The following is a 144,179-nucleotide window of genomic DNA, read 5'->3' as shown; positions in this document are numbered from 1 at the left end:
AGAAAAAACACCGTTCATTATTAATGACCAAAAAAGAAATGGTCGTTATTTTATCACATTTGTGACCGAATTAGAAACCAAAGTAGTTTAAAATCATATATATATATATATATATATATATATATATATATATATATATATATATATATATATATAATGTCGTTAGCGACAAAAAAAGTGTCGCTAAATTTTTAATACTAGCCACTGAATTAGCTACGAAATTTTTGGTGACTAAATTGGTCTCTAAGAGTTAGACGTGACCAATTAACGACTATAATTTCGGTGGCTATTTAGCGACCAATTTCAGTCGCTAAGTGGTTTACGACTATGATTTTCACCACTACTTCTATTTAGTCTCTATTTCAGTCGCTAAACGATTTGTGACCTATTTTTGGTCATTTAGCGACCAAAATAGGTGGTAACTAAAACACACTTTTTTGTGGTGTATTGATATGTGTAACTCATTAATTTAAAAGAACCAAACTAACTCAAATACATTTTATTTAATTCTATACTTTTTTTTATATAATAATTCAATTCATCTTGTACCAATTTAGGCAATGATCTTTTTCTATATAAAAAATTAGAGGGATCCAATTCATTAGTGTAAGATTTTATTTTAATAAGTTATTATCTATATATTTATCTTTTTTTCATTAAAAGGAAAAATATACATATATAGAATGTGATATTAGAAATGGGGAATATATAATACTAGATAGAGATAAAAAGAATAAGAATTAAAAAAAGATGATTATAAAGACACTCCAAACTAGATAATAAATAATATGACATCACACTTAAGGAACCCACAACGAGCTTCCAATGCTATTTGAGATAAAAGAATACTATTGATGAGATCAAGGGTTTGTTCACTTTAGAAGATGGATTTGGAGGAGAGGGAAAGGAAGAGTTGTAGTGGATTAGATGGTGAATTGTGTATTGTTTTTTTTAAGGGATTTAAAGGTGAAAGTGACTCAATTTAGAGGTAAAGTTTGTGAAAATTTGTGAATGATTTGAATGATGAGATAGATAAAAGGAAATTTTAATAAATTAAATGTAAGATTACAACTTTGCCCTTATAGTTAAAATTAATATTAATATTAATATTAATTATTATTATTAATTATTATTTATTATTATCATTATTATTTATTATTATCATTATTATTAATTATTCTTATTATTATTATTATTATTATAAACTATTATAATTTTAAAAGAATTTTTTTTGTGTGTAAGTGAGTAGCTTTTATATGAAAAATAAAATAAAATAGGTTAAATTGGTTTCCATTTTCGTTCGAAAATATCGATTTGGTCCCTCTATTTTTATAAGTCTCAATTAGGTCCCCATCTTCGAAAAATGGTATCAATTATATCTTTTTTATTAAATTGGGTTAAACGACATTAAGAACACAATGACTAGGCAAGTTTTTGTACAAATAAATAATGACTAGGAAAAATAAAAAATAATGATGTGGATTATTATTTTTAATAATTAAACTATTAAAATCAGTCTTCCAATAGGATTTTTTGTAATGAACAGAGATTGAAATTGGATTGTGCTGCCATATTAGGGTTTTCTTATTCAAGAAAAATGGGGATTGAACACAGATAGAAGATTGAGGAGTCGCAAGGAAAATTTGATAGAAGATTGGTTTTGGTTGACAGTTTTAAACGAACTTAAACCAGTGATCTTTAGAAAATAAAATTGATAACCATGGTGACGTTCCTCGTTTGTTCTTTAGAAATGAGTGTGGCTATATTTGCGTGAAGGATGTTGGTGGGCATACCTCTGAACTGCAGTAAGGCTCTGCCAAAATGGATCATTACTATGGTAAAAAACACCTTAGGCATCCCAATAAAATCACCAGCTATATACCTACATTGGATGGATCCGTTGTGCTAAAAAAGACATAATGCTTTATCCTCTTTCTCCCACTACTTTCAGAATCACCACTCTCACTCTTGTTACTCTCATCTACTGTGTTGTATCTTCTCTTCTTGCTGCTCCTATTACTTTTTTTCTTCTATTCCTCTTACTCTTCCTTCATATATGATACTCTTCTTCTGATATTGACTCTGACACTCTCGCTATATGATCTCCTCCTCGACGAACCAGTAGAACTTTCTTTCTTCTTTTCTTCCTAGAACGCGAATACATGGTAGATCGAAATCACCTTCACCGAACAACTTAATCTTCTATCAATCTTCAATTCCCATTTCCCTTCAAATACAAAACTCCAATTTCGCATACAAAACCCCAATTTTGCATAATCCCCAAGTTATTATAAATTATGTTTTAATTATTAAAAAACAAGTTTCCATGTCAGTAATTTATTTGAATTTAATTTTCCTTGTCACTGTTTAAGCAGACATCACCATGCCAAGTCACTATTCCCTTCATGCCGACCCAATTTAACAGAAAAGGCATGATTAAATATCATTTTTTCGAAAATGGAGACCTAATTGAGACTTCTAAAAATAGAGGGATCAAATCAATATTTTTGAACGAAAATAGGGACCAAAAACATAATTTAACCAATAAAATAAATTAAAATAATGTTAGAAATATAGGTTAAGTTCTTTCTTTCTCCATAACCAATTCTTATTCCATCACCTTGCTTGTACCCTCCTTCCCCATAATTTGTTTCTTTTTTTCTCCTAATCAATTCCTCCACCATGAAATATCCCAGCATAGAGGGTAATTGTGTAAAATAAATATCCACATCTTCAAATCTTCTCCTTGTAGTGTGGATAGGTGAATGGTGGATCCTGCACATCCGTCATCACCAATATTTTTCAATCAAATCGTTCCCCCATCTACTTGCACAACAAATCCATCAAAGTGAACTCAGGGCAAGATCAAGTACACATAGCCTTGTCATTTCTTGATTAGGCTCGTGCTTGCAATGAATGTCTAACTTAGTTTGATTTAAGATAAAGAAGTTGAATTAATTTAATTTTAAAATTTAAAACACAAACAACATGATACTCAAAGATACTTTACACAAAAATTTAATCCATAAAGATTATATAAGTGTAAAAACTTTATCTCAAAGTATAATAAGAACGTGAACATTAGAATAGAATAAGAACACCACAAATGAAAAGATAGAACAAGAATTCTTGAAAGTTTACTATAAGACATGAATTTGATCCACATGATTATTCAAGTATAAAAATTTGTCTCTAAGAAGACTGTATGGACATACTCTTTAAACAAGATGTAAAATGAATAAGATAATGAAGAATAAGATACAACTCCGCTACTTAAAGGAAAGAAGAAAAAAATGGGACATGGAAACTTATAAGAGAATGAAGGTTATCATGCCACTTGAAGAAACTCCAAGCAAAGTATTGATGGAGTTGTCATTCGACCCAATGATTCAAGATAAGACTCATTTAAGAAGAGAACTCTCTACTTTTAAAAGTACTTTATAAAGTCTCAAAATCATACTCCCATCCAATGTATTAAAAATTTATTTATAATGAGAGAAGACAAATATTTATAACTTAAGACCATATGAAATTGCTTGTATATGACATTCTAATATGCAAAATTGACAACTAAATGAGAGGTATAAAATCATCTCATTTTGGATGAAAATTAAAGGTACAAATAAAGGAAAAGTTTAAATTGTAAAATTCAAAATCTAGATCTAGATCAATGGCTAAGATAAAGTCAATGCTTTCCATGTTTAAGTCACACTAAATGTCATGTCTAGTCCTCTCCCTTTATTTTGACTAGCTTTGGCATAACATTAATTAAACCCTAAATAGGATTGGTCGACTTAAGAATGATCAACACTTTCTTCTCTTACATTGTCCATAACCCTTAGCTATACGATGAGTGTATAGTTATGATTTAGCTGGATTTAGGATAAAAACTTAATTTGCATGATATTTTCATGAATTTTAGCATACCACAAACATGAAAGTAAAAAATGTTTACCATTAAACGCAACTTTTATCCATACAAATTATATAAGTGTGAAATTTCAGATCTAAGAATGAAATAACGACATGATCACAAGATCAATAACACAACGAAACAATGAAGGAGATAGAATAATGACTCTTACAAGCTCTATTGGACAAAACTTTGATCCATATGATTATTTCAGTGTGAAAGTATGCTTCTAAGCATAGAATATTCACACACAATTAAAATATGAATAAAAATAAAATAAGAAGGAGAAGGAATAAGAACATCTTGAAAGAACTTCAAGATAAGTGTCGAAAGAAGTCACAACTTCACCCTAGGATACAAGTTAAGACTTAAGCAAAAACATGGCTCTCTTCTTTCAAAGAACTCGAGAAATGTTCTAGAAAACTTCTCTCGATTCTCATATATTGAAAAGTTCTTTTACAAAAATGAAGAGTTATTTATAATCATTTTCCTAAATCAGATGAAATGTAAATACATCTAAAATTACATTTACATATGGAATATTTTCTCTTCTTCCTCACACAACACCATACATTGTCTTATCCACACGCTTAACCTCACACTTCCCACACAAAACCCTGTTCTTCTTTCATCTTATTAGGCACAAAATTAATTTGTGAAACCTTAAAAGCACATTAAATCAACAAACAAAAGAAGTAAGTTTATACTAAGACCTTTGCATTGATATATTCCTATGTTATAAAGATGGATGAACTATTTGGGACATGAACTTTGAGGTTGTACCTGAGGGAAGTTTGCGACGCACGGGCAAAGGTGAGAGGCATAGCGTATGAGAAAAAGAAGAGAAAGAAGGCTAAAATGAATGATGATGTGATGAGTATGGTGGGTTCCAGTAATGCCATTTATTGTGGTTATGGTGCTACCTTCCTTCCTCAACAGGTGTTATCTGAATCAAATGGCACAACTTCTTCTTCAATCCCTGACGGGGGAGGGTTGAAGCCTTTATCGCTCAGACCTGGAGAGCTTGGCCAAGTTGAGTTTGTCGGAGGAGAGTCAGGTGTTGACGAGCAAAATGTAGATTGTTAATGTGAACGCCTTTGAGGAGCATGCAACGAACAACGTAGGCACCCTGAAAGAGGTGATTGTGGCTGAGGGATGTAGAGTGAGAAGTTAGGGATTAAATGAAAATGATGAGAATTTTATTAAAATTTAGAGGGAATTGGAAAATTGGGAAGGGGTTTGGAAATTCAAATTTATTGAAAAATGACAATTATAAACGTCATATTTTACATGTAAAATATGTCAATTTAAAAAATAATAGTTAAAATTGACATATTTTACATGTAAAATATGGCAGTTCTCCGATTGTCGTATTATGTTGTGAAAAGTGACTGTTTTAAACAATCACCAAACAAAAATTGTCGTAATTTACATGATTTTTTGTAGTGTCGATCTAATGATTGAAAATTTATCCCTGTCTTAGGGAGTGAAATTTGAAATTCAAAATTTAAAAAGGAAATGATGAAATAGAAGAGGTTGGCCAAAAATATTGAAGCATGTCCCATGCTTGAGACATGCTTCATTCGCACTTGTCTTGCATAACTTTTTCTAATTTTCCTTGCCTTTAACGTCAATGCTTAGTATGACATTCTCCTTGGACTTACATGGACATTTTTAGCTTCAAAATGTTATGCTTCTTAGTCCTCCAATATTCACACCCTTTATCTTATTTGGGGCTTAATAGGTCTAATTATAGAAATCACTACTTACACATATTTTTACAACAAATGAATTTCTAATTTTAAAATATTTGCAAACAAAATATAATATAGTCTATACAAAATAAAATATTTTTTAAAATTTCATTTTTAAATATTGTCTTGAAAGTTTTTACTCTCAAAGGCTTCACATTTTTAAAGGAATATATTAAAACTTCACAAAAATTAAAATTAGTATTTTTTTTTGCTTAATTATGTTTTGAGTCTCCGGTAAATTTGAGAATTTTCAATTGAGTCCCTAATAAATTTTTGTTGTCTATCGAGTCCTTAAAGTTTTAAAATTTTTCAATTAAGTCCCTACAGTTAAATGTGACTATTAACTTTGTGAAGTGATAATTATTTTGCACTCTCACTTCCCGTAAATGTCACCATATAATATTTTGTTACAAGATACTTGACGAGATCTTTTCCAAATATTTATTGTATTTAACATAAATTACTTTCAAATTTAATTAAATAAAATTATAAAATAAAAAATAAAAAAATTTACCAAATTACAAAAATATAAAAAATGTAATTGTAAAATTATGAAAACAAAATTATAAAATTAAAAATTACAAAAACCAGCAAATTACAAAATTATATATATATATATATATATATATATATAATTATAAAACTACTTGCAAAATTACAAAATTAAGAAATTACAAAATTGTGAAATTATTAAAATAAAAAAATTTTAAATTATCAAATTATCAAATTGTAATTTTTTTAACTTTTTTTTAATGTTATAATTTTATATTTCACAATTTTTTATTTTATAATTTTATAATTTTATAATTTTATAATTTTATAATTTTATAATTTTATAATTTTATAATTTTATAATTTTATAAATTTATAATTTTATAATTTTATAATTTTATAATTTTATAATTTTATAATTTTATAATTTTATAATTTTATAATTTTATAATTTTATAATTTTATAATTTTATAATTTTATAATTTTATAATTCTGTAATTTTATAGTTTTATAATTCTATAAATTTATAATTCTATAATTTTATAATTTCATAATTTTGATTTGTTTGTATTTTTGGTAAATTTTTTATTTTATATTTTGTAATTGTAAAATTTTGAAATACAAAATTTATAATTTTATAATTTCATAATTTCATAATTTTGTATTTTCATAATTTCATTATTTTGGTAACTATTTTTATAATTATATAATTATATAATTTTATATTTGTACATTTTTATAATATTTTACTTATAAAATCAAATATTTTTATAATTTATAATTTGTTATTATTTATAATTTTTTATTATTTTTTTTTAAGTTTTTACGTTTTAATTTTATAATTTTGTTTTTGTAATTCCACAATCACATGCTTTATATTTTTTGTAAATTTGTATTTTTTATATTTTTATTTTGTAATTTTATAATTTAATTAACTTTAAAAAAATTATTAAATACCGTAAATATTTGGAAAAATTTTATCATCACAATCTTTTATAATAAAATATTATGTTTTGACATTTATAGAGAGGAGCCGCGTAAGATAACTTCCACATCAGAAAGTTATCTGTCACTCTTAACTATAAGAACTCAATTGAAAAAATTTAAGTTTTTTGAAGACTCGATAAACCACAAAAATTTATTAAGACTTAATTGAAAGTTCTCAAATTTATCAAAAATTCAAAATATAATTAAACTTTTTTTTTCTTTTTCATCATCTCAATATTATTATATTATTTTAAAATATCATGATGCTCCTTACGTAAGATACTTTAGCTCATCTCTTATTTAGTTGTTCTTTAATACCTACCCATAGACGCAAGAAAAAAACTTATCATTATCTCCATTACACATGATTTATTTAATACTATTTTTAGATTATGTAAAAATTAATTTTTTTTATCTTTTTGATATATTTTTCTTTAATACTTATAACAGATAATTAATCTTTAGAAGAAGTAGAAAATGATGAATATAAAGAAGAAGATCGTTCATGATCTACTTGTTCTTCTTTCAAGACTACAATTCTTTTGATAGGATAATTTAAAATAATATGTTCATAATCTAAACATGTAAAACACTTAATTTAACTAGGTTTAAGAGAAGCAGAAGTAAAAGTAGAAGTAGGGATGACAATGGAATTAGGGATGGCAACGGGACGGGATAGGGACGGGTTTCGCTATCTCATACCCATCCCTATAAAAAAAATTCATCCCCATCCCCATACCCAAACCCAACGGGTATCAAACTTTTGTCACATCCCCATCCCCACCGGGTAACGAGTATAATTTAATACCCATACCCATACCCGTTGTCTTACTACTTCAATGTTAATTTTAATTAATTTGTTATAAAATAATAAAAAATTATGGTAAAAGAAACATAATATTATCAAATATTTAGGACGATGGTTGTTTCTTCAATATCAAGTACTTTGAAATAAATTATAATTTTTTACATTTTAGATTAGAATATCAAATAAAATTTCATTAGAACAAAAATATTTATTGTTCCTGCAGAGAACAAATAAGATAAGTTAGGCACAAGCGTCACCTTATCATGTAGTCCGCTATCTCTTCAGTTGGCCTCTTCCCGATCGATACATGTCAGCTTGAACCCAGGAGGGGTTACCTGCAGAAGAGTCTCCGAAGCTCAAGTAAGTCAAAGCTCTCAGAGAGTCAAATTAGTGATTAATGAATACGTACCTTTAATTGCTGGGGTCTACATATATTTATAGAGCATTAATGATGTCTGACCATCTCATGGGCTGGGCTTTGACTTAGGCTCTAACTTGGGCTGTGAGTGGGCCTGGGCCCTAACCCAAGCCCTTAAGGTTTATTGAACGCGGGGGCTTCTATCATACTGAGTTCATTGGAGTAGTCGGCCTAGGCTCTAATCTTACCGGATATGCTGGCATAGTCGGTCTAGGCCGGCTACTTGTCTTGATGGCTTATGTTGGTGGTATGAGATGCAGGTTGTTCCTTTGGATGTTTAGTTTAGGTTAAAACCGGTACAAGTTTAGGCTAACTCGGCCAAGGCTGGAAACTTGGCTGCCTTGATATACACATTGTTTACTTATTTGGTATGAGTTTGGCTGCCTTGATATACACATTGTTTTCCTCCTTCCTTGACGATGACCTTGAAGTACCCATCCTTGAAATGCTTGAAAGATTGGGAGAAACCATCCAGTCTGCTGATACTGGGGTGACTAATCAAAGAGAGCCAAGTAGCCGGCCGCCGAGGTCTGGTGTCGTAAAAATACAAGAAAGCATAGGGAGTGGGCTCCAAATATAAGGACTGGCACAGAATGCGGAAGGCCTGCAAGTAGGCCCAACTATTCGGATGTAGCTGGGTAGGTGCCACATTCAACGCCCGCAACACACCCATAGTGAAATCGTCTAAAGGCAATCGCACATAAAGCTGAGAAAAGTGGCACATATATAGGTAGAAGAACTTCTCGGTAGCCCCCTCCTGCCCATGGCATACCCGGTCAATAGCACTCACCCTTTCTAGCGAAACAATGTCCCCACTGACACCCTTGGAGATGACGGGCGTGCAGTTTAGCCAAGAGTTCAGCAGACGGGACCATCTGAATAAAGATGATTTGATGAAGGATTATCTTGTTCCTTTTCAAGATTATTGAATATGGTGTGAGTTGATTAAGAAAGCTAAGTGAAATCCCCACTGGACATTAAGATAGCAAGCTATCTAGATGTGAAGGTTCCTTTCACAAAGCTCAAAAGAAGAAGATGATGGATTGATTCAAAATGAAAAGGCAATGGAAAGCACATAAATCATAGAAAACCAAGAACAATTAAAGAAAGAAGAAAACATAAAATGGAAAGGGAAGAAATGGTAAAAATGTGAGAAGCACGCCACTACAAGGCTAGGCTAGAAGCCATGGCAACCTTGAAGATGAGTGGATGTGTGCCGCCACTTGCTATGCAAGATAAGGCTTAAAAGTATTCACTCCCAAGGGAGGAAACTCTCACAAATGGTTGAGACACAAGAGTGTTTTTACTTCAAAATGTTCAACCCTTTTACATGTCTAGGAGCACCCCTTATATAGAAGAGTTTAGGGGCCTCTAAGCAAATAAAAGATACCTAAGGATGTCTCTACAAAAACCTAACCCTAGCTTCTAGAAACTAGGTCAAATAAGGTTACAAAAATGAGAGACAAAAGAGCTAATTATGGTGTGTGCAAGGCTAATTTCGTTCTAGCACAAAAGGAGACTAAAAATGTGTCTCACATGTCTCTAAAAAGTGGCCATAGTGTGCTAAAAACAAAGGAGACCAAAGGTACATAGGTACACTTGCTTTATGCCTTTCTCTTTATGCTTTATGCCTTTGCTTTACTCTCTCCTCCACATCATTTATGCTCCCCAATCACCATGTGCCACCTAGCATTGCTTTCTTACTCCTAATTAACCTACAAAGCAAATAAACATAGATTAGCATGTTGGCTTAAGTCAAGTCAACTATAGTCAACAAGTCAAACCTAGTCAAAGTTCAACAAGTCAACTAAAGTTGAATCAACTAAGTCAACTTAGGGAATCAAAAATAACAAACATAAATGAAAGGGATGAAGGATTAGTGAACTTCCTTTCTAAACATGCTTAGTCTTCTTAAGCATGTGCCTCCATCCTTGGTTGGGGTCAATCCTTCATCATCCTCCCCTCCTTGGAGAGAATTTGACCACAAATTCTTTAAGCCTTTGTAGATGGAGCTTGACTTGATTTGGGAGAGGATTTGCGTCTCCCTTTTTTGAGCTCTTATTCCATCCTTTCTAAGGATATTACCCTTAGCTTTGGTTAGGCCATCTTTATTTTCTAGAGTACTCTTCCTCTCTTGCTTGTGCTTTGGGCCTTCCTTTTTGGCTTGGGAAGAGAAGGAAGAGTGATGCACATCTTGCTTTGGAAGAATTTTTTTGTAGGCAAGTAACACCTTAGTGAAAGCTTGCCCATTTTCTTTTTCTTCTTTATCTTTTCTTATTATATTTCTATCCTTATTAACTTCTTGAGGTGATAGAGGTTGTAAAGTGGTCTTTTTCCCATTTATGAAGAAAATGTATTGGTTGGTATGACCATCATGTAAAGATTGTTTATCAAATTGCCATGGCCTACCTAGTAAGATATGTGTGACTTCCATGGGAACAACATCATATAACACCTCATCTTTATAGCTTCCTATAGAGAAGTTAATTAGGACTTGTTTATTGACATCTATTTCTCCCTCTTTACTTATCCAAGCAAGCTTGTAGGGCGTAGCATGAGGAATGGTCTCTAAGCTAAGCTTTTCCACCAACCTTGTGCTAGCTACATTGGTACTACTTCCTCCATCAATAATTAGAGAGCAAACCCATTTGTTAATTTTGCATCTAGATTGAAAAATTTTTTCTCTTTGAGTTGGCTCAAGCTCACTTTGATCTTGACCTATCATGCGCCTTAATAACATAGGGTCTTTCTAAAAAATTTTAGTTTTATTAGAGGAAGAAGATTCTTTTGAAAGAGAATGGGGAGATGAGTGTTCACTTTCAACATCATTACTCTTCTTTAAGATCATGGTCCTTTTGGTTGGGCAATTTAAAGCAATGTGATTATAACCCAAACATTTAAAACATTTAATGGAACTTGATCTTTGAGAAGTGGAATGGTGAATGTGATCACTTGGTGACTTACTTTTACTTGGTGGTTCTTGATGAGAGTTAGAAGGGAACTTATCATGTTTCTTTTTATCCTTTCCCTTCCATGAGTGACTAAAGTAGTGGTTGGGTGAGTAACTCTTCTTTGCCCTTCTTTTTCTTTTCAATTGAATTTCAATCTCAAGGGCAAGTGTGAAAACATTTTCAAGAGTGGAGTACTCATACAACTCTACTTGGTCTTTTATGTCTCTCCTAAGACCACTCACAAATCTTTTTATTTTCTCTTTGTTAGTTTCTTTTATTTCAACCCTATGCATTTGAGACTCTAATTCTTTAAAGTATTCACTCACACTCATAGGACCTTGGTGAAGCCTTTGGAGCTTCATAATAAGTTCCTTCCTATAGGAGGGAGGAACAAATCTAGCGCGCATAAGAGTTTTAATGTCCATCCAAGAAGCCGCGGGTGGCCCTTGGTCATAATTCTTACAAACTTTATGCCACCAAGTATTGGCATACTCCAAAAATCCTAAAACTACTAGATCAACTTGTGTTTGATCCTTTGCATGATTTTCATTGAAAATTTGATCAACTTTAGCTTCCCAATCAAGGAAGACTTTGGGATCACTTCCTCCATAGAACTTAGGAATCTTTGGAGTTTGCTTCTCTTGTGATGGGTTGCGCCTAGAATGCCCTCTTTTCCTAGCCTCTCTTTCTTGCTCTTTAGCTTCAAGCCTTTGAATGTGCTCTTGGATTCTTAGGTCACTTTGCTCCTTGTCTTTTCTTAATTGTTCAAAGGCCTCCTTCCTAGACAACTCCAAATCCCGAAGCAATCTCATCAATGTATTGTTTTTGTTTGGTGTAGGTGCATTTGATGAACTTGCCATGATTCCTACAATAAAAACACTCAAATCCGAGACAAAATAAATGGATTAGAGGTTAGACAACATGAAAACCGAGACCATATCCAACCCAAAATGTAACCCAAGTGTTTAGATCACTCTCCCAAAGTAACAAGGCAAGGCTAGCACTCAAAATCCACCAAAGGAGTGAAGCAAACACTTTTAAAAACTTGTTCAAAACCTTTCAAATGCAAGACAAGTGATTCGGCCACAACATCCCAAGAGTTTCAAGAAAAGAAAACTACTAAGACAAAACAAAGAACACCTAGTGACAAGCAAGAAAAGCACAAAAACAAGGAAAGCTAAACTCTAAAGAAGAAAAGTTTGAGACAAAACTTTTAACAAGACTAAAACAAGAAAAGCACATTTTAAAGACTCTATGGAAAGCACTTGACAAGCATCTTCAAGTCTTAAATCATGCATACACCAAGAAAGATCATAACCAAGTTAACACATGGAACTAATTAGCCAATATCACCCAATTCTCAAGTATGAAAACTAGTAGCATAACACCTAGTGAAAAGTACACTTTTAGTTCAGCAAGGAGCAAGGTTGCTCTCGGTTTTTAGGCAAAAATTGGTGCAAAATTTTCTTCTTTCACAACTAGTTTCATAAAATGGTGAGAAAGAGTTTTAGGTGGCTTGGACACTTAGTTCCTCAAGTTTTAGGCCAAAATCAATTTCATGGAGCTTACATCAAGCAAGACATAAAGTGAAAGCAATATTCAAATACTTGGAAAAACAAGAATAAGAAAACTTCAAGTTAACACATGACATATGACTCAAGAAAAAGTTAGGCACATTTAAACACTCAACATGACATACACAAACACACAAACATGTAGCTATCATTCATTTAAACTCATGGATTTGAGGCTCAAAGACTAAGCATCCAAAGACATGTTATCCAACCACATTTAGGAGCTTAAAGAGGTGCAAAAACCGTAGCCAAACTGCCACAACAAAACCTGAAAACGCTGATTCACGTATTCTTGGCAGATCTGACCTTTGCTCACTAATTTGATCATAACTTTCTCCATAGAACTCCAAATGCGTTGGTTCTTTTTTTTCTGGAAACTAGACGCAAAGAGCTTTCTTTTGACACCAAAAACGGAATTTTTGGATCACTGAGCAGGTGCAGTTTAATCTTTTAAAATCGTAACAGTTTTTGCCAGCATTCTTTTTGTGTGCAATGGAAGTGGATAGCTACACCAGACAAGGTTAGAACATGAAAACACCATATTCAAGGACAACCAAAGCTCTAGATACCAAATGATGAAGGATTATCTTGTTCCTTTTCAAGATTATTGAATATGGTGTGAGTTGATTAAGAAAGCTAAGTGAAATCCCCACTGGACATTAAGATAGCAAGCTATCTAGATGTGAAGGTTCCTTTCACAAAGCTCAAAAGAAGAAGATGATGGATTGATTCAAAATGAAAAGGCAATGGAAAGCACATAAATCATAGAAAACCAAGAACAATTAAAGGAAGAAGAAAACATAAAATGGAAAGGGAAGAAATGGTAAAAATGTGAGAAGCACGCCACTACAAGGCTAGGCTAGAAGCCATGGCAACCTTGAAGATGAGTGGATGTGTGCCGCCACTTGCTATGCAAGATAAGGCTTAAAAGTATTCACTCCCAAGGGAGGAAACTCTCACAAATGGTTGAGACACAAGAGTGTTTTTACTTCAAAATGTTCAACCCTTTTACATGTCTAGGATCACCCCTTATATAGAAGAGTTTAGGGGCCTCTAAGCAAATAAAAGATACCTAAGGATGTCTCTACAAAAACCTAACCCTAGCTTCTAGAAACTAGGTCAAATAAGGTTACAAAAATGAGAGACAAAAGAGCTAACTATGGTGTGTGCAAGGCTAATTTCGTTCTAGCACAAAAGGAGACCAAAAATGTGTCTCATATGTCTCTAAAAAGTGGCCATAGTGTGCTAAAAACAAAGGAGACCAAAGGTACATAGGTACACTTGCTTTATGCCTTTTTCTTTATGCTTTATGCCTTTGCTTTACTCTCTCCTCCACATCATTTATGCTCCCCAATCACCATGTGCCACCTAGCATTGCTTTCTTACTCCTAATTAACCTACAAAGCAAATAAACATAGATTAGCATGTTGGCTTAAGTCAAGTCAACTATAGTCAACAAGTCAAACCTAGTCAAAGTTCAACAAGTCAACTAAAGTTGAATCAACTAAGTCAACTTAGGGAATCAAAAATAACAAACATAAATGAAAGGGATGAAGGATTAGTGAACTTCCTTTCTAAACATGCTTAGTCTTCTTAAGCATGTGCCTCCATCCTTGGTTGGGGTCAATCCTTCATCATGATTGGTCACGAACGTCAGCAGCAGCCCACCCATAGCCTCCTTTCGCCGGCCAGTTGCTCTCCTCCAACTCTTCGGGGGGATCCTCTCGAACCTCCCTCACAACCTCCATTGGCATCCTGCTCGTAACAACTCCAGAAATCGTACCCTCTCCGCGAAGTTGCCTATCCTTACTTCTATCTGACTCCGTACTTTCACTACTTCTAGACGTAGACACGCTACCACTACTAGATATACCTGGTTTTGTTTTTTACGAGAAGATGTCGGTCGAAATTGAAGACTAGTCGGATAGTATTATGCGCACAAGATCTCTGAATTCAGAACTCTCGCAAATGAAACAAGTAACCCCTCTTCTGTTTTCAAACCCATATTTATAGTCCACGATCCCATACGACGAAACTCTTCCCGCCAAAATAATACCCCAGACCAATCGACACCATCATTGCGAAGGATATGACACTTCAAAACGACGGCGCCAAAACTTTTTCGATTTGACTACTGACGCCCCTTCACCTACTGACGGTTACCACTTTTTAGCCTTAACACTGTTCACCACACTTAAAGGCTGGGGGACTGGTGTACCACACCTAGCCGGTTCCGCTAGCATACCAATACATATCACCCTTGACCGACAACTCATATCGGACAAGGCTGGGGGACTGGTGTACCACACCTAGCCAAACTCGACCAAATAAGTAAACAATGTGTATATCAAGGCAGCCAAGTTTCCAGCCTCGGCCGAGTTAGCCTAAACTTGTACCGGTTTTAACCTAAACTAAACATTTAAAGGAACAACCTGCATCTCATACCACCAACATAAGCCATCAAGACAAGTAGCCGGCCTAGACCGACTACGCCAGCATATCCGGTAAGATTAGAGCCTAGGCCGACCACTCCAATGAACTCAGTATGATAGAAGCCCCCGCGTTCAATAAACCTTAAGGGCCTGGGTTAGGGCCCAGGCCCACTCACAGCCCAAGCTAGAGCCCAAGTCAAAGCCCAGCCTATGAGATGGTCAGACATCATTAATGCTCTATAAATATACGTGGACCCCAACAATTAAAGGTACGCATTCATTAATCACTGATTTGACTCTCTGAGAGCTTTGACTTACTTGAGCTTCGGAGACTCTTCTGCAGGTAACCCCTCCTGGGTTCAAGCTGACATGTATCGACCGGGAAGAGGACAACTAAAGTGATAGCGGACTATATGGTAAGGTGACGCTTGTGCCTAACTTATCTTATTTGTTCTCTGCAGGAACATTTATTAAATTTGCAAACATTAATGAAACCTAGTTGATAAAATTTAAAAATATTTTTTAAAAATATAAAAGAAAAACAAATATTCATATTAAAATATATTTTAAATGTCTGTTTACTTCAATTTCTTAAATCCTAATCAATATTTTTTTATACACTAATAAAAGTTAGGTTAAATTATTCTTTTGGCCTCATTTTGGTAGCAAAATATCAATTTGGTTCCTCAATTTTTTATCTTAATTTGGTCCTTATTTTGGAAAATATTATGTAATCAAGTCCTTTCCGTTAGTGGTGTAGTAACGGTGTTAAATGGGATGTCATGTGTCAGTTTCTAGAGTTTTTGAATATTTTATTATTTTTTTAATTTTTTTTTAAAATTAAAAATTTGCCACGTGTCAAGCTAACATCGTGCCACGTGGCTGTGATAGTGCCACATGTCACAATTATGCCAGATGTCATTTTCTCATTCTCAATTTGGTCTCTATATTTTAATTTTTGTCTCAATTTAGTCTTAATTTTTGTAAAAATTGTGCAATTTCGCATCTCTCCAAATTGAAACAAAAATTAACTTTTATATAAATGTTATACAAATATTTTTATTAAATTTGATTTTTTTATTCAAATTGATATTTTTATTACTTATTTTCAACAAAACTAAGTTTATTTAAATTTGTTTCACATTCAATTTTACTTAAAATTATTTTTAAATTTTAAATTTATTTGTTTTTTATTGTTACATAAACTAGTTAATTTTTCTTAAATTTATATAATTATTCTTTTTACACCTACTAAAACATTTGTATAGAAATTATTGAATTTTACACATTTTAAAATATGCAATTATTTAAAATATAAATTCAAATAAAAAACAATATTAAAGTATGATGTAATAAAATATCAATATAATTTATGATTTTTTTTTTGTTATTAGCATTATTTTCTATTAACAACTTTAAAATAATTTTAAATAATGTTTAATGTAAAATATAAATTAAAATAAACTTAATCTTGGTAAAAATATTAACTTGAAATATCAATTTTGATAGAAATATTTGTGCACATTTATATATAAATTTAATTTGGTTTAAATTTGAAGAGGGACAAAATTACACCATTTTTACAAAAATTGGGAATAAATTGAGACAAAAATTAAAATACTAGGACCAAATTGAGAATAGGAAAATGACACCTGGCATAATTGTGATATGTGACATTATCACTGCCATGTGTCACGATATCAGCTTGACACGTGACAAATTTTTATTTTTTAAAAAAAATTCAAAAAAAAATAAATTCAAAAAAAATTAATAAAAATTCAAAAAATTCAGAAACTGACACATGACACCCCATTTAACACCGTTACTACACCACTAACGGAAAGAACTTGATTGCATCAAATTTCCCAAAATAGGGACCAAATTGAGATAAAAAAAATTGAGGGACCAAATTGATATTTTACTACGAAAATAGGGACCAAAAGAATAATTTAACCTAAAAGTTATAATACATCACTTGATCAAAATGCCGCAAAAGATCTTTTGAACTCCAATATATGTTGCATGGTGATAAAAAAATATTTATGCGAATTACATTAAATGTTTATATTGTAGTAAATATTTATACAATTATAGTGAAAATATTACAGTATGATTGATAATGAGTTAGAACATAAAAAATAATTAGATAAATATATCAAAAGAGTATTCTACATGATTAAAATAAACAACAATAAAAGTATTAAAAAATAACAAATGTGTGTCTTAGAAACAATTTGAGAGTCTATTGAAAGAAATCGCACAAAGGAAAATAAATGTATAATTAAGGATATGATAAGATGAAAAATACCTTAGAGATCTACTTTTTTTTTCAAATATCAACATATATACTCAATGGTCAATAAATAACAAAAATTGTTTTAGAGAAGCAAAAAAATTGTTTAAATGAAACAAAAATTATTAATAATAAGTAAAGATTTTTTTTTTATATTACCTTGTAAATGAAAGGTTTATGCTATTAAACACTTAAATTGAGAGTATTAAACATTCTCATGTGAAAGGAAAATATACAATAAATAAAAATATTAAAAAATAATATAAATATTCAAATGTGAGATATAAAAAGTTTTAATTACATACATCATTTTAACATAATTACATAAAGATTTATGATAAGATGAAAAATATATTGGATACGAATGAGTTTCATACAAACCAAATAATTAGAAGAAATAAAAAATATAAAGTGTGTATATATATATATATATATATATATATATATATATATATAGTTACTTAATTAATTATGAAGATTTTAATAATTTAAACGGGAATGGAGATATGGCGGGGACGGGTATTATGACGGGGATATGTACATCCCCATACCCATCCCCATACCCAATTGAAAAAGTCAGGGATTCCCCATACCCATACCCATACCCAGTCAATGCAGGGATTCCTCGTCAAACCGGGGACGGGTTCGGGCAATACCCACGGGGACGGGTTTATTTGCCATCTCTAAATGGAGCGGGGCGGGGCGAAGACGGGTTTCGCTATCCCATACTTATTCTTTTTGAAAAGATTAATCCACATCTTCATACCTGAACCCAATGAATATCAAATTTTTTGTCTCATCTTCATCCCCACCGAGTAACGGGTATATACTTGTACCCATACTCGTACTCGCTTTCTTACTTTTCAATATTAATTAATTAATTTTTATAAAATAAAAAAATTATGGTAAAGGACATAATATAATCAAATATTCAATATTAAAAGATAGTTGTTTCTTCATTATCAAATATATTTAGAAATAAGTTATAATTGTATACATTTCACATTAGAATACCAAATAAAATTTAATGAGAATTAAAACATTTATTAAATTTGCAAACATTAATGAAACTTAGTTGATAAAATTTAAAAATATTTTTTATAAAAATACAAAAGGAAAACAAATATTTAATTTAAAATATATTTTAAAAGTTTGTTTACTTCAATTTTTTAAATTTTAATAAATCTCTTATTTATACACTAATAAAAGTTATAATACATCAGTTAATCAAAATCACTCAAAGAACAAAGATTAAACTAATAATAACACAATTTTAACATAGATCTTGTATCTTTTGAACATCAATATATGTTGGATGGTGATAAAAAGAAATTCATAGCAATTACATTAACTTTTTTATATTGTAGTAAATAAAATATATTTATACAATTATAATGACAAAATTACAGTATGATAATGAGTTAGAAAATAAAAAAATAACTATATAAAATATATAAAAATAGTATTCTACATATAATCAAGAAATAAAAATATTAAAAAATTATCAAATGTGTGTCTCAAAAACAATTTGAGAGACTATTGAATGAAATCGCACAAAGAAAAAATAAATGTATAATTAAAGGTATGATAAAATGAATAATACTTTAGAAATCTAAGAAAACTTTTCAATTATAAACATAATCAATGGTTGAGAAATAACGAAATATGTTTTAGCAAAACAAAATAGTTCTTCAAATGAAATAAAAATTAATAATAATAAAGGAAGAAGATAAATTATTTATATTACCTAGTAAATGAAAGAATTATGTTATTGAATACTTAGATTGAGAGGGTTAAACATTCTCATATGAAAGGAAAATATGCAGTAAATAAAAATATTAAAAAAAATAGAAATATTCAAATGTGAGACAAAAAATATTTAATTGACATACACCAGTTGAACATAATTACATAAAGGTTAAGATAAGATGAAAAATATATTGGAGATGTGAATGAATTTTATGACAAACCAAACAATTAAAAGAAATAAAAAATAGTAAGTGTAATAGTATATATATATATATATATATATATAAAAGTTTACTTAATTGACTATGAATATTGGGGACAAGTATTATGGCGGGTATGGGGACGAGGACAGGACGGATATGTACATCCTCATACCCAATTGAAAAAGTTAAGATTCCTCATACCCATACCCAATCAATGCGGGGTTTTTCGTCAAAACAAAGACGGGTTTGAACAATACCCATAGGGACGGGTTTGTTTACCATCCCTAAGTAGAAGTACCAGATGAAATAGAAGGTGTGGAATGCTTATGATCCTTGAAACTACTATGATGCTCTTTACAAATTTTAGGAGTTTGATTTTGCTTCTTTTTATACTTATCCTTTTCACACAAGTTACAATATATATCATCATTAATACTTTTTTTTTTTTAAAAGTTCTCCTCTTTTAAATTGGGATTCCACTTTGTAAATAAAATTTCCAAAAACTAATACTTATACGACACTATTATCTCTTTGATATCTTCATTAAGATCACTCTTAAACTTAGTTATTTTAGCTTCATTCACTCAAGAAAATCATCCATTAATAACTAATTTTAGTAACAAAAAATTGTTCGTCACTATAGTGACAAATTTAAATACAAATTTATAAAATAAAAATTATTGGTTATTAATATAGTCATTATTATGAATTAAAAGTTATAATTTGTCTTTAAAATGGTTTCTAAAACTTATTGGAGAGCTAAACGTTGGTTCTTTTCACTTTGTGAAGTTACCTAGTGATGTTAACTGTCCTCTCTTTGAAAGCTTCTTTGTTACAATATTTTGATTTCTAATAAGGAGATATTTAGATGAAGTAATTAGAAGTTGTTAGTGTAATTGTAATAACAAGGAGTTATTTGTATACTTACGATGGGTTTTTTTTACCCTATTGGTGCAATTTTATTTCAATATTACAAAAGTAGTGCAGAATTTGAAAAAATTTCAATCAAAGTTAAGTATGGAAAGATGGAACGACTTTATTATAAAAAAGTTGTACCAATAAAAGACGACTTCACCTTAATTAAATTAAAGTCATGCTAAAACAAAGAGATTTAACTATAAAAGATGAAGTCTTTACATAATCAGACAATTTTAATTAAATTTCTTATACAAAATCGTGTTGGAAAACACAATTATTCTCGATTCATCTTAATAATAGTTGGTCCAAAGCGATTTAAAGTCTCGGATTAACATAAACTTACATTTATTCATCATTAAAGGAGAATATATTAATGTATTAATCTATAACTTTTATATTAGAAAAAGAAAAAGAAAGTAAAAACAAAAATAGCAACATAAAAACTGATTAAAGATCTACGGTACACAATATGCACAAAATGATCCTTGTTAAATTGGGTTTAATAATATCTTTCAATTCATTTATGTATGAGTCACTCAAATTAAAATTTTAATATTAATTTTTTTTCTATGGTAATAAAAAGTAAAATATATCAATAATTATTATACTGAATTAATTATTTATCCTATTAATTTTATTTTTACATTATTATTTTTGACTATTTATCAAACTAATTTTATTTATACATTATTATTCTTGAAATGGACTTGGTATTGTTAACCTCATTATCATTACAATGTTTTTTTCTTATCATTTACTTCTTATCTTATCTGGATTTCTATTCTTCATTACTCTGCTCTCTGCTGGATATTGCTAGCATTTTACTAATAAATAAATTAGTTAACTAATAGGTTTGAATGAATGAAATAGTTAACTAATACAATTTTTTTAAATAATAAAATATCAGTAATTAATAGTGATAAAATATTTATATTATAAAATAAATAAAATTTGGGATAAATATACTTCTATAATTAAAATTATTTTTATCAATAAAATTTAAATGAATTAATTAATTAATTAATTAACATAAAAAATAGAGGAATAAAAATATATTAATAATTAAGAGTAATAAAATATTTATATTATAAAAGAAAGAAAATTTTAAATAAATATTTTTTTTTATAATTAAGATTACTTTTATCATTAATGGATTTAAATGAATCAAATAACTAATTAACACCAAAATTAGAAGATTAATAAGATATCAATAATTAATAATGATAAAAATCTTATATAATAAAGGAATTTTTTTAAACAAATGTTTTTTATATAATTAAAATTATTTTTATAAATAATAGATTTGAATAAACGAATTTATTAACACAAAAAATTAGAAGAATAATAAACTATCAAAATGAATAGTGATAAAATTCTTATATTATAAAAGAAAAAAAAATTAGAATAAATATTATTATATAACATAAAAATTGTAAGACTAATAAGATATCAATAATTAATAGTTACAAAAATCTTATATTATAATAATAAGATATCATTAATTAATAGTGATAAAAACCTTATATTATAAAGAAAAAAATTAGAATAAATATTTTCCTATAATCGAAATTAATTTTATTGAATGAATGAATGAATTAATTAACTAATATATGTAAGTAAATATATGTATATGTACCCTTCAATCAAAATGAATTAATTAAGTTGACAAAAACATTATTTGAAATTACAAGGAAATGTACTCTATTACTAAAAACCAGTTTCATGTTTAATAAACGTAAGTGTCTATTATTCCGAGACTTTAAATTATTTTCGGCCAACTATTAGAATGAATTAAGAACAGTTTTATATCTTCCAATTAATTCCGTGATATTAATGTACGAGTGGAGAGAAATGAGTCAATCAATAATAATTGCCATTAGATGAAAACTTCTAACAATAAATATATAATATGTTTAATAATTCTCCACGTTGAAGCGGTTAAATAATGCAAGACTTTTATTTTTAGGATAATACTAAAGTCGTACTATAATCATACGATTTTGCTTAGATAATTTAATTAAAATCATCTTATTATGTGACCCAATTATGCGACGACTTTTATTTTACTTAATTAAGGTGAAGTCGTCTTTCACTGTACGACTTCTTTATAATTAAGTTGTCTCATCTTTTCACGATTTGTTGTTGGTTGAAATTTTTTTAAATTTTGCATCACTTTTGTAATATTAAAATGAAATTAAGGTAAACAAACTTTTAATATGTGACTACTAGTAAAACATTTTAATAAATTTCTTTGAGGGAGTACTAAATATATTTCATGAGTTTGGGTGAAACACTATAAATGTGTTACGTTGTTTTGTTTAACTAGTAAACAATTTATCACTTATGAAAAAGAGTTTAGGACTTTATTCAACTTCCCTTATACAGCCAACTACTTTTATGAAAGGTTCACAAAATTCACAAGCTATCCAAAATTATACCAATTGGAAGAATGATGCATACTAATGTCACATATTTTTGTACACATATTTATAGATTTATTATTCATTGATAACACTTTTCATTTGTCTCATTTTATGTTTTAATTTTACATACGAAAAACATGTGATTTGACATTAAGACTTTGTTCATTAAGATTACTCAAAAATTGCATATCTTGGTCCTCTTATTTTATTTGAGTTACAATTGAAAGAACACTACACATAGAAACAAACACAAATAGAAACAAGTCTAAAGTTATCAAATTCATCTCACATAATTATAAGTTTAGTAAAGGTTAAATTACTCTTTTAATCCTCTTATTTGTTATGTAATTTTAAAATGATCCTTTAATTTTTTGTTGTCTCAATTTAGTCCTCATATTTTTAAAATTGACTCAATTTAGTCCTCAAACTTAACAACATTAAAATCAGTAACGAAATAGTGACATGAATTCAAAACACCAATGAAAGAGATGGGAAGAATGAATTTAGGAACCTTGCCAACAATTAGGGTTTCATGATTCACACTTCTACACAAAAATACCCCTTTTCTACTTATGTCACGTCAAATTGCTCCTTCTTAAAAACCCTGACACGTATCAGTAGAATTTTGTCACCTTAGTATTATTTGAACGACATTTGTTTAAATTAAACAGAAATGAATAAATTGAGTCACTTTTGAAAACATGAGAACTAAATTGAGACAACAAATAATTGAAGGACCATTTTGAAATTACTTAACAAATAAGATGATTAAAACAATAATTTAACCTTTAGTAAAACATTCAATGATAGAAAGATCTCTTGTTTGAGCGTTGAAGAGTTCATCAATTCTAATATATGTCAAACCCTGAAATATCGAGACTTTAAATCATTCAAAATATATTTTTCTTTGTCCACCCACAAGATACTTTGCTGAATCGATGCTGAAACAAAGTGAATTATTCAAGACACAACCCTGTTATTGAATCAACACCAAGCATAATACAAGCATTCCATTTTATTTGGTTCAATCTTGTTTCCATCAACAATTTCAACTTTACTTTTTGCACTAAAAGCAGTGACCATTGATCTGATCCAATAATTGTAATTGTTACCATCAACAATAGGAGAAACTATGTAGTAGAATTTTTACTATGATGTATATATAGACAACTATGCTCAAAAGATGTTTTTTGAAAGGAAAATGATAAACTGACTCCATATTCTGACCCCTTTTTTGACTCCATGAGATGGCATGCGTAGGTGGCTTTTATTTTTTAAATTAAAATTAATTTTATAAAACCATTTTAGATGCAGACGTGGCTTTTACTCGAAAATTTGAACAGTTTCTCTTTTCTCTCGCGCACTCACTCGTAGTTTCTCTTCTCACCCCCTTCTCTCCGCGCACTCGTAGTTTGACTTCTCACTGGCAATGAGTGGTTCGTCTGGCGAAGGGTTTTTTACTCGAAAATTTGAACAGTTTCTCTTTTCTTCCGCGCACTCACTCGTAGTTTCTCTTTTGACCCCCTTCTCTCCGTGCACTTGTAGTTTCTCTTCTCACCGGCAACGACAATGGTTTTTGGAGTGGTTCGTCTGACGAAGGAAGATAGCAAAAGGCGTTGAGCACAGAAGATAGCACAGTGTGGCGGAATCTCTCTCGCGGCTAAACCTTGAAAGGGTTAGGGTTTGCGAACGATGGGGGTTTGTTGACGACGGGGGTTTGTTCACGATGGGGTTTTGTTAACGACAGGCGTTTGCTGTGAAAGGGAGTTATGACGAAGCATCTCCTCCATTGGGTTATGGTTGTTCAACAATTGTTTTCAAAGGTTGCAGGTCTACGAACGACGGTGGTTGTACGAGATTAGAGGTATGACGATTTTTTTTTCTATTTATTGTGTTAGGGTTTGTTTTAGTGTTTAACCGACCCAAAGTTTTGATTTTTTGCATTTGAAGTAGATGATTGTTCATTGTTGGGTTTACTTTGGATGTGAAATTAGTCGAAGTAGAAGTAGAAGTAGCTTTTTAATCAACCAAGTACTTTGATAGGTGCATGAACATTAGTTTTCTGAATAGGTTGATTAAAAATGTCTTTTTTTTTATGATGACCTGTGTGCACAAAAGTGATGACCTGTGTTACATTATTTGCAAGCATGTGGTATGACTTAATTTTTTGAACTCTCATACTATAGCAGTCAGTACGTGTTTTTAGGGTGATTCACTTTGGTTAATCTGTGTTGATTTGTAATTATTTCCTTCATGTGGTTCCATCCACAAGTGGATTAAAAATGTCTGATTTGTTGGTGATGACTTGTGTGCACACAAGTGATGATCTGTGTTGCATTTTTTACAATCATATGGTACCACTCAATTTTTTGAACTTCCATATTATACCAGTCAATAATTATTTATGGGGTGATTCACTTTGGATAATCTGAGTTGATTTGTAATTATCTCTTTGATGTGGTTTCACAGCCAAGTTGATTACACTTGTATGATTTATTGGTGATGACCTGTTTGCTCACAAGTGATGACCTGTGTTGAATTTTTTTGAAAGCATGTGGTATGACTCAATTTTTTTATCTTTCATGTCACACCAGTCAATAGTTGATTATGGGGTGATTAAGTATGGGTAATATGTGTTGATTTGTAATTATTTCTTTCATGTGGTTTCATACCTAAGTGGGTTAAACATGTCTGATTTGTTGGTGATGACTTGTGTGCACACAGGTGATGACCTCTGCTGCATTTTTTCAAAGCATGTGCTATCACTCAATTTTTTGAACTATCATACTATACTAGTCAATACTTGTTTATAAGGTAATTCACTTTGGATAATCTTTGTTGATTTGTAATCGTCTCTTTGATGTGGTTTCATACCCAAGTTGATTACACTTGTATGATTTATTGGTGATGACCTATTTGCTCACAAGTGATGACTTGTGTTGAATTTTTTGAAAGCATGTGGTATGACTCAATACTTGTTTATGGGATGATTAGCTTTGAGTAAACTGTGTTGATTTGTAATAATGTCTGTCATGTGGTTTCATACTCAGGTTGATTAAACTTGTCTGATTTTTTTGTGAAGACTTGTTTGATTTGTTGGTGATGACTTGTTTCCACACAAGTGATGACCTTTGTTGCATTTTTTACAAGCATGTTATCAATCAATTTTTTTTATCTTTCTTGTTATACCCGTCAATACTTGTTTATGAGGTGATTAACTTTGGTGCATCTGATCAAGTTATAGTTATATGTGTTCCTTTGTAGATATATGTTTGATGAATTTCAATGAACTTGGTATGTTATTTAGGAATTTTAAGTAAGATGTCTAGTAAACGTCAACGCAAATGTAGTCCGGAAGCAGGCAATAAAGGGAAGAAGACGAAGGTGGTGAAAAATGTTGATCAGGTATATTTGGAATCATTATGTGATATAATTTTTTTTATTATTTATAATAAATAATATTTTTTATGGTACTATAGGTGCGAATTGTGCATAGGTGCGAAAGCAAGTACATTGTTGAAGTAAACAATGTACTCAAAGACACCCACCGTAAGTGGACTCAGGCAACACCATTTAGATGGTGTTTGGAGGTGGACAACGCGTTGGAAATAAATTGTCCTTTGTTGAGGGAAGTTTTGCATAGATGGGTTCCACAAGGGGAATACATTCGTGTAGGTCAGCATTTGGTAGGGTTATCAGTTTATGATGTTTGTATATGCCTAGGTCTTAGTATGGTTGGTAAATGTGTTGAATTTGATGTTGATGTAAGTGGGGTAGTATGTTCATTGTTTGAGAAGAAACCAATCACCTTGTGATACATAATTAACAAGATTAAGAACTTAGTGGTTAGTGATGATGATGATGTAGACAATGCTTGTAGGTTGTACTTGTTACTTTTTTTAGTGTCTTTTATTTTCCTAGGACCTCTAGGACAGTGAGCAATATGCCTTTCAAAGACTTAGACAACCTTGACAACTTAAGCGACTATAACTGGGTAGAGTCATTTCATAGTTTTTTTATCTCTGCTCTGAATCGTGGATGTAAGGTTGTACGAGAAAAGATAAATACTCGTAGCCTTAACTTAGCTGGATCTGTTGTAGTTGTTCAGGTAATTATTCTTTTCATAAGCTTTATTTTCGTTATGCATTATTATAATTTTTTGATTTGTTCATCATTGTTATAGGTTTGGGTTGCTCGTCGTCTTGGCTTAGAAAATGTAGAGGGTGAGGTTCAATTTCCAAGATTTCTGTGGTGGCCCTCGGTGAAGGTTAGGACACCTAATATTGAGTCTGCTTTTGAAAAGAATAAGGTTTTATTTGAGTTGTCTTGTTTGTATATGTTTGGTTAAATTTGGTTTTATTAAGAAATGTGTTTAAAAACAATTTTTTTTATTTGTAGATTGTGTTGGGTTAGGCCTTAAGTGTAGAGGAGAAGAACAACCCAATAGTTCAAAATGTAGTTCATATTGAGGACCAATACAGTGTTAAAAATGATGGCATTGAGGGTGTTTGTCATTCCAAAGAGCAAGTGGATTTGGAAGAAAAATTTAAAAAACATTAAAGGATAATTCTGGACATGAAAGAACAAATAAAGAAGATGCGTAATGAATTCTTTGATGCTCCTGAACCTGACTCCTGTGCAGCTAAAGGAAATGATGTTTATGAAGAAGAGGGTTGGGGAAGATAATTTCAATGGCATTTTGCATGGCCTTGCATTGATCAGTGACAATTCCTTGTGGGGCTTTATTTTCCCTGCATCGCAACCAACTTTGAAATAGCCACACAAATGTACAAGTGTCTTCAGCACATAGATGCCCACACCCTAATAAGATTGATTGACCATGGTGCTTAACACCTACAAATGGTGCAAAAGGCATATCATACTTATTAGTTAAGTATGTGGTGTCGAAGGACACAATGTCACCAAAATTTGCACATGCAGCCCGACTCCTTCCATCTGCCCAAAATATATTGATAATGCGATTATCTGCATCAACATCAATTTCAAAAAAGAAGTCTTTGTTCAACTCCCTCATACTGGAAAAGTGGTTTAATAAAGCTTGTATGTCACCTTCCTTCCCTAAAGGGCGTCGTTGTTGACCAATATAGTTTCTTGTGTCTCTTTCGACAAAATGTAAGTTCTCAAACCCCCCTGCATCACACACCAAAGAACGAAAGCTCTTGTGAATACGCACACCCGTTTCGTCTTTTATGTCAAGGGTTCTTTTGGCTTGCATATTCAACTTCCTATTCCCACGAATTAGTCTTGACTTGGAAGGACTTACGTCATGATTGTGTTCATGGACCACACTGCTAATCATCCATTTATCTTCTCTTCTAACCACAGTAATGCGCGCAGGACATTGTTTTCTTTGTGTGGGTAGTGTCTTCATTTCAGGTGGTATGGAGGACACACACTTTCCCTCCCGCGAACACACTAATTTGAAGTAACATAATTGATTGTCATCGTCTTTTCTTGAAGTTCTGATTCTTGTCCCGAAACCACTTCTAATAGTGTATTCTTTGTAAAATTTCTTGACGTCGTCAACACTATCAAAATATATTTCAACACAGTGAGAAACGACATCCTCATAGTGCTTTTCGTTGTCTTCCTTATGAATGCCTTCCTCGTCCAAGATAGTTCCACTATCCTAATCTTCTTCTAATAAATTGATGTCCACCAAACCTATTGCGTTGTTTTCTTGTAAGTAATCCATCTACGAGTAATCCATACAACTCCCTTAGGTTGGAAAACATTTAACACATACTCATCTCATTTCTAATGTCGCAACGTATATAGTAGGACAAAGTTACATTTTATGGTCATTTTAGTAAGTTTCCTTTGAAAACCATACCACATGACCTTACTATAGAAAGTATTAAAAACATTCATTTTTTAACAACGAAAAAAAATATATTAGGTTTTAGGTTTTCTAGTTATGTATTCACCTTCAAACAACGTCTACCACAACAGTACTTACCTCGACTCGTTGGACGGGTTTATACGCAACTTCTTTGTGCAGGTGCGAAATGTTAGGTTCAACATTTATTGTGTTTTGCTATGGTTGGTTTCTCCTGTATTCAAAGCAAATTTATTTTGAAGAAGGAGGTTGGACGAAGTAAAAGCCATTTAATGATCTCTCTGTGTGATGGGTGAGAAGCAATGTAACAGGGCACACTCTTTCAAAGAAAGCAAAATGAGAAAGCTTTAAATTTACCGTGTTCAAAAAGCAATTGAAGGGCATATTGGTCATTTGGGGTTATGTTTTATAGTCTATAAAAGTTTCCTGATGTTACCAATCCTTCTACTTGAACTACACATATGTAGGGGCATTCTTCAATTATCGCACACCACCTTGGTCATTATCTACGTTAAAATATCATTGCCTCACCATTTTTTTTTGTCTTTCGTTTTAGGTATTAAGTGCAAAAGTTGAAACCACTGTTGGTTAACAAAATGGATCATTGGGAGGCTCTTGCTATTGATGATTCTGTTTTGAAAGAATTTTTGGAACAGTGCAACACCAACACCACTTTCATTCCTAGCCTTGCTGGACATGCCTAGGCTATTTTGCTTAACAAAGAGTTAAATGAAACACATAATACACAAGAGTTTTTGAACAACATGGTTGTTGCCAGTCATGCACGAGATTTCTATACCAATGGATGGACATGGGCAGAAAAGTTCATCAAACACCATGGTTAGCATTTTTTTCCTTACTGTAAAACCACTACTATTGAAGTTTTTATGATAGAATTTTAATTAATTAAAATCACTTAATTTCCAGGTTTAGTTGACGACGGAGACATTAAAAATATAACTCCACTATCAAAGAGAAAATCAATGAATAGATTGCCTTTAGTGGCTTGTGTTGTCAAAGAGTGCAAACCAAACGGCCTTGGGGACATGCTCATCAATATTAAGGTTATTTTTTATTTAGTGATTTTGGTGCAGTTCATTATTTACTTATCGCTTATGTGAAAAATGACTATGTCAAGACCCAACTGATACAGCCAAGGGAAGCCTACACAATAAAGTTCTATCGGATCGTGAGTTTGGTAGTGACATTGGTGTTGGCTCTGTATTATTGTTGAAAGAAGTAATTAAACTATGAAATTATGTCTCTTTATTGTTTTTTCTCTTCATCTACAATTACTCATAAAACTTTATGAATTTTGATTGAATAGGTTGTTATATTCAGACCTTTTGGGTACCTCAACATCACACTTAGGAACATTGTTAAGGCAAATAACTAATCTTGAAACAAATATATGTTTTCTTTATTTCATAGCATGCCTTCAAGACACACAATATAATAATTTATGACATTAATAGGTTTTCAAGTATGACATAAGTCATCCAACTGAAGAAGAAGTTAAAACTTGTATGCCTGTGGTACGACTTAACTATGTTGTCAAACAAAATGTGGAAGCCAATGTCCAGACCAGTATAAATTTCAATCCGAACGCAAATGACAACACAAATATGGAACCCAATTTGCAGCCCAACGTGCAGCATACTGACACTGCTAATGTGGAGGATATACTATAGAGGATGGTTCCTCCATCCAACAATATTCCATGTTTTGAGGTTGGAGAGAGCTCCAAAGTTCAAACTTCTGTTCTGGATAATATATCACTAACGTAACTCATGACTGTTTAATGTCTTTAATTTTTATGCTATTTATTTTTAACTTTTGTGTTTCTGTTGTTAATTTTAATTTTCATGACACTACGTGTTTGGAAGGATCTACTACATGTATGATATTAAACTTATTTTATGCACTTTGGTATCCATGTAATTCACTGTCACTTCAACAACAAACAATGATGATCTTAGTCCACACCTCCTACAGGGCATTGATTTCAACTCAAGAAATATTATATGGTTATCTATGTACTATTAACTGTTGACCACCGATACAGATTTTGCACACCCTCAAAAATTTTAATGTATGAAAAGGGTTTTAGTATGAACCTCACTTACAGTCAATCACATAAATTGAATAAAATATAATGTAGGATATTGCCCATGATGAAGCTGTGGGAAAATTGTGTTACAAGTGGAACATAACATACATGCCAACACTTACAATAATAAATGTTTATCAATCAAGTATTAAGTGTTGACCTACACTAAACATTTTTCACACCTTCCAAATTCGTGGTCTCTGCTAACTTATATTCTACAAATAAAAATCTTACCAAACTAGATGTGTGATAATTGATAAAAGAGAAAAAACATCATAACTCTGATAATTTTAAATAGTGACCATTTCACTATTAAGTGTTGATCTACGCATCACATTTTGTACACACTCATAATCTAAGGTATTTAGGTAAAGGTGTCAATAAGTAGTCCATATTTAATGAAATATAACACCTTAATTGCGTATATGAAACATATTGAACATCAACAAACTTCGCGTGGGATATCTAATAATGTTTCAGTATTTGGTTCAGAAGTCCTACATCACATATTATATATTAACCAGGTGTGTTATAATTGGTAAAACATGAAAGACACGATAACTCTCAGATTTTTAAATGTAGATCAATCATATATTAAGTGTTGACCTATGAACAACATCTTGTACATAATTACTTATTTGTGATCTGTGTGGTAACCAATATTACTAAATTTCTGACCACATACATATTAACTGTTTACCTGCTATAAACTTTATTTGCACTCAAAAAATTAGGATGAACAACATTCAGTTATATCTTCACATAAACCACTCAGAATTTCATAAATCAATCAGTAAGCCAAACAAAAAAAATTGTCATAAATCACTTCCACAAAGTCTAAACATAAAAAATACCAAAGTTAGCAATATAAATCCTAACTACAACAAACATAAATTTTCTAAATCAACTACTTATGGCGCTTCCTCCTACTATATGTTGCAAAAGGAGTTCTTATTGCAAAACTCTTGACATGTATCTGAGGACCATCCCTTCGTCGCACATACATGTTGCTCTGTTCGGATTCTTGTGCTTCCTGATTTGGAAAATGTACTTCTTCGACATGACCCCTCTCACCAGAATCGCCAAATTCAATAAAGCCCTTGAGGTGGTTGGAATTAGGTGTATGCAAATCACCAACACTTGGTTCACCCAACTCAGAAAACTTTAGTTTGCCCTCGTGCTGCTGGCGTTGGTTCTTCCTCTCAATCATCATTGCATTCAAGCCTAAAAGTTCTTTTTCCAATTCCCCTAGCACACTTTCTTGATGTTCAACAGCTTTAATTACGTCAACTATTTTACTACCCTTATTTCGACGTCCATATACCTCAAAACCTTCTTTAACGAAGGAATTGGTTAGCTCTTCTGCAGAGGCAGCAACAACCTGCAACAATTCACAACAACCATCAATAAGTATAGATGACACATTTCAAAAAAAAACGTACCAAAAAAAATCCAACTTACAATGTTATTTGTCAAACTCCTTTTAATTAGATTGTCCCCTGCTTTCATTTTTATCCAATGAAAGATTCTAGGAAACTTGGTCGTGCGCTAACAATCCTTTAAATTCAGAATCAAAAAATGGTCAAAAGACCATAACTGCCACAATTGTAATCAAAATTAGTCAAAACTCATAACCAAATATTTTAAAGTCATCAAACGAGTTTGAAATTAATTTAACATACACTACCTGTAACAAATAAACACATCCAGCTACATGGAAGTGTTTGGTACTTTGTTTCTCCTTCAAGAATAATTTAGCTTCACAAATACTGCCAACCAAATACTCATACACTACTCGACCCCAATTAAATTTCCTAATACTACCAAGGTCATCAACAATGTTGAACAAAATAGAAAAAATGGTTCCACTACAATTGGGCAACAAAAACTCAGAAATTGCTAACAAAACGTAAAGCTTACCAAAATCCTCTAAACAAAGCTCTTTAATATGTTTGAAAATGTAATCATATACCATTTCGATATGAACAACTTTGGCAGCTCCAAATAAATTCTTTGAATCACTATTTAACCCTTCTTGGTTTAAATCAATGTTTTCACCAACCACCCTCAAACCTAGACCAAGACATAAATCTAAATAGGTAAATCCAACAACTTATGTACTCATGTGAAACCCCCCCAACCTTTCCACCCACCTACTAATTAACGAACTCAAAAGATTCCAAGATATTTTCACAGACTCTTTCAACTCAACCATCCATCCAAATGGTGTTCCTCGAATAAATGACTTTTGTTCCTCTGTTAACTTATTCAAACTACCAATCAATTTTGTCTGGCATGAATGCCTAAAACAAATCTGGAACAATAAAAAAAATACAGTTATGTCATTTTTATCATAACAAATTTCAAAATAAATTGAATTCCAAAATATATCATACCTTGTGGTCAACACTGAAATCACTTCCCCCACTAACTGCACTCATATTTATCACCTGAATACATAACCCAGGTAAGCACAATGTCAGCACTTAGACTTACTTCAACATAATTCTTCTCACTTTGAACAACTATCACTCGTGCACAAAACACTTATCACATAATCACTTAATGCAGCAAAGGTCATCACTTGTGTGCACACAAGTCATCACCAACAAATCAGACATGTTTAACCCACTTGGGTATGAAACCACATGAAAGAAATAACTACAAATCAACACATATTACTCATACTTAATCACCCCATAATCAACTATTGACTGGTGTTACATGAAAGATCAAAAAATTGAGTCATACCACATGCTTTCAAACAATTCAACACAGGTCATCACTTGTGAGCAAACAGGTCATCACCAATAAATCATACAAGTGTAATCAACTTGGCTATGAAACCACATCAAAGAGATAATTACAAATCAACTTAGATTATCCAAAGTGAATCACCCCATAAACAATTATTGACTGCTATAATATGGAAGTTCAAAAAATTGAGTGATACCACTTGATTGCAAAAAATGCAGCACAGGTCATCACTTGTGTGCACACAAGTCATCACCAACAAATCAGACATGTTTAATCCGCTTGTGGATGGAACCACATGAAGGAAATAATTACAAATCAATACAGATTATCCAAAGTGAATCACCCAAAAAACACGTATTTACTGTTATAGTATGAGAGTTCAAAAAATTAAGTCATACCACATTATTGCAAAAAATGAAGCACAAGTCATCACTTATGTGCACACAGGTCATCACCAAAAAAATAAGACAGTTTTAATCAACCTATTCAGAAAACTAGTATTCATGCACCTATCAAAGCACCAAAATCAAAGAAACGAAAAAATAACCCAAACTTACCAACCACCGGCTGAATCGAACAATGGAAAACACTAAAAACCCTAACTTCGCAAGGTTTGTCTTTTCCCTTTTTCTTCTTCGATTACAGTGTTGTGGTAATTCACCTGTACAAGATAGATGTTAATTTTGCCTTTAAAGAATGACTTAGTCGACTATGCCACAAAAAACAAAACAAAATCTCAGTTCCTTAACCAAAAAACCCACAATGGCGATTTCAAAAAAAAAAACCATAAAACTGTTGGCGTATTACAGAAACAACAAAAAAAAAAACCAGACCTACCAACCACGACGCTGAATCGAACAATGGAAAACACCAAAAACCCTAACTCCGCGAGGTTCGTCTTCTCCCTTATTCTTCTTTGATTTCACTACAACACACGTCTTCTCCCTTTTTCTCCTTTCTTCCTTTCTCCTTTTTTCCTTTTCCCTTTCTTTCTTTCTTTCCCCTTTCTTCGTTTTTGTTGGCTTTGTGCAAAGAAAACCTATTTCTCACCCTTTCAATTTTCACGCCCACACCGACTGTTCCTAACGTCTTTCTACAAAAGAAGTTTTAATAAAAAATAAATAAAAGCCACGTCTGCATCTAAAATGGTTTTATAAACTTAATTTTAATTTAAAAAATAAAAGCCACTTATGCATGCCACCTCATGGAGTCAAAAAAGGGATCAAAATATGAGTCAGTTTATCATTTTCCTTTTTGAAATTCTTCTACTATGTGAGGGAAAGAAGATAGCAAAAACGAACAAGTAAAATGAAAGAATAACAACATAAAACGTGTGAAAAAAAAACTATTTTTAAGAAGAGCTTTGATATCAAATGAAAACCAAAGAAGATAGCAAATGAAAGAATAAAAAGATAAACCGTGTGTAAAAGAGTTATTTTTAAGAAGAGTTTTGATATCAAATCAAAGTAAAAGTGTGATTTATGAAGAAAATAAAAAACAAAAGAGAGAAGAGAAAAGAGAGGAGAAGAGCATATACATGAAAAAAACTAAAACTAAAACTATATTATTATGATTGATTTACAAGGAGAAGAATATATACAAAACAAAAGTTACTAAAGATTGATGCTAATGACTGATTATCGTATCAGTTTTATTTTATTTTCCTAGATCATATATATAAGTAAATAATATAAGTTAACAGGTTATCATTAAAAACATAAAATCGAACATTTATAATTGATAACGTGTTTGAAAGTTGAGTAGATTGATTAACAAAATTACTACAAGCAATTATTCAATAAATAACAAGCACTTTTTTTTAAGCAATCAGTGTATATACTTTTGAAAAAAATAAACGTATAATTTGAAAAGTCATAAATTAAGTGGAAAAAATATTAGACAGTGAGACATTACCGGTGTTCTTCTGCGTCCTGCATGGGAATTCATTAACATTTTGACAATTCTGGGTTTCAACTAATGAGAAAGTTGCGTGGTTGTGAATCAATTTCCAAGCTAATTATGTTGCAAATCTACCAACAAGGTTTTAATATTGCTTTGAGATTAAGCCTCAGTTTGTCAAATCAAAGACATATATAGGAACTGAATTATAAAATGAATTTATCATTTTACTAATTAAAATTATTAATTTATTTTTTATTATACGATTCTAACATCAAAGCAGATGATTTCTAAATTATCATATATGGGTCGGAAAGTCCTTTCAAAGCCTGTTAAATAATTTTTATGAATTTTATCATTTCACTAATTCGAACTAAATAACGAGTTAATGAATCTCGTTCTTTTTACCATTAAACTTCTTGACTGAATTCAGTGGCAATAATTTGAACCTTCAGAACACCGACTCCGACTCTCATTTATTTATTTTTCACATACGTAGTCATTAAAATATTATTAATGAAGATACTACTTTTAATTTGTGTGTGTTTTAAATCTCACATTCAAGTTTTGTAAAATAAAATTAAAAAAGAAAAAAGTCAAGAAATATTTTTTTTCTTGAAGTTAATATATAGTTCTACCCAATTGATTAACCTGAGTTAATCAAGGTTTAAAGTGGCTTTTAAATATTTAAAAACTTTAAACATTTTTGTACTTTTTTTACATGAAAAATTGGATTACTTTAATATTTTCCACTTACACACAAGACATAATCAATTAATCAATCTATATGATTAACGTCCCTACTATATATAATATGCATTGTAATACGCTAACAAGGAGATCATTCCACAAGATAATGGTTTAATTTATATTTCAATTTTTTTTTCATTTTTTTGGTTATATAAAATTCAACCTTTACTTGTTGAAATTTACATGGCCAAATCAGAACTAGAAGTCATGATTATCACCTCATTAGCTTCGAGGGGACAAGGGTGAGATCAAATGTTTATTTTTATTTTTTTAAAGAAGTAAAATGTGTTGAGTGAAAAATGTGAACTCTAGATCCTACTAGACAGTGCTATTTACACATTATTATCCACTAATAAAAGTCTTGATATTAATTAATAATAAAAGTCAAGATTGTTATTAATTGTGAAATTCAATTTACATGAATAATATGTTTGATTGTTATAGGTCCACTTGAATTAGGTTTTGAATGATGGTGAATGATCTAGTTCCGGATATGCATGTAGTATATGATCATGGCATTGCCATATGATGAAGACACAGAGAGACACAAAGTTTGAAACTTTAACGAAAAACACAAAGACTTTTTCTTTGGGGACTTGGCATGATGATGATGATGCATATGAAGAAGAAGAATGGAGAGAAGATGGCACATGTGAAAGAAGAAGAGTGTTGTGAGAGATTGATGAGATGGTGTTGGTGAGTTGGGAAACACAATGGGACCCTAATTCACCACTCCCTTGTTGAAGGGTCAACCTCAATGCCTCAACTCTCCAACACCATTCATCATTTCTCACAACACACACAAATTTTGACAAAAGAGATGTGAATGCACGCACCAAAAGCATGTTTACTTGTCTGCAACTCCTTTCTGTCTCTCTCTCTCTCTCTCATCTCTGCTCTGCAAATTTCATTAACCCTTTTCTCATCTCTCTGCAAATTCTAATTATCAAAACTTACATTGCATGCTAGCTATACATATGCTATCATTTCGTTTTCTATATGCACACGTGTCTGCATATATATATATATATATCAGTGTGCATGCATGCATCATCACCAAAACAAAAGGGCACAGTTTTCACATTCAACACATAACTGTGGCTTAATGGCAGCTAAAGAAACTTAAGGATTTTAGTACAATTTTGAAGTAGTTTTGAAACAAAGACAATAAAAGTTATCACTAGAATTTTATATATTTCATAAGATTTTTATTGCAAATATGTTAAAATAATATTATGAGAAAAAATTTGTAGAAAAATGATTTTTACAAAATATTTTAAAAAAAAAAAACAAAAGAAGTTGGTAATAATTTCTTACAAATTATTTTTCATAACAAAATTTATAAATATTTTTTTCAAAATATTTCAAAACAAAATTGACAAAAAATATACTTTTTTTTAGTAATGACTCTACATCAAACAAATTTACAATGGATACAAACTTCATTTTATAAGTTATTTTTTAAACTTGAGTTAGGTTTTAAAGTCTATTTGTTAGAATCATTCAAAATTTATCATAACGAGATTTATTGTTTATTAAATTTGTTATATCATTATTTTTAGATCATTCATTCATCTCTAGTTTCACGTTTAATATGTATATATTTAGACGTGAAAGATATGTATTAAAGATTGAATAGTAAATAAAAATGAGATCAATGAATATGTAAAACAGATAAAAGAAATTGTAAAATTGAATCAATTTTAAACTACTGCTTAATGTTTTTCAATTAAAAAAACATGAATTGTATGTAATTAGTTAAAATTATAATAACCTGAAAGAAGTTATAATTAAAGAGAAAGGAGAATTTGTGTATAACAGTAGCATACATTATTAAAACTTGAAATGAGTGTTCCTTGGTGAAATTTTGAAATAAGTATTGTAGCCCACTATTTTGGAAAAGATGTGTGAGTGGATGTGACAGTGAAATTGCATTTTAAGTTTGTTGAATCTGACACTACTTTTTGTTAAAGAATGAAAACGTCAAAACCCCTTTCAACAAGAAGTTAGGCAAAGCAGATCACGTATCTTAATTAGGGAGGAGTAGTATAGCAGTCTCTTTATTATCCTTGCCCATTCACTCATGTTAAAAAACATCTTTTAAGCTATTTCTTCACACAGCTGCTGACTCTAATCTCTGTCACTGAGGTAACAACCCATTTTCTGGTACTGATATGATGCCTCAACCACATTTATTAGTGGGTTTAAAACCTTATAACTTCCACCCCTTTTGGAAAATTTTTAGTTTTTCTTTTCAAACTTTGTTTCAATCTTTCTTGTGTTTTTTTTTTTCTTTTCGGAGTGAGTATATTTTTGGACCACAAAGCTGAAACAAACATGTCTTTTACAGCAATTATCTTAACAGTAGCAGCAACAATTATGAAGAACATTTATCTAGGTTTTTCTCACTGTGATGAGGTATTGTTTGGGTGGGTCTTTCTCACTAAGTTTAATTCCTTTCAGGTCTTGAACAAATCAAGGGGTCCATCTAAGGTTTAAAGAGTGGTAGAATAAGTGATCCACTTTTTGTGGAATTGCGTTTGAGACTTGTTACTTTGTCCCCAAATCTAAGACAATTTCAACTTTTGCACTCAAAAGCTTTATTTCTCCATACACTTCTTGTTCAACTAATGAGAGAGATTTTGCTCTCTCCAAAAAAAGAAGACCTTATAGCTTCAAATGCATGGAAAGATGACAAAGGGATAAGGCCATAAACTCAACTTCACTTCTATGGAAAGATGACAAAGGTGATAAGATGATATTTTAAAAAGGAATCGATTACCACACAAAAAAAAAAAAAAAAAGTGACAAGACCACTTAGTCTTACTTAGTGCTAATCTTCACATAATCATTTGTTGTTACCTTAATTAAGTATTATGAAACACTTTATGCTTAGTACATAAGCATAATTATGCTCTCTGGGAGATTTTACCAGAATATATCATCAATCAGTGACCGCAGACTTTTGAAAAATGCAAGCCACTAAATGAGGACAAAACATTAATTATTATTATTACAAAGAAAAAAAGAACTGAAAACAAAGGTGAATTAATAAAATGGATATGTTAAACCATTTTATTAGTAGGTTCTAATCACGTAGTTTGTGGACCATTGTGTCTGAACCAATGATTTCGCTAAATATTGTCGCAATAGGTTCCAATTCTTCTGAGAGACAACTTATTAGGTAGATCAGCTAGGTTGGTCCAAGGAATAATCGAGAGGAGAAGTATAAAATCATAAACAAATCATTTATTTATTGTTAATTTTTTTCAAAGATCATACGTACATATATCTTTTAAGCAAAATTACAGACATAAGTTTATAATCTAAAATGATCTCCAAATCATGGAAAACAACTCCTTAATATTCAGTTGACGTGTTTAGTATAGTTACTTAACATATACTTGAATTTGAAATATGTTTTATAAAGTTAATTTATGATAAAAGAATAGCAAAATAAAATCTTCTATTTTTTCACCTGACACATTTTCTGATTTAAATCAATAATGATTACTCCTTGGCATACCGTATCTGTTACAAAATATATATATATAGCTATGTATAAAAGTAGCTGCATGTGTTGGCAGTGTGAGATTGAAGTGTTATTTGTTTCTGCAACACTCTAAAACAAAGACATGAAGGGAACTCTAAGATACTTAGCAGGAATGGCAGGCCCTAGTGGTTTTGGCTCAAACTCAACCGCTGAACAAGTCACTGAAGATTCTTCTTGCTTCCTTCCCTCATCTCTAACAGCTCTCATCACTGGTAAGTCTCAAAAACAGCTTCCAGAGACTACCATGGTGGTAAAAATAACCATGAAAATTAACCTCAATTATCATCTTCAACTTCCTCTGATATTTATATATATATATATATATATATATATATACACCCTTTTGTATTTTCTTTCCTTACCTTGTGTTTGTTGGACTTTGTTGATTTGAAAGAGTCTGTTTCTCTAAAAGCTGAGGGATTCATAAGTATAAATGCATGGCTATATATGGTACTTGGGTTTGGTTATTCTTAAATAATCATGTGTGTGTTGCTTATACTTTTCCATTTTACTTGCATTTCTTCTGTACTTAATTCTCAGTTTTTCATTTTCCTTTTGATTTGTCAGAGAAAAATTTGAGAATTTAGTATGTCAAATTTGATAGTAACTATATCTGGTGCTTTCTTTTGTGATTGATTTTGCTGCATTGGAAAGGTGATGAGAGATTAAGTTTGAAGCCTGCAAATTCTCTCACATGACATGAGTGTGTGCCAATTTAGATATGCATGGTCTGGTTCTTTTTAGCTGCAGAAAGATGAGGTTGTGTGATTTTTGTCTCTTTTGTGCACCCTTCTCTCATCAAATCCAGACATATATTCATCACTTGTCTACACTACGTACACCACAAACTCATCATCATGATCATATATATCTCCTTTTTCCCACTCAAATGAATAAAAAAATACCCTCCCACCCTCGTCTAACAATGACAAAATCTAAGTACTTTATAATCAATATTATATTTTTGCTAACTAAAGCACGTGTTTTATAGTTTAACTAACGAAGTTGTTACTGATTTTGAACTTCTCATTGAAGGGGCAAGTTCTGGTATTGGAGCTGAAACAGCTAGAGTGTTAGCAAAGAGAGGAGTGAGAGTTGTGATTGGTGCAAGGGACTTGAAGAAGGCCATGGAAGTGAAAAAGAACATTCAGAAGGAGAGTCCAAAGGCTGAGGTGGTTCTGTTGGAGATTGATCTTAGCTCTTTTGGTTCTGTACAGAGATTTTGTTCCGAGTTCTTAGCTTTAGAACTTCCCCTTAATATTCTCATGTAAGTTTTGTCTACCATCATGTTGTTCCACCTTTTCATTTCATAGTAATCATGGTTATCATTGTGAAACAACAAGGAGAAGTCATTCACATTTTAGCTGGTTTAAACAATTTTACAGAAACAATGCCGGGATATTTTCTCAAAACTTGGAGTTCTCTGAGGATAAAATTGAGACCACATTTGCTACAAATTACTTAGGTACTTTTCTGATTCTTGACCTTTTCTTAGGGCTTACATCAATATTGATATCACTGTTAAATCCTTGGTGAAAAAATAAATCATTCCAAAACAACTATAAATTGTTGTCACTCTTTATTTTTAGCATATCATGTTACTATGTAATTAGTATCCACAATCTTAAACCTGTAGAGGTTGCTTTTATTTTAGTTTTTAACAACAAAAAAGAGGCAATTTAAACTTGGTTAAACTTAAAGAAAGTGGTTGTCACTGTGATCTGCACCAGAGACAATTCTTTTCATTTTTTTTTTCTATAATATTCCTTTTTACTTCCAGCTAAAAAAGTTTACATCATCACATTTCTAAAGGTAGTAGCTTGGTTGGGTTAAGGTCCCCCACCAAAAACATATAATACACAATCGTCCATATTTTAGGCTCTTTCAGGGTCCACGACCATAACATGGACAAAGCTATAAGCACTTTCAGGGTTCATTTTGGTCCACAAACACTGAGCACTGAGCAAACGTTTTTTCTTTATGGGCTCAAAGTCCAAAGCCCGTGTGACCCGTTTCTAAAGTGCTGAGCTTTTGTTTTTCGGATTCAAATTTACCGTTTCATTTTTTAATGGCAAAAATTATCATCGACATTTATTGAAGTTTCATATTTTTTGTCCAGGTCATTTTTTGTTAACAGAAATTTTATTAGAGAAAATGATAGAGACAGCAGAGAAGACAGGTATTGAAGGAAGAATAATAAACGTTTCTTCTGTCATACATAGCTGGGTGAAGAAAGATGGTTTTGGTTTCAACGACATACTGAGTGGAAAAAAGTACAACTACCTTGTTCTCTGCAAAATTACAACAGTTCTGATTGCCTTACATTTTAGATACTTATTGCATTTCTCTCTTGTAACTATTGTAGATATAATGGCACACGCGCTTATGCTGAGTCAAAATTGGCAAATATTTTGCATGCCAAAGAAATAGCCAAGCAACTCAAGGTTGGAATGACAAATAACTCCAAACTTTATAGTACTTGTTCTCTCTTTGAATGGTGATTATCATGCTTTTTGTTTGGCCCACTACATTATTCATGAGAATTGGAATATAATTACAGGCAAGGAATGCAAGAGTAACTATCAATGCAGTACATCCAGGCATTGTGAAGACAGGAATTATTAGAGCTCACAAGGGCTTATTAACGGGTAGGTAAAAGTTTCATTAATTATTAAGAGACACTTTATCAAACGTTGAAACTACTAAGAATTGGTAACATTTCCACGCAGATTCCCTGTTTTTTATCGCATCAAAGTTACTCAAAACAACATCACAGGTGTGTAAATGAAGGACAAGCATACATAGTCAAAGCTACTTTATTGTGGAAGTCAGATAGTGTGCTTTGTAGAATTGTAGTTAAACTAGCAATGCAATATTTTGGCATTACGAGGGATGATAATTATGTCAATACGTGTGTGCAGGGTGCAGCAACTACGTGTTATGTTGCTCTGAGCTCAAAAACAGAAGGGATAAGTGGAAAATACTTTGCAGATTGTAACGAGAGTAAATGCTCGAGCCTAGCAAATGACGAGATGGAAGCACAAAAGCTATGGAACAACACCCATGCCTTGCTTCACAAACGACTACGTCAAGCAACAATTTAAAGCAATTCTCTTTTTGAAGACATCATGTATATTAGGTTATTCATTTACCTTAACCAGCAGGCACAGCTCAAGATTTGATCTTTAAAGGCACCCTAAAACATCATAATCATGAGGCACTACTGTTAGTAGCCTTTCCTGTGTAGCTCCATTTTTATTATTTGTACAAATAAGGGAGCAATAAAACATAAATTTCTCTGCAAATTTAGAACATACAAGGGAAGATAAAATACCTAAAAGGATCATACAGATCAATTTCCCAGATCCCATACAATATTTCCAGTGCCAAACAAGATATCATCAAAAGAATGGCTGATGTTATATTAAACTATAGCAGTATATCAACAACGGAAAAACAAATTAAGATACTCACATAAACATCACATGGACCATACATGAAAAATGTACGGATCCTCTGGTCTATTATATACAGGTTCGGACATCCAGAACCTGGGTATGCCTTGACTTACATGTCAATCTGTTAGTAGAAAAAGATTTAAACTCCAGAACCAAGGTATGTCTTACTCTAAATGTCAATTTGATAGCAATCAGGATCATTGATAACATCCCTACATGAATCAGCATGTCTTATCAAGTGAGGTAATGAGCATCCCCTCACTGCATCATTTCCTGGCCTGTAATATATTAAACGTTAGCATAACTGATCTTACATACACATTCCATGTATATGCAATAATCACAAACAATTTTACTTGATTTCACCATCCAGAAACTCTGCCACACAAAGTTTTATATGATTAAATTATTCCAGGAAAAATATTAATCATGGTGATCGTCCTGCATCTGTAGAACTGTCCACAGTAAATGAGAATTGCATGGACCAAATCTCAAACAAACTGGTAAACGGGTCAACTTGTCCAGTCATGCAATATAACATTACCAATATCTAAATTACTTACGGTGTTTTCCTTCTGATGTATGTTCTATTTTTTTGGTAATCAGAATGCTTTAAATCAAGATTCCATAAAGCATAAATTAAAAAAAAAAATGAATGATATTAAGGAGACAATGAACATAAAGTTTACCAAGTCTAGTAGAGAAGAAAAACTTCAACACCTTATGATTTTGATTAAGTACTAAACGTAGCAAAGTGTAAAATATGATCATGCTTTGTCTAATAATAGACGATGAATCAAACTAACAACAGATAATGTAAGAAGCAAGTGATTTGTCTGACAGATGATAAGACACCAAGTCTTGGTTTAGGTCTGCTGAAGCGAGAAAGCTCTCAAACAATAAAAACGCATAGAAGTAGTTAACCTTGTATCACACACAAATATATGACTGTAGGGAATGTCTACTACCTTCGTCTCACAGAGATATGTTGGTCAAATGATAAGACACTTCAAAAGATCTCTTGAAGCAAGAGTTAAAACTGTTTTTCTTCACCAAATCCCTAAACCAAGTTTTCTCAACTCTAAAAAGACTGTGACCTCGGTACAACGTTGGAACGTAAGTTGATTTAAGGAAATGCATACTGCCCAAGAAAGAGATAAGCACACCCTACTACTGGGATTTTGAAAAAATGAATAAAGAGCATTTATTGTTGCACGAGAGCATTAAACGTATCCATCACTATCAAACCCATCAAACGAAAGGGAAAGATGCTAAAAAGAGCTGAAGCTGCTCAACGGCAAAAAACTGTCCCACAACGACTACTTTCTTCTAAAGATTATATAGAGATATTCAAGTTAGAGAGACTGCACACGGTGCAAAAACATTGTTAATATTTGAGCCATTAAAAATCTTAGAAAGAACACTACTAGTGTTCTAATCAAGCAAGCAAGAAAGAAGAGTGTCTCAATCTCTCATATAGTCGGCAATCGATGATGAAGGATCATCTCGGATTTGGAAGTGGAAATGCGTATTGGACAGAACGAAATGAGGGAAATGGAGGACGTCAATTTGGGAATTGCAAAACGGGAGGAAATCATGTCACTTGGAGGAGATTCCAAGATAGGTGAAAAAGAACCACCACTTTGAATCGAAAATTCAAAAATAAGGATCGGTAGTTCGAAGGAAAACCTTGAGACTTGAGAGAAAAACTCAAATTTTCATATTTTCAAAGTGGTGGATCTTTCTCATTTATCTTGGAATCTCCTCCAAGTGGCGTGATTTCCTTCCGTTCCGCATCTCCATCGATTCGACGTCACCCACCTTCCCCTTCGTTGATTTTCATTCAAAGGTTTTTACCCCCTTTCGTCCAAAACACATTTTCCACTCCCAAATTCGAGACGATCCTCTATCAATCGATCATCTTCATCTAACAAGTGTAATCAGAGATTACAAACCACACTATCTCTATATCTTAGCCAAAAGTGGCTATTTGGCAAAATATACTTGGTAAAGCTATAAGTGGCTTGTTGAAAGAATATAAGAATATTTGGTTGTAATAAGTGGTTTTTAGAAAAAATTATTGAACGGGATTAGCTAGGTTTGGTTAGGAGTTGAAAGAATACTCATGTCGAATCAGTAGTGGTCATGGAAGAATCCTTGGTTGAGTCAAGAGTGACTTAGGAAATAATACTTGATTAAGCAAGAAGTGGCTTGTAGCAATGCTCAAAGAGTTAGCCAAAAGTGGCTACAAGCCCAAAAGAATAATCGTATTGTACTTTGAAATGCTTAGTGAAACTCAATATGTTGATTTAGAACTACATGTAGTCTATGTAATCAAACGGACCGGTATAAAATATTGTGCTTATCTTTTTCTCTCTTAATCTCTTTACATTGCATGTTATTTTGTTTATACTAACATAGAAGGAGGGAGATTGCACAAAATGAAAATCTCTTTAAAATAGCAAATCAGAAAAGTTAACTAAAGTTGTGTCTGATATTTTTCATCATCAAGAAAACATCATAGACCGATCTTCTAGTAAATTGTAAAATCATCGTCTGAATATTGTTTGTTAGACAATACTTGGGAAAAGACGTTGAAAATTCTTAAAACACAATTCAACACTCTTTTTTATATTTTTCCCTGCTTTCACAAAGTCTTTTCCAAGAAGTGATCTGCCTCCAAATCATATTCCTGTAATGCTTATTGAATCAAAGATATGGAACAAATACTTAAAGGAACATACATATAGGTGTCACTACAGATCAAGGACCTAGAGTAGGAAAGCATAGCTAAAGGGGTTAAAATTTTCCTTGTCCAATACAACACAAACCAAGTCATTAGAATCACGTTAGTGCTTTTAGCAACAAAATACATGTTCAAACATATGAAGAGAAAATTCTTCTCTTGTTTGAAGTGACACAATATCAAACATCTTTCCAATACTAGTTTGTTCTCATCGTCAAGCCAACAAGTATCAAACATGAGGTCTCATATTTGGACACTTGAGCTGACACCTCCTTACAGCTTGTGCATTTGACACAACACCTACTAAATATGGATAGTCATGCACTAACATCTTTTTTTTACATTCAGAGAAGTTCAAATGAAAATACAATTGTTAAAATGTGGATTTTAAGCCTAATTCAAATTTTATAAAATCAGCTTATAAGGTGAGATTTGCACCCACATAGTCAATGTAAATTGACTTTATCTTTGGTTGATGTAGGACTTTCAACGGTCTTTAAATAAATCACATTAAAACATTTTTTACAATTTTTCAGAGATTAACAAACAAACAAAATTTTAATACCAGCCATATTGTACTGAGTTATCCAGTTTCTTGAGGTTTGCAAATACCCTCAGTTTTTTTTTTCATATATCTGTCAAACCAGAACAGAAAACAAGAGGCAATCACGTTCATCAGAATGCCTCTTTGCACAATGTTACAAGTCATAGGAAAAAAATCATTCTTCGCATAATCTCGTGAGATCAAAGCACAACACCTAATTAAAACTATAATGTTTCCATTAATGATGTAACTATTCATGTTCTAGACTTCAAACATCAAATCAACTTTCCAAGAAGGAGATGAAGTTAGATATTACAGGTGTCTATATTGTTTGTCACTCCTTGAACCCCAATTCAAGCCCACTTTAATGGAAACAAAAGCCCAAGTCAAGCAATAAGCCTAACCAAACATCTTTCTCTAAGCTTACATAGCCAACTTAAGTCATATAAAGAAGATTAAAAAAATGCTACCAAGTGATGGAGGAACTTCACTATAATAATTCATGTTTAAAGCATAATAGACAACACAGTAACTAAAAAAAATATCTCATAAGGAGCACTCAGATATTGTGATATTACACCTTGTGCTGAAACATGAAATCCAATTCAACAAATAAAAGGCCAATTTGATCCTTACCTTCAAACGAGGAGATTGACAAACAGATGATGCAGATCCAGGGGATAGAATTGCTGATTTTACCATTCTTTGATGGACTTGTTTCTGGAGATGCGTATTACCTTTGGTGGGTTCACCTTGATGTTCATATCCTTCTGTAATGGTTAATGTCGACAAAACTGGAGCAGATGCAGAGATAAAGGTGGACTCTTGGTGTTCATTTGTTGTCATAGATAGACTGCCTGATTCGTTGTAATTTAGAATTGACATTAGTCATAAGCCCCACTTTAAATGTTTCAAAAGTAGAGGATAAAAAGAACCAGATAAGTGATACAAGCTCAGTCAAGGTTCAGGTTTTAATATATATATATATATATATATATATATATATATATATATATATATATATATATATATATATATATATATATATATATATATATATATATATATATATATATATATATATATATATATATATATATATATATATTAAATAGAATGCATGAAAAATAACCAATGATGAGGAAATATGGAAGTTACTCAAAAAATTACTAAAAGGGCTCAAATAATTCCATGGTACATATATTAAGCATTCAATACACTAATTGTCCCAAATAATGGAAAAAACTCATTACATCATTTTATTTGGAATTTTATGTTAAACTTATAATGAATTGTATAAAACAAAATGTTAAATCAATTCGATATAAATTCAAGAAATGTGGTCATGATACTAACTTAGAAGTAAATATTTTTTCTAGTAAGTTTTTTGTTTTTGTAAAAAAAAAAAAAAAAGCAGTTTACAAATTTCAAAAGCTGAAGATAAAGTAATTAGCTTTTTTAAAATTATCATACTATGGCACTACCATAGGTGTCATTAGACTTAGTAGTGATAGCCACAACTTAGAGCCATGAATAAGAGCCAGGGACTACTCTGCAACATCGCCAATTTCAACCTGGATGAACCTGTTGAATTGGAAATAGTTTACAAGTTTGACCAAAACCAGGTCATTTAGCACTGATTTCCAGCAGTCACAGCTTCAAATAATAATCTGACTGAACAAAGGGCCAGAGCTACCCGTTCCCCCCATCCCATGAATGGAATCAATTGGAAGGGTTTAAATTGTACCTTGTGTCACTGCTTCTTGAAATTTTCTCCTCATTGTTCTGACAAATTTAAATAGCCCATTTGTTTTGTTTAATTCGTGAATCAACTTGTCAATATCTTTGAGAGATGGTTCACAATTTAGCACTGAAATATGAAAGACTAAATTCAGATTTCATGAAGCAAAATAGTCTACTTTGAAAGATTACAAACCAAACCATATGTGATGCTCACATGTATACATGTCATCTTCATGACGGATGGTAAAACAGAACTCTTCATTTGGGTTGTTTTCATTAATATTCTTGAAAGTGAATTTAACCCCTAAACAAGAGATCTTGTGAGGATATCAAATTTGTAAAGGACAACCCTGGGACAAAAAGAATTAACTTCAATTACCATGTCCTCCTTCAACATGAAAACCAAGGATCCTATTGTACCAAGATATGGCCTCCTGGGCTTCATCTTTAAGTTCATTGCTTTCATTTGATTGCTGTTCAGATGCTGTCAAAACTTTTTATGGAACAAAAAAGTAGAGTGGAAAGGAGCGAGGTGGTTAGGATAGTTCATATATAGTAATATTTCTCAAAGGAAAAAATTCAAATTTAGTAAGCACAAACAGATAAAAAATATGCCCTCACAAAAACAAGTGCAAAAAACAATATACATATTAAATGTTCATGCCACATCAATCACTCCTCCTGGAACCGCTTTCATTAATTGATAAAGAAAGGAACTCAACATGACTAATTTTATGTTTTGGTACAATAAGTAGTTATGCAAATTATCCAAATGTTCCTGACCACTAGGTCGACCCTAATAGGTATAGAAATCCAATGAATTATGATAATGCTGGAACTGCACCAATTGTTGTAGCCTGGAGTAAATGCAATACTTACAGATTCTAGTTATCCGAACTAAGTTGTAGTATTTCAATCTTCAGAAAAAACACGACTACAGACAACTCCGTACCCTATATATTGTGTGCATATAAAAGTATCTATACAAGTAAGAAGGCAAGCATAACAATGACTTGCTCTTTTTTTTTTAGAACAAACGTGGTAGAGTGGGGAGAAATGGATGGCTAGTTCAGGAGTTGTTAACGTTTGGCTAGTTCAGTTAGAGATTAATCAGACTAGTTTTGCAATTAATGAACGTTACAGAAATGGATATCTAGCAATATATATATATATATATATATATATATATATATATATATATATATATATATATGTGTGTGTGTGTGTGTGTGTGTGTGTGTGTGTGTGTATGTATATAGGTTCTGTTTTTGGATGAGTTTCTCCATAAAATCCTTCTAAGAGAGTAAAATATGAGAAAAAAAAAATTAAATTGATTTCTCCACAAGTTAAAAATAACTTAATCATGAAATTATTTATAGAAACTCTCTCCCATAGGCTTTTTTTTTTAATTTATGCATAAATTAATTTCAACTTGTCAATAAGTAAATTTCATTTTCTAATTTTCTCTCAAAGAAGAACTTATGGAGAAGATCAACCAAGAATACCTATAGATAATAACTGCAATTATAGCGAAACACGTGATTACTACCAAGCCGGTGTTGCGATACAACAGTGGCACATTCTTCGCACTTGGTTCTCCGCCTCTGAATCCTTGTCTTCATAACTTCAACTCGTTCCTTCACAGAAGCAATAGCATCCTTTAGAGCCATTCTCTTCGCCTCTCTCCGAGTCTTAACTGCACGAAAAGTAAAACCCAAAAAAAAAAGCTGAAAAAAAAACGAATTAACAGAAAAAGAGAGAGAGAAATATAAAAGCCTACCTGCCAGCGCCTTTACCAATTCCTTCTCAGACTCCCTCAGTTTAGCTTTAACCTCTGTCAGTTGAGCTGCAAAAGAAAGAAAAGGGGAGAGAAAGGTTAAGAACTGGCCACAGAGTGTAAACCCTAAATTAGTTGTTATTAAATGAACTACAAAAGTAGAAAATGTGACATTGAGATCGCGCGGTTTTGATTGCGGTGGCAGTGATTGATTGAAGAGAGTTTCTGTAAGAAGCGACGAAAGCGTCGATGTTCTTCAGTTGGAGCGGGATATCGGTGTCGCAAATTGACGCCATCTTTGTTCGCACTTCGCGTTTTGCTTACTTTGCCTTGGAAAGTGCTGCAGAGAGAGAAGGGAACGTTTGTGTTTAGCTTTGAAGGAGTGAATGATTGTTTTGCTATTAATTTGATTTTGTTTGGAGCGGGAGAAAACTGATTTCATATTTTCACAACTATCTAAGGGCATGTTTGTTTTAAATTAAAGTTATAAAAAGTGATTTTACGAATTTCAACCTCAGATTGTGTTTTCCAAATGAAAGTTATAATATGTATGACATAATAAATGTATAAATCTATCTACATGTAATATTTCGGCTTACATATTTAGTATTCCAAATTTAAAAATTCTTACCTTTTTCACGTACAAACTTTACTTCCCGTTCACAAATTTATTATTCAAGAATCATCATATTCTATATGTTTTTTTATTCTATTGCATCCATCTCTAGAAAATCAATCTTCGCTTTCTTTTCTTTGTTTTGGTAATTGGTTCAGTGTTTTTCATTTCCATTTCTCTCTTCTATTTATCTTTTGTCATTTACTCAAATTTTTACCATTACACAAGTTTAATGTAGTTTCTTGAAGTACAACATCATCGATGTTTTGTTCGGTCAATTTTTTCATTATGTGGTTTGCCTTAATGAAGTTGATTTTTTATAAGGGTTGTTTTGGATTATATACACAGATGGCATGCATGTTTTACACTCGATATTTGTGTTAATGGAAAAATTAAGCTAAAAACGTTATCTTTTTCTAATATCTCATCTCTTTTATCGTAAAACCCTTATAAAATATGAAAATGTTTTAAAAAAAAAAAACCAAACAGCCTGTCAGCTTTAAAAACGTAGAACCTTTCTCTCTCAAACAACTTCTTCTCCAAAAACCTTCATCTCCTTCCCCTTTGTGAACACATCCAAATCCTTTTCTTCTCTTGAACAAAGGACGTTAACTCAATTGTCGCAAAGACCTTTTCAAGTATAACCAAACAAAATCTCCTTTTGGGTAAGTTGAAATCTCAACCTCCTTCAATATCTAAAGTCTTGTATTTCACCATTTGCTAATCAATAGATCTTTTGGCTCGATCCAATCGTCTTTCCAATGTCTCTAAGTTGAGGTAGATGGTTCGTGAGTTCGAGTACAGTTTGAGACTTTTTCGAGTGGTTGAGTTGTCTTCTAAGGTGAAGGAAGCTAAAAATTAAGTCAAATTCGAGTTAGTTATGGTTTTAAATCATTTGATGGTGAATTTTTCATGTTGTGGCTGTGAATTTGAGTTGTTTGATATTTTGTTATGAATGATTTTGCTTAATTTGAAGATGAACTTAAATTATATGTTGTTTTAGGGTTGTTCGTAAGTTTACTTTCATTTTATTTGCTTCGTTTTGTAGTAATGTTGGTTTGATAGTTTTGGTGCTGCAATATGTTGTTGAGTTAGTGTTGATGTAATGTAGAAATTGTGAGTCATGGGATATATTTGTATTGATATGTGGTGTTGGGGATTTGATGGATTGTTGTTTGATAATAAAATTGAATGAGAAGACTTTAAATTGAGAAATTGGTTGCATTGGTGCCTTATAGGAACTATTTTGAATCCATATGAACTAAGGAAGAAGTGAAAAGGTATCAATTAGACTCAATAAATTAAGTTAAAATCTCACTAGTCAGCTATGGTTGTTGAGATGACGTTGAGCGGCAGCAGGTGGCATTGAGCGCCAAGTTCATTTTCCAAGTTAGGGAGTATTTTCGTTGTAGGTTGCTGAGCTCCAAAAATTTACGTTGAGCGCCACTTTGATAGGGAGTCACTGACTTTATGGCGTTGAGTGCCAATTCTTGTCGTTAGGAGTTAAGCCCCTTGGAAGCAAAACGATGAACGCCCTCCTTGCCCCCAAGCGCTAGCTCTGTTGTGTGTCCTGATACATTGTTTATGATTTTTATTTAATTGGTTTTAGTGATTCAAATCTTTGATATTATTATTGTTCTGGAATTGTTGGTGGATTTATGGATAAATATGAATGTGTATAGTGATGTATGAACTATATAATTATTCATGTACCTTGTGATTAAAGGTGTGTTTTGAACTTGTAAAGTATGTTATTTGTGTCGAGAATCATGAATGATTGAGGATAAAAGAATAGTGTAATTTTATGTTAAAGGTGATGAGTTGAACTATATGAGAAATGTGATCGAATTGTTTGGGTGGTTGTGTTATTGTCAACACCCAATTTCGTACGGGTAAAAAATAATTTTGTTTTCAAAAAATAATTAGGAAGAGGAGGAAATAAAAAAAAAAGCAGTGAACATTGATTTGAGTATGGATATATTCCTACTTTATTTTCATCTCATTTTAAATTTAGTTTAACCTTGTTTTATTTTATTTAATCTTGGTTTCTTTATCTTGTTTATGTTATTTTATTTATTTTTTTTTTATTTTTAATTTTTGTTTTTATTTTAATTTTTAATTTTAATTTTAATCTTTTTTTTTGTTTACTTTTTTATTTTTTGTTTTATTCCTTTTTCAAAAACTATGTATATAAAAATATGAAATGAAAAAAATAATAGAAGAACAAAAGGTTAACGTAAGGTCTCTAATATTAGAATCTAATGTCTCTAATAGGTAGGGGTGGTAGCTAGCTGGCCATGGTCATGATGGCTGAAGAAGGAAGAAGCAAGAAGCAACATCTGCTTTCAGCCTTATCCCACGTCTCGAGGCAAAAAAGGAACAGAGCATAGGCACAACAAATATCATCAAGGTCCCTTCATTCAAAGAGGCCTTCACCTTCTTCACTCATGGGGGCTTTTTCTCATTTTGTTCTCTGCAAGACGAAAAACAACACCTTCATCCTCTTGATTCCAACTAAAACACCATAACCCATTGTTGCCCCTTGATTCACTCAACAGATTCACCTCCTCCTAATCCCTCCATTATCACTTTCATCTTGAACCTGCACAAAACCAACATAACATATTCATATTGTCATCCTTCATCCTCCATTCCTTTTACCATCATCATCACTATCATCTGCCATTTCTAACCGCTGCCACAATCACACGCGTTCAACACATAACAGTAAAGCATAGGAGAACAAAAAAATTGTCAGCAGCAATCCTGCCAGTGAGTCAGAATTCGAACAGGCTGGGTGATAGGGGCGCGACATAGTTGAGGACACAACAGTAAAGCACAGCGGTGCGGGTTCAGACCTTGTGTGGCTCACGAAAGAAAGAAGTGGGACGTTTGGGGTGCCATGGGGGCCGGCGACGCTTCCGGTAGCGTTTGGCGCCGTCGCCGGTGGATTTGGCAGGCCAGGAAGCTGGCGATGTCGTCACCTTGGGGCTGGAGATGGTGGCTCGTGTATGTAGTGGCGGAACTTGGACAAAAAATATAGGGGTGCCAGATTAGATTTGTTATATATAATTTGTTTTTACTTGGAAAAAAGATGCTCTTCATCGTTTCTCTTCATTTCCTCTGCTTAAAACAAGCACACATAATAGTAGAATTCAAAAAAAATATTACTATCATTCACTATTATATTGTGATACCAAACCATGAATACCATTTTAGATAAGAATTTTTTTTCATCTTTATCACATACCTTCCTCTTTAAAAAAAAGAATCATTTTTTTTATTTTTTTATCATAATCTTTCTAATATAAATTTATCACCCCTCGTCTATCTAGAAAAAATAAAATTTATATTGACAAATCACAATTATCATAGTGCAAAACATAACAAAACTCATACCACTTTAATTAAATAAGCAACATGATATAAATTCAAAACTTAAAAAAATTACCATAGGCAGCGAAAAACACAAAATCCCTCAAATTTGGGAAAAATTATAATTAGGGTTCATACCAATCTCATAAAAGAATCCCAAAAATCATAATTAGGATTTATATTAATTTGAGATAAACTTAATTTGGGAGAAACATCCTAAAAAGAATAATAAATTTAATATACATAAATCATAATAAGATACTAACCTTGATATATGAGAGATCATGCAAGAATGTATACTTCAATCTCAATCTATGTGTCTCTCAACCTCTATTTTTCAATCTATCTCTTTGTATTTATTTCTTTTCATACACTTTCATGATAATTTATATGGTGGAAAGATCTTATAGCCAGAAATAAAAACCCTAATATTTTTTATAAAACAATGTCTCCATTAAATTTTTTTATTTTATCTCTTATTATAATTTTTCGTAATATAAACTTAATATAAATAATATATAAATATAATTTTAAAAAATATATAAATATATATAAAAAATTCAAAAAAAAAGAATTGGGGGAGCCGTGGCTCCCCTATGTCACAATGTAGTTTCGTCCCTGCGTGTATGGAAGTGAAGTTGCGATTGAAGAAGCATGCATACATAGAAGAAAGAATGAGAAACGACAATGGGAACACTGCGGCTTCGATGGTGGTCGACGACTTCGACGGTGGCTGGCGTCATCAACATTGGCCTTGGCCGGCCATGAGTGAGTGAGGTTTGGTGTGCTCACGTAGAAGAGGAAGAAACCCTCTGTAGGGTTTTCATATTATGAGAGTTGTTTTGGGGTTGTGTTTAAATCTGGTCCCATTAACTTCCTGCACTACCACTTTTAATATTCTCACCCTTCTGTGTATTGGGTCTGCCTCCTTCGTGCACCCCATCTTTAATCTCTACACACCCCTTTTTTTATCTCTTCACACCCCGCCTTTAAACTCTGCACACCCCCATTTTTTTATCCCTGTGCACCCCCTTTTTCTTAATCTTTGCACCCCTATTTTCACTTCATACACCTCTATAATTACTAACCTCGCACCCTTGCCATACTTGTGTCACGTTTTACTCTGTGCACCCCCATTTCTTTTATCTCGCACCCCTGTTTTAATTTTGTGCTGCGAGTACCCCTGATATTTACTAACCTCACACCCCTGCCACACTTGTTTCATGTTTACCTGATGCACCCTCACATTTACTTCACGCACCTCGCCTGCTTACTGCATGCACCTCCCATATCTGATAACTCGCACCCCCTATGTCTTTGTTTCTCATTTTTGGGCATGTGTTTATGCATTACTCGTTGCACCTCCCACATTACTCATGCACCCTACTATTTTTTTTTTACTTTTATCTTTTTTTTTATTAATTTTTTTTCTCTTCCTAAAAAAAAGAAAATGAAAATATTTTAAATTATGAAAAATTACAAAAAATAGAAAAAATCTAAAAAATGAAAAATGTTCTTTTTTGCTTTATTATGTCTGTCCGGTCGTCCTCACCACGTGACACTCATTTTCAAAAATACCAAAAATAGTTTCCTTTCTCTTTTAGTGTATGTATAACTGTTCATGTCGTATGACACATATTTTTAAATAATTCAAAAAAACATACAAAGTTTTCAAAATATAAAAATATCAATATTTCCAAACAAAAAAGGTCATTTTTTAAGAACTACATGATCCTTGATTCTCCATTGTGAGATACGTAGGAGCAAGGCTAGTCTTTATCAAGTTCACCTCCAAAAAATTTAAATCTTTTTTTTTCAAATGGTTTTCCAAATCTTTTTTCTTGAAGAACTACGTAACCCTGATTTCTTACTCTAAATGAGAATATGTAGGACTAAGGTCAATCCTTGTCGGGCCCAAAAATAAAATAAAAAAAATCTTTTTAGTATTATTTGTCTCATTATTTTTGGGGAAAATTAATATTTTGAAAACCACATCAACTTTGCATTTTTAATTAAAGGTACCGACTTCGAGTGGGCGTTGTAGGGTGCTAACACCTTCCCTACGCGTAACCGACTCCCGGATCCAAAAATCTGGTTTTTCGCAGAGTTGCTTTATTTTTATGGTTTTCCATAGTTTTCCAGAAATAACTATGGTGGCGACTCTAAATATCTTTTTAAACCTGTTTTCTTTTTTTGGTTCGTCGTCCCGTCGCGATTCTGGTTGCGACAGCTGGCGGCTCTGCTGGGGACTTTAGAAAGTCAAGCCATTTAATTAGATATGCGAACTAGATGTGGTTTTTCCTTATTTTTTTTTTCTTTCCCCTTTCTTTTATTTGTATATTCTTGTCTCTATTTGCATGTGTATACATTTGTCTCTTGGAATAATTGTTTGTGAATTATTTTTCTTATTTTGTTAGATATCTACCTGGGAAATTTTTTGGTTGTTTTGCAGGTGGGGGTTATGGTATGCATCATTCTCCCTCCACACACACACACATTGTGCATATCATGAGTGAGGCCCTATACCTGGGTCTGTGTAACTTAGAATTAGAGGGGATGGTGTAGCAATGCCACAATGGATGAACTTCCCAAGTGGTCATTGTGAGAACCCCAACTAGAGTTTGCTTGTTTCCTTGGTACTCTCACTCCTTGTTGTATACCAATTATTGTGGGAAATATCATGAAGTGGGCCATAGCTCTAGTGACCATTGTTCCTTAAGTTTAGGAAACCACCCTAGTGAGCGCATGTACTTCACCTTAGACCTTAAGTGCCAAACCTCTCCTAAGGCATAGAGGGAGATTGCTTGCTTTAATCCTCATCTTTTTGTGTGCATAACGTACATGTGAATAAGTGCCTATTGAGGCACAATCATGCATATCATTTATATCATGCATCACATCTCATGAAAATAAGCGCCTCTTAAGGCGTGAACATTCATTTCATTATGTCACTCTGCATATCATGCATGGCGTTTTCAAATAAGTGTATCACATTTCATCATCATATCATGTGAATAAATGCCTCTTGAGGCACATGCATTACATCTCATGTAGGTTTTTTTCAATTAGTTGCATATCATGCATGGTGCTCTTTAATCACATAGGCATACAAAGTGAATAAGTGCCTCTTGGGGTACAAACTCGCATTGCATTCAATTGTTGTCTTTATTCAGAGTTTCGTACATAGTTTTTTAATCTGTATCATGCATCTCATCTCATATGAATAAAGGGTGTCTCCAAGAATGAATAGAAAGAAATAAAACAACATTGTCACATTTTGAGTCACTTGTTTTTCTCGCAAATCGTCAAGTTCACTTCTTCTTTTTTTTTAAAAGAATAAGGGGTGTTGCACTTTTCTGTGGTCAAATGTTTAATCAAGAACAATGATTTTTTTTTCTTTTGAGACATTTGTGTGCGCATGGTTTGAAAACATCCATCCTTCGGCTTTTCCAAAATGAAAGATTTGCCCGGTCAACATTAACATTACCCAAATTGTTACGTTGGGTAGATTTGACAATTTTATCATTGCCTACACCTGTTGGGTGGTCCTTGAATCTGTCTTGGAAAAAAAAAAGAAAAAGAAAGGAAAGGAAAAACGAAGTAGAAATAAAGTTCGCTAGACTGAAAACCTGAGAAGGTAGTTTAGGCAAAAAAAAAGAAGACAAAACATTCTTTGGTCAAATCAGTAGGTTGAATGAATATATAATGTTTGATATCATATCTTTTGAAGTATTTGTCTAATCTGCATAACATGATATTTTCATACTCATCTTTTTTTTCTTCATTACCTTTCCACCATAAAGCCTACTTCTTTTATTCCATGGAGGACTAACATGAAAGGAGCATCCTATCCTAGGCAAACTGTGAGCAAATCTCTTAACATGAAAATAAAAATAAAAAAAATGCATCCTACACTGAAAACCTAAAATGGTGGTTAAAAAAAAGGAAAAATAAAAATTGAAAAACATGTTGTGAGATTTGCTTTCAATGACTAAGACAGTTTTTTTGATTCACATGTGCCAAAAGCTCCTTAAAATAAGCATGATTAATCAATTAGATAAGGGGCATCCTTCTTCGTTTTTTCATTCCCACCCTCTTCATGGATTTCATCTTCATTTTCTGTCATATCCTCTACTCACAACCTAAACCTTGTCCAACCTTTGCATACAATTGTCGAATCTTTTTCTCCAAAATCCAAACTGGGGCAGTTGCGTCATTTCACCATTCATGTGACTGGTCATTTATCCCAAGATAGGGCAATTTCACCTTAACCATCATGGTCACGCTAGGAAAGCTTTTGAAGTCTTCATCATTTTTTCAACCTCTTCATAAATGGGGCAGTATGTCAATCCAAATCCTCAAATAAGGGAAAATTTTTAAGTCACCATCATTTTTCAACCTCTTCGTTCCTTCTCGACCGGGGCAGTGTGTCAATCCAGATCCTCAAATCAGAGAAACCTCTGAAGTCCCTTCCTTTTTCTAATCCTTTCTTCAATAACTAGGGCAAGTTAAACACATTTTGTGCCCTTATGCCAACCCATACTCTCACACTGGACAAACTTTTGAAGTCCCTATCATTTTCTTCATGTCATTAATAGATGGGGCAAGCCCAAACATATGGTGCCCTAATACTAAATCAAACTGGTCCAACTCCCTAGTCAATCCTCGTCATCTCATCCAACCCCTTCTAAGCCATTGGAAATTTTATGCATGTTGGTTAGATGATACTTCAAAGGAAATGATACAAAAATAGAGTTTTTCAATAAACCGATCAAACCAAAGAATTGATTTTTTTTTTTAAAAAAGCAGTGTCTCGGGAAAAGGGAACTCCCTGTTATCTTACCAAAAGCAAGGGAAAGGAAAATAAACCAACTAGGTAACTATTTTAATCCTATCCCTTCCATATCCACTATCTTTTCTGACACAAAACTCATACTTCATTCAAATTCTTCTCGATACACCAAAATTGAGGCAGCTTTGTGTACCTCATGAGTTTCTCGCCCTAACATTCACGTATCCATATTCTCAAGCACTTGTTCTAAAACACCAAAATTGGGGCAACCTTTTTTAGAACTTTTATGTTTTTCGCCTTGACATTCACAAATTACTTCTCCTTTGAGGGGTGTGGGAGGAACAACATACCCATACGGCTACCTCAGTCTCCTTCAAACTTTTTCTAAAAATTTTTGGCCTTTCACTCACTTGTGAATTTAAGCATGTGTGCACTAATGTCACAAATTAGAAAATCAAAGATATAATCATTTCAGATGTTGGACCTCGAGATGTGTGACATCCCTCATTTTCATGGAACATTCAAAATCAATGAGTTTGATGATTACAAATAAAACAATTAACTCAGGCATGCATAGAAAAATAAAAAGACAAGACACAACCAACCTTTTTCCATCACGCATTCAGGTTTTCATGCATATTAGGGTTTCGACACCCTGGTTCTAGCATTAAGGTTTTAACACCTTGAGTAACAAGAAAATGAAAAAGGGTTGTACATACATTCATCATTCATGAGTTGGCATAATGACATGCATCTTGCACAAACAACCATAACATATGTTGCCCTCAATCCAAAATTCTTTCGGATAGAAGCCCATTGCATTCATTTGAATGGTTATCGAATCTTTCCCCTTCAAAATCACAAAAAGATCAATATACATTCATGTTTCCTCCTTCAAATTACAAAATCCTTATCAATCAAGTTTTTCTAGCATATTGAGGGTTACGACACCCTGATCCCTGCACCAAGGTTTTGACACCTTGTTTTCTTCAGCATATCGGGGTTACGACACCTAGCACCAAGGTTTGGACACCTTGTTTTCTCCTGCATATCGGGGTTTCGACACCCTGATCACTACACCAAGGTTTTGACACCTTGTTTTCTTCTGCATATCGGGGTTACGGTACCCTGATCCTTGTACCAAGGTTTAGACACCTTGTTTTCTTCTGCATATCGGGGTTACGAATCCTAATCCCTGCACCAAGGTTTGGACACCTTGTTTTCTTCTACATATCGAGGTTATGATACCTTGATCCCAACAACAAGGTTTTGACACCTTATTTCTCCTGCACATCGGGATTACGACGTCTAGATCCCTGCACCATGATTTCTACACCTTGTTTTCTCTTACATATCGGGGTCACGACACCCTGATCCTTGCACCATAATTTCTACACCTTGTTTTCTCCTACATATCAAGCGTACGACACCTTGATACCCGCACCATGATTTATACACCTTGTTTTCATTTTTAAGTCGAGGTTTCTACACTCTGCTAAGGTTTTTACACCTTGTTTTCTCCTCTTTAAGTCAAGGTTTCAACACTCTGCCAAGGTTTTGACACCTTGTTTCTCCTTTTTAAAAACATGCTTACCAATGTCTGAACACCTTGTCACTTCTCCCTTGCAATCATTACTTTCTTTTCAAAAACTCCATTCAAAATACTTCGAATTTCATCCTACGTTCTTTATAACAATAAGTTTGATGACTGGAAAGAGGACATAGCGTGAAAAAAAAAGGTTCAAAAAGGCAGAGCATAATAAGTTTTTCATCATGCATTCATGCATTTCGGAATCTTGATCTCTACAATAATGTTTTGATTCCTTATGCTTAAAAAAGAAAACATGATTTCTATCATACATAACCAATTGCATGTCATATCATCATGCCGTGTGTTGACACTCGATTCAAAAAGCAAAAGAATCTCGACATCATGACACTAGTGAGAATTTTCATGCATCATACTTCTTCAACCATTATTTCTTCTAAAGGAATCAATTTACAAAAATCATCTTCTTGATATTTCTCAAATTGATGGTCATCTTCATTCATATGAAAGACATATATATCTTCCAAGCTTAGTTTCGTACTTGCCATAAAGCCAGCTTTGAATGGCCTCCAAGCTGTGTTTTATCTAGCCTAAGCTTAGTTTTGTCTGGCCTATCAAGCTCAGTTTCGCACAGGCCCAACCAAGCCCAATTATGTACTGCCCCCCTTAAGTTTATCTCACCGAGCCCACCAAGTCCAGTTTAGACTGGCCTGAGCCCAGTTTCGCACTAGTCCCCAAGCCTAATTTCGCACTGGCCCATCAAGCCCAGTTTCATAATGGCCCATCAAGCCCAATTTCGCGTTGGCCCCTCAAAGCCAAACTCATCTGGCTTCCTAAACCCAACCTTTTTGACAAAAAAAAAATGAAAATGCAAAAAAAATTCCTTTCAAAATATTTCACCACTATCATGCACTTTCATCGTATCACATCATACATCATAAAAATCAATGAAAGTCATTCAAAAAAAAAAAAACGTTCAAGAAGAGAAAATTTGAAAAAATTCAATCACTACAATGTTTTGCACAAGTTTCGCCAATGTTAAGCGTTCACGTGATGTTTTCCAACACATGAAAATCATCTTCAGGTTCCCCTTTCGGAGAACGACCTTCTCTAATGGAATGGTTATTGATTTTCTTATGTTCACATCAAGGCCCTCTCCAATGGAATGGTCATTGATTTTCTTATGTTTATATCAAGGCCTTCTCCAATGGAATGGTCATTGATTTTCTTATGTTTACATCAAGGCCCTCTCCAATGGAATGGTCATTGATTTTCTTATGTTCACATCAAGGCCCTCTCCGATGGAATGGTCGTTGATTTTCTTATGTTCACATAAAGGCTCTCTCCAATGGAATGGTCATTGATTTTCTTATGTTTACATCAAGGCTCTCTCCAATGGAATGGTCATTGATTTTCTTATATTTACATCAAGGCCCTCTCCAATGGAATGGTCATTGATTTTCTTATGTTTACATCAAGGCCCTCTCCAATGGAATGGTTATTGATCTTCTTATGTTTAACATTAAGGCCCTGTCCAATAGAATGATCATTGATTTTCTTATGTTTACATCAAGGTCCTCTCTAATGGAATGGTCATTGATTTTCTTTCTTTACAACAAGACCCTCTTCAATGGAATGGTCAGTGATTTCTTTCTTCCCTTCTAGATAAGACCTTTTTCTCATGAATGGTTGATTCCATTTTTACTTTCAGGATCCTGACCCTCTTCATAGACATCACATCCCTTTAAATTAGATTTTAGTCATTCCTTCTTTGTTCAAAACCCATACGAAATTAGTGTCTCTATCTTCACTTATCTTTTACTGTGATACTATGAAAAGTCAAATTTTCATATTATCAATAAAATCTAAGTAAAGAGGGACAACTGTCAACACCCAATTTCGTTCGGGTAAAAAAAAATTGTTTTCAAAAAATAATTAGGAAGAGGAGGAAATAAAAAAAAAGAGCAGTGAACATTGATTTGAGTATGGATATATTCTTACTTTATTTTCATCTCATTTTAAATTTAGTTTAACCTTGTTTTATTTTATTTAATCTTGGTTTCTTTATCTTATTTATGTTATTTTATTTTATTTTAATTTTTAATTATATTTTTGTTTTTTTTTATTTTTAATTTTTGTTTTAATTTTTTTTGTTTACTTTTTTTATTTTTTTGTTTTATTCCTCTTTCAAAAAAATATGTATATAAAAAAAATGAAATGAAAAAAAAAGAACAAAAGGTTAACGTAAGGTCTCTGATATTAGAACCTAAGGTCTTTGATAGGTAGTGGTGGTAGCTAGCTGGCCATGGTCATGATGGTTGAAGAAGGAAGGAGCAGGAAGTAACATCTGCTTTCAGCCTTATCCCACGTCTCGAGGCAGGAAAGGAACAGAGCAGAAGCACAATAAATATCATCAAGGTCCTTTCATTCAAAGAGGCCTTCACCTTCTTCACTTATGAGGGCTTTTTCTCATTTTGTTCTCTGCAAGACGAAAAACAACACCTTCATCCTCTTGATTCCAACTAAAACACCATAACCCATTGTTGCCCCTTGATTCACTCAACAGATTCACCTCCTCCCAATCTCTCCATTATCACTTTCATCTTGAACCTATACAAAACCAACATAACATATTCATACCGTCATCCTTCACCCTCAATTCCTTTAACCATCATCTTCACTATCATCTACCATTTCTAATCACTGCCACAATCACACGCGTTCAACACACAATAGTAAAGTAGAGGAGAACAACAGTAAAGCATAGCGGCGCGGGTTCAGACCTTGTGTGGCTCGCGGAAGAAGGAAGTAAGACGTTTAGGGTGTCGTGGTGGCTAGCGACGCTTCTGGTAGCGTTTGGCACCATCGTCGGTGGATCTGGCGGGCCGGGAAGCTGGCGATGTCGTCACCTTGGGGCTGGAGATGATGGCTCGTGTATGGAAGTGAAGTTGCGATTGAAGAAGCGTGCATACATAGAAGAAAGAATGAGAAATGACAATGGGAACGCTGCAGCTTCGACGGTGGTCGACGACTTCGACGGTGGCCGGCGTCGTCAACATTGGCCCTGGCCAGCCATAAGTGAGTGAGGTTTGATGCCGCTCACGTAGAAGAGGAAGAAACCCTTTGTAGGGTTTTCATATTATGAGAGTTGTTTTGGGGTTGTGTTTAAATCTGGTCCCATTAACTTCTTGCACTACCACTTTTAATATTCTCACCCTTGTGTGTATTGGGTCTGCCTCATTCGTGCACCCCATCTTTAATCTCTACAGACCCCTTTTTTTATCTCTGTGCACCTCACCTTTAAACTCTGCATACCCCCATTTTTTATCTTTGTGCACCCTTTTTTTCTTAATCTCTACACCCATGTTTTCACTTCATACACCTCCATAATTGCTAACCTCGCACCCCTGTCACACTTGTGTCACGTTTTACTCTACGCACCCCCATTTCTTTTATCTCGCACCCCTATTTTAATTTTATGCTGCGAGTACCCCCTGATATTTACTAACCTCGCACCCTTGTCACACTTGTTTCATGTTTACCTCATGCACCCTCAAATTTACTTCATGCACCCCGCCTACTTACTCCATGCACCTCCCATATCTGATAACTCGCACCCCTTATGTCTTTGTTTCTCATTTTTGGGCATGTATTTATGCATTACTCGTTGCACCTCCCACATTACTCATGCACCCTACTATTGTTTTTTTTTTTTACTTTTATCTTTTTTTGTTATTATTTTTTTTTTCTTTTCCTAACTAAAAAAATGAAAATGAAAATATTTTAAATTATAAAAAATTACAAAAAAATAGAAAAAATCTAAAAATCTAAAAAACAAAAAATGTTTTCTTTTGCTTTATTGTGTCTGTCTGATCGCTCGCACCGCGTGACACTCATTTTCAAAAATACCAAAAATAATTTCCTTTCTCTTTTAGTGTCTGTCCAACCGCTCGCGTTGTATAATACATATTTTTAAATAATTCAAAAAAACACCAAAAAACATACAAAATTTTCAAAATATAAAAGTATCAATATTTCCAAACAAAAAAGGTCGTTTTTTAAGAACTACGTGATCCTCAATTCTCCATTGTGAGATAAGTAGGAGCAAGACTAGTCCTTGTCAAGTTCACATCCAAAAAATTTAAATCTTTTTTTTTTCAAATGGTTTTCCAAATCTTTTTTCTTTAAGAACTACGTAACCCTGATTTCTCACTCTAAATGAGAATATGTAGGACCAAGGTCAATCCTTGTCGGACTCAAAAATTAAAAAAAATATTTTTTCTTTTTAGTATTATTTGTCTCATTATTTTTGGGAAAATTAATATTTTGAAAACCACATCAACTTTGCATTTTTAATTAAAGGTACCGCCTTCGGGCGGGCGTTATAGGGTGCTAACACCTTCCCTACGCGTAACCGACTCCAGGATCCAAAAATATGGTTTTTCGCAGACTTGCTTTATTTTTATGGTTTTCCATAGTTTTCCAGAAATAACTATGGTGGCGACTCTAAATCTCTTTTTAAACCCGTTTTCTTTTTTTGGTTCGTCGTCCCGTTGCGATTCCGGTTACGACAATTATAAAGAATGAAAATGAAGGGTAAACTTTCAAAAGGGATGTCAATATGATAAATGTATGAATTGTTTGTATAAATTGTTTGGTAGTTTGATAAGATTAGTGTGATGCAAATGCTAGCTTAGACTCTACTTGACTCTCAAACTCATATAGAGAATAGAGTTTTGGGTGGTGAAAAGTTTGGAAGGTTCCTATAGCTAGTTTGGGAATCGTGGATTCCTTCTCTATTAAGTTATAGTGAATTGATTCATTGGAAAGGTTTGTGGACTGGTAAATTTTGGGCCAATCTTAGGTTGTCATATTATAAAATGTTTTAAGATTTTATGGGAATACCATGGGTCCTCAACTTCTAGTGTCTGAGCAATTGCATCAATTTGGATATTAAGTCTAGAGATGTCTTAGTCTTGTGTTTGTGAATGTGTGACTATATGATTATATGATGTGATGAAACAATTAAATGTTTAATTTTAAAAATACAAATTTTTATATGATCGGGCTTAATAACATTAGCTTACCCTTCTTTGGTTTGTGTTGTGTAATTTTCTTTTCTTATGCAATGATCCCTATTTTGGGCTTGAGCAAAGGATGTTGTAGGTTCAAATAGAGGAAATCAATAGATGTAGCAGGGTCTATGGAAATGGGATATGTTCATATCTATTTTGGGATGAATGTAGTTAATATGTAATAGTAGTATCATGGTTTCATCATATTTTGAAAAACTAGATAACTATAGAATGTAAAATTTCATATACTTGATTGTTAAAGACTATGGTATTGTAATTGGTGCATTATCATATACATTGTATCCTTCTACATGGGACAGGTTTGTCTCTCTATCAACTTTGTAAGTACTTGAGAAAGTAGACATGTATATTTTCTCGAGTTGTTACAATTTGGTATCAAAGCAATTCATCCTTAGGATGACTTGAGGGTTGTGGGTTTGTCATGTCTTACGTGTATAAGTCTCTAAGTTAAGAGTGTAAAGATGTTTAGGAAATTAGAAGTATTAAGAACAGAAAAGATGTTCAAGTGAAGAGGTTCACACGGGAGAAAGGATTGCCCTTAGTCTGAGGTGAAGTAATTAAAGTGCCAGAAGGAGAGGCACACTATTAAGGATTGTTCTTTATGGGAAAGAGAAGCTAGTGCTATCAGTTTACAAACAATGGGAAAAGGATAGAAAAGACCTCAAGTAGCGGAAATGGTGTTTGAGATGGTTATTGTTAAAGCGGCTAACACAAGGGATCTAATTCAAAGATACAAGTTACAAAGATGGTGCTTGGGCTAAATGTTTTGGTTTCGTTCGGAGTCGTATACTCCTTGGTGTCACATGCAATGGTAATGAGTCGATGTTTGAGTTGTTGGTTTTACCTACAATTTTGGACAAGTGAAGACTTCTTGGATCTGTGACATGTCTCGTGGTCGTCAAAGGATCCAAATTCAAAAGTTAATGTGAATTGTTTCTTTTACAAAGTTAGGACATAATCTCAAGTATGAAAGTATGACTATATGCTTATACGATATGATGAAACAAATTGATGTTTAATTTTTAAAATTAAATTTTTGAATTGATTGGGCTTAATAACATTAGCTTACCCCTCTTTAATTTCTGTTGTGTATCTTTCTTTTCTTTTGTAGTGATTGCTATTTTTTGTGTAAGCAAATAATATTACATGTTCAACTATAATAAATTACTAAATGTAACAGGGTCTATAGGAATAAGATATGTTCCTATCTATTTTGTGATGAATGTAGTTAATATATAATAGTAATATTATAGCCTTGTCATATAGATAACTATGAAATATAAAATTTTAAATACTGGACAATTAAAGAATATGATATTATTATTGTATATTATTATTTGTATTATATTATTCTCTACGAACTAAATTTGTCTATCTATCAACTTTGCAATTACTTGAGAATATATATATATATATATATATATATATATATATATATATTAACCTTATTTTCAATTGATGATAAGATTAGTAGTTAATTGATAAGATGTTCTCGACATTATTTGGTAATTTTTTGTATAGATTTAAATTAAGTCAAAATATTCGATTTTTAGAGTCTTTAATTATATTTATATTTACATTTTATTTTATATTTATAAAGCACTACAAATTTTCATTTTGAAATTTTTAATTTGTATTATGTGAAAATTTTTATAAAGATCTATTATCATTAATATTTTTTTCATGTTAATATATTTTTAAGTTATATTAGTGACTTAAATAACTAAGTATAGATTGTTTTATAATTATTTTTTTAATAATTATGTATGATTATTTATTTTAATGAATTTCTTATTTAATATTTTGTACTACATTCTAGTAATCACTATTGTATATCATTTAATTTTAATTTATTTCAATTATTTTTTTAATGTAGTTCATTTTTAATTCTTTTAGTTTTATAGTTTTAAATTGCTTTATTTTATTTTCATATAAAGTAGAATATATATATATATATATATATATATATATTATTTTACAATAATTTTAATTTTAATTTTATTATTTTCTTACAATTTAATACACAAATATGAACATGTACAAATTTTACCAAATAATTATTATACAGAAAAGTTAAAATATTTTTTTATGTTATTTAATATATTTTAATTAATTATAAAATATTAAAATCAGCTTTCATTTTTTTATAGTCAGTTTTTAAAATAATTTTAAACAAATAACTATAGACCTTTGATGTTTATTTCAAATTATTTAAGATTTTAATTTATTGAGATAAATTGTTATTTGCTTAAAATTTATCTTTTAAGTTTGCTGAATTTATTTTAAATTTATTATATTTTAAGTTTGTCGAATATAATTTACTGTGTATATATGTGGGATTTTTAATTTGTTTGTAAATTTATATTTTAAATTTATAGAATTTATTTTATTTTCATTGATTGTTTTATTTGAATTTAAATTCTTTATTTTAATTAGCTCAATTATTATATGTTACAACACTCAATTGACAATGTGGAATAAAACTGTCGAGTGCCTCCTGAATTGAGAGGCAAGATTAATGCCACCCCCTTTTTTGTATGTCATAAGGATATTTGTGAAATTGTGATTGGTAATGATCTCCAATCCGCAACAGTTCTGCAAGTTTGGAATTTGTAAGTAAGCCTTCATTAACCATAAAAATAGTTTAATATTGTATTCAATAATTTATTCTAACTTTATTTGTTGATATTGAAGGTATTTGTATCACCTAAGCATCGAGAAGAAGAATGCTAATATTTATGGATTTCTTAACCCAATTATCATTTAGAGTGTGTGAAATAGATCGAAAGAGGTGCAAAAATACTTAACAGAGATATTTGGAAAAGTTGGCAAAGAGGTGTATTTAGCACCTTATTTGCATAAGTAAGTACACAATTCTTGAATTATAGGTAACTAATTTAGAACTTATTTTTCTATTAATATTATTCCAACTTGTAGGGGTCATTGGCAGTTGCTAGTTATTCTTCCTCATCATTCTCTTGTAGTTCTCTTGTGTTCGTTGCACAAGAAAGCTAACACATTGTCCATCAAAAATATATTAGAGGCGTAAGTTTTTTATTCTATTTTATTTTCTTCCAATATGATTAATATGATTTAATGAATTTTTACTTTTTGTAGGTCTTTGGAAGCTCATTCAAGGTTGAGGGGTGTTCCATCTGTATATAGGAAGAAGATGCAAATAATTGCACCTAACGTAATTTATATGTCTGACTACCATTTAAGTTCTAATGTAAAACATATTATAATTATTTGTATTTGATTTATAGTGTCGACGTCAATTAGGAGCTATGAGTGTGGGTATTACGTCATGAAACACATGCACACAATTATATGTACAAACATTACTGACTCATGCAATAAAGTAACAAAAAACTGACTAAATACTTATGTAATTGTTAATTACAATATTGTTTAACTTCATTATGCTTTTTGTAGATATTTAATGATTCAGCGTCGTTGGAAGGTAGAGAGGTGGAAGAAATTAGAACCAAGTGGGCTTCCTTTCTTGAGTGTTGCTGATAACTTGTAGAAAGCTTAGTTTTATAATACTTACAATCTTTTTGAGAGTATTTGTAAAAGTTGTCAAGGTTGTAGGTTTATTATATACAATTTCAATTTTTGAGTTTGTTTAGACAACTTAACTGTATGAAATTGGTTTTGTTTGGAATTGTTTGGTCTGGTGATATGAAAGTTATTTGCAGGTGAATTGAATGGAAAGGAAAATGGTAAAATAGAAAAATCATAAAAAAAAATCTGACTTACTATGATGTAGTTTGCACTGCCTATCATAGTAATTTGGACTTATTATGACGTACTTTGCATTACTTGTCATAGTAAGTTGGACTTACTATGATAGGTTTAACAAAAAATTGTTATAATAAGTTCATTGATTGTTCCAGCATCGTCAACTTGTGCAGTGGTAAGTTAGACTTATTATGATTGTTAATAGAACACCTATCATAGTAAGTCTGACTTACTATGACAGATTTCTGCAATGTCATAAAAAGCGCGCATTTTCTATGACTCCTAAAACTATGACACCAGAATACCTGTCATAGTAAGCTCGTTTTACCTATCATTATAAGCCCATTTTCCAGTAGTGTTGTTTGAAATAATTATATGATAAAATACATTTTATTAAAAATACAAAAATAATTTAGATAAACTTTTACAATAAAAATAATAAAATTTTACTGTTAAATTTTACAAAATAAAATATTTATATTTAATTAATTATATTTTAATAAATTTAAATTTATATAATAAATATATTCTATTGTTTCTGGAAAATGGAAATTTATAATAATTTTTCGAAAGCAAATACACTCTTATTGACTTGACTTGACTTAAAAAAAAGAACTAAATAAAATAAATACATTATGATATTTGTCTAAATCTTATAACCTCATGTTGATCTATATACGTTCAAAATTTGATATTTTTATATTCTTCAAAATGAGTTGGTGAATGTATATCTTTTGTTTAAATAAACATTTTATTCTATTGCCATGTGTGGAGACATAGCACATATTGGTTTAAACATATGAATTGGAGACACTAAACACACTTACTTTCCATTATGGTTTCCCTTTTGAGAGGTTCTTTAAAATAATCTATTGTTGGTGAAATCAGATCCACCTATACAAGATCGAATTTCATACCAGACCCTCAAACAATTATTATCGATTTTCATTTTGTTGTATTTAAAAGTAAAAAGATACATTTTTAAGATACATTAGTCATCGATTACGCTTTCCTTATAATTGATTAATAAAAAACTCAACAAGTGTATTACACGTTGGTAATCAATTACCTTAATTGATTACTAGAGGAGGTAAAAAATAAAAATAACTGGAGTTGTCATTCCTTAATAACGAGTTGTCATTCCTTAATAACTTTCAATTCCAAAAACATCAAATTGGAAGTCATATACCCTCCACAAGAGTTCTCTATAGAAGTCGTGCACTCCATTTATAACTTTCAACAATTTCACTAAGGAAGTCTTTAATCCCTTACATGAATTCAACAAGGAAGTCTACAACTCCACACAATCTCACTAAGGAAGTCTCACACCTTCCACACCACGATTTATAAGAAGCCAAAAAATTGAAGCGTTGATGAATTAATTACAACAAACTCGTACGAGGAAGGGGACACGACTTCTTCATGCAAACTCGTCACTTCCTACACGACTTACCTGAAGTTGATAATATTTTACAAATATGTTCATATTTGTAATTTTTTGTAAAAAGTACTCCATTATAATATAAAAACCCAAAACATAGCTTCATGAGAGATATATTAATTATTTATATTTCTTTTTGTTATCTAAAGAGTGCTAAATATGATTTTAAAATACAATTAAACTCTTCTCTCTTGTGTTATTTCTTGTCCTCCACACATTGAGTTTGTGAAATATTTCTCTCACAAGAAATTTTATTTATATATATTTTTTCAAGGAGTTATTCTTTTAATCTTATAAATAATTTAATTGTTAAATAATAATTGAAAAAACCAGAATTGACAATTAAAAAATACTTAGTAAAAGAAATACTTAGAAAAGCCGAAGTGGCTTTAGGTAGAAGAATGTGTGTTTTTTATTTCATAAAAGGAAAAAGAAGATTTAAGAGTAACTCTCTCTATTCCATGTAACCAGAAGTATTAATGATAACAATTGTAATCATTTATTAATTAACGTAATTCTTTACCAATTGGAAAAAGCCCAATCAATGTAGTTAAAACCACTATTAACATCATGAACTTAACAATTCCACTATTTCACATAGTACTTTTGATTTAAATTCCACGTGTGATCGTGATACGGTAGAATCATGTTATCAACGAGCAAGGTTGTGGAATTACATGAATTCTCGTTTTTTTCTTGTTTCTTCTACTCCATTTCAAAATGTTGCTTCACTTTCTCGGGTCAATGGCTTTTTGGTTAAATCCAAGCCTCCTTGAAAAGGTATAACATAATTTTTTCTCGCACATAATCTTCTTCAAGTAACTAAATAAAGTTACATGTCTTCTCCTTGAACCGTTTCTTTTTTCTTCTTAAGCATCGACACAATTTTGCTTCTCTCTCACCTCTCATCCAACGAAGTACAAGTACAATTTTCTTGAAATATTTGATTATTTATTTAAAGATAAGATAATAATAAGAGTTAAATATATTTTCCTTTCTTTTAACTTTTGTGAAAATTAAAATTAATATATTTATTTAAAAGTGTGATTTAATTTAATTCTTCAACTTTTTCTTTTCTATAAATACGTAAATTTAATATTTTTTTTATCAAATTTTAATATTTATTTGACATTCAAACTGAACTATGTTTAATGATTATATTGGAGTTGATATCTTTTCACTTCAATGTAAGTTAAGAGACATATTTCAACCGTAAAATAAATTTAACAAAATTTGATTAATTATAATAAATTCACGTATTTTTAAAATTAAAAAAATAAATTAAATCAAAGTTTGCAAAAAAAACTAATTATATTTAACTTTAATAATAATAATAATACATGGATCAAACCATAATTAAAAAGATATAAACATGGTTTTAGTTTCAAAAATGATTTTTTGAAATACATTTTATTTGACAAAGTTGATAAAATTACTAAATAGAATAATTTTTTATTTTTTATAAAAGTTACAAAAATAAAATAATAAAATTTTGAAATCTTTTTTACCAGAAATAATTTTTGTCAAAATTTATCAAACAAAATTTTGTTAAACTATATTTTCCTTTTCGTTTTTACAAAATTAAGAAAATTTATAGTTTTAAAAAGATATTTTATTGAAGTCATGGAAGAGAGAAAGAGAACATGAACCACATTAGTGAACTGACGTAGTGACTAACCATACAAATCATCATCTCCCTCTGCTGCAGCAGATGAGAAAGGGTCTGAGGCACCTGTTGCAGTGTTCTCATTTCGTTCTGAAAACCGAAACTCAGATCCAAATCCTCGCGACTGCTGCAATGTCTGAGCAAAAAGTTGGTATTTTCTGATGTCAGCATCACTCACACTCCTCCGAGCAAACTTCATAGACTCCTCAAAGTGTGCAGGCTTTATCTCAGACACCTCAACAATCTCATCTTCTTCCATGGCTTCAGGATTTTCTCTTTTTCTTCTCTCCTGCTCAATACCCTGTTATTGTAGTTAAACTAATGAGTTTCAAACTTCCACAGAAAGTCACACCACAAGAATGCATGTCTTGAAACAGTTCCAGAAATTGGAAAAAATGGTGATTCCCAGATATTCTTTAATGACAAGGATGTTATGTTTTCCATGCTACCTTTTCGATGTCTTCCCTAATGGCATATTTGCATGCGCGTTGGCAAATTTCTGTTATGTCTGCACCACTGAATCCATGAGTATAACTGGAAAGAGCTTGAAGATCAACATCCTTTGAGATTGGTGACTTCCTGAGGCATGCTTTGAAGATTTGAAGACGTGAACTTTGGTCGGGTAAAGGGATGTAAATCAATTGATCAAGACGTCCTGGTCTGAGCAATGCAGGGTCTATGATGTCTGGTCTGTTTGTTGCCCCAATGATGAAAACTGTTTTCTTCGCTGTCATACCATCCATTTCGGTTAACAGTTGGTTCAACACCCTATCTGCAGCACCACCAGCATCCCCCACAGAACTGCCTCGCTAAAGATTGCAAATTTTCAAACAACATCGGAAGATAAACATCACAAACAACGATTAAAGTGACTAGGTTGTCAGATGAAAGGGAAGACAAGGAAAAGTCGTGGATTGTTTTGTGGATTTAGAAAGAAAGATAAACTTCCAACCAACAAAAATAACTAACACCTAACATTTGTCCATAAAAAAAATATTACTACCTTTAGAAAATTATGAATGAGCAACAAATCATTCAGATGAAGTTTCATACCTGGGTTGCAATGGAGTCAAGTTCATCGAAGAAAAGCACACAAGGAGCTGACTGTCTGGCTTTGTCAAATATCTCACGAACATTTGCCTCACTTTCACCAAACCACATTGTGAGCAACTCAGGTCCCTTCACACTTATAAAGTTGGCTTGGCACTCATTAGCAATGGCTTTTGCTAGCAGGGTTTTACCACACCCGGGAGGTCCATAAAAGAGAACACCTTTAGAAGGTGACATGCCAAATTTCTCAAACTTCTCAGGATGTTCCACTGGGTATTGAACAGTCTACACACAAGAAGCAAAAACATTTCTTACATTTTTTTGCAAATGCAAAATGCTTAACTACCTTAAAATCTACATGTTCAACATATTTAGGATATCAGAATAACCTCCTGAAGCTCCCTTTTCACATTCTCCAAGCCTCCAATGTCGTCCCACGAAACATTTGGAACCTCCACTACCTGCCAACAGCAAGTGACAGAATATTTTCATTAAGATTGGTATTTGAAATGATTGAAAGAACAACATGGGAAAGCATGGGATATGCTAAAAGAAGATCCTTTTTGTGTTGAAACTTATGAAACTCAATATGATTAATCAAGCTCTAAAATTTTTGGTTGAGTAAAGAAGCGAAACTCACTGTTTCACGCAGAGCAGAAGGGTTGGAAGAAGTTAAAGCAGTTTGAAAGTGTTCATTAGTCACAGCCATGGAATTCAACACCTCGGCATCAATTGTTTCATCCTCTAAGTCAATGACATCCATTTTCTCCCGGATACACTGTAGTGCAGCCTCCGTGCAAAGAGCAGCAAGATCTGCTCCGACATAACCGTGAGTGTCTCTTGCAACTTTTTCAAGATCAACCTGAAATACACACCATAAAATTGGAGTTGGGAAGTGCAAAATATATTACCTTCAGAACATCATAGTTTCATGGCAAGACATTATGAACAGAATCTTACGTTGTCTGAGAGTTTCATGTTCTTTGTATGAATTCTAAGAACCTCCAACCTTCCAACTTCATCTGGGACACCAATGTCAATCTCCCTATCAAACCTTCCGAATCTTCTCAGAGCAGGATCAATGCTATTGGGTCTGTTTGTTGCTCCAATAACTATCACATGTGATCGGGTTTTGAGGCCATCCATAAGAGTCAAAAGCTGTGAAACTATACGCCTCTCCACTTCACCATGCGTCTTTTCTCTCTTTGGAGCAATCGAGTCTAGTTCATCAATGAAAATGATAGAAGGGGAATTCTTTTCAGCTTCTTCAAATGCCTTCCTCAGATTGCTTTCACTCTCACCAGCCAGCTTTGACATTATTTCTGGTCCATTGATCAAAAAGAAGAACGCACCAGTCTCATTAGCCACTGCTCTTGCAATCAGAGTCTTCCCAGAACCAGGTGGTCCATAAAGCAAAATTCCCTTTGGGGGCTTAACACCAATTGATTTGAACAGTTGTGGATGTCTTAGTGGAAGTTCTACAAGCTCACGAATCTGAGCCATCTGCTTCCTAACACCACCAACATCATCATAACCAACTTCATTCAATCTCTCTTCATCTTCCCTTTTTATTGGCTCTCCCTCACAGAAGATCTCAGTATCAGGTGCCACCACACAGTATTCACTAGGATCAGTCTCTATTACCTTGAACTCAACACTACGCATTCCACCCCTAACAAGGAACAAGTCCCCTTTTCTCACAGGCCTGTATGACTCCAGAAAGTATGCTATGAAACCAGAACACAACACAAGTCACATTCATCACTGATGCAGAAAAAAAAATGCTATTGAAGAAGAACTTGACTTACGCTTCAGATATGCATCAAACAAGTTGCCAGTTACACCCTCAATGGTGTCATCAATTGGAAGGATGTGAACTCGTTTTCCGTACTTCACATCAGGACATTGATTGACAGAGACAACATCTCCGAGTCTAACTCTAAGGTTTGCCCGAACAACCTTATTCATCCTAATTTTCGGTTCATCACAATGTTCATCAACCAGAACAATACAAACTGTGTCCCTTCGCTTCTTTCCCTGAGAATGAAAACTATTTTTAGAATCACATTCAACTCGCATTAGCATCAATATACAGATTATATGTACCTTTATCAGAACAGTGTCTCCCCGGAATAACTGAAGCTTCTCCATTGTTTCAGGGTGCAGTGTAACCACAGAATTATCATCGTTGACTGCTTCATCAACAATAAGTCGGTTAGGAGATTTCTTGCGTTCTAATATTGCTGTGGAATAATCTTTCTTCTCACTTTTCCTGCACCAAGCATAATCAGACTATTGTTAGCTACATTATTATCACTTAAGAAATTTTAAACCAAATCACCACTGCTTTGAGATTACACTTACTATATATGTTCATAACTACCATGGTTAAAAACTATAATTACATGGAAAGTGCTGTTACTGTTACTGTTACTGAAAAACTTTCTCCTCTTCCTTGATGACTACCAAAACCTTAAATTTCTAAGGTACCCTTCTCTTCAATTTACACAATCGAGTCTTCGTTGAAAACTATGTAATCCCTGTTTCAAACTATTGACTCGCAACCATAATATTTAATTGCTTGTGATCAGCTGGGAAAACACACACTGACAAACAAAAGAGAAGGCAAAAACCCAGAAAGACACAAATAGCACAACTCAGTTACAACTAACTACAGAAATTAATTTTGTGGTGCAAGATCAAACACAACTTTTATTTCTCTTCCATACGTGTTTTTCAACCAGAAAAATATACTTCAATTGTTTTCCAATTGCGTGTTGTAATAACAGGAAACGGAGCAAGAACATCAGTAGTTATTTCAGAACAAAAAAAGTGAAGAATACATAAGAACAACTCTTCTAAAGCATATTCTATTTCACAAAAGAATAGGTAAAGGAAACCAGAACAGTAATAAGAGTGAGAGAAACGCACGAGTCCAAAGAGGGTTGACCCTTATCATCAGGGTTAGATGAGGTTGGATCCGCCATGGTTCAGTGAAAGCTTTTACTTGGTGGTGATGATAATTCTTTTAACTTTTGTAGACAAAAAGTATGAATAAATAAGAAGTATATTACTTTGTGTTACTGTGTGAATATGTAGTTTACACAGAAGATTCAAACTTTCTTACAAACTAAGCTTAGCTTTATGAGAATGGAACATATATAAAAATGGAAAAAGAAGAAAGAGGAAAAGAAAAGCGGGTGGTTTTGTTTGGAGTTATGGGACATGACATAGTATTGTTGAGAACTCCAATGAGGTACGTGCTAGTGTCCATTAAGGTTATTGGGAGTTGCCACGCATCACCTTGTTCTTACGCTTTGTTATGCCTTCGTGTGACTCTTTCGTAGTTTAGTTTCTATTACCAGCACCGCATGCAGAGTGCTTACGAGAGCGACGCAATATATTTAATTAATTTATCAACAATAAAAGAAAAAGAATAAACACGTAATAATTCTTACATACGTTTAATTTCTGATTAATTTTAAATGAGAAAGGGGATTCCTAAAAAATTATATATTTTTTTATAAATTTTAAAAAATATTATATATAAATATTCTTTTTTTTTATCGGTAAAGTTAATTGTCAGATTTTGTTAATAACCTACAATCTTTTCCATACATTTGATTTTTTCTTCTAAAAATTTCATGGTTTAATAATGCTAATTATATATAAATGATAAGATATTCTTATTTATGTATAGAATCAACTAAAAATCATCAAAACTAAATTTATGGGCTATTATTGGTTGACAAAGTTTTTTAACAAAGTTTTTGACAAACTTTCTTATTTTGGTAAAATAGTATTATTTTATTATTTTATTTTAATTAAAAAATAAAAATTTAAGTTTGTTAATTCCATTTTTAGATACTTTGTTAACTTTGTCAAAAAAAGGTTTGTCAATAGGTAATTTTCCTAAATTTATATTGTATATAAATTCTTTCTTAGATTAAGTTTCAAGTCACACCGAATTAAGCAAGTTAAATTTAAGCGGTGTCATGTTTATAGGAAAATATGTTCTCCATCCCAATCTTTCATATATATAATTAATGCACAACTCTATATATATATATATATATATATATATATATATATATATATATAATTTCATGCAAAATAATGTGTTCTCCCCACACTTCACACAATTTATTATTGTGTCTTGAAGATTGAAACTATAATCATTCAAACACATCGTGTCATTTCGAGATTTGAGAAAATATTTCATAAACATCATTAAAACTTAAAAATTATGAATAACTTATGAGTACAAAACTAATTCTTAAAATAAAAAATTAACTCGTTAAATTATAAATAAACTTAATATTCTGAAACTATTCATCTAAAATTTCAAAAAAAAAAAAAATGGGTAGAAAGAAATTGAATTTATCCATACTCATGCTCTAGCGCCTCCTCTGTTCATGGGATGATTACTATCCAAAATTAGAGCACGTGGCCATGCACGTGGCGGATTCAAACCCTATCAGACAATTCTCATTAACTAGAGAATGCTCATGTATTTCTTTGTCTTGTCCCTTCCTTAATCTCGGGGTGCAAATGTAAACAAAACAAAACCATTTCTTTCTTCCAAGAGATTTGCTTAAACTCTTTAAAATGAAAAAAAGAAAAGAAAAAGTGAATGCATCTTTAGATGAAGAGTTAAAGAACAGATATTATTGCAAATGAAGTAATTATCTTTACATTATAGAACGATGCACTCTTTGAAAATTTTCCAACCAATAGTATATAAAAAGATTGGCTCCAGAGGGATAACACATACAATACAATACAGGTTCAAGACTCATTGCAAATGGCTCCACTCCAATGGCTGAACCAAGAATTCAAATCATTCTTGTTCTTTGCAACCATTTTCATGATAGTCCTATTGATGAAATACCATCTTGGAGAAAAGTCGAGAAAGAGAAATAGGTCTAATCTCCCTCCAAGTCCTTCTATCACACCTATCATTGGCAATCTCCACCAGCTTGTAACCTCACCCCACATAGCTCTTCAAAGACTCACACAAAAGTATGGTCCCATAATTTTCCTACAACTAGGTCAAATCCCAACAGTGGTTGTCTCCTCAGCAAAACTTGCAAAGGAAGTGCTGAAAACCCATGACCCAGCACTCTGTAGCCGTCCACAACTTTTCTCAGCCAAATACCTCTTCTACAACTGCACAGACATTGCTTTCGCTCCTTACGGTGCTTATTGGAGGCACATAAGGAAAATTTGTATACTTCAGCTTCTGAGTGCCAAAAGGGTACTCTCATATAGTTCTGTTAGAGAAGAAGAAGTTGCTCGGCTAGTTCACAGGGTTGAAGGGTCTTATCCTGGAACAACCGATTTGTCTAAGATGCTGGGGCTCTATGCAAATGATGTCCTTTGCAGAGTTGCATTTGGAAGGGAGTTTTCAGAAGGAGGAGACTATCATCGACATGGGTTTCAAACGATGCTTGATGAGTATCAAGAACTGCTTGGAGGTTTCAGTGTTGGAGACTTTTTTCCTTCTTTGGAGGAGTTCTTACACAGTTTGACAGGTATGAAGTCAAGACTCGAAGGCACTTCTCGGAGGTTTGATCAACTCTTTGATCAGATACTGTATGAACACAAGGGTTCCAATAAAGTAGAAGAGCATAAAGACCTTGTAGATGTTTTGCTCGAGGTGCAGAAGAATGGCTCTGCTGAGATGCCTCTCACCACTGATAACATCAAGGCAATCATCTTGGTTAGTCAAATCTTAAAAACCATTTGAGAAGAAAAAACTTTCAATCTACTTTACCTTATAAAAGTCTCGTTTTAGTGTTTGATACTTTCACCTTAGTTGAGCAATGAGAACCATGTGTGTGTTACTGCAGGACATGTTTGCTGCAGGAACTGATACCACCTTCATAACTCTTGATTGGGCGATGACAGAGCTGCTAATGAACCCACATGTTATGGAAAAAGCACAAAGGGAAGTTCGGAGCATCATGAGAGAGAGAAGAGTGATTGCAGAGAGTGATCTGGCTCAAATGGAGTACATGAGAGCTATCATCAAAGAGACATTCAGATTGCACCCTGCTGTTCCAGTGTTAGTCCCAAGAGAATCCATGGAAGATGTTGTGATAGAGGGGTACAAAATTGCAGCCCAGACAAGATTTTTTGTGAATGTTTGGGCAATAGGTAGGGACCCCGAAAGTTGGGAGGATCCAAATGCATTTAAACCAGAGAGGTTTTTAGGGAGTGATGTTGACTACAAAGGGAAGGATTTTGAGCTCATACCATTTGGGGCAGGTAGAAGAGGTTGTCCAGCTATTTCTTTTGCCATTGCTGTTGTTGAGCTTGCTCTGGCTCAACTTCTCCACAGTTTCCATTGGGAGCTTCCTCCTGGTGTTACACCCAAAGATTTGGACCTCACTGATGTGTTTGGCATTTCCATGCATAGAAAACAACATCTTCATGTGGTGGCTAAACCATACTTTCTTTGAGCACTTTCAGCAAGCAAGTAGAAGGCTTGTTAAGCAAGCAGTGGTTAAGAGAGCTATGTGTGAACCTCCAGTGAATTGTAGGGTTGGATGAACTTGGTTCTTTTGAAACTTTTCCAGCTATTTTTAACTGTTTGATGAATGATAATAAATCATGGAAAAGTGATAAACTGTTTGTCAAAATATTTATTCTACACTTTTACTTTTATGACTTTGTTAAATTAGTAATTTTTTGTTAAATTAATATAATTGTTAGTTAAAACTAATATGTTAGTGATAACATATTCAAACATTACGTAATCTTTTGAAACTTCATAATCATCATTAACTCTGATCCTTATTAATTTTGTGATAATATAAAAAATCAGTTATTATGATAGAAAAACATAACGTTCTATTTTTTTTTTAAGATCATAATACTTTGACTAAACTAAACTAATACTTTATTTAAAGTAATATAATTGTAAGTTAAAATTCAAATAAATAATTTCTAATTTTCTTAAAGACCATAATACTTTGATTAAACTAATATAATACTTTATTTAAATTAATATAATTGTAAGTTAAAATTTAAATAAATAATGTCAAAGCTGGTGTATGTAATTTTAGTAGTTAGTACTCTGAATCATAAACCTTATTCCCCATGAAACATAAGCTAGTTTGTGTTGCTTAACTTAAAGTTCATCCATTTGTAAAAGGGTAGTAGATTACTGTTGGGTATTGGACTCCTTTCCTATGTGGAGAAAATGTTCAAAATTTGGGAAACACATGTCTCACTTAACCTAGTGGAGAGGGGGCTATAAAATAAAGAGAGAGGCAGAACAATAGAGGTAGAACACACCGAAAGCCCTAACACATAGAGTGAGAGGTAGAGAAAAATTTCTGTTCACGTTTTTCATAGAGCTGTCGCCGTAAATTCGGCACTGTGGGTTCATTCACCGTTGGATCGCGCTGAAATTTTTACAGCAGGTTCGGGACTCATTGCTCTTCATTCTGACCGGTTGGATCGTTGATACGAGGTCTGAGTTGAGGGATATTAATTTCGCACTGCAGCAGTGATTTTTAGAGGTTTTCCTCTCTTGTTCTTCTCTATTTTGAAAACTTTGTTGCTTTGTTATTTGGTTGGGTGTTGGCACTAATTTGTGCTATTGATTGAGACTCTTTTGTACTCTTGTTGATTATAGTGAAGTTATTTCTTTGGTCTGGATGAATCGTGGTTTTTACCCTTGATTTGAGGGGTTTTCCACGTTAAAAATCTTGGTGCCTTTATTTGTGCTTTTGGTGATTTATTATTGTTGCTCTTTGATTATTGCTCCTCATAGATTCTTGCAAGTTAGGAGAAATTATATCCGCTCCATTCTCTGGTATATTGTTTGTGTTATTGTTTTCCCCATCAGAGTGGCATCAGAGCTCTTGGTTAGGCTATATTTACTTGCTTGAATGATGGAGGCAAATGCAAAGATGGTTGCTTTGAATGGTACAAATTATCATTTGTGGAAGGACAAGATGAAAGATTTATTATTTGTCAAGAAATTGCATCTTTCGGTCTTTACTACACAGAAGCCAGATTCTATATCTGAAGAAGAATGGGACTTTGAGCACCAACAGGTATGTGGTTTTATTCGGCAATATGTTGAAGATAATGTTTATAATCATATTGCTAATGAGACACATGCCAGAGCTTTGTGGGAGAAGATTGAGTCTTTGTATGCTTCTAAGTCGGGCAATAATAAATTATATTTGTTAAATTGCTTGATGAATTTGAGGTACAGGGAGAATTCTTCTATTTCTGATCACTTAAATGAGTTTCAAGGGCTCCTAGATCAATTGTCAGGAATGAGCATAAAGTTTGATGACGAAGTTATGGGATTATGGTTGCTTAATACTCTACCAGAGTCTTGGGAGGTATTTCGGGTTTCAATTACGAACTCTGCCTCGAATGGTGTTGTTTCTTTTCAGATGGCAAAAAGCGGTGCTCTTAATGAAGAGATGAGAAGGAAGGCACATGGTTCTTCATCTCAGTCTGAGATGCTTGTTACAGAAGCTAGGGGCAGAAGTCAGAAAAAGGAACATAAAGGTGGTAGAGAGTAGAGTAGGAGCAAGTCCAAGTCAAGATACAAGAATTTAGAGTGTCATTTTCATCATAAAACTGGGCACATTCAGAAATACTATTTTAAGTGGAAAAAGGAAAACAAAGACAAGAAGGGCAAACATAGAGAGAATGACTATGATGATGATGATCTTGTCACTACTGCTACAGATGGTGATCTTGTTCTTCTTAAATGATTTTGAGTCCGTTAATCTTGTATCTGATGAGAGCATGTGGATTATTGACAGTGGTGCTACACTGCATGTTACACCTAGGAAGGAGTTCTTCACATCTTACACGTTTGGTGATTTTGGAGTGTTGAAGATGGGTAATGATGGTGAGTCTAAAGTGATTGGTGTTGGTGATGTTTTCCTGCAAACCAACATGGGAGTGTAGTTGTTGCTTAAAGGAGTCAAACATGCTCCAGATGTCCGTTTTAATTTAATCTCTATGCAGTTACTTGATGATTGTGGTTATGACAATCACTTTGGTTCTAGTAAATGGAAGCTCACTAAAGGTAACTTGGTTATGGCCAAAGGGGAAAAACAATCTAAATTGTACTGGACTAAAGCTTTGGTTGCTAAAGACAGTGTGAATGCTATGTATATGGAGGCATCTTTGTGGCACCGGAGGCTTAGTCATATAACTGAAAAAGGGCTTAACTGCTTAGCTAAAAAGGATGTGCTTATGGGATTGAGGAATGCAGAATTGGAGAAATGTTCTCATTGCATGGCTGGTAAACAAACCAGAGTATCTTTTAAAAAGCATCCTCCCTCAAGGAAGTCAGAATTGCTTGAATTGGTGCATTCTGATGTTTGTGGCCCATTAAAGGTAAAGTCATTTAGTGGTGCACTTTAGTTTGTTACTTATATTGATGATTGTTCCAAGAAGCTATGGGTCTATGCTCTTCAGCGAAAAGATCAAGTACTTGAAAAGTTCAAGGAATTTCATGCTATGGTTGAGAGGCAATCATGCAAGAAGCTGAAATGCATCTGTAGTGATAATGGTGGTGAGTACCGTGGACCTTTTGATGTTTATTGCAGGCAGCATGGTATTAGACACGAGAAGAGTCCTCCTAAAACTCCTCAGTTGAATGGTCTAGCGGAGAGGATGAATAAGACCTTGGTTGAAAGGGTTACATGTATGCTTTCAGAAGCAAAGTTGCCTAAGCACTTTTGGGGAGAGGCATTGCTTGCAGCTGTGCATGTTATTAATCTCAGTCCCGTAGTTGCTTTGAATACTGAGGTGCCAAACAAAATTTTGTTTGGTAAGAATGTTAGCTATGACCATTTGCGTGTCTTTGGTTGCAGGGCATTTGTTCATGTTCCTAAGGATGAAAGATCCAAGTTAGATAAAAAGACAAGGCAATGTATCTTTATTGGCTATGGTGAGGATGAATTTGGCTACAAGTTTTATGATCCTGTTGAGAAGAAGCTTGTTAGAAGTCGTGATGTACAATTCATGGAAGACAAGACCATTGAAGACATTGATAAGGTGGAGAAAATCACACTCGAGAAAGATAGTAATCTCACTGATGGTAATCCGATGAGGTTGCCCGCTCACAATTTAGAGAATGTTGAAACTGAAGCTCAAGACAATGAGCAACATGGTGATGTTGATGATCAACAGTTTGGAAGTGGAGTAGAGGTTCCAATTGATGATGCTCAAGAGGAACATGATGTTGATGATGATCTTGGTGATATACCTGAATCACCTCAAGTCCAACTCAGGAGGTCTAATAGACAGAAACAACCTTCTACAAGGTATTCTTGTGATGAATACATAACCTTGACTGACGGTGGAGAACCTGAGTGCTTTGAAGAGGCAAAGTTCATTGTTATTACTGAAGCATGCAAGAAGTTGTTATGGTTGAAGAATTTCTTGCAGGAGCTTGGTTTTAGGCAAGATAACTATTCATTGTTCGTTGATAGCCAAAGTGCTATCCATCTTGGTAAGAATCCAACTTTTCATTCTAGATCCAAACATATTGATGTGAGGTATCATTGGATACATGATGCTTTGGATGCTAAGTTGTTGGAGTTGGAAAAGGTTCATACAGATGATAATGGTGCTGATATGATGACTAAAGAATTGCCAAGAGGGAAGCTTGAAGTTTGTTGTGAGATCGCCGGTTTGGCGGTTATCTCCACATAGTTGTGAGGGGGAGATTTGTTGGGTATTGGACTCCCTTCCTATGTGGAGAAAAGGCCCAAAATTTGAGAAGCCCATGTCTCACTTAACCTAGTGGAGAGGGGGCTATAAAATAAAGAGAGAGGCAGAACAATAGAGTCAGAACACACCGAAAGCCCTAACACATAGAGGGAGAGGTAGAGGGAAAATTCTGTTCACGTTTTTCATAGAGCTGTCGCCGTAAATTCGGCACTGCGGATTCGTTCACCGTTGTATCGCGCTGAAAGTTTTACAGAAGGTTCGGGACTCATTGCTCTTCATTCTGACCGGTTGGATCGTTGATACGAGGTCTGAGTTGGGAGATATTAATTTCGCACTGCAGCAGTGATTTTTAGAGGTTTTCCTCTCTTGTTCTTCTCTATTTTGAAAGCTTTGTTGCTTTGTTATTTGGTTGGGTGTTGACACTAATTTGTGCTATTGATTGAGACTCTTTTGTACTCTTCTTGATTATAGTGAAGCTATTTCTTTGGTCTGGACGTCTCGTAGTTTTTACCCTTGATTTGAGGAGTTTTCCACGTTAAAAATCTTGGTGCCTTTATTTGTGCTTTTGGTGATTTATTATTGCTGCTCTTTGATTATTGCTCCTCATAGATTCTTGCAAGTTAGGGGAAATTATATCCGCTGCATTCTCTGATACCACTTGTTAGGATTAAGGAGGGGGAGTGTACCAATGTGGTTGAAGGGACTCACTCTTGAGGGGGAGATTGTTAGGAATCCAAGTGTGATTCTAAGTCCCACATTGGCTAGAAATGAGAAAGTGGAGCACTATATAAGAATAAAGACCCATAAACCCATTGCTTTAAGATTTTGGGTTGAGAGTGGTGTCAATGCCTTATGTGGTTGGGCTCAGGTCTCATTGGTGTTGTATCTCCCCAGTGATACCCCCTCCTTAAAAACCTAACAATTACCAACTCTAATTTAAATGATAACTTTATTTTAACTCATAAATCATCTATTTATATGCTGATAAAAAAAATCATCTAATTATATGATTATATAACTATAAATAATTATCAAATGATAATTTTATTTAATTAATCAATCAAATTATTATATTACTATAATGTCAAATTTCTTTGTTTATATGTTCAGAGTTATAATATTCTTTCTCCCTTTATTAACAATATTTCATTATTGTTATGGGATTTGATTAATAAATTTAAGTCCATTAATATTCATAAATGATGTTGAAGATATGGTAAGTCAATTGCTTATTTTAGCAAAATTTAGAGAGTAGTTTTCCAAGTCAACCTATGATAAGGAATTATTAGTAGTGGTTTTAGCTATGCAACATCAAAGACCATATTTGGTGGCACAAAAGTTCACAATAAGGACTAGTTAGAAAAGTTTGAAATAATTGTTCAAAATAATTGGGTTGCGAAGTAATTAGGTTAATAATTTGATATTGAATATAAGCCAAATCTGGAAAATAACGGAGCATATGCTTTCTTGTATAGACATAGTGATTGTAACTTCTAGCAATTAATACATTATCCAGAGTGGGATGAAGTTCAAAAGAAAATAGAAGAAGTGCACAGAGAAGAAAATTTAATGTGAATAAATGAGTACAAAGATAACCACTCAAGAAATTTCAATCTATTGTCCACCCTAAATACAAAACATAACCATATACATCTCCAAAGTACAAAGATGACAAAGTTATATTATAAATGAATAAATGAGTCCAATACATTCAAAGATCATCATCACATCTTTGATTCCTCTTAATACATTTAAGAGTTCCAACCTGTAATTTTCACACTACCCATGTAGCCATGCTCCGTCTGTTGTATATCCAAAGCATAACGTAGCCACCTAAACACTTGAGACAAACAAAGTTACTAGTTCACAAAGATTTTAAGCACAAAGCATGGCAAAAATATCAATCACTATAAGAGAAGTTGACAAAAGGAATTTTACGTCTCATCCAAGACCATGCCGTGACTTAAGCTAGACAAAAAATTTCTTCTGGGTCTACCTTCCTCTGTTTCAAGATTACCAAATTCCTATGTTTCCAAACTTCCCTAATTATTGCTAGCTACATGCCTCTCCAAATTGTATTTTGCTTGTTATTAAGGTGAAAATGCAAAAAGTTTGCCCTAGCTTGATTGTGATGCACTGAACTTATTCCCAACCATCTATGACACATGTTCCACGCCTTTTGAGTTACTATGCATGAAAAGAACAAGTGTTCTACACTTTCCTCAAATGATGAACACAAGTCATATAAGGTGTTTTTGTAATTGGATCCCTCTTGCGAGTAATTTAACCTTTGTTGAGAGTTTCCAACAATAATTGAAGAAGATAATAGAGGGTTGATAAAGGAAATAGAAGACCAAGAAATGGAGGGGGATGTATGCCAAGCTGTTAAATGGTTTCAAAGAGTAGGGATAATACCAAAAATATGTAATGCCTCATTCTTAGCTTTCACTATTTGAGATCCAATCTTTATGAAGACATTTCGGAGATAATTGTTTAAACTTTAAGGAATAACCTTTAAGATAAGTATTGTAACACCCCGTAACAAAGTGTCACCTTACAGTTATCATGCATACAAACTAGTCATCTAATTAAACATGGTACAACAAAGTTATATATTCAATAGATAATCATTAGACACTTCTAGCTAATGAAATAAAGTGCATCGTCTAACCAATTATATTTTAAAGATAATGCATATAATTTTTTTCCATATACACATGTAACTACACATTCTCATTACTTTCCAAATATAAAAAGGTTTACAATGTAGTATACAACTTGAAAACATATTATAGGGAATGAAAAAAAAATTACATGTGAATATAAAAACTTTTATACTAAGGATCTTCTGCATTTACTACTATTTGATGTCATCAGAACCTGATGCATCATATACTCGTGTGAACCAACACAGTGATTACAGGTGGAAACCATAAACCAAAAACAGAAGGATAAGTTAACTTTAAAAGAAAAAAAAACATATCACAATAGAATTCATAACAACACATAACGAAAACATGTAATTACACCAACATCATGTATATCACCATCATATACATTAAACATCTAGTCATACCATATGTCTACTACATGCATATGAGACAACTTCCGAAAGGTTAAGAATAAATGAATTAAGCACCAAGGACCATGCACCTGCTAGAGATAACACACAACATATTCAGGGAGTAACAATCATACCCATGTTTCTATCAAACCAAAATTGGGAGAGTCACAACCCAATTCCTCTTAAGACAAGGTAAATTCCATGTGACCATCCAATCCACATGAATCTCATTTGACTCTCATCACAAAACCACCTTTCCTTATGTGATATTAAGCAGTTATTAGAGTCAGTATAATCCTCTTATAAACTCCTATTCAATTGTTCCTTTCACCACTACACTTATAGTCATCCCCACATAGGACACACTACCTTTGACATTTAGCAACAACATGCAACAACCATGAATTTACACCAAAGAAGATTTGGCCAACAATCTAGGTTCTACCCTACCGCTCGATCATATAAACATTACATATATGTGAGTACACCCTTCCTTAGGTTCCCTTGAGCCATCTGCCCAAGAAATCTAGTAGTTTTTGGCGTAGACCAAGCATTACCCGCCTCTCAGTCTACAAACACACACACACACATGTATATGTAGCTCTATATCCTCTATGGATTTTGGCCTTCCACCATGGCTCTACACAACCTTTCACTTTACATTCCCTTTGACCTCATCTTTCAAAGCAAGGTATAAAGCGAGAAAGGTTACACCTCCTATCCCTCATTAGACCGAGTTCAAAATAGCCTCTACCAAGTAGTCGTTTAATAACTAACATCAATTGTCTAGTGGCCTTTTCCCTCACTAAGCCTATGAGTAAGGGTGGGCCAAAAATCCAATTTTCATGATCCTATCCACTTTTTCTCTGATTCAATCCATTTAATATCCATTTTATTAAAAATCCAATCCATTTAAAATCCATTTTATTGGATCTGGATATCAATCTGATCTACATTATATATATTTTATGGATTGGATATCCATTCTCTAAATCTAGATTTTCAAAATGGATAATCCAAAATATCCAATTCAAATTTTTAATTTTTATTTTTTGGTTAGGTTAGGCTAAAAGTTGAGACGGACTAGCCCAAATTTAGTCATATTTGATTGAGTTGGCGTGACCCTATACGAAATTTGGCCGAATTCGACCGAATTCAGTCAAGTCGGTCCTGATCGAAATTTGGTCTAGTTGGTCCTGGACAAAATTTGGAAGGATTCGGTTGAGTTCACCCCTACCCAAATTTGACTGCATTGGGCTGAGTTGACCTAGACAAAATTTGACCGTATTCGACCAAGACAACCGCGACCAAAATTTGGCTATATTCAGCTTAGTTGGCTCCAGTCAAAATTTGGTTGAATTCAATCGAATTGGCCCAGATTGAGATTTGGCAGAGTCGGTCCTAGCCCAAATTTGGTCGTATTCGGCTGGGACGGTCTATGATGAAATTTGGCCGTATTCAAATGAGTCGGTCACGATCGAAATTTGGCCGTATTCAACTGAGTCGGCCATGACCGAAATTCGGCCGAATTCAGTCGAGCGGGCTGTGGTCAAAATTCAGTTGTGTTGGCCTTGACCAAAATTTGACCGAGTTGGTCCTGGCTTGAATTTGGTCGTATTCGGCACAGTCGATCGCGACCGAAATTTGGTCATATTCAGGCGAGTCGGTCTTGACCTAAATTTGGCCAAATTCAGTGGAGTTGGTCATGACCAAAATTTGGTAGAGTTGACCCTAGTCCAAATTTAACTGTATTCGATCGAGTAAGTCCTGAACGAAATTTGACTATATTCAACTGAGTCGGCTGTGATTGAAAATTGGTCATATTCAGTCGAGTCGGTCTCGATCGACGAATTTAGTGGAATCAACCCTGACTAAAATTTGACTGATCAGGCCCTGGCCCAAATGTGGCCATATTTGGCCAAGTCGACCTTGGGCCAAATTTGGTCACGTCGTCCCCGACCGAAATTCGTTCGAATTTGGCCGAGTCGACCCCAGTCAAATTTTGGCTAAATTCGACCAAGTCGAGCTCGACCAAAATTCGATTGGCCTCGACTGAAATTCAGCCAAGTCCATCTCATGATGAAATTTGGCCTCGTTGGCCCCCACAAAAAATATGTCAAATTCTATGATGTCGATCCTATGAACGCAAATTTTAGAAAATTTAAGTTAAATTTATTTTATGAAAAATGGATTTTGGATTTTGAACTTGATCCAAATATTTGGATCTGGATTTAAACTTGATCCAAATACTTGGATCTGGATTTAAAAAAATCCAATTTACGTTTTCTGAAAAAATGGATTTGGATCGAAAATCTAATCCAGTTATTTTGATCCAAAATGGATATGGATTGGATCATTAAAAATCCAATCCATGATCACCCCTACCTATGAGTTCTTCCACCAAACACTTTCCTTTTTACAAACGAATCCTCCACAAGGTGAATTACACCCCAAGAAAACACCTCGTTAGGCTTTCCTAGCGAGGAACTCACTATGCAAGGCATTGTTTAATACTTTTACCAAAATCCTGAACTCATTAGACTCGGTGCCCTAGTCTTTTAATAGGTTTTCCACCTACCAAGTGTCTACCCTAGCCCAAATGGTCATCTAATGGGTACCTCGTCTAATAGGCACTTCATCAAACCCACAATCATCTAATGGTTACTTTTCTAGCATTGAGTATCCAGTTTGGCGTTATTTACTAAACCAACTGTTAGTCAAATAACTCCAAACTCTACACTTACATTCTTCCATTTTGAACTCGTCTAATCCTCTCTAGCAACTCTCAACTACCCTAGGATTATCCACTGTTGTAGTTAGAACTCAAAACTTTGGCATTCCTCAAAACCCCTACCATAGCAAGCTTTAACCAAAACCATCCAAAGCCATCATTGTTATCTCAGGTCAACAATAAACATCATGCATCCAAAACATGGCATGTAACCACAACTCAACATGTATACATGATGAGTCATTATTTTATTCCATTTCACTAGCCTTTGTGTACCCATTTGACAGTTGTTCAGTGCTTAATTGTTCATCTTTATAGTGTTTTTCATCTGTTGGGCTTTATTGGGTCACTGTTCCGAATTTGGACTAATTTCACATTATTTGGCCTAATTTTCATTTTTAATTATTTTTAGGTATTTGGGTGAAGAATTTTGGAGCTTGGACATCAATATTCAGTTGAAGAGAGTCGCCACATCATTTCCACATCATTTCCACGTGATTTAAGTGAATGAGCCAACATTAGAGGCCTAGGAGTGACATTTTTGTAATTTTGCAGCTCATAATGGCAATTTTGTAAATAATGCTGGCAGACTTGAGGTGACCACAAGAATAGGGTTTCTTTTCCATGCACCAGCCGCATACTTCATCTTCTACCTTTCTCCAACCTCCATTTTCGCTCTCCAAGCTTCCATGGAAGTGCACCTTGCAGTTTTTCACGTTTTTGCCTCATTTTTACCGTTTTTATGCACATTTGACAGCACCCATTGAGGGTTTTGCTTTTTGATTTCGTTTTCTACATTGGGCAGCTCATTTTGTGGATTTTGTTGACTTGGAACAACACCCATTGATGGGGTTTTTGGATTTATATATCATAGCACCATTTTTGCATTCAATTGAAGCTTTGAAATCTCTCTTTTGTTCTTGATTTGCGTTTTCAGAATTTAAAAGTTAGGGTTTGTGGTTCTATTTTTTTTGTGATTCTAGAATTGAAGTGTTTAATTACTCATTTCCATGTCTAGCTAAATTCGTGTATTGACTCCTTGATGAAAAATGCAATGAAGCTTTGAAGTTGTGCTTGTTTTGTGAAATCTGTCATGTCTTTATTATGAATTCATGGAATGCATGTGGTGAATCTGTTAATGCTTAATTTACAGAGTAATTGCATACGTTTGGGTTAAGATACGTTCATGCTTAATGTATGTAGCTTGGCTGTCACGAATTTAAGGATGTGTGCATTGCTTAATTGCATAATGAAGCTGGATTGTAATTTTCGCTTAGTGAATTATTATCTAGTGGATTGAGATAAGGCATATTTGGTGTTAATTTGGTGGCATATGATAAGTGAAATTGTTTTTGAATCAAGGATGTCAATACGATTTTAATCACTGTCGCATTCAATTTAATCTGTTGATTAGCATTCTGAATCTGTCTGTCAAACCCCCCTGTGTTATTGTTGTGTTCATCTGAAAATTGAAGCTTTGAATGAAAATATTGGTCGTTGGGAAACGACTTGGTTCACTTTCATATACTGCATTTTAAGTGTTTTAATTTGGTGGGGTACGACCTCTATCAATACAACACTAATATATATAGTAGATACATATACATGTTCAAAGCATCATCTCCTCACATCATCTAATCATACATACATCACAACATTCATTCAAGTAAATCACAATTAGCTTTCCGTACCTCAAAAGGCTTCAAATTCACCAAAGACAACACCAACAAGCAAGTACATCACCTACCAATTTTACTCTACACAAGAAAACATCTTATATTAAGAATCTGACTACACCTACTGAGTCTCAAACACCTAGAGACTCGTATCAATCTTAAGAACAACAAATGCAAGCATAAACCACCCTCATGCAGACATATCCTCATAACAAACATTAAGAAGTCAAAGTTGACTTACCACGATTCCACTTCTAATTAGTTAAGCTGAAAGTTCTTCTCTCCACAAACACCAAACCACTATTTGATCTAGAAATGAGCAACCACCACGAGCTCTAGAGAGAAGAGAGAGAAAAATAAGAAAGAAATGATTTTCTAAAAAAGTATAATTTCCTTAATGAGGTACTTTTGTGATGGTTGCTCTATCAATACAACACTAATATATATAGTAGATACATATACATGTTCAAAGCATCATCTCCTCACATCATCTAATCATACATACATCAGAACATTCATTCAAGTAAATCACAATTAGCTTTCCGTACCTCAAAAGGCTTCAAATTCACCAAAGACAACACCAACAAGCAAGTACATCACCTACCAATTTTACTCTACACAAGAAAACATCTTATATTAAGAATCTGACTACACCTACTGAGTCTCAAACACCTAGAGACTCGTATCAATCTTAAGAACAACAAATGCAAGCATAAACCACCCTCATGCAGACATATCCTCATAACAAACATTAAGAAGTCAAAGTTGACTTACCCCGATTCCACTTCTAATTAGTTAAGCTGAAAGTTCTTCTCTCCACAAACACCAAACCACTATTTGATCTAGAAATGAGCAACCACCACGAGCTCTAGAGAGAAGAGAGAGAAAAATAAGAAAGAAATGATTTTCTAAAAAAGTATAATTTCCTTAATGAGGTACTTTTGTGATGGGATTTTGTAACTTAAAGCGTGTTTTTTCTCAAATCATCCAATCATAAAATTACACTTATAAGGTCTTTTAACCCTCTTAAAAACACTTGTCCCCTTGTCCTTGACTTACTACTCTATTATTGTTCTCACATGTTAGTGAGATACCATCGCCATGTGACTAACATGTAGTTGTTAAACACAGCACATCCCCAAAGTGTCTAGCACAAACAACGTTTAATGCTCACCAACCACACTCTTCTACTTAATGTAGCTACAATAGTCATCTAATGTGTGCATTTTACACTTAGTTGTCTACTCTGCAAAACACACACATCGTCTAACTAGTGCAATTAACACCTTTCGTCTAACATTCTACCAACACCCTTCTTGACACATTTGCTTACCTCACAACTTGGCCTTGTCCAGTCCTCTGCTAGACAACTCCACCTTGTCTAGTCCTCCACTAGATGGCTCCACCTCGTCTAGTCCGCTCCTAGATGATTTCGTTCTCATGGTCCTTACAAGTATCACCTATCATCCAAAAATAGATGGTCAAACCAAAGTTGTTAATTATTGTTTGGAAGATCTTTCCACATTGTTCAGTAACAAATCAGCCAAAATAATGGGTGTAATGGCTGTCGTGGGCTAAATATTGGTAAACCACCAATTTCCATGCTTCCTAGGGCCAACATCTTTTGAAGGTTTTTATGGTATAACACCCACAATTATCATTTGCTTCCTACACAAAGAAGTGGATGTGGAGGCGATAAAGAGGGAGTTATTAGATTAAGGTGAAGTTCTTAGACAATTGAAGTATTAATTGCAGCAGACACAAAATAGAATGATATATCAAGCAAATAAAAAGAAGACAGAGCATAAATTCACGTAGGAGATTTTGTGTTTCTAAAGCTTAGATTGCATGCATAATTAAGTGTGGAAGCTTTTATAAATCCTTTGTTAGATGCACATTATTATGGATATTTAAAGTGCTGGAAAGAGTTAGAGCACTACTCTACAAGTTGCAGTTGCCCGATACAACTAAGATACATTCATTTTTTTCATGTATCTTTGTTGAACATGTGCATGAACAATTGTTTAATGTTATTTCTTTTCCTGTGGCTATTTTTTCTTCTGTTACAAGGTCTGTATTTATAGACATGTTATTGTTGAATAAATAAATTATTATTCTCCTTGTGAGTTACATTCTTTTACCAACAAATTGGTATCATGTGCCTTGTTCTCTAAAGGAATTGTGAGAGAATAAAGTGTAGCCCACCACAAAAAGGTTGAAACATCGTGCTTTAATTCATAAAAAAATGGATTCTGAAACATTATACAAAACACTGACACCGCTTATGCTTTATGGTGACATTATTATATCTATGATTGTCCGTAAAAAAATTCGACTGCTACTATTTCCTTGGAGAATATAAAGGATTTGTCAAAACTTACCTTAGAAAAACCAGTAAATGCTTTGCAAACACAAGAACAAAGAAGAAAGATAAGAGTCGAAGGTTTTGTGGAAAGAGTATTGTAATATAAAATTCAACTTAACCAAGAAAAGAAAAACAAGTGGAAGGAATACAAGAAGAAGAACTTCAGTACACAAGATGTGGCCAATAACAATAATGGAGACAAAAACAAAGGATTTCCTTTTCACAAGCATTGTGCCAAATGGGTCATCATTCTTTCAAGTCTTGGAGAAAGCATGATGTTAAGCATGAGAAGTGCAACAAGTTAGGACATCATGTGAGAATTTATAGAAAAGGAAATCTTTAATAAAAGAATAAGGCCCAAGTTGAAGATCAACAAGAAAATGAGCATTTGTTTGTAGCAACATGTTTCTTAAGCAGCAACTTGAGTCAATGTTGATTAGTGGATAATGGTTGTACGAACCACACAACCCATAATGAAAAGCATTTTATAGAAATGGATAAATCACATATATCAAAAGTTAGAATTGGTAATGGTGGTTTGATTGTTCTTGAATACGAGTGGATAATGGTTGTACCAACTACACAACCCATGATGAAAATCATTTTATAAAAATGGATAGATCACACGTATCAAAAGTTAGAATTAGTAATGATGATATAATTGTTCTTGAATACGGGGCACTACAGCCATTAAAAGTTGTGCGACTACAAAGTTGTGTAGGTTCAAAACTTGTTCAGTGTTGGTCAATTGGTTGAGAAAGGATTTAAAGTCATCTTTGAAAATAATCATTATTTGATTAAATATGTCAATGACAGAAATTTTTTGTGTCAAAGTGAGAGGAAAATGTTTCTCATTTGATCCAATTTGCTTATCCAACAACCGTAAATGTATAGAATTATTGCACAACAAGTCGGCCCATTTTCATTATGTAGTTGTGTTCAATATGCAACAAAAAGAGTTGGTTCATGGATTGCCTCATTTGGATTCTAAGTTACCAAGTTATATGACTTATCAATATGGAAAGCAATCAATATTACCATTTAAACAAACAACCTGGAGAGCAACAAAGAAGCTACAATTGATACACATCGATTTGGTTGGATGTCAAAGGAGTGCTTCACTTAAGGAGAGCAAATATTATAGTAAATATTATATCACTTTTATTCATGATTTCACTCGAATGTGTTGGATTTGCTTTCTCAAGTCTAAATTAGAAGTTGCATGTGTATTTTGGAGATTTAAGCAATAGATTGGAAAGCAAAGTGGTTGCATGATTTAACCTTTACAGTCTAATAATGGGAAGGAATGCACTTCATGACAATTCACTATGTTTTGTGAGTAAGCATACATTGAGGATCAACTAACAACACCTTACACTCCTCAACAAAATTAGGTTAATGAAAGCAAGTATTAGACGATGGTGAGATGTATGCTTCATGAGAAAGGACTATCAAAGAAATATTGGGTGGAGACTGCAAACACTTCAATATCTTTGTTAAATAGACCTCCCTCCAAAGAAGTAGATGGGAAGACTTTGTTCAAGGCTCGGTATGGTTATAAACCCTTCTTAAAAAATTTTAAAGTGTTTGAATGGTTATGTTTCACTGTTAAAAGAGACAAGCTAGACAAGAAAGTTGAACCTAGGATTTTTGTGAGATACAACTTCATATCCAAGGCTTATAGAATTTGTCAACCTTCTAGAAGGAAAATTCTTATAAGTAGGGATGTGTACTTCATGGAGAATGAGCAATAAAATTGGAATAATGCTGAAAATATGCCAATAGTTAGCCCTTTACTTAATCAATATGAGCTAGTTAATGATGCACAATGTAAGAGATTGTTATCACATATATATGACAAATGCAATGTAATACTTCTAAATCCTGCATGTTATTATTAAACAATAGAAGGACATAATGCAAGAGGATCGGAAAAAAATAGACTTAGGAGCTTGTTTAAAGTCATAGGTGTGGAACGGGTGTTTAAAACAAAGTTAAATGTAGACGGTTCAATCAAAAAGTACAAGCAAGGTAAGTCGTGAAAGGGTACGTTCAAATTTTTGGAGTAGATTACTTTGATATGTTTGCATTAGTTGCAAGGTAAGATATCATTAGGATGTTGCTAGCTATTGCAACACAAAAGGGGTGGAAAATCTACCAATTTGGTGTCAAGTCAACCTTTCTAAATGGATTTTATGAGGAAGGAATCTTTGTTGAGCAACCTGAAGGGTTCTTTATGAAAGGACAAAAAGACAAAGTTTATCTACTAAAAAAGGCTTTGTATGAATTGAAACAAGCCTCAAGAGCTTGGTATAATAGAATTCATGAATTTGTATCAAAGCTAGGCTTTATTAAAAGTCTTAGTGAATCCACTTTATACATAAAAGGTGATCAAGCTAATTCTATTATGATTTCTTTGTATGTTGATGATCTCCTAGTTACTAGCAGCTATTATGAACTTATCCAACAATTCAAGGATAATATGCTATAAGTTTTTAAATGACAAACTTAGAACAAATGTCATTTTTCCTTAGTATGGAGGTTAAGAAAAATTATGGTAAATTTTTCATTAGTCAAAGGAAGTACACAAAGGAGATCTTCAAGAAATTTAGCATAAAACACTATAAAAGTATGGACACCCTATGTGTCAAAAGGAGAAGTTATGAAAGGATAATATTTCAGAAGAATAAGTGGAAGAAGCACTATACAAAAGCTTAATTGGTTACATTATGTATCTTACAACAACAAGACCAAATATCTTATATGCAATAAGTGTATTGTTAAGATTCATGATTATACAATCTTATCCATGAAAAAGTATGATCCCTTCTTAATTTGAATCCTAAGGAGACACAACACAAATAAATCAAAAAAGAACACGAAATAAGACGTGGATGGGGGAACCCCACAATCTAACAGATTGATAAGTCAAGTGAAAATTCGTCATAAAGATTTTAATCTTTGATAAGAATCAAAGTTCTAATCCAAAAACCAAGAGAATCATCTCTCAAAGAATTCAAATGCATATAATATGACTCAAAATTGTTTACATTAGTTTTTGGTACCTATATTTATAGGCACATAAATTTAAGAAAACCTAGAAACTCTAAAAGAAAGCTCAAGCCTAAAAACATAAACTTAAACTAATTTCTACAAGAAAGCCCAAAACCCAAAAACATAAATTAATTTTTCTAGTAATTTTTCCTCAAATGTACTTATGATCTTCATGTTCTTTAAGTTTCCTTCTTTATGGAACATTATAAGCTTCAAGGAGATGTGTTTTGAGCTTTGGCCTTGTCATAAATCCTTTGAATTATAAATGTTCTTCCTTAAATTCTTCTTATATATGTTTAGGAGATAGTTTCTATCATACCCTTCCTTCTTCTTGAATATAATTTATTCTCAAATTCGTACCACTTAAAGTTTAGGAAATAGTCATCTATCATATCTTCGTTCTTAAAAAGAATTTTTCTTCAAATTCGTAATGACAGAATCAATTTAAAACCAAAGGGTATATTAGCAAACAAAGTGATTAAACATGGAGAAGATGTTATTTGTGACATGGTTATACAATGGAAGGGCCAAAATATTGAAGATACTACATGGAAAATGGAATTTTATATCGAAAGTCTATTAACGCTTGAGCCTCCAAGAGAAGACTAGTATCTAAGAAACGAGTATTGGTAGGACAACTAATGATGTATGAAAAGAGAAAAGCGAGTGACGAGTTCAAGTGACAAATGATGTAACAAAATCACTTAAGGAGTGCGAGAAGTAGGAAAAATATAACGAAGAGAACATCTCTTAAGAGGAAAGATCGTTCTTTCCTTAAAATGAACTTGTTATGAGGTAAGATAGTTAACCCTATAAACCATATGATATTTTGATAACACACCACCCTTTTGTGAGCTAGATGATAATCTTGTTTTAGTACCAATAACCAAAGAGGATAGAACAACCTAAAATAGACACAACAATCATGTTAATAAGAGTTGATACTTTAAATTTCAAAAGGAAACAATGTTATCAATATCAGATAACGAAAAATATCAACAAATAAAAATCATTTATAAAGTTATAACGGAAATTATAACAATTATAACGAAAAGTATAATTTGTAAAAAAATAATTATGGTGAAAGTAGAGGAGAAGGAAAAAATTGAAAAAATTGAAAAAAAAAAAGAGTTGACAATGGCAGCAAGCGATAGTGGTTGACTGTGACGACATGAGGCAGGTAACAGTGATTGACAATGGCAAGCAACAACAATCAATGGTGGCAGATGTGTTTGTTTGTTGCAGTAATTAAAGCCAAAGTGAAAAGAATAAGGGAAGAGATGTTTTAACCAATATTTTACTGCAATAGTAACTAGTAAAAGAACAAGATGAAGGTCACGATAACATGTAAAAGAATAAAAGAGAAGAATTTCTAGATTTAGGTTAAATAATATTAATAGGCCTAATCCAAATTTTGACCTTTATGTATTAAACATTCATAAAGCACATCAAATGATGCAATTAGGGTTGATGTGTGCCACCACCGCTTCCTATCTCATCTCTTATGAAGCAGTTGATGCATTATCTCTTCCACTTTGCTACTTTACTACTACTTATCTCTTTCTTCAGTTCGCTTTTTCCACCATTACCGTCTCACCACCGCCAGCCGCCATGCAAAAAGTGACCTCCACGAGCCGTCACAGAAACCCACTTCACATTCTCCATGTTGTTGCAACAGATTCGGAAACCACAACCGGTTTCCGCACGCCACCATGGTTGAAATTTGATGACATTGAAAGGAAATACAATCTAATGATTTAAAAATCCTTTCTCCTGATGAAAACTTGTACTGCTCCCCCACCCAATTTAGTGTCCATATCTTGTGTTTTATATATCTCCAATTTTATTTAGAAAGATTCTTCTTTTAAAGAACACAACTCCATTGTAACAGATAGTGAAGTATAAAAATGGCACCATGTTCAACTACGAGGACTATATTTCCACTCAAAGTAGAAGCATAATCATTCCTCATAGATATGCAAAAAATTATTAACATAATATACAGGAGTATAAAGACATTAAAATGAAAAGCAATTGTTTCCTACAAAAAATTATACTGTCAAATTAGTTCGCAGCCTCTCCAGCTGTCGTCTCGTTATTGTCATTTTTGGTCAAAGTTGCATCAGACCTTGCATCCTCTACGTTTTTCTGCTGAAACTCATGTTTTAGTCTTTGGATTTCCCGATCCTTCTCTTCGAGTTTATCTTGTAACATGAGAACCTGCAATGCAATCCATTTTAGGATGGACTCTCAAATATCAATTTTCATGTATCTGCCAAAAGTATTGATTCAAAATTCTTTATTGTAAAATAACGCGTTCAAATATCAACGCATTCATACAGTATTACGTTATCCAACCATGGAAAACATTTTCTTGACTCGGATATAAACAGGTTCTAAGTATACAAAAACTTTCCATTTGAAAACATCAATACCCAATTTCTATCAATCTAAGGACATCATGGCATAAAATTATTAAAAAGTATTTATTTACCCTTTCTTTTATGTAATAATAAAAATATTTATTCAAAAATTATATTTGAGCAAATTATATTATCAGTTTCAAAAACTTGAGGCAGAATTTTTTAATCTACATGCAATTCATATCAGCAATCATTTATTTTGTTGATCTTTTGTTCATAAATTGTTGCTCATGAATCAAAGAGACATTTTATTGCACTTTAAATAACAAATAATGAGAAAAGGAGAAAGACGTAAAAACCGTTTCGTTGGATCTTTCCACATCATTTGTCAGTCCTTCCATGTGCTTCTGCAACCCTGTAATAGATGTCATGAACAAGAACTAGTGTTTATATAAACTAAGGTAGATAACTTTTAATCCCTCCAGTCTCCAATTTTACACACAAGAAAATAAATTAGCACATTTATGATAATAGTTCCAGCATACTATACACTTCAAATCATTAGTTTTATAGCCACACACAACAATATCATTTCACTTTGGCATGAAATGTAACAAAACTATTGATAGACTAATTTGAATCTTAAAAGAAAAGGCGACGACAGTTACTCAGCTAGCTGGTCTAAGAGTCAAGGGATTATAGAACCAAAAGGGTTTTAAATAGTTCACTAGAGTGCCACTATTCGGTGTAGCAGTCGCTGCAGACGCTATTCGTTCTAGGGGCTACTGTAGCAGAACAGTTTAGTATAGCGGACCAAACAGCTGTGGGCACTATTGCGGCGCTGTGTTTATTTCAAAAAAAAACTTGGAACAGAGACATTGGGGCTTGTTGGAGGGCTATTTCTGGGATTTTAATTTCCAAAATTCAAATCTATAGATGTAATAATAGTGAAAATGATAACAGCTTGAATTTAGATGATAATCGATAATTCTATCTAGGAAACTAGTAGTTGACTTTCGTTGGTGTTTAAAACCAAATGACCTTTCATTGTTAATTATGAATGTAAATATTGAGTAATTTTTATCATTTTTGACAATTTTTGTGTATAGTTCACAATAGTGGTTATCTTGCTATGCACTAATTAGCTATAGTGTCTGGTGGTTTTGAAGACGGCCGCTGCAAACCACTATCCATGATTTAAAACATACAACATAAAACAAGTTCCATTCAATGACAAACCTTCAAATTGACTTCTAAGTTGTGAATTCTGGGACTTCTGCAATGCAAGCTTCAGTGCTAATTCATGTATCTGCATACCAGGAGGGAAACAGAAATGGAAAATGACAACAATTTAAGCATCAATTCAGTAACAATGAATACCATACAATACATTTTGGGATTGAGCCCTTATGTCAATATTGGAGAAATGCATACAACTGTGACATTACTTCCAGTAACTAATACAACACAAGTGAGGGAAAAAGGGACAATTAGAGGCATAGAGCAAAGAGATGGTAGCACCTTCCCCTCAGAAGCTTGATTTCCAATCTCCTCATTTTCCTCCTGCAGGGTTCTACATTTAGCCATCAGCATCTTCCCCATCTTGCTTTGGGGAGTAAAATTCATAGCAGCAATGTTATCTTGCAACTCCTTCACCTTTTTATCCTTTTCCTCGACTAAATTCTATTATCAGATGAGAAATCTTGTAAGAACTAAAAAGGGGTAAGCAACAACTGAAAGAAATTGTTATTATGTGTAGGGAGTGACGACATGAAAGAAAAAACAACAGTGTTTAAGTTATGGGTATTAAAGCATCTGTTTATAAAATATCCAAAGGGCCAACCACATCTCAGAAGAAAGCCAAATCTGAAATTTGTCTATTCTAAAGTAACCTGAAAACATTTAGGGTGTAATTGATTTAGATGAAATAAATAGAAATAATGGAAATAGAGAATAAATAAGTTGAGAAAAGATAAATATGTAAGAAATAAAATTGTTTGATTAATTGTTTGGTAGAGTAGAAATAAGCGAGAAATAGACAAGGTGTTTTGAAAGTTATGCAATTTGATTGATTTGATGGGAAAAATAAGGAGAGGGAGAGGGAGAGAGATGAATTGAAATATTTAGGAAATAAAAAAAGTGGGTTCCACCATTTCTTTTTCTTTTCCCCTCATCCCGAAACCAAACAACCAACATCTTCCTCCCCCTCCCCTCTACCAAACAAAGGGTTACAGATTTACCAAAACCCTCTACCATACAACTTATCCCATGTACTTCCAACTATACAAGGACTGTCTACCCGAAGTGCAAAGGTTGCCTGTACTCTTCCATCTTCTGTGATAATTCCTTTCCATTTCATTTTGTGACCTCCAAAATACAAAAGTTTATTACTGTTACCCCAGACGGTTATTAGGTGTGACAACACAGTTCAGACACTAACAAAATCTCTCTGCCCTATATTAGTCAGTGAAAAAAATCTGTAGACAACTTGAACTAACAAACCTTTTCCTATTCAAACATGAATTACGAATTATCACACAATTTTTCTCACCTCCCTGTGTTTCTCCAACAGAAGAGTTAAAAAGATCAACCAAACTCAATTCAGTGTAAGTCAGCATCAAGTCAAATAGCAAACCTTTAAACGAGTGAACTCTTCATGAACAGCTGGATCTAGTAACAACCTCCGAGCCTGAAAATTATATTTCAAAGAATTTCAGGGCATTAACAATTCAATAAAAAAAAAATAGAATACAATATACAACCAACATGATGTGAAATTTCAGCAGCAGGATTAATTTTCAACAATGATGTGAGATGATATTAACAAAGACACCACAAACATAAAGCAGCAACTAACCGTGCTGTAAATGTACAGCAGAAACACTATAAGAACAAATTCAACATCATTCCTTATTAGTCAAAGTTTAGTGAAGCAGGGAATGCTGATGCGAAATTTTAATTTAAAAAAAAAAATACAGTTACCTATAATGCTGACAGGATAACCTGTGCCCTAAAATTCATGTGGAACCCTACATTAACCTGATGAACAAGAAATACCTAAAATTCGTCTATCCCTAGAGTACAATCAAAGTGAAAATGAACACTAGTCTGTCTTCTAGTTAATGCCTTAATGGTGCAGTAATTAACATTACCAGTTTAACGAGACAAGAACCACACTGTTGAGAGGTGGGTATTTGTTGCCAGTGGTGGCACATTCCAATGTCTTAAAACCCAGCTAAGACCAGCCAATCAAAGCGGTCCAACCAGGAACAGATGGCACAAATGGTCCAGCCTCTAATAGGATCAGCAAAGACATTGACCTAGTGTAACCTGGTTTGGCCTGGCCACGTTCCAGAATCAACTACTGAACCACTAGTTGCTATCATTTGAAGTGTGTTGCAACAAATGCCTGTAAACTTTTTTTTTTTGCTCACATTCCAAAGGCAGTGTTAGAATCTTGACCATTGATCTTAGGATCAATTAGATTGATTCTATATTTATATATTAGCCTGAACAAGGATAACTAAATATTTTGTATTTATGTCCTCAATATTTTGTAATTATGTTTTCTTCCCTATAAATTCAACAGCTCCAATGTGATCTAAACACACAAAATTCATCCTAAGCTCTCTTGTTTCTCTCTCTCAACACAATGAACACATTGTTCATCAGAATCTACTTATTTTCCTTCACGGTTCCTCCTAGGCTTGTTGGAGAGGGTTATGAGACACATGTTGCTTAACATCATGGAAGCTAACACGTACAATACCTAAGCAACATTCGTTTGCACATTAGCTAAAATCAAGATTTTACTAATTAAACTATACGATCCTACAATTTTGCATACTATTTACGATTTAAATCCCATGCATGATTGTGGCATAACAAAATCGTGTGGATTGTTGTTTTTCTGTACCAACTGCTGCACCACTAATTACCTTCTTAGGTGAATGGATTCAGTTTAAATAAAACCTAAACCTAATTAGAAACTACTTCAATCAAAACTTCACCTTGTTATGTGTGTTGTCGGTTGCAGCATCACCTGATTAAAATTAATACAAATAAAGTTCACCTTTTATTTTGCTATTGCAGCACCTATCCCCTTTCTCGGTGAATGGGCGTTTCAATTAAAACAAAATTCAAACCCACACCATTCACAATCTTGGCCAAATGGGTTTCAATCAAAAAAAAGACCAAATAAGACACTTGTAACTTACATGTCTTCTCTTCAGTAACTTGCAATAGTTACATGCAGGGGCATCTCTTCACCCAAATCCATTTATATGTAATATTAGAAATTCAAAATTGGCACTAGTTCAACTACGTGCATCTCTTCTCCTTAAGAAATTCAAAAACTGCATTCACAAACCCAAGTCATTAGAGTGGCACTCATGCACTAAAGACACCAACAGATTTTCTTCCACTTCTCCTTCGCTGTAAAACATTCACACTCACAGACTCACCTGCACAATTTTGTTTCTATGTCTCCTTGTTTCTCAGAAACCACTTACATTATCGTTGTCAAACTCGAGGGTTTACATGAACTTGTGGGAGTTTAGTAAACTCGACTCGTAATATCTTAAGCATTTGCTTTAAAGAAAATTAAAATTATTTAAAAATAATATAATATTTTATTATTATATGTTTCCATAAATAACTTTTCCTATTTTTTTAATTAAATATTATTATTAATATATTATATTTTTTAAATTTTTCTTATATTATTATTCTTTTAGAATAACTTCGATTAGTTACATTATATATTATACTTTATATAAAATAAAAGGTTGCTAGACTAAGGCCCAGAAGCCCATAATAGAAGAAAGAAACCCTAAAACTTCATCTCTCACGAAACTTTAGCATCACAACACCAGCACGACAATGGCACAACACAGGACAACCACGACGATAGGCTATCAGCAAGACAATGGCAAACAAATAGAACAAAACTACAATGCATCAAGGATTGTGAGATGAGTCGCGAGAGTGATAGCACAGAGAGCATGGAACCCTAGTCGCAAGTAACAATGGAGGAGAAGAACGAATCGAGCTAATTTCGCAGAGGAAACGATAATCTTTGGTGTCTTTTTGGGTTTGAAGAAAAGTCATACGGACTCGCCAACTCATTTGCTAAACTCGCGGTAGAAGTAATTAGTATATCTAGGCAATCATGATGTGTAAGCTAGGAGGTTTGTCTTGAAATGAAATGGTTGAGAACAAATAGGTATTACCAGAGATGTGGTCAGAAGCACCGGAATCAATTACCCATGAATTGTGACTTTCAATGGATTGAGAAATGCAAGCTGTTAAAGTACTCGGGGCTTGAGATGATTGTGTCAGGCTGCTGGACTTGAGACGTAGGTACTCTTGATACTCGTCCTCAGTGAACTTGGACTCAATTGGCAGTCTTAGAAGGAAAACCATGTAAGGAGTAACAGTTTTCCTGAGTGTGACCCATCCTCTTGCAATATGTGCATTGAGGACGTCCACGGCCTCCACGTCCAGCTCCTCTAGGTCCATGTCCTCCTCTTCCTCGAGTTGCGGCCATAACAGATGATTCTACTCGAGCATGAGATTCTTGAATTTCAAGTGTTGGGACTTTCGGGACACGAATCATACGCTGGATCAGGGTGTCCATGGAAGGGACCTCATAAGAGGTCAAAAGTAGATCTCTAATGTGATTGAAGTCTGGATGAATGGCGCGAAGAATCATCACCATATAGTATTTGTCCAGCTTCTTCATTTCATCTGAAGCGTCGACTTCGAGAAACATCCGAAGGTCTTCCACGGCTGATTGTGCTTCATTCATGAAGGAGATCATGTCATGATTGGTCATTTTCAGAGATGCCAACTTGTCCGCCAAATCATATAGGCGTTGGATATCGTTGGCATAGATATTCTGAGTCCTCTTCCAAAACGAGTGACATGTTTTGAATGCCCTAAGAGACATTAACAATCTCGGCTCCATGAATTGCCACAACAAGGCACACAATTGAAAATTTGCTTGCTTCCACTGTTCGGCTTTTTCTTGAGGCACATGGCTTCCGTCTTTCTCAAGGTGGTCATGATGTCCTTGACCAAGGAACCACATCTCGACGGCAGCGGACCAAGAGAGGTAATTTTGTCCATCTAGCTTCTCGGAAGTAATGGAAGGACTTCTAGAGAATGAAATAACACTTCCAGAGGCCATTTCTGATCAAGGGAACAAAAACAGAGAGCAGAAACGCAGAAACGCAAAAAACAGTGGAGATTTTTAAACGACCGAGGGAGATGTCCGCAAGGGTGACGTCTGGACCTCACTGAATCGGAGTTTTGAGGGTTAGAACAGCAGCAGAAGACTCCGGTGAGAGCTATGGAGGTGGCGCCGTGATGTTCCGATCAGCAGAAGGCGGCGGTCCAGATCCAATGGTCGCCGGCGAAAACTGAGGTGGCCGGAGACGACACGCCTGTTCGCAGCGAAGAAGATGGGGCGCGTGGCGGCGCGTGGACGGGAGGATGGTTCCGGCACCGGTGGGGGTGGCTGTCGCTCGGAGAGGCGCTCCAGATCTGGTGGTCGCCGGCGAAAACTGAGGTGGCCAGAGACGACGGCCGGCGACGAACAGTGGCGGACGGCGAAACAGTTGCAGACAGTGACGATTTTGTGAACAGTGACAGTGGGTAGCTTTGGATAGTGTTTTATGGCAGTGAACAGCTACAGATAGTGATTAACAATGACGGATGGCGGCGGACAGCCGCGGACGATGGCAACAAGTGTCGATGGACAGACCAGACGAAAACCAGAGCGGGATCGACCCACTCTGATACCAAGTTGAGATTAAAACAGACAAAATATGTTTGAGGACTTAATTGGTCCCCTCTACTGTTCCTGATATTTATATATATGATGAAGGAGATACAAAGAAGTTGAAACATTAAAGGCTGCAACTAGGTGCTAGGTTAGAGGTTATCCAACACTCAACCTCCTAGCTTACACATCATGATTGCCTAGATATACTAATTACTTCTACACTCGCCAACCCGAGTTCAGCGAGTTCACGTGTTTAGCGAGTCAACTCCAAAAAACGAGTTTACCTTCGAGTTAACTCGGGAGATGGGTGTGAGAATGTAAACTCGGATGATTCCACGATTTGAATCACAAGTTTGATAACCATGACTGACACAATTCTGTTTTTATTTCTTTCATTTTTATCTCTTCTCTTTCGTTTGTGTCTCCTCTTTTATATTTATTTAACAAAACAAAACATACGATAGAAGCACCATTAATGTAATAATGGTTGATGAGAGTTCTAACCTCCCTCTAGTGAAGTTGTCACTGACTACAGTACCTTCTCACAATATGTTCCCTCTAAAAATGTGGTAAAAAAATCCCTGGGTAGAACAAACTTGAATTGGAAGCATGGAAAGACTATAACAGGAAGGGTTTATCATTACAAATTTTGACTCGAAAGGGCGTAATTGCTTGCAAAAGTCATTGATGAAGTAAAAAAATAAATGTTCGAAGTTGTTGCCTTGCAGCAAAGATTAATGAAATAAAATAAGGATTGATATTGAGGATAATGATGTAGAAACTTAAAAAGGAAAGAGGACTGAAGAGGAGGATGTGAGCAATAGTAGAAATATTTTTAAGAAGGGAGGCAGTAAGTTCTCAGGCCACAATTAATCAACTATTCAACAAGGTCCAAAGAGAAAGTATTTGTAGAGATGTAGCAAAGCTTTTCTATGAAAATGCCATAATGTTTAATGTGTCAAGAAGCAAAGCCTTTAGGAGAATGATTGATTCAGTTTCAAATCACAGCCCAGTACTTAAGCCACCTTCATACCATGAGATCCCAGTAAAGTACTTGAAAGAAGTTAGGACAACAAAAGATGTTTGATAGGACTGCATGCAAAAAAACAGGTTGCACAATAATGACTGATGGGTGAACCAACAAGAGGAGAAGGGATATATTTAACTTCTTAGTTAAGAGTCCAAAGGGAACAGTTCTTCTGAAATCTATTGAAAAAACTTGTAAGATGTTGGAGGACATTGTTGAAGAAATGGGCGAAGAGAACGTTGTCCAAATTGTAATAGACAATGCTGCCAATAGGCATTTGCAAGCAGCAGGATATCTTCTGAATCCTGAATTGCATCATTCTCCCAATTTTTAAGTGAATACAGAACTTAAAATTTGCCTACTGCAATGTACACAGAAGGGGTGGCTGACCTAGAGTTGCAATACTTGATTAATTTGCAACTAAAAGATTTCAAGAATAAAGAAAAATTGTTTGGTAACTGAAATCCTTGGCTATTAAGGAATTGGGAAAAGGACTTTGACAACTTGGTGGGAGTCTTATGGCTTATGGAGATCAACATTCAAAGCTTCAAAGGTTTGCTACTGGCGTACTTAGTTTGACATGTAGTTATTCTATATGTGAACTAAATTTGAGTGCATTTCAGATGGTAAGAATATAAAAAATGTGAAATTTCAATTAAAATATACTAAATTAGTAATTACTTATATGTATGTTTGCATTTGTATTTATTAGGTCTTAGGTCCACATAGAGAGAAATTCTTTGAAACAAGGAACTATCAATGATGTTGTTTATGTCATGGTTAATTCAAAATTGGCTAAGGAAGATAAAAGATCACATGAATAGTTTGAACATTTGGTTCAAAGGCAAGCCCAAAGTGGTGGGAAGATGATGTTATTGTCATCCACCTCTAGAGGAGAAGGATATTCTTATTGAAGAATATTCTTATTGATGTGCTTCATGAAGGAGATAGAGATACCTTTAGTTTTCATTTATTTGAATAATTTATATTAGATAGCCTTAAGTTGGATGAAGTATTGACGAAGTGATTGATTTTGTAAACTTGAGTTTGATGAAGTATTGACAAAGGGATTGAGTTTATTTAATAATTTGTCATTTTAACATGGACAATGGTTCTGAAACACAGTCCAAAGGTTTGCTAGTAACCATCCCTTTCCTTCCCTTTCTATTCATAATGTCTTTTTTGTTCCTACGGCTCCCTTTAATTTATTGTACATTAGTCAAAATGTCACGATCTCTTGATTGTGTCATTTCTTTTTCTAAAGATTTTGTTTCCTTGCAAGACCAAAGTATACGGTGAATGATTGGTTTTAGATGAGTCTCCTGTCCTTTATCAGCTCAATAACCTTCTCTTGTAGGATTGGAATTACTATCCCCACTTCTAGTTCATGCTTAGTTTATCTAGTTAGTTTCAACCTTTATGGCATCTCACTGTGTTGCAGCAAACATCTTATCCTTATACCCTGACAAATTGGGGTTGTTAAACACAACAACAAACAACTTAAGACTACCTGAACTCTTTTGCACTCATGTTTGTTATCAAGTTTGAGGTGATGCAATACTTCCTGTGTTATCTCATCAATCACATGCTTTCCTCTATTCTAAAAGGTAAAACTTGTCATCAAATTCTATATCCTCACCACTCTCTTCACCTTTTGCTGCCTCAAGTCTTTGGTTCTACATGTTTCGCTCATGCTCTTAACTCTAGCATTGACAAATTCTCTCCTTGGTCTAAATGCATTTTCCTTAAGTATCCACGATCTGAAAAAGGGTAAAATCGTCACTCCTTTACTCTCCATAGGTATTTTATCTTTGTTGATGTTACCTTCTTTGTATTAGTTCCCTTTTATGGGCCTGCACCATCTACATCTGAGACTTTTCCTTCTACAATTGTACCTATCTTGATGCACTTTTGTCCTTCGGAGGAGTCTTCATTCCCCCTCCACCCTTGAAGGTATAACAATGTTGCACTCATCCTGTATTGTTCCCACCTTCAAAGACAACTCTTTGACATCATCATTTGGTCTCACCTCTTGAGTTTAAAATTTCCATTGCTCTTCGAAAAGTATACATTTTACTCATAATCCTTCTCATTATACTTCAATATATCATGTCAAACTCTTGCCAGAACATGGGCAACCTATTCCAAATCCTGAAAGGTACAAACAGTTGGTAGGGAGGTTGAACTACCTTAATGCTACTCATATGGATATCTCGTTCTCGAAAAGTGTTGTAAATCAGTTCCTCCCTAACATTGAAAAGCAATGTCTCTGCATTCTTCAATACATCAAAGGAGCTCGAGGAAAGGGTCTTTTGTATGAAAAAAAGAACACACTTGAGTTGTGATATGTTCTAACGCAAACCAATAATGCTCCCCCATTAACAGAAGGTCCACTTCTAGGTTTTGTATATTTGTCAGAGATAACCACGTAATGAGAAGAAAGAAGCAAAATATTGTAGCAAGTCCACTGAGGAGGCAAAGTATCAAGCTATGGCTATAGATGCTCAGGAGCTCATATGGTCAAACATTTGCTTTAGAAACTAATGTTACGCAATTGTCACTTATATCGGTTAACCAATTTGCCATGCATATTGCCTCAAATCCAATAAATCCATGAGAATGAAGTATATTGAAGTTAATAATTAGAGAAAAAGACAAAGGTCCATTGAGGAGGCAAAGTATCAAACTACGGAAAAGTCATGTCTGGGGAAATTTCTGCTAGTTTTATCAATTCCCGTATGCAAGTAGACATCACTAAGTCACTAAGGGGTCCTTGAACTACATATCTAACAAGCTTATGCATATGACCTATATGCTCCAACTTGAAGGTATTAATAGAACCCATCACGGTTTGAACCCAGCACCTGTACTAAGCGTAGTGAACTTCACCACTAAGCCAAAGCGTATAAGTTAGCATAAAGTTAATTAATCTAATATATATATATATATATATATATATATATATATATATATATATATATATATATACCATATATAACTACATATGGAGTTATTATACTGATTCATATAATGCAACCATTAACCCACCAGTCTAACCAACAACCAATTGAGCCATGATAAATTAAGATCTTGAACACGTTAAATTCAAAATTTTACGTATAAAACAATATGACTTTTTTTTACTTCTGATGCATAATATAAATGTGCATGTTCATATTCAAAATTTGTCCAGGTTCATAGCACTAAAGATTGAAAAATGAAAAATGAAAAGTAAAAGACTAAAACAATAACAGGTTTCGAAATTAAAAAGGAGCAAAAGTGACATTCTTTCTAAATAAATGATAAGGAATATGATCCATAAGATTCTTAACTATGTTAATAAATTTAACTTTTATAAACAACGCAGAGCTATCCAAGGAATTTGAATTTGAGAAAATGAAAGGATCAAGAAAATGGTCAGAGGGAATTATATCTAAGAAAATATGGTAATTTGTTCACAATTATCAATAGTGAATAACTGTTAATAAAAAGAATTCAGAGTTTCATAAGAAAAAATGAAGATGTGAGAATCTATAAAAGGACACGCTCACCAAAAAAAAGATGGGGTTGGGAGAGCTTCAATATTAAAATGCAAATTTGAAAGTCATGTCATTTATTTGATTAGATATTAAATTTTTTTTAATATCTCTATACATTTATATTATAATAATTATTATTGTTAACTTTTAATCTAAGGTCGTAGATCAGCCACTAGATAAACACATGGACATTTTGAATTTATTTTCTATTTATAATAAAAGACTGCAAAACTACAACTAGCCTAATTGAATGAAGATGAATTTACTGGGAATGACATCATTGTTCACGGAAGAAGAGAATGCCACATTTTTGTTAGATACATTAAAAGTTTATACACCTCAATTAGGTTATAAACAATTTGAAAAAAAAATCAAATAAATAATGGGTGCATAACCTATGCTCTATAGTAATGAATGACATGTACTAATGTTACATGTACATATACACTAAGCTAGATACAGTACAACACAATAAAAAAAATTGAAATACAACCAACTGGGCGAGGAATCAAGAGTAGTCTGTACAATGCCTCAAACAAACAGAAAAAACAGGATTCTAAAATTAATGTGAAAAGAAATCAGCATGATCCACTTAATCATTCATGTTATAAATTTACCTGCATAGACGGTGGCTTGAGTTGCACTTTCAGATCCCACACAGCAGACTGGAGAAGTTATCAGACAATCAATCGTTAACAAGGAGAAACACAAATAAGAACAATATAAAAAGGAACAGGGGCAACAACAAAAGCAACAGGTTCCAACTCTGGTGTGCTTGAGTAGCCAAGATCCAGACAAATTACTAGATCAATAAGAGATAATAACATCCAAGATTAAAAAGGAAGGGCACTGCAGATATCAAGCAGAATATAATGAAACCTCATACAGACAATTATTTGATGTTCTTGGTTTCAAGGTGTAAATGATAGAGTGAAAAAAAAATAATGCACTTTAGAATTTTCGGACGAAAGATGGAATTTACTCGGTGGTTATGGTTGATGCCGAAAAGAAACACACAATCATGCTAACACAATAACAGGAAAAAACCTTATTTTGACATATTACCTTCAACTCTGTTATCTCCTGTTCTCGTTTTGCAAATGTTACAATGAATGCAGCTTCCTTTTTCTTCGCCTTTTCAAGCTAATATCCAATAGGAAAATGATAAAGGGTCAATGAAACCAGATGAATAGATGATGAATTATTTTGAACGAAAATAAAATATATGTATTACTAGATTCTAAACCTGCTCTCTTAAAGATTCTTCAGAGGTTTTCAAGGTCTGAAGATGATTAATCAACATTTTGGGATCTAGAAAGAAGAAATATAAAATAATGTTCAGGTATACATTTCGAACGCATAAAATAACTGTATAAAGAGTCATTTCTTGAACAATGATGCAGGAATATGTCACTTGCAAAACAGGGTACAACAAACCTGGAGTGACCCCAGCAGGTACAGAAGGCTCATTTTTAAGTGTAGAATGCCAACTCTGAATCTCAGATTTTGCAGCCTCAAGTTCATTCTGGAAAATTCAACACTGTTGTCAATATTTCTATGTAAGGAAAATGTACAGCACAAGCCTACGATATGAGAACAAGACTATCACATGTGGAAATTAGTACAAAAAGAAAACAACCCTCCATTCCGACATATAAGACTTAGCTATGGAAATAGAGATCGATGGGAATAGTGCAAGAACATTCTGTTCCAAACCATTACAATTCAAACATTATAGATGAAGATTGACACCTTTTCATCATGAATACAATCATGAACCAAGTCTTAAATAACTAAAGTTTGCTTCTCTAATAACAAAAGTTCAAATCTTTTCATACATAAGAACTATAAAAATGAGAAAGAAAACCAAAAAGATAACAGCAACAGAAGAAGGGAGCAAAGATGGTCAATTCTTTAAAGAAAAAACGTACTTGGCATGTCACAAGTGTATCCTTACAGTTCTGAAGACTGCAAAAGTATAAAGATCAAAAACATGTTTTAGACCCAACTAATTAGCTGCAATTTTCACAAAGTACAATATACCTCACACCGTTTATTCTGTAAAATACCTCTCACGCAGGGACAAAATCATTCCTGTAGTTACACCAGAGGCTTCTTCAGCTTTTGATTTAGCCTGCATCAAAAATCATCATTTAACTTCTTTCTTTTTATAAAGCATATTATTAGAAGCTGCATAAGCAATTTAGCAAGAAAAAAATGTAAGCTAGGTAAACAGAGCAATCAAATACCCTTCACCCATGTCGACTTCCACTGCTCACCCTACATGAACAAGTACAATCCCAAACCAAACATATACCCCCAACGCACATCACACAAGTAAAGTGAGCCAAACCCTAAAACTCAGCCATTGTCCTCCATGAAAAATGCCAAAATTAAATTATTGCAAAAAAACAATAACACCATTCAAGTTATCTCACTTTCCTCAACCTAAACAAATCCTACACAACAACAATCCAATACAGCCAAAGAGAAACAAAGAAAAGAAAACAATAACACATTCCACTATGTCCTGCACCGAAATGCCGACACGGCATAAAAGACTCACGCAAACCATACCTTCTTTGTTGCAAAAGGATCGTTGTCGTAATCTTCATCGTCGTAATCGGGAGACGACCTCTTAGTACCTAGATTTCAAAGCAACGATACAACCAAACTCAACAAAACAAGTCAAATTGAAGCAGCGTTAATCAGAAAAACAGCTAGAATAATTAAAACCTGAATGTCTTGCGCTAAATCCACCTAAGAAATCGAAGTCCTGCATTTGGCAGAAGCGAAGTTGAGGTTAAAGGGAACAACGAATGAAGGAAAAGTAATGGTGAGGGAGGTAGAGTGCCACGTACATCCTCGAAATGACTAGGGGAAGCCATGAAGTTGAAGAAACCCTAGAGCGATGTGAAAATGTGAGAGAAACGTGGTTTTGCACAACAGATATCTACGAAGCGAGGTAAAGTAGAAGATGCACACAATATGCGATTTCTAGTGCAGTTTTTTCTCCTCTTGGAAGAAGCCTGGCAGTACCTGCTAACACGAAAATTTATTACTCCTTCGATTTCTCCCAATAATAGTAAAACAAAATATAATTTCTCACTAAATTATTAGACAATAATTTTTATTAACTCTTTTGCTTTTAATGTATTATTTTAAAAATTGTTAATAACATTTTAAACTGTAAAATAAATTAATTTAGATAAATATATATATACTCATTTTTTAAGCAGTTTTATTAAATTTAATTGTTTCATTTATTTAGTTTTTCTTTTAAATTAACTATTTTTAACAAAAATAAATATCTTTAATAAAAAATTTATTTAGTATCCATATTTCTATTTTTAATTTTTCCTTTAAATAAATAACTATTTTTAAAATTAAAATAATTGTTTTACCATTTTGACTTTTCAAATAATCATTTTATTAAATTTAATTGTTTCATTCATTTAGTTTTTTTAAATTAACTATTTTTAACGAAAATAAATAAATATATATAAATATATAAATAATTATTTATTTTGTGTACATATTTCATAATTTTAATTTTATCTTTTATAATATAATTATTTAAAAAATTATAAAAAATAAGTTATTTTTGCATTTTTATAAAACTGTTTATTTTTTCTCCTTATTATTACCTTTTTATTTATCAACAATTATTTTCTTTATTTATTTTACTTTATTTTTAATAAATATAAATTTATTTTGTATATTAATCTAATAACATTATAATATTCTTACCTACTAATATAATATTATATAATATTATACATACTTAAAAAAATACGAACATAGAAGCATAATAACGTAACAATGTCTGTAAACTACAGTGGTCTTTAATAAAATAATTACGGTGTCCATATTCTTATTCTTAGCTTTTCCTTTAAATAAATAACTATTTTTTAAATTAAAATAATTGTTTTATCATTTTTACCTTTCAAGTAATCGTTTTATTAAATTTAATTGTTTCATTCATTTAGTTTTTCTTTTAAATTAACTATTTTTAACGAAAATAAATATCTATTATTATATATATATAATTATTTATTTTGTGTCCACATTTCGTAATTCTAATTTTACCTTTTACAATATAATTATTTGAAAATTTTAAAAAAATTAATAGTTACTTTTGCATGTTTTCTATAAAATTATCTATTTTCTCTCCTTTTTCTTTCTTACTCATCAACAATTATTTCCTCCATTTATTTCACTTTACTTTTAATAAATATAAATTTATTTTATCTATTAACCTAATAACATTACAATATCATTATCTACAAATATATTATGCATATTTAAAAAATGCATACACAGACACATAATAACACTTGTGTTTATGCTAGTCTTTAATAACACAGTTACCTATGTGGTGTCCATATTTCTATTCTCAAAATTACCTTTTAATAAATAAGTGTTTTTTAAAATCTACAGCTATATATAAAGAGATCATTTTTTGTGTCCACAATTCATAATTTTAATTTTACCATTTGCAATATAATTATTTGTTAATTTTTTAAAATTAACCATTATTTTTACATTTTTCTATACGACTATCTATCTTCTCTCCTTCTTTCTTTTCCCATTTATCAATAATTATTTACTCATTTTTTCGCATTCATTTCACTTCAATAAATATAAATTTATTTTGTATATTAACTTAATAACTTTAGAATATTATCACATATTAATATAATATTATCTATATATAAAAAATTGCGTACACGAATGTAATAGCGTTTATGTTTATACTAGTTAAAATAATTATTTTACCATTTTTAACTTTGAAATAACCGTTTTATTAGATTTAACTGTTTTATTTATTTAATTTTTTCTTTTAAATTAACCATTTTAAAACAAAATATAAATATCTTTAATAAAAAAATTATCTACAAAATAATTAAAAAATATATTTATAATCAAATTTTAAAAATCATTTATACTTTTTAAAATAATTATAAAGGGAATGGGTATCCTAATTTCTATTCTAAATTTTACCTTTTAATAAATAACTATTTTTTTAAAATTAAAATAATTATTTTACCATTTTTATTTTTTTAATTAGCCGTTTTATTATATTTATTTTTTCTTATTAACCATTTTGAAACGAAAATAAATATATTTAATAAAAAAATTATCTACAAAAGTAATTAGAAAGATATTTATAATAAAATTGTAAAAAATATTTATATTTATTTTTAAAATTAAAAATTGAGAGCTTATCGAGTATTTGATAGGGTTTTATTTTTTGGGGAGTTGTAATTAACCGTGATATTTTATTCTGCTAAAAGTGAGTTTATGTTGGAACTTATTTGATGATCTATCGGTTGATTGATAATAAGATTGATCACACATAACTTAATTAAAAATAGAAAACTGAATGTTATTTGTTGTTTCTCATTATTCCCCGTTCTTAAAAATTTTAAAATATGTAGTGTGTAATAAGACAAAGGAAGATTTGACTTTTGGAATTAAAGAAGTGATTATTCATAAAAAAACTTTGGAATAAATAATTCAAATCATTTATACATATTGTTCATAACCTAAATTTATACATATTTCATTCCTATATTTTATAAAAACCATCTAAAATATTTTTCTTAACAAATAATATGTGAAATGTTTCTCATATAATAAACATTCATGTTTGGTTTGTTGGAAAGATATTTAACATAATAATTAGGACAAAATAAGTATAAATTTAATTTAGGATCGAAACAAAATAATTTTGGGATGAAAAAACTATATTTAATTCAAAAAAATTTATGAACTAGCTATAGGTGGAGAGAATTTCCTATCCATTATTAGATAGAAGGTTTATATGACAAATGAAACTAAATCATGTATTATGGTTATTAGTCAAGGGTTGAACAATAATTACTAGATTTAATAAAATATTCTTATATAAATTATATTATGCAATTAACTTTGTAAAAATTAGTATGGTGCATTATAAATAAGTTACTTGAACTCCTAACAATTTCTAGATTGAGGATTATAGACCATCATTGTGTTTATGCAATTTAGTGTTTTGCCACGAGAAATAAAGTTAGATCACTAATTCAAGGTAACTCACAACAATAAGATAAGGATTAAAAAAAATGTATACATTAATAATAAAACTAAAGGTTATACATATATTTTTCTTATTTGTTAAGAGTTTTTTTGTAATAATCTCGTAAAGAAAAAAAAAAGTGTAGAATAACCTCTTAATTTTGAGAACACCATCGTTCACAGTCATATTTTTAAGTTAAATAAACAAGTATATGGTGTAAAACAAGCTTTTAGAGGTCTATATATGTTAAAATAAGAGAGAGGCTAAATCCCTAATGTATGTAGAACTCTTAGGATTATGCATTTATGAATAGGAAAATACAAAGAAATGAGTGTAAACTCATTATATCTAATATTTTTCCTCTAGTTGTTGTAAGCATAAAGAGTTGTTGCATATAAATCATGTATATCAAGCTTGTTATAAATAAATCAATTATAGGTCTTTATAATGATTTAGTAAAATTATCTTAGATCATTGTAATTAATTAACTCATTCATTTCTCCATATACAATGTTTTCTCGAATAAAATGACAATCAATCTTAATATGTTTGGTTATTTCATGAAAGACAATATTTGAGCTTATATGAGTAGCAACTTGATTGCCACATGTAAGAGACATTTGAGTGAACTCTCTAAATTACAAATCTTCAAATAATTGTTTAAGCCAAATAAACTCACAAGTAACTAAGGTCATGGTTTTATATTTTGCTTCCGCATTAAATCTTAATTCAACATTTTTTTTTGTGCTTTTCCACGAGATCAAATTATATTATCAATAATAAAGACATTGTATCCATAAGCGCATCTCATATATGGAGGATAACATGTCCACTCAACATACAATTGTAGTGTGATTATTGTGTCCAGATAACAAACTTTTTTTTAGTAGAATCTTTAATGCACTTCAATATATGAATGACAACATTTCAATGATATGTGTAAGACCCGTGAGAATTAAATAACTATATAAATAATTAATTAATAAATACGAGTAGTGAGAGCCTTTAAGGCATTAATTATTGATTTATATGACATGGAAAAGTTCTACTTAGTTATGTGAGAAGACTTGGGTTTAAGTCCTATGTATGCCAATTGTGTGTTATTTAATTTATTATTATTTTTAATAATATGCTTGATCATGTTGAGTGATAATGTGTTATTTAATTTATTATTATTTTTAATAATATGCTTGATCATGTTGAGTGATAATATAATAATAGAATTATATTAAATATCATGAAACATGAATTGGTTGAATGGTTGTGCATTGAATTAGCATTGACATGGTTATAGTAGTATTGGGAGAAGATTTGTATCAGAGTTTTTATTATGTTTTAGAACAATTGTAATATTTTATATTATTAAACTTGTTTTTTATTATGTATTTTATGTTTGAGTTATAGTAGAGGTTTTGAGATTATTTATTATTATTATAAGGTTTTAATTTTCCTGCGTTTTGGGAACATAAGTTATAATAAATGAAGTTTTATTATTTATTTCTTTATTTTATTATTTAAATCCGTAATATCCGGTCGGGATGTTACAATATGCATATGGAGAATTAAGAAATTGACTCACTACACCGAGTGTATAGAAAATTGATGTGACCCCAATAAGGCCTATAGTATTGGGCTACCGCTTAGGCCCATTCCTTTTAATTTCGTATATTTTCTTTATTTTCAATTAAATAAATATTGTTTTAATTGAGCTTGTTTTGCTTATTGCAGCCTATTTTTTTTCCAAGAAGTATTTGGCATTGGGCATGCGGCCCAAATCTTCTCATACAATGCTTCCAATAAGCATGCTCTGTTGGGCCATAATGTTGGAACTACCACGGCCCGCTTTTCTTCCAGTTATTCTCCACCAACTTGTACACACCTCCACGCTGCAGGCAACGCTTTCTTTAGTGGCAGCAACAATTGGGCCTACACGTAACATACCAATTGCATCAAAGAGAACCACCATCACGTTTCTTCATTGGGCCGAGAATTTGTCAACCTTCTAGAAGGAAAATTCTTATAAGTAGGGATGTGTACTTCATGGAGAATGAGCAATAAAATTGGAATAATGCTGAAAATATGCCAATAGTTAGCCCTTTACTTAATCAATATGAGCTAGTTAATGATGCACAATGTAAGAGATTGTTATCACATATATATGACAAATGCAATGTAATACTTCTAAATCCTGCATGTTATTATTAAACAATAGAAGGACATAATGCAAGAGGATCGGAAAAAAATAGACTTAGGAGCTTGTTTAAAGTCATAGGTGTGGAACGGGTGTTTAAAACAAAGTTAAATGTAGACGGTTCAATCAAAAAGTACAAGCAAGGTAAGTCGTGAAAGGGTACGTTCAAATTTTTGGAATAGATTACTTTGATATGTTTGCATTAGTTGCAAGGTAAGATATCATTAGGATGTTGCTAGCTATTGCAACACAAAAGGGGTGGAAAATCTACCAATTTGGTGTCAAGTCAACCTTTCTAAATGGATTTTATGAGGAAGGAATCTTTGTTGAGCAACCTGAAGGGTTCTTTATGAAAGGACAAAAAGACAAAGTTTATCTACTAAAAAAGGCTTTGTATGAATTGAAACAAGCCTCAAGAGCTTGGTATAATAGAATTCATGAATTTGTATCAAAGCTAGGCTTTATTAAAAGTCTTAGTGAATCCACTTTATACATAAAAGGTGATCAAGCTAATTCTATTATGATTTCTTTGTATGTTGATGATCTCCTAGTTACTAGCAGCTATTATGAACTTATCCAACAATTCAAGGATAATATGCTATAAGTTTTTAAATGACAAACTTAGAACAAATGTCATTTTTCCTTAGTATGGAGGTTAAGAAAAATTATGGTAAATTTTTCATTAGTCAAAGGAAGTACACAAAGGAGATCTTCAAGAAATTTAGCATAAAACACTATAAAAGTATGGACACCCTATGTGTCAAAAGGAGAAGTTATGAAAGGATAATATTTCAGAAGAATAAGTGGAAGAAGCACTATACAAAAGCTTAATTGGTTACATTATGTATCTTACAACAACAAGACCAAATATCTTATATGCAATAAGTGTATTGTTAAGATTCATGATTATACAATCTTATCCATGAAAAAGTATGATCCCTTCTTAATTTGAATCCTAAGGAGACACAACACAAATAAATCAAAAAAGAACACGAAATAAGACGTGGATGGGGGAACCCCACAATCTAACAGATTGATAAGTCAAGTGAAAATTCGTCATAAAGATTTTAATCTTTGATAAGAATCAAAGTTCTAATTCAAAAACCAAGAGAATCATCTCTCAAAGAATTCAAATGCATATAATATGACTCAAAATTGTTTACATTAGTTTTTGGTACCTATATTTATAGGCACATAAATTTAAGAAAACCTAGAAACTCTAAAAGAAAGCTCAAGCCTAAAAACATAAACTTAAACTAATTTCTACAAGAAAGCCCAAAACCCAAAAACATAAATTAATTTTTCTAGTAATTTTTCCTCAAATGTACTTATGATCTTCATGTTCTTTAAGTTTCCTTCTTTATGGAACATTATAAGCTTCAAGGAGATGTGTTTTGAGCTTTGGCCTTGTCATAAATCCTTTGAATTATAAATGTTCTTCCTTAAATTCTTCTTATATATGTTTAGGAGATAGTTTCTATCATACCCTTCCTTCTTCTTGAATATAATTTATTCTCAAATTCGTACCACTTAAAGTTTAGGAAATAGTCATCTATCATATCTTCGTTCTTAAAAAGAATTTTTCTTCAAATTCGTAATGACAGAATCAATTTAAAACCAAAGGGTATATTAGCAAACAAAGTGATTAAACATGGAGAAGATGTTATTTGTGACATGGTTATACAATGGAAGGGCCAAAATATTGAAGATACTACATGGAAAATGGAATTTTATATCGAAAGTCTATTAACGCTTGAGCCTCCAAGAGAAGACTAGTATCTAAGAAACGAGTATTGGTAGGACAACTAATGATGTATGAAAAGAGAAAAGCGAGTGACGAGTTCAAGTGACAAATGATGTAACAAAATCACTTAAGGAGTGCGAGAAGTAGGAAAAATATAACGAAGAGAACATCTCTTAAGAGGAAAGATCGTTCTTTCCTTAAAATGAACTTGTTATGAGGTAAGATAGTTAACCCTATAAACCATATGATATTTTGATAACACACCACCCTTTTGTGAGCTAGATGATAATCTTGTTTTAGTACCAATAACCAAAGAGGATAGAACAACCTAAAATAGACACAACAATCATGTTAATAAGAGTTGATACTTTAAATTTCAAAAGGAAACAATGTTATCAATATCAGATAACGAAAAATATCAACAAATAAAAATCATTTATAAAGTTATAACGGAAATTATAACAATTATAACGAAAAGTATAATTTGTAAAAAAATAATTATGGTGAAAGTAGAGGAGAAGGAAAAAATTGAAAAAATTGAAAAAAAAAAAAGAGTTGACAATGGCAGCAAGCGATAGTGGTTGACTGTGACGACATGAGGCAGGTAACAGTGATTGACAATGGCAAGCAACAACAATCAATGGTGGCAGATGTGTTTGTTTGTTGCAGTAATTAAAGCCAAAGTGAAAAGAATAAGGGAAGAGATGTTTTAACCAATATTTTACTGCAATAGTAACTAGTAAAAGAACAAGATGAAGGTCACGATAACATGTAAAAGAATAAAAGAGAAGAATTTCTAGATTTAGGTTAAATAATATTAATAGGCCTAATCCAAATTTTGACCTTTATGTATTAAACATTCATAAAGCACATCAAATGATGCAATTAGGGTTGATGTGTGCCACCACCGCTTCCTATCTCATCTCTTATGAAGCAGTTGATGCATTATCTCTTCCACTTTGCTACTTTACTACTACTTATCTCTTTCTTCAGTTCGCTTTTTCCACCATTACCGTCTCACCACCGCCAGCCGCCATGCAAAAAGTGACCTCCACGAGCCGTCACAGAAACCCACTTCACATTCTCCATGTTGTTGCAACAGATTCGGAAACCACAACCGGTTTCCGCACGCCACCATGGTTGAAATTTGATGACATTGAAAGGAAATACAATCTAATGATTTAAAAATCCTTTCTCCTGATGAAAACTTGTACTGCTCCCCCACCCAATTTAGTGTCCATATCTTGTGTTTTATATATCTCCAATTTTATTTAGAAAGATTCTTCTTTTAAAGAACACAACTCCATTGTAACAGATAGTGAAGTATAAAAATGGCACCATGTTCAACTACGAGGACTATATTTCCACTCAAAGTAGAAGCATAATCATTCCTCATAGATATGCAAAAAATTATTAACATAATATACAGGAGTATAAAGACATTAAAATGAAAAGCAATTGTTTCCTACAAAAAATTATACTGTCAAATTAGTTCGCAGCCTCTCCAGCTGTCGTCTCGTTATTGTCATTTTTGGTCAAAGTTGCATCAGACCTTGCATCCTCTACGTTTTTCTGCTGAAACTCATGTTTTAGTCTTTGGATTTCCCGATCCTTCTCTTCGAGTTTATCTTGTAACATGAGAACCTGCAATGCAATCCATTTTAGGATGGACTCTCAAATATCAATTTTCATGTATCTGCCAAAAGTATTGATTCAAAATTCTTTATTGTAAAATAACGCGTTCAAATATCAACGCATTCATACAGTATTACGTTATCCAACCATGGAAAACATTTTCTTGACTCGGATATAAACAGGTTCTAAGTATACAAAAACTTTCCATTTGAAAACATCAATACCCAATTTCTATCAATCTAAGGACATCATGGCATAAAATTATTAAAAAGTATTTATTTACCCTTTCTTTTATGTAATAATAAAAATATTTATTCAAAAATTATATTTGAGCAAATTATATTATCAGTTTCAAAAACTTGAGGCAGAATTTTTTAATCTACATGCAATTCATATCAGCAATCATTTATTTTGTTGATCTTTTGTTCATAAATTGTTGCTCATGAATCAAAGAGACATTTTATTGCACTTTAAATAACAAATAATGAGAAAAGGAGAAAGACGTAAAAACCGTTTCGTTGGATCTTTCCACATCATTTGTCAGTCCTTCCATGTGCTTCTGCAACCCTGTAATAGATGTCATGAACAAGAACTAGTGTTTATATAAACTAAGGTAGATAACTTTTAATCCCTCCAGTCTCCAATTTTACACACAAGAAAATAAATTAGCACATTTATGATAATAGTTCCAGCATACTATACACTTCAAATCATTAGTTTTATAGCCACACACAACAATATCATTTCACTTTGGCATGAAATGTAACAAAACTATTGATAGACTAATTTGAATCTTAAAAGAAAAGGCGACGACAGTTACTCAGCTAGCTGGTCTAAGAGTCAAGGGATTATAGAACCAAAAGGGTTTTAAATAGTTCACTAGAGTGCCACTATTCGGTGTAGCAGTCGCTGCAGACGCTATTCGTTCTAGGGGCTACTGTAGCAGAACAGTTTAGTATAGCGGACCAAACAGCTGTGGGCACTATTGCGGCGCTGTGTTTATTTCAAAAAAAAACTTGGAACAGAGACATTGGGGCTTGTTGGAGGGCTATTTCTGGGATTTTAATTTCCAAAATTCAAATCTATAGATGTAATAATAGTGAAAATGATAACAGCTTGAATTTAGATGATAATCGATAATTCTATCTAGGAAACTAGTAGTTGACTTTCGTTGGTGTTTAAAACCAAATGACCTTTCATTGTTAATTATGAATGTAAATATTGAGTAATTTTTATCATTTTTGACAATTTTTGTGTATAGTTCACAATAGTGGTTATCTTGCTATGCACTAATTAGCTATAGTGTCTGGTGGTTTTGAAGACGGCCGCTGCAAACCACTATCCATGATTTAAAACATACAACATAAAACAAGTTCCATTCAATGACAAACCTTCAAATTGACTTCTAAGTTGTGAATTCTGGGACTTCTGCAATGCAAGCTTCAGTGCTAATTCATGTATCTGCATACCAGGAGGGAAACAGAAATGGAAAATGACAACAATTTAAGCATCAATTCAGTAACAATGAATACCATACAATACATTTTGGGATTGAGCCCTTATGTCAATATTGGAGAAATGCATACAACTGTGACATTACTTCCAGTAACTAATACAACACAAGTGAGGGAAAAAGGGACAATTAGAGGCATAGAGCAAAGAGATGGTAGCACCTTCCCCTCAGAAGCTTGATTTCCAATCTCCTCATTTTCCTCCTGCAGGGTTCTACATTTAGCCATCAGCATCTTCCCCATCTTGCTTTGGGGAGTAAAATTCATAGCAGCAATGTTATCTTGCAACTCCTTCACCTTTTTATCCTTTTCCTCGACTAAATTCTATTATCAGATGAGAAATCTTGTAAGAACTAAAAAGGGGTAAGCAACAACTGAAAGAAATTGTTATTATGTGTAGGGAGTGACGACATGAAAGAAAAAACAACAGTGTTTAAGTTATGGGTATTAAAGCATCTGTTTATAAAATATCCAAAGGGCCAACCACATCTCAGAAGAAAGCCAAATCTGAAATTTGTCTATTCTAAAGTAACCTGAAAACATTTAGGGTGTAATTGATTTAGATGAAATAAATAGAAATAATGGAAATAGAGAATAAATAAGTTGAGAAAAGATAAATATGTAAGAAATAAAATTGTTTGATTAATTGTTTGGTAGAGTAGAAATAAGCGAGAAATAGACAAGGTGTTTTGAAAGTTATGCAATTTGATTGATTTGATGGGAAAAATAAGGAGAGGGAGAGGGAGAGAGATGAATTGAAATATTTAGGAAATAAAAAAGTGGGTTCCACCATTTCTTTTTCTTTTCCCCTCATCCCGAAACCAAACAACCAACATCTTCCTCCCCCTCCCCTCTACCAAACAAAGGGTTACAGATTTACCAAAACCCTCTACCATACAACTTATCCCATGTACTTCCAACTATACAAGGACTGTCTACCCGAAGTGCAAAGGTTGCCTGTACTCTTCCATCTTCTGTGATAATTCCTTTCCATTTCATTTTGTGACCTCCAAAATACAAAAGTTTATTACTGTTACCCCAGACGGTTATTAGGTGTGACAACACAGTTCAGACACTAACAAAATCTCTCTGCCCTATATTAGTCAGTGAAAAAAATCTGTAGACAACTTGAACTAACAAACCTTTTCCTATTCAAACATGAATTACGAATTATCACACAATTTTTCTCACCTCCCTGTGTTTCTCCAACAGAAGAGTTAAAAAGATCAACCAAACTCAATTCAGTGTAAGTCAGCATCAAGTCAAATAGCAAACCTTTAAACGAGTGAACTCTTCATGAACAGCTGGATCTAGTAACAACCTCCGAGCCTGAAAATTATATTTCAAAGAATTTCAGGGCATTAACAATTCAATAAAAAAAAAATAGAATACAATATACAACCAACATGATGTGAAATTTCAGCAGCAGGATTAATTTTCAACAATGATGTGAGATGATATTAACAAAGACACCACAAACATAAAGCAGCAACTAACCGTGCTGTAAATGTACAGCAGAAACACTATAAGAACAAATTCAACATCATTCCTTATTAGTCAAAGTTTAGTGAAGCAGGGAATGCTGATGCGAAATTTTAATTTAAAAAAAAAAATACAGTTACCTATAATGCTGACAGGATAACCTGTGCCCTAAAATTCATGTGGAACCCTACATTAACCTGATGAACAAGAAATACCTAAAATTCGTCTATCCCTAGAGTACAATCAAAGTGAAAATGAACACTAGTCTGTCTTCTAGTTAATGCCTTAATGGTGCAGTAATTAACATTACCAGTTTAACGAGACAAGAACCACACTGTTGAGAGGTGGGTATTTGTTGCCAGTGGTGGCACATTCCAATGTCTTAAAACCCAGCTAAGACCAGCCAATCAAAGCGGTCCAACCAGGAACAGATGGCACAAATGGTCCAGCCTCTAATAGGATCAGCAAAGACATTGACCTAGTGTAACCTGGTTTGGCCTGGCCACGTTCCAGAATCAACTACTGAACCACTAGTTGCTATCATTTGAAGTGTGTTGCAACAAATGCCTGTAAACTTTTTTTTTTTGCTCACATTCCAAAGGCAGTGTTAGAATCTTGACCATTGATCTTAGGATCAATTAGATTGATTCTATATTTATATATTAGCCTGAACAAGGATAACTAAATATTTTGTATTTATGTCCTCAATATTTTGTAATTATGTTTTCTTCCCTATAAATTCAACAGCTCCAATGTGATCTAAACACACAAAATTCATCCTAAGCTCTCTTGTTTCTCTCTCTCAACACAATGAACACATTGTTCATCAGAATCTACTTATTTTCCTTCACGGTTCCTCCTAGGCTTGTTGGAGAGGGTTATGAGACACATGTTGCTTAACATCATGGAAGCTAACACGTACAATACCTAAGCAACATTCGTTTGCACATTAGCTAAAATCAAGATTTTACTAATTAAACTATACGATCCTACAATTTTGCATACTATTTACGATTTAAATCCCATGCATGATTGTGGCATAACAAAATCGTGTGGATTGTTGTTTTTCTGTACCAACTGCTGCACCACTAATTACCTTCTTAGGTGAATGGATTCAGTTTAAATAAAACCTAAACCTAATTAGAAACTACTTCAATCAAAACTTCACCTTGTTATGTGTGTTGTCGGTTGCAGCATCACCTGATTAAAATTAATACAAATAAAGTTCACCTTTTATTTTGCTATTGCAGCACCTATCCCCTTTCTCGGTGAATGGGCGTTTCAATTAAAACAAAATTCAAACCCACACCATTCACAATCTTGGCCAAATGGGTTTCAATCAAAAAAAAGACCAAATAAGACACTTGTAACTTACATGTCTTCTCTTCAGTAACTTGCAATAGTTACATGCAGGGGCATCTCTTCACCCAAATCCATTTATATGTAATATTAGAAATTCAAAATTGGCACTAGTTCAACTACGTGCATCTCTTCTCCTTAAGAAATTCAAAAACTGCATTCACAAACCCAAGTCATTAGAGTGGCACTCATGCACTAAAGACACCAACAGATTTTCTTCCACTTCTCCTTCGCTGTAAAACATTCACACTCACAGACTCACCTGCACAATTTTGTTTCTATGTCTCCTTGTTTCTCAGAAACCACTTACATTATCGTTGTCAAACTCGAGGGTTTACATGAACTTGTGGGAGTTTAGTAAACTCGACTCGTAATATCTTAAGCATTTGCTTTAAAGAAAATTAAAATTATTTAAAAATAATATAATATTTTATTATTATATGTTTCCATAAATAACTTTTCCTATTTTTTAATTAAATATTATTATTAATATATTATATTTTTTAAATTTTTCTTATATTATTATTCTTTTAGAATAACTTCGATTAGTTACATTATATATTATACTTTATATAAAATAAAAGGTTGCTAGACTAAGGCCCAGAAGCCCATAATAGAAGAAAGAAACCCTAAAACTTCATCTCTCACGAAACTTTAGCATCACAACACCAGCACGACAATGGCACAACACAGGACAACCACGACGATAGGCTATCAGCAAGACAATGGCAAACAAATAGAACAAAACTACAATGCATCAAGGATTGTGAGATGAGTCGCGAGAGTGATAGCACAGAGAGCATGGAACCCTAGTCGCAAGTAACAATGGAGGAGAAGAACGAATCGAGCTAATTTCGCAGAGGAAACGATAATCTTTGGTGTCTTTTTGGGTTTGAAGAAAAGTCATACGGACTCGCCAACTCATTTGCTAAACTCGCGGTAGAAGTAATTAGTATATCTAGGCAATCATGATGTGTAAGCTAGGAGGTTTGTCTTGAAATGAAATGGTTGAGAACAAATAGGTATTACCAGAGATGTGGTCAGAAGCACCGGAATCAATTACCCATGAATTGTGACTTTCAATGGATTGAGAAATGCAAGCTGTTAAAGTACTCGGGGCTTGAGATGATTGTGTCAGGCTGCTGGACTTGAGACGTAGGTACTCTTGATACTCGTCCTCAGTGAACTTGGACTCAGTAGTGTCAGCCTGAGAGACATTGGCAGTCTTAGAAGGAAAACCATGTAAGGAGTAACAGTTTTCCTGAGTGTGACCCATCCTCTTGCAATATGTGCATTGAGGACGTCCACGGCCTCCACGTCCAGCTCCTCTAGGTCCATGTCCTCCTCTTCCTCGAGTTGCGGCCATAACAGATGATTCTACTCGAGCATGAGATTCTTGAATTTCAAGTGTTGGGACTTTCGAGACACGAATCATACGCTGGATCAGGGTGTCCATGGAAGGGACCTCATAAGAGGTCAAAAGTAGATCTCTAATGTGATTGAAGTCTGGATGAATGGCGCGAAGAATCATCACCATATAGTATTTGTCCAGCTTCTTCATTTCATCTGAAGCGTCGACTTCGAGAAACATCCGAAGGTCTTCCACGGCTGATTGTGCTTCATTCATGAAGGAGATCATGTCATGATTGGTCATTTTCAGAGATGCCAACTTGTCCGCCAAATCATATAGGCGTTGGATATCGTTGGCATAGATATTCTGAGTCCTCTTCCAAAACGAGTGACATGTTTTGAATGCCCTAAGAGACATTAACAATCTCGGCTCCATGAATTGCCACAACAAGGCACACAATTGAAAATTTGCTTGCTTCCACTGTTCGGCTTTTTCTTGAGGCACATGGCTTCCGTCTTTCTCAAGGTGGTCATGATGTCCTTGACCAAGGAACCACATCTCGACGGCAGCGGACCAAGAGAGGTAATTTTGTCCATCTAGCTTCTCGGAAGTAATGGAAGGACTTCTAGAGAATGAAATAACACTTCCAGAGGCCATTTCTGATCAAGGGAACAAAAACAGAGAGCAGAAACGCAGAAACGCAAAAAACAGTGGAGATTTTTAAACGACCGAGGGAGATGTCCGCAAGGGTGACGTCTGGACCTCACTGAATCGGAGTTTTGAGGGTTAGAACAGCAGCAGAAGACTCCGGTGAGAGCTATGGAGGTGGCGCCGTGATGTTCCGATCAGCAGAAGGCGGCGGTCCAGATCCAATGGTCGCCGGCGAAAACTGAGGTGGCCGGAGACGACACGCCTGTTCGCAGCGAAGAAGATGGGGCGCGTGGCGGCGCGTGGACGGGAGGATGGTTCCGGCACCGGTGGGGGTGGCTGTCGCTCGGAGAGGCGCTCCAGATCTGGTGGTCGCCGGCGAAAACTGAGGTGGCCAGAGACGACGGCCGGCGACGAACAGTGGCGGACGGCGAAACAGTTGCAGACAGTGACGATTTTGTGAACAGTGACAGTGGGTAGCTTTGGATAGTGTTTTATGGCAGTGAACAGCTACAGATAGTGATTAACAATGACGGATGGCGGCGGACAGCCGCGGACGATGGCAACAAGTGTCGATGGACAGACCAGACGAAAACCAGAGCGGGATCGACCCACTCTGATACCAAGTTGAGATTAAAACAGACAAAATATGTTTGAGGACTTAATTGGTCCCCTCTACTGTTCCTGATATTTATATATATGATGAAGGAGATACAAAGAAGTTGAAACATTAAAGGCTGCAACTAGGTGCTAGGTTAGAGGTTATCCAACACTCAACCTCCTAGCTTACACATCATGATTGCCTAGATATACTAATTACTTCTACACTCGCCAACCCGAGTTCAGCGAGTTCACGTGTTTAGCGAGTCAACTCCAAAAAACGAGTTTACCTTCGAGTTAACTCGGGAGATGGGTGTGAGAATGTAAACTCGGATGATTCCACGATTTGAATCACAAGTTTGATAACCATGACTGACACAATTCTGTTTTTATTTCTTTCATTTTTATCTCTTCTCTTTCGTTTGTGTCTCCTCTTTTATATTTATTTAACAAAACAAAACATACGATAGAAGCACCATTAATGTAATAATGGTTGATGAGAGTTCTAACCTCCCTCTAGTGAAGTTGTCACTGACTACAGTACCTTCTCACAATATGTTCCCTCTAAAAATGTGGTAAAAAAATCCCTGGGTAGAACAAACTTGAATTGGAAGCATGGAAAGACTATAACAGGAAGGGTTTATCATTACAAATTTTGACTCGAAAGGGCGTAATTGCTTGCAAAAGTCATTGATGAAGTAAAAAAATAAATGTTCGAAGTTGTTGCCTTGCAGCAAAGATTAATGAAATAAAATAAGGATTGATATTGAGGATAATGATGTAGAAACTTAAAAAGGAAAGAGGACTGAAGAGGAGGATGTGAGCAATAGTAGAAATATTTTTAAGAAGGGAGGCAGTAAGTTCTCAGGCCACAATTAATCAACTATTCAACAAGGTCCAAAGAGAAAGTATTTGTAGAGATGTAGCAAAGCTTTTCTATGAAAATGCCATAATGTTTAATGTGTCAAGAAGCAAAGCCTTTAGGAGAATGATTGATTCAGTTTCAAATCACAGCCCAGTACTTAAGCCACCTTCATACCATGAGATCCCAGTAAAGTACTTGAAAGAAGTTAGGACAACAAAAGATGTTTGATAGGACTGCATGCAAAAAAACAGGTTGCACAATAATGACTGATGGGTGAACCAACAAGAGGAGAAGGGATATATTTAACTTCTTAGTTAAGAGTCCAAAGGGAACAGTTCTTCTGAAATCTATTGAAAAAACTTGTAAGATGTTGGAGGACATTGTTGAAGAAATGGGCGAAGAGAACGTTGTCCAAATTGTAATAGACAATGCTGCCAATAGGCATTTGCAAGCAGCAGGATATCTTCTGAATCCTGAATTGCATCATTCTCCCAATTTTTAAGTGAATACAGAACTTAAAATTTGCCTACTGCAATGTACACAGAAGGGGTGGCTGACCTAGAGTTGCAATACTTGATTAATTTGCAACTAAAAGATTTCAAGAATAAAGAAAAATTGTTTGGTAACTGAAATCCTTGGCTATTAAGGAATTGGGAAAAGGACTTTGACAACTTGGTGGGAGTCTTATGGCTTATGGAGATCAACATTCAAAGCTTCAAAGGTTTGCTACTGGCGTACTTAGTTTGACATGTAGTTATTCTATATGTGAACTAAATTTGAGTGCATTTCAGATGGTAAGAATATAAAAAATGTGAAATTTCAATTAAAATATACTAAATTAGTAATTACTTATATGTATGTTTGCATTTGTATTTATTAGGTCTTAGGTCCACATAGAGAGAAATTCTTTGAAACAAGGAACTATCAATGATGTTGTTTATGTCATGGTTAATTCAAAATTGGCTAAGGAAGATAAAAGATCACATGAATAGTTTGAACATTTGGTTCAAAGGCAAGCCCAAAGTGGTGGGAAGATGATGTTATTGTCATCCACCTCTAGAGGAGAAGGATATTCTTATTGAAGAATATTCTTATTGATGTGCTTCATGAAGGAGATAGAGATACCTTTAGTTTTCATTTATTTGAATAATTTATATTAGATAGCCTTAAGTTGGATGAAGTATTGACGAAGTGATTGATTTTGTAAACTTGAGTTTGATGAAGTATTGACAAAGGGATTGAGTTTATTTAATAATTTGTCATTTTAACATGGACAATGGTTCTGAAACACAGTCCAAAGGTTTGCTAGTAACCATCCCTTTCCTTCCCTTTCTATTCATAATGTCTTTTTTGTTCCTACGGCTCCCTTTAATTTATTGTACATTAGTCAAAATGTCACGATCTCTTGATTGTGTCATTTCTTTTTCTAAAGATTTTGTTTCCTTGCAAGACCAAAGTATACGGTGAATGATTGGTTTTAGATGAGTCTCCTGTCCTTTATCAGCTCAATAACCTTCTCTTGTAGGATTGGAATTACTATCCCCACTTCTAGTTCATGCTTAGTTTATCTAGTTAGTTTCAACCTTTATGGCATCTCACTGTGTTGCAGCAAACATCTTATCCTTATACCCTGACAAATTGGGGTTGTTAAACACAACAACAAACAACTTAAGACTACCTGAACTCTTTTGCACTCATGTTTGTTATCAAGTTTGAGGTGATGCAATACTTCCTGTGTTATCTCATCAATCACATGCTTTCCTCTATTCTAAAAGGTAAAACTTGTCATCAAATTCTATATCCTCACCACTCTCTTCACCTTTTGCTGCCTCAAGTCTTTGGTTCTACATGTTTCGCTCATGCTCTTAACTCTAGCATTGACAAATTCTCTCCTTGGTCTAAATGCATTTTCCTTAAGTATCCACGATCTGAAAAAGGGTAAAATCGTCACTCCTTTACTCTCCATAGGTATTTTATCTTTGTTGATGTTACCTTCTTTGTATTAGTTCCCTTTTATGGGCCTGCACCATCTACATCTGAGACTTTTCCTTCTACAATTGTACCTATCTTGATGCACTTTTGTCCTTCGGAGGAGTCTTCATTCCCCCTCCACCCTTGAAGGTATAACAATGTTGCACTCATCCTGTATTGTTCCCACCTTCAAAGACAACTCTTTGACATCATCATTTGGTCTCACCTCTTGAGTTTAAAATTTCCATTGCTCTTCGAAAAGTATACATTTTACTCATAATCCTTCTCATTATACTTCAATATATCATGTCAAACTCTTGCCAGAACATGGGCAACCTATTCCAAATCCTGAAAGGTACAAACAGTTGGTAGGGAGGTTGAACTACCTTAATGCTACTCATATGGATATCTCGTTCTCGAAAAGTGTTGTAAATCAGTTCCTCCCTAACATTGAAAAGCAATGTCTCTGCATTCTTCAATACATCAAAGGAGCTCGAGGAAAGGGTCTTTTGTATGAAAAAAAGAACACACTTGAGTTGTGATATGTTCTAACGCAAACCAATAATGCTCCCCCATTAACAGAAGGTCCACTTCTAGGTTTTGTATATTTGTCAGAGATAACCACGTAATGAGAAGAAAGAAGCAAAATATTGTAGCAAGTCCACTGAGGAGGCAAAGTATCAAGCTATGGCTATAGATGCTCAGGAGCTCATATGGTCAAACATTTGCTTTAGAAACTAATGTTACGCAATTGTCACTTATATCGGTTAACCAATTTGCCATGCATATTGCCTCAAATCCAATAAATCCATGAGAATGAAGTATATTGAAGTTAATAATTAGAGAAAAAGACAAAGGTCCATTGAGGAGGCAAAGTATCAAACTACGGAAAAGTCATGTCTGGGGAAATTTCTGCTAGTTTTATCAATTCCCGTATGCAAGTAGACATCACTAAGTCACTAAGGGGTCCTTGAACTACATATCTAACAAGCTTATGCATATGACCTATATGCTCCAACTTGAAGGTATTAATAGAACCCATCACGGTTTGAACCCAGCACCTGTACTAAGCGTAGTGAACTTCACCACTAAGCCAAAGCGTATAAGTTAGCATAAAGTTAATTAATCTAATATATATATATATATATATATATATATATATATATATATATATATATATATATACCATATATAACTACATATGGAGTTATTATACTGATTCATATAATGCAACCATTAACCCACCAGTCTAACCAACAACCAATTGAGCCATGATAAATTAAGATCTTGAACACGTTAAATTCAAAATTTTACGTATAAAACAATATGACTTTTTTTTTACTTCTGATGCATAATATAAATGTGCATGTTCATATTCAAAATTTGTCCAGGTTCATAGCACTAAAGATTGAAAAATGAAAAATGAAAAGTAAAAGACTAAAACAATAACAGGTTTCGAAATTAAAAAGGAGCAAAAGTGACATTCTTTCTAAATAAATGATAAGGAATATGATCCATAAGATTCTTAACTATGTTAATAAATTTAACTTTTATAAACAACGCAGAGCTATCCAAGGAATTTGAATTTGAGAAAATGAAAGGATCAAGAAAATGGTCAGAGGGAATTATATCTAAGAAAATATGGTAATTTGTTCACAATTATCAATAGTGAATAACTGTTAATAAAAAGAATTCAGAGTTTCATAAGAAAAAATGAAGATGTGAGAATCTATAAAAGGACACGCTCACCAAAAAAAAGATGGGGTTGGGAGAGCTTCAATATTAAAATGCAAATTTGAAAGTCATGTCATTTATTTGATTAGATATTAAATTTTTTTTAATATCTCTATACATTTATATTATAATAATTATTATTGTTAACTTTTAATCTAAGGTCGTAGATCAGCCACTAGATAAACACATGGACATTTTGAATTTATTTTCTATTTATAATAAAAGACTGCAAAACTACAACTAGCCTAATTGAATGAAGATGAATTTACTGGGAATGACATCATTGTTCACGGAAGAAGAGAATGCCACATTTTTGTTAGATACATTAAAAGTTTATACACCTCAATTAGGTTATAAACAATTTGAAAAAAAAATCAAATAAATAATGGGTGCATAACCTATGCTCTATAGTAATGAATGACATGTACTAATGTTACATGTACATATACACTAAGCTAGATACAGTACAACACAATAAAAAAAATTGAAATACAACCAACTGGGCGAGGAATCAAGAGTAGTCTGTACAATGCCTCAAACAAACAGAAAAAACAGGATTCTAAAATTAATGTGAAAAGAAATCAGCATGATCCACTTAATCATTCATGTTATAAATTTACCTGCATAGACGGTGGCTTGAGTTGCACTTTCAGATCCCACACAGCAGACTGGAGAAGTTATCAGACAATCAATCGTTAACAAGGAGAAACACAAATAAGAACAATATAAAAAGGAACAGGGGCAACAACAAAAGCAACAGGTTCCAACTCTGGTGTGCTTGAGTAGCCAAGATCCAGACAAATTACTAGATCAATAAGAGATAATAACATCCAAGATTAAAAAGGAAGGGCACTGCAGATATCAAGCAGAATATAATGAAACCTCATACAGACAATTATTTGATGTTCTTGGTTTCAAGGTGTAAATGATAGAGTGAAAAAAAAATAATGCACTTTAGAATTTTCGGACGAAAGATGGAATTTACTCGGTGGTTATGGTTGATGCCGAAAAGAAACACACAATCATGCTAACACAATAACAGGAAAAAACCTTATTTTGACATATTACCTTCAACTCTGTTATCTCCTGTTCTCGTTTTGCAAATGTTACAATGAATGCAGCTTCCTTTTTCTTCGCCTTTTCAAGCTAATATCCAATAGGAAAATGATAAAGGGTCAATGAAACCAGATGAATAGATGATGAATTATTTTGAACGAAAATAAAATATATGTATTACTAGATTCTAAACCTGCTCTCTTAAAGATTCTTCAGAGGTTTTCAAGGTCTGAAGATGATTAATCAACATTTTGGGATCTAGAAAGAAGAAATATAAAATAATGTTCAGGTATACATTTCGAACGCATAAAATAACTGTATAAAGAGTCATTTCTTGAACAATGATGCAGGAATATGTCACTTGCAAAACAGGGTACAACAAACCTGGAGTGACCCCAGCAGGTACAGAAGGCTCATTTTTAAGTGTAGAATGCCAACTCTGAATCTCAGATTTTGCAGCCTCAAGTTCATTCTGGAAAATTCAACACTGTTGTCAATATTTCTATGTAAGGAAAATGTACAGCACAAGCCTACGATATGAGAACAAGACTATCACATGTGGAAATTAGTACAAAAAGAAAACAACCCTCCATTCCGACATATAAGACTTAGCTATGGAAATAGAGATCGATGGGAATAGTGCAAGAACATTCTGTTCCAAACCATTACAATTCAAACATTATAGATGAAGATTGACACCTTTTCATCATGAATACAATCATGAACCAAGTCTTAAATAACTAAAGTTTGCTTCTCTAATAACAAAAGTTCAAATCTTTTCATACATAAGAACTATAAAAATGAGAAAGAAAACCAAAAAGATAACAGCAACAGAAGAAGGGAGCAAAGATGGTCAATTCTTTAAAGAAAAAACGTACTTGGCATGTCACAAGTGTATCCTTACAGTTCTGAAGACTGCAAAAGTATAAAGATCAAAAACATGTTTTAGACCCAACTAATTAGCTGCAATTTTCACAAAGTACAATATACCTCACACCGTTTATTCTGTAAAATACCTCTCACGCAGGGACAAAATCATTCCTGTAGTTACACCAGAGGCTTCTTCAGCTTTTGATTTAGCCTGCATCAAAAATCATCATTTAACTTCTTTCTTTTTATAAAGCATATTATTAGAAGCTGCATAAGCAATTTAGCAAGAAAAAAATGTAAGCTAGGTAAACAGAGCAATCAAATACCCTTCACCCATGTCGACTTCCACTGCTCACCCTACATGAACAAGTACAATCCCAAACCAAACATATACCCCCAACGCACATCACACAAGTAAAGTGAGCCAAACCCTAAAACTCAGCCATTGTCCTCCATGAAAAATGCCAAAATTAAATTATTGCAAAAAAACAATAACACCATTCAAGTTATCTCACTTTCCTCAACCTAAACAAATCCTACACAACAACAATCCAATACAGCCAAAGAGAAACAAAGAAAAGAAAACAATAACACATTCCACTATGTCCTGCACCGAAATGCCGACACGGCATAAAAGACTCACGCAAACCATACCTTCTTTGTTGCAAAAGGATCGTTGTCGTAATCTTCATCGTCGTAATCGGGAGACGACCTCTTAGTACCTAGATTTCAAAGCAACGATACAACCAAACTCAACAAAACAAGTCAAATTGAAGCAGCGTTAATCAGAAAAACAGCTAGAATAATTAAAACCTGAATGTCTTGCGCTAAATCCACCTAAGAAATCGAAGTCCTGCATTTGGCAGAAGCGAAGTTGAGGTTAAAGGGAACAACGAATGAAGGAAAAGTAATGGTGAGGGAGGTAGAGTGCCACGTACATCCTCGAAATGACTAGGGGAAGCCATGAAGTTGAAGAAACCCTAGAGCGATGTGAAAATGTGAGAGAAACGTGGTTTTGCACAACAGATATCTACGAAGCGAGGTAAAGTAGAAGATGCACACAATATGCGATTTCTAGTGCAGTTTTTTCTCCTCTTGGAAGAAGCCTGGCAGTACCTGCTAACACGAAAATTTATTACTCCTTCGATTTCTCCCAATAATAGTAAAACAAAATATAATTTCTCACTAAATTATTAGACAATAATTTTTATTAACTCTTTTGCTTTTAATGTATTATTTTAAAAATTGTTAATAACATTTTAAACTGTAAAATAAATTAATTTAGATAAATATATATATACTCATTTTTAAGCAGTTTTATTAAATTTAATTGTTTCATTTATTTAGTTTTTCTTTTAAATTAACTATTTTTAACAAAAATAAATATCTTTAATAAAAAATTTATTTAGTATCCATATTTCTATTTTTAATTTTTCCTTTAAATAAATAACTATTTTTAAAATTAAAATAATTGTTTTACCATTTTGACTTTTCAAATAATCATTTTATTAAATTTAATTGTTTCATTCATTTAGTTTTTTTAAATTAACTATTTTTAACGAAAATAAATAAATATATATAAATATATAAATAATTATTTATTTTGTGTACATATTTCATAATTTTAATTTTATCTTTTATAATATAATTATTTAAAAAATTATAAAAAATAAGTTATTTTTGCATTTTTATAAAACTGTTTATTTTTTCTCCTTATTATTACCTTTTTATTTATCAACAATTATTTTCTTTATTTATTTTACTTTATTTTAATAAATATAAATTTATTTTGTATATTAATCTAATAACATTATAATATTCTTACCTACTAATATAATATTATATAATATTATACATACTTAAAAAATACGAACATAGAAGCATAATAACGTAACAATGTCTGTAAACTACAGTGGTCTTTAATAAAATAATTACGGTGTCCATATTCTTATTCTTAGCTTTTCCTTTAAATAAATAACTATTTTTTAAATTAAAATAATTGTTTTATCATTTTTACCTTTCAAGTAATCGTTTTATTAAATTTAATTGTTTCATTCATTTAGTTTTTCTTTTAAATTAACTATTTTTAACGAAAATAAATATCTATTATTATATATATATAATTATTTATTTTGTGTCCACATTTCGTAATTCTAATTTTACCTTTTACAATATAATTATTTGAAAATTTTAAAAAAATTAATAGTTACTTTTGCATGTTTTCTATAAAATTATCTATTTTCTCTCCTTTTTCTTTCTTACTCATCAACAATTATTTCCTCCATTTATTTCACTTTACTTTTAATAAATATAAATTTATTTTATCTATTAACCTAATAACATTACAATATCATTATCTACAAATATATTATGCATATTTAAAAAATGCATACACAGACACATAATAACACTTGTGTTTATGCTAGTCTTTAATAACACAGTTACCTATGTGGTGTCCATATTTCTATTCTCAAAATTACCTTTTAATAAATAAGTGTTTTTTAAAATCTACAGCTATATATAAAGAGATCATTTTTTGTGTCCACAATTCATAATTTTAATTTTACCATTTGCAATATAATTATTTGTTAATTTTTTAAAATTAACCATTATTTTTACATTTTTCTATACGACTATCTATCTTCTCTCCTTCTTTCTTTTCCCATTTATCAATAATTATTTACTCATTTTTTCGCATTCATTTCACTTCAATAAATATAAATTTATTTTGTATATTAACTTAATAACTTTAGAATATTATCACATATTAATATAATATTATCTATATATAAAAAATTGCGTACACGAATGTAATAGCGTTTATGTTTATACTAGTTAAAATAATTATTTTACCATTTTTAACTTTGAAATAACCGTTTTATTAGATTTAACTGTTTTATTTATTTAATTTTTTCTTTTAAATTAACCATTTTAAAACAAAATATAAATATCTTTAATAAAAAAATTATCTACAAAATAATTAAAAAATATATTTATAATCAAATTTTAAAAATCATTTATACTTTTTAAAATAATTATAAAGGGAATGGGTATCCTAATTTCTATTCTAAATTTTACCTTTTAATAAATAACTATTTTTTTAAAATTAAAATAATTATTTTACCATTTTTATTTTTTTAATTAGCCGTTTTATTATATTTATTTTTTCTTATTAACCATTTTGAAACGAAAATAAATATATTTAATAAAAAAATTATCTACAAAAGTAATTAGAAAGATATTTATAATAAAATTGTAAAAAATATTTATATTTATTTTTAAAATTAAAAATTGAGAGCTTATCGAGTATTTGATAGGGTTTTATTTTTTGGGGAGTTGTAATTAACCGTGATATTTTATTCTGCTAAAAGTGAGTTTATGTTGGAACTTATTTGATGATCTATCGGTTGATTGATAATAAGATTGATCACACATAACTTAATTAAAAATAGAAAACTGAATGTTATTTGTTGTTTCTCATTATTCCCCGTTCTTAAAAATTTTAAAATATGTAGTGTGTAATAAGACAAAGGAAGATTTGACTTTTGGAATTAAAGAAGTGATTATTCATAAAAAAACTTTGGAATAAATAATTCAAATCATTTATACATATTGTTCATAACCTAAATTTATACATATTTCATTCCTATATTTTATAAAAACCATCTAAAATATTTTTCTTAACAAATAATATGTGAAATGTTTCTCATATAATAAACATTCATGTTTGGTTTGTTGGAAAGATATTTAACATAATAATTAGGACAAAATAAGTATAAATTTAATTTAGGATCGAAACAAAATAATTTTGGGATGAAAAAACTATATTTAATTCAAAAAAATTTATGAACTAGCTATAGGTGGAGAGAATTTCCTATCCATTATTAGATAGAAGGTTTATATGACAAATGAAACTAAATCATGTATTATGGTTATTAGTCAAGGGTTGAACAATAATTACTAGATTTAATAAAATATTCTTATATAAATTATATTATGCAATTAACTTTGTAAAAATTAGTATGGTGCATTATAAATAAGTTACTTGAACTCCTAACAATTTCTAGATTGAGGATTATAGACCATCATTGTGTTTATGCAATTTAGTGTTTTGCCACGAGAAATAAAGTTAGATCACTAATTCAAGGTAACTCACAACAATAAGATAAGGATTAAAAAAAATGTATACATTAATAATAAAACTAAAGGTTATACATATATTTTTCTTATTTGTTAAGAGTTTTTTTGTAATAATCTCGTAAAGAAAAAAAAAGTGTAGAATAACCTCTTAATTTTGAGAACACCATCGTTCACAGTCATATTTTTAAGTTAAATAAACAAGTATATGGTGTAAAACAAGCTTTTAGAGGTCTATATATGTTAAAATAAGAGAGAGGCTAAATCCCTAATGTATGTAGAACTCTTAGGATTATGCATTTATGAATAGGAAAATACAAAGAAATGAGTGTAAACTCATTATATCTAATATTTTTCCTCTAGTTGTTGTAAGCATAAAGAGTTGTTGCATATAAATCATGTATATCAAGCTTGTTATAAATAAATCAATTATAGGTCTTTATAATGATTTAGTAAAATTATCTTAGATCATTGTAATTAATTAACTCATTCATTTCTCCATATACAATGTTTTCTCGAATAAAATGACAATCAATCTTAATATGTTTGGTTATTTCATGAAAGACAATATTTGAGCTTATATGAGTAGCAACTTGATTGCCACATGTAAGAGACATTTGAGTGAACTCTCTAAATTACAAATCTTCAAATAATTGTTTAAGCCAAATAAACTCACAAGTAACTAAGGTCATGGTTTTATATTTTGCTTCCGCATTAAATCTTAATTCAACATTTTTTTTTGTGCTTTTCCACGAGATCAAATTATATTATCAATAATAAAGACATTGTATCCATAAGCGCATCTCATATATGGAGGATAACATGTCCACTCAACATACAATTGTAGTGTGATTATTGTGTCCAGATAACAAACTTTTTTTTAGTAGAATCTTTAATGCACTTCAATATATGAATGACAACATTTCAATGATATGTGTAAGACCCGTGAGAATTAAATAACTATATAAATAATTAATTAATAAATACGAGTAGTGAGAGCCTTTAAGGCATTAATTATTGATTTATATGACATGGAAAAGTTCTACTTAGTTATGTGAGAAGACTTGGGTTTAAGTCCTATGTATGCCAATTGTGTGTTATTTAATTTATTATTATTTTTAATAATATGCTTGATCATGTTGAGTGATAATGTGTTATTTAATTTATTATTATTTTTAATAATATGCTTGATCATGTTGAGTGATAATATAATAATAGAATTATATTAAATATCATGAAACATGAATTGGTTGAATGGTTGTGCATTGAATTAGCATTGACATGGTTATAGTAGTATTGGGAGAAGATTTGTATCAGAGTTTTTATTATGTTTTAGAACAATTGTAATATTTTATATTATTAAACTTGTTTTTTATTATGTATTTTATGTTTGAGTTATAGTAGAGGTTTTGAGATTATTTATTATTATTATAAGGTTTTAATTTTCCTGCGTTTTGGGAACATAAGTTATAATAAATGAAGTTTTATTATTTATTTCTTTATTTTATTATTTAAATCCGTAATATCCGGTCGGGATGTTACAATATGCATATGGAGAATTAAGAAATTGACTCACTACACCGAGTGTATAGAAAATTGATGTGACCCCAATAAGGCCTATAGTATTGGGCTACCGCTTAGGCCCATTCCTTTTAATTTCGTATATTTTCTTTATTTTCAATTAAATAAATATTGTTTTAATTGAGCTTGTTTTGCTTATTGCAGCCTATTTTTTTTCCAAGAAGTATTTGGCATTGGGCATGCGGCCCAAATCTTCTCATACAATGCTTCCAATAAGCATGCTCTGTTGGGCCATAATGTTGGAACTACCACGGCCCGCTTTTCTTCCAGTTATTCTCCACCAACTTGTACACACCTCCACGCTGCAGGCAACGCTTTCTTTAGTGGCAGCAACAATTGGGCCTACACGTAACATACCAATTGCATCAAAGAGAACCACCATCACGTTTCTTCATTGGGCCGAGATTCCTGCGTCTTTCAGCAGCCTAATTGAAGATCACTCCAAGACTCGTCAATTGGTGATTCAGAAGAACGAACCCAAACCCTGCTTCCTCTCGCTCGTGGAGCGCCGCTAGGGTTCTTCATGCGGCCTCACTTCCTATTACACTTTTCAGCACCATCTCGAGTTAGGGTTTGCGTCTCCCAGACCTCTCTTCTTATCCTCACATGAGCTTCACGCATTTCACCCTATTAGCTAGGGTTTACACTTTCCCTTCCATAGCCGTTAGGACCCTTGTTAGAAACGGTGACTCCCTTTCTTTTTCCGTTTGTTTTCTCACGGCTGCCCTTGATGTATAAAAGGTGCAGGCCAATTCTTTGTAAGTCAGCTTTGATGAATGAGAATTCCGGTAGAGATCACTCCCACCGTTCATTAGCTCACCCAAACCCTAGATTAGGTTTTGGCCTCTTAGGGTTTACCAAACCAGTGAGAAACCAGAGCGAATCGAGCCTAATTTTCATTTCGCTGCGTTTTCCCTCGCTTTCTGCGAGATTCAATCGGTAGAACACCGATTGGGAAAGGTTTCCGGCGATTATAGCGACGGAGGAGCCTCATCAAGTGGTATTCAGAGCCACTCGTTTCTCGGAGTATCGCAAGATAAGTATTCGTACCTTATCTCTGTTATTTCTTCTTCTATGTTTGATTCCCGTCTTGTTCATGTACTGATTGCGTCTTTGATTCACTGTGTGAAATCTATGCTAAAATTTTTTCGTGTTGAAATTGATTCAAAATACTTGTTCTGATTGCCTTGGATCAATACTGATTAATGCACTGTCATAAGCTCTTTGATTCTGCCATTCGATGTATGTCACAGTTAGTCTTATTTCAATTTTTTTTTTACCTAGCTTTACAATTTTATAATCTGTGTTTTGTCTTAGGTTTTGTTTAGTTCGTTTTGTATGTCAATGATTCCATAGATGTGTGCTTAAACTGTGTTTTGTCACTGTTTCGCATCTCATTCAATTTCTGTTTTGTGTTTGAATCCTTAGTTTCTATTATTGTAAGTGTTCTAGAGTTCTGAGTTGCCTAATAGATCATTAGCAACTATCTACAGTGAATATTGTCACTGATTCCTGTTTATTCGTGCTGCTGATGCCTTCTTGTTGCTTTCCAGTGTTGTTTATGTTTCATAAATCATGCTCGTGGTTTTTGTGTTGTTTCTGCAATGCACTTTCTGGCCAAGGATTGTTGTGACCAAAGCATTTTACTGTGCCTTCCATCACAGTGTAATATGATTCATATCTGAATTTGTGTGGAAACGCAAGCTTGGTCCATGATAGCAAAGGCATTTTCAGTACCTTGTTTAGTGCAGTCTTGTATTCCTTCATAGATGATTCAATTTTGGTTCTGTGTTAAATTGTTGCTGTTGGACTCGTCTCTTTGATTGAGTTTGATGCTGATATGATGCATTCTGCATTGCCTATTCTTGTGGATATATGATTCTGATTTCAGAACTCCAATTTGTGTCCATTTGCTTGAGCTGTCAGCCTTTACTTCAAATTCTGTTCGAGTCTTGATTCATGTTCTTACTCTGTTACAGTATCAAATTAATTGAGTCCACTTGGTCTTGTATTTTTTTCTTCAGTCCTAGAATTGTTATGTGTTAGTGTGCAATTCAGTTTTGGTATCTTTGTGTTGAAGTCTGGATTGACAAATCAGTGTGATATCACTGAATCTGATGCATTACGCATTGTGTTTTACTGTCCCTGGTTGGTTAGCAGAAATCAAACAGTGTTCATCTATTTTTTTTACGTTTAATCATGATTCACAGTGTTGCATACCTTCTTTTGGCCATTTTGCTGCTAACCATAGTTTCTTGATTGTATAATTTCTTGCTAAATCACATTATGCTGCAGTCGTGATTCCTTTTTGCTTTACTCAAAGTCCACCTTTTCCTTGATTGAGTGTCTTTCAAATTTTTTTTTTAGTTGAATCAATTGTTCACCAATCTGCATTTGTTAATTGAATTGAAAGTGGAAGCCTTACATTTGTTGTGACCTTGTGGTTTGACAAAAAGAGTTCATACATGTTGAGAACTGAGAAGAAAAGTCAGTGAAGAGAAAATATGACATGTGAAAAAAAAAAACAAAACGCATATCATGAGCCTGAAGAAAAAAAAAAGTTTACTTGAATCTGAAAATCTTTGTTTGTTTTGGCAAAATACAAGTTGTCTC

The 144,179-nt window shown here is 32.8% G+C and overlaps 7 protein-coding genes across 8 annotated transcripts; 2 read left to right on the top strand and 5 right to left on the bottom strand.

Moving 5' to 3' along the window:
* Window positions 1-27,558: 27,558 nt before the first annotated feature.
* On the bottom strand, window positions 27,559-28,308 carry LOC114163454 (protein FAR1-RELATED SEQUENCE 5-like). Its single transcript, XM_028047764.1, has one exon. It carries the CDS (start codon window positions 28,306-28,308, stop codon window positions 27,559-27,561), a length of 750 nt encoding a protein of 249 aa, XP_027903565.1.
* Window positions 28,309-39,880: 11,572 nt separating this feature from the next.
* LOC114163251 (short-chain dehydrogenase TIC 32, chloroplastic-like) lies at window positions 39,881-43,114 on the top strand. The gene is made up of 8 exons (XM_028047437.1): window positions 39,881-40,057; window positions 40,881-41,112; window positions 41,231-41,310; window positions 41,965-42,118; window positions 42,211-42,289; window positions 42,406-42,493; window positions 42,575-42,621; window positions 42,767-43,114. Exons 1-8 carry the CDS (start codon window positions 39,928-39,930, stop codon window positions 42,947-42,949), a joined length of 993 nt encoding a protein of 330 aa, XP_027903238.1. The 5' UTR covers window positions 39,881-39,927; the 3' UTR covers window positions 42,950-43,114.
* A 62-nt stretch (window positions 43,115-43,176) lies between these two features.
* On the bottom strand, window positions 43,177-50,552 carry LOC114163252 (kinetochore protein SPC25 homolog). Of its 2 annotated transcripts, none has more exons than XM_028047440.1 (8): window positions 50,286-50,546; window positions 50,117-50,182; window positions 49,886-50,032; window positions 48,716-48,829; window positions 48,551-48,640; window positions 48,341-48,463; window positions 47,230-47,450; window positions 43,177-43,581 (listed from the first exon to the last, which is right to left on the bottom strand). In XM_028047440.1, the coding sequence occupies exons 1-8, from the start codon at window positions 50,407-50,409 to the stop codon at window positions 43,570-43,572; spliced, it is 897 nt and encodes a 298-aa protein (XP_027903241.1). In that variant the 5' UTR covers window positions 50,410-50,546; the 3' UTR covers window positions 43,177-43,569. The 2 variants fall into 2 exon arrangements, with proteins under 2 accessions (XP_027903241.1, XP_027903242.1); XM_028047441.1 differs by lacking the exon at window positions 43,177-43,581 and adding an exon at window positions 48,078-48,177 and having other exon boundaries at window positions 47,364-47,450; window positions 50,286-50,552.
* A 21,804-nt stretch (window positions 50,553-72,356) lies between these two features.
* On the bottom strand, window positions 72,357-76,583 carry LOC114163250 (cell division cycle protein 48 homolog). The gene is made up of 9 exons (XM_028047436.1): window positions 76,374-76,583; window positions 75,549-75,714; window positions 75,251-75,479; window positions 74,403-75,169; window positions 74,083-74,304; window positions 73,832-73,903; window positions 73,446-73,727; window positions 72,842-73,201; window positions 72,357-72,693 (listed from the first exon to the last, which is right to left on the bottom strand). The coding sequence occupies exons 1-9, from the start codon at window positions 76,427-76,429 to the stop codon at window positions 72,400-72,402; spliced, it is 2,448 nt and encodes an 815-aa protein (XP_027903237.1). The 5' UTR covers window positions 76,430-76,583; the 3' UTR covers window positions 72,357-72,399.
* A 1,548-nt stretch (window positions 76,584-78,131) lies between these two features.
* Window positions 78,132-80,077, top strand: LOC114164524 (cytochrome P450 71A1-like). Its single transcript, XM_028049235.1, has 2 exons — window positions 78,132-79,164; window positions 79,295-80,077. Exons 1-2 carry the CDS (start codon window positions 78,247-78,249, stop codon window positions 79,904-79,906), a joined length of 1,530 nt encoding a protein of 509 aa, XP_027905036.1. The 5' UTR covers window positions 78,132-78,246; the 3' UTR covers window positions 79,907-80,077.
* Window positions 80,078-98,431: 18,354 nt separating this feature from the next.
* Window positions 98,432-113,814, bottom strand: LOC114195874 (FKBP12-interacting protein of 37 kDa-like). Its single transcript, XM_028086301.1, has 14 exons — window positions 113,632-113,814; window positions 113,507-113,546; window positions 113,348-113,415; window positions 112,840-112,904; window positions 112,702-112,738; window positions 112,208-112,295; window positions 112,017-112,081; window positions 111,836-111,913; window positions 111,388-111,435; window positions 102,053-102,106; window positions 100,939-101,100; window positions 100,657-100,726; window positions 99,777-99,832; window positions 98,432-99,274 (listed from the first exon to the last, which is right to left on the bottom strand). The coding sequence occupies exons 1-14, from the start codon at window positions 113,656-113,658 to the stop codon at window positions 99,119-99,121; spliced, it is 1,014 nt and encodes a 337-aa protein (XP_027942102.1). The 5' UTR covers window positions 113,659-113,814; the 3' UTR covers window positions 98,432-99,118.
* A 7,753-nt stretch (window positions 113,815-121,567) lies between these two features.
* On the bottom strand, window positions 121,568-136,969 carry LOC114195907 (FKBP12-interacting protein of 37 kDa-like). The gene is made up of 14 exons (XM_028086352.1): window positions 136,787-136,969; window positions 136,662-136,701; window positions 136,503-136,570; window positions 135,995-136,059; window positions 135,857-135,893; window positions 135,363-135,450; window positions 135,172-135,236; window positions 134,991-135,068; window positions 134,543-134,590; window positions 125,188-125,241; window positions 124,075-124,236; window positions 123,793-123,862; window positions 122,913-122,968; window positions 121,568-122,410 (listed from the first exon to the last, which is right to left on the bottom strand). The coding sequence occupies exons 1-14, from the start codon at window positions 136,811-136,813 to the stop codon at window positions 122,255-122,257; spliced, it is 1,014 nt and encodes a 337-aa protein (XP_027942153.1). The 5' UTR covers window positions 136,814-136,969; the 3' UTR covers window positions 121,568-122,254.
* Window positions 136,970-144,179: the final 7,210 nt, after the last annotated feature.

Source organism: Vigna unguiculata, chromosome 9, assembly GCF_004118075.2.
Source record: "Vigna unguiculata cultivar IT97K-499-35 chromosome 9, ASM411807v1, whole genome shotgun sequence".
NCBI classification, from domain to species: domain Eukaryota; kingdom Viridiplantae; phylum Streptophyta; class Magnoliopsida; order Fabales; family Fabaceae; genus Vigna; species Vigna unguiculata.
The sequence above is the reverse complement of the archived record's forward strand: the minus strand, read 5'-3'. Positions and strand labels throughout refer to the sequence as shown.

Excerpts from the sequence above, each read along its gene's own strand:
- LOC114163251 (XM_028047437.1), top strand. The coding sequence starts at position 39,928 with ATGAAGGGAACTCTAAGATACTTAGCAGGAATGGCAGGCCCTAGTGGT. Across the intron at positions 40,058-40,880 it reads TCTAACAGCTCTCATCACTG|GGGCAAGTTCTGGTATTGGA; the intron begins GTAAGTCTCAAA and ends TTCTCATTGAAG. Across the intron at positions 42,494-42,574 it reads TCACAAGGGCTTATTAACGG|ATTCCCTGTTTTTTATCGCA; the intron begins GTAGGTAAAAGT and ends ATTTCCACGCAG.
- LOC114163252 (XM_028047440.1), bottom strand. The coding sequence starts at position 50,409 with ATGGCGTCAATTTGCGACACCGATATCCCGCTCCAACTGAAGAACATC. Across the intron at positions 48,830-49,885 it reads TGTATCGCAACACCGGCTTG|TTTTGACAGCATCTGAACAG; the intron begins GTAGTAATCACG and ends TTCCATAAAAAG. Across the intron at positions 48,464-48,550 it reads TGAAGATGACATGTATACAT|TGCTAAATTGTGAACCATCT; the intron begins GTGAGCATCACA and ends TTCATATTTCAG.
- LOC114195874 (XM_028086301.1), bottom strand. The coding sequence starts at position 113,658 with ATGGCTTCCCCTAGTCATTTCGAGGAT. Across the intron at positions 113,416-113,506 it reads ATTTAGCGCAAGACATTCAG|GTACTAAGAGGTCGTCTCCC; the intron begins GTTTTAATTATT and ends TTTGAAATCTAG. Across the intron at positions 111,436-111,835 it reads AGGAGATAACAGAGTTGAAG|TCTGCTGTGTGGGATCTGAA; the intron begins GTAATATGTCAA and ends TAACTTCTCCAG.
- LOC114163454 (XM_028047764.1), bottom strand. The coding sequence starts at position 28,308 with ATGAAGACACTACCCACACAAAGAAAACAATGTCCTGCGCGCATTACT.
- LOC114163250 (XM_028047436.1), bottom strand. The coding sequence starts at position 76,429 with ATGGCGGATCCAACCTCATCTAACCCTGATGATAAGGGTCAACCCTCT. Across the intron at positions 75,170-75,250 it reads GTTTGATGCATATCTGAAGC|CATACTTTCTGGAGTCATAC; the intron begins GTAAGTCAAGTT and ends CTGGTTTCATAG. Across the intron at positions 73,728-73,831 it reads TGAAAAGGGAGCTTCAGGAG|ACTGTTCAATACCCAGTGGA; the intron begins GTTATTCTGATA and ends TCTTGTGTGTAG.
- LOC114195907 (XM_028086352.1), bottom strand. The coding sequence starts at position 136,813 with ATGGCTTCCCCTAGTCATTTCGAGGAT. Across the intron at positions 134,591-134,990 it reads AGGAGATAACAGAGTTGAAG|TCTGCTGTGTGGGATCTGAA; the intron begins GTAATATGTCAA and ends TAACTTCTCCAG. Across the intron at positions 123,863-124,074 it reads ATCAAGCTTCTGAGGGGAAG|ATACATGAATTAGCACTGAA; the intron begins GTGCTACCATCT and ends CCTGGTATGCAG.
- LOC114164524 (XM_028049235.1), top strand. The coding sequence starts at position 78,247 with ATGGCTCCACTCCAATGGCTGAACCAAGAATTCAAATCATTCTTGTTC. Across the intron at positions 79,165-79,294 it reads ACATCAAGGCAATCATCTTG|GACATGTTTGCTGCAGGAAC; the intron begins GTTAGTCAAATC and ends GTGTTACTGCAG.